The following is a 117,129-nucleotide window of genomic DNA, read 5'->3' as shown; positions in this document are numbered from 1 at the left end:
CTCTCCCCCCCAGCCCGGGCCCCCTTCCCTGTCCGGCAGAGCTGGGCCGGAAAGCAGCTGAACGGGAGCACACGGTTGGCGAAAGCGTTTTATTGGGTTCCCCCAGCCCTGCAGAGCTGGGAAAAGGGCGGGGGCAGACGCCGTTTGGGGACAGGGACATCCCCTTCCCACGACGGCCTTCCTCCTGCCTCCTCTTCAGTCCGCTGCCGCTCCTCCTCTCGCTCGCTCTTGCCCCGCCGGTCCTTCTCCAGCAGCAGCTGCAGCGAAAGCCGGAGGACGCGGTCAGGACTGAGACGGCCCCGCTCCTCCGCCTGGAGGACAGCGGGACGCCGGCCCGGCCCGGCCCGCACCCACCCCTATCTACTGACACGTGACACCTACACCCCCACCCCCCCCCCCCCCCGGAAAAAACCTCGCAGATCGGCTTTTCTCACCGAGTTGGCGCTCCGGTGATCCCCCGGCGCCACCGCTGCCGCCCCGGCGTTCCAGGCGGTGCTGGAGGCGAGCACCCTGGGCAAAGGGAGCCGGGCACGGGAAGCGGCGCCCACAGAGGCCGCACAGCCCTGCTTACAGGGGGCTTACAGGCTCCTTCTCTCCGACTCGGGGGCACCCTGACCCGCACCCCGCTAACGGGGCGGTCGCCCCACGCAGGCTGCGCTTTCTGCCCTGGAGGCAGGGGGATCGGCAGCGGCGGCCGGTGACTTTGGCCAGGGCTTTTCCCAGGAGGATCTGGGGGCTTGGGCAGAACTAACTCCCCAAGGTGGGTTCCTCATCGCTTGGGAGAAGCTGCCGCTTCACTGGGGAGCAGCTGGCTGGAAAGTGCCTGGCGCTTGGGGCCTGCAAGCGCTGCTTGCCACCCTGAATCTCCTGCCCTGCCGTGCCCTCGCCCCCTCCCTGTCTGCTCTCGGCCCCGGGAGCAGAAAGAGAAGCACGCGGGCAGGGGCCCATCCCGGGGATGGGGGAGGCTCCTACGAGCAGGGCCCAGGTAGCAGCCGTGGCACCGGGAAGCCCTTGTCTTGCCCTGAACTGGGCCACCACCCTGGAAGCAGAGCTGGGGCCTCTGCTCTTGAAGGCACCACACAGGGAGAAAAGCGGGTCTGAGATGACTGAGCCCCGAGCAGCAGAGGGCAGAGGGGGGAAAAGCAGCCGGCAGTCAGGAAGCGCTGCGGGGAGGTCCCCCCGGGGGCCGGCGCCCCCCTGTTCTCCGGGCGGGGGAGCCAGCACCTGACTGCTCCCTCCCTCCCGGGAACCAGCTCCCAGAGAAGAAAGAAAGAAGCGGCATCCATCGTGTGCGGAACTGTGAGGCAAGAGCAAGCAAGAGGAGGAGCAGCGGGCCGAAGATGGGAAAAAGAAAGGCACTCCGGGCAAAAGGACTCCCCTGTCACCGGGGCTGCAGTCAAACAAGAGCATCCTCGGTGCTTTTGGGATGGTTTGTAGGGCACCGGGGGAGGTACTTGGCTCAGCGCCGTTCCCTCCCCTTTCAGAAGACATTCCAATTCTGTGTCAAGAAGACACGACTTCCAAATTTTCGCCCCTGAAAGGTTGGGGCCAGGGACATCCACCTGCCTACAGGGGGTCCCTCCCAGCACCTCTTGCCGAGCACTGGGGACATGCACAGCCCTGCTTACAGGACGGTCCCCCTCAGCTCGACACTCCCAACAAGCCCTGTGGAGCCCGCTAACGGGGCGGTCACCCCACGCAGGCTGCCAGCGGAGCACAAAGGCTCTCCGACCCAGACCCTGAGTACAGGCGGGTCGACACCCGGGGGGCCAGAGAGCTCAGCCTTCCCCCGCAGCAACAGGAACGAGACTCAACAGCCAGGCAGAGGAGCTCCACGGCCAAAGGCCGGGGGGCCGGGGCACACGCCCGGCCCCGCACATCCTGGCCCCACGGGGCCAGAGATACCCGCCTGATTACAGGGGGTCCCTCCGAGCACCTCCCGCCGAGCGCTGGGGACGCGCACAACCCTGCTTACAGGGCGGTCCCCCTCGCCTCGGCACTGCCAACAAGCCCCACGGAGCCCGAGGCTCCCGCCTGCGCCCCACTTACGGGCCGGCCGGCCTGGCTGCAGCACACCACCACCTCTCCTCTTCTCTTCAGGAGCCCAGGGAGCGACCTCGACCCCAGCTGCGGGGAGGTCACCCCAGCCAAAAGCCGCGCCAAAGGCGGGACTGCGCCCTCCGGCACAGCACTTCCTCAACCTGCACCCTCAAAAGGGCGAGGGAGGGCTCGTTCCTGTTGGCTGCCTAAAGCAGCCTCCCCAGCCCTGCTTACAGGGACCTGGGGCTGCTCCTGGGGACACAGGGGGACAGAGGGCTCCACGGCTCGTGACACACGCCCCGACTGCAGGGCTGTCACGCTGGCAGGTCGCCAGCAGGACAGGCAGCCACGCAGGCAGACCCCGGCCCTGGCTACAGGCGGGTCCCCTTGCCCGCACTACGACTAAGCGGCTTCGCTCCGTCCTTAGAAAGAAGGGGCAAGCCCGCGCGCTCCCTCCGCTCGTGGGCTGCTCGGAGGGGACCCCCCTGTTACTGCACAGAGCCCCTCTTTCCCTCCTGGGAAGTTTAAGCTAAGCTGCAGCAATTTTAACAGAGGCCTAAAGGACAAGCTCATTCACACCAACAAGGATAACGACAAGGACAAGGACAAGGACACACAAAAACTTCCCAGAAGAGGGAGCAAGCTCTGTGCAGCCAAAATCTGGGGAGCCATCCCTACCCCCGAGCAGGAGAGGAGAGCCTCAGACCTGCCCCCCGGGCTGCGTGGAGGCCACAGGGGCCTCAACACGCCAAGGGGCTTCACGGGTGGCCAAGGGGCAAAAGCAGTGACGCGCCCCGACTCCCGGGGGTCACGCTGGCCAGGCCGCCAGCAGGCGGAAAGCCGCCGCGGCCGGCCAAAGGGCCCTCCCCTGCTTACAGGGGGGGCTCGGGGTCCAGAGAGCTCCATTTCCCCCGTCGGGTGCGGAGACGGTGGCTCTCACCCTCCTTACAGGGTCGCCACTCTCTCCGGGCAGCCAAACTATTGGGCAACACGGCAAAAGGCCAAAGACCCGAGCCCTGGTTACAGGGGGGGTCGCCCAGCACAAAGCCAGCCAGGGCATCAAAGGTGCTGGCCATGGTCTGGTGTGACCGCAGCCCGGGTGACAAGGAGGCCCCTTTGCCCAAAGCGCCTTCCCCCTGCTCAGCCCACCCCTCCTCCTCTCGGTTGCTCTTGCCTCACAGTTCCACATGATGCCCTGTGTTTCTTCTCCGGGACCCGCTAACAAGGAACGAAGGCGCAGTCAAGCACCAGCTCCCCCGCCCGGAGGAGAAAACGACGCCAGCCCCCGGGTGGAGGTCCCCACAGCGCCCCCCGCCCCCCAGCCGCCCTTCCCCCCTCCCACCGTTAACCCCCCCGCCACCGTCTACCCCCCCGGGCTCAGCCCCGTTAGACCCACCCTTCTCCCCGCAATGGTGCCCGGTGGGAGAAAAAAAAAACAAAGGCCCCAGCCCCTCTTCCAGAGCAATGGCCCGGCTCAAGGCCACAAAAAGGATTCCCAGCGCCAGAGCCGCCCGGGCAGGACCCGGGCCCCACTTGCAGGCATGTCCCTGATGCCCAGAACAGTCCCCTTCCCCCCCACCTCCCGCCTTTCCCCACGGCTCTCCTTCTCCCAAGCTGCTCCGGGGGCTGAGAGCAGAGAGAAAGAGACCTAGGGCAGGGCGTGCTCAGCCCCGCGCATCCCGGCCCCACGCCTCTGAAAGGCCGGGGCCAGAGATACCCGCCTGATTACAGGGGGTCCCTCCGAGCACCTCCCGCCGAGCGCTGGGGACGCGCACAACCCTGCTTACAGGGCGGTCCCCCTCGCCTCGGCACTGCCAACAAGCCCCACGGAGCCCGAGGCTCCCGCCTGCGCCCCACTTACGGGCCGGCCGGCCTGGCTGCAGCACAACACCGCGTCTTCAGGAGCTTCCCCCCCCCGCCCCCCCCCCCGCCCCCCCCCCCCCCCCCCGCTCCGGGTGCGGAGACGGTGGCTCTCACCCTCCTTACAGGGTCGCCACTCTCTCCGGGCAGCCAAACTATTGGGCAACACGGCAAAAGGCCAAAGACCCGAGCCCTGGTTACAGGGAGGTCGCCCAGTGCAAAGCCAGCCAGGGCACTAAGGTGTTGGCATTGCTCTGATGTGCCCACAGCCCCGGTGACAGGGAGGCCCCTTTGCCCAGAGCGCCTTTCTCTTTCCTCTGCTTCGGTCGCCCGGGCTTCCTCTGCTCCTCTTCTTGCTCGCTCTTGCCTCGCAGTGCCACACGATGGATGCCTCCTGTCTGCTCCACCAGCTGCTTCCTCGGCAGCAGAATGCGGTCAGGACCGAGAGGGACGCCAGACCCCGGAGGGAGCGTCCCACGGCACCACCCGACCCCCGGAGGGAGCGTCCCACGGCACCACCGACCCCCGGAGGGAGCGTCCCACGGCACCACCGACCCCCGGAGGGAGCGTCCCACGGCACCACCCGACCCCCGGAGGGAGCGTCCCAAGGCACTACCGACTCTCGGAGGGAGCGTCCCACGGCACCACCCGACCCCCGGAGGGAGCGTCCCACGGCACCACCGACCCCCGGAGGGAGCGTCCCACGGCACCACCCGACCCCCGGAGGGAGCGTCCCAAGGCACTACCGACTCTCGGAGGGAGCGTCCCACGGCACCACCCGACCCCCGGAGGGAGCGTCCCACGGCACCACCGACCCCCGGAGGGAGCGTCCCACGGCACCACCCGACCCCCGGAGGGAGCGTCCCACGGCACCACCGACCCCCGGAGGGAGCGTCCCACGGCACCACCGACCCCCGGAGGGAGCGTCCCACGGCACCACCCGACCCCCGGAGGGAGCGTCCCAAGGCACTACCGACTCTCGGAGGGAGCGTCCCACGGCACCACCCGACCCCCGGAGGGAGCGTCCCACGGCACCACCGACCCCCGGAGGGAGCGTCCCACGGCACCACCCGACCCCCGGAGGGAGCGTCCCAAGGCACTACCGACTCTCGGAGGGAGCGTCCCACGGCACCACCCGACCCCCGGAGGGAGCGTCCCACGGCACCACCGACCCCCCCGGCTGTCCTCCCACACTCACCCCCTATGCCCGACCCTCTAACCCCCACCGCCCCGCCGGAAAAAACCTCGGAGATCGGCTTTCCTCACGAAATTGGTGCTCCGGTGCTCCCTGCAGGGACGAGTGCGAAGCGGTCCTCTGCTGCTCCGGGCTCCTGGTCGCCTCCGGCGGGGACTGGACTCTCCTCGGCTCCTTCTGCGGCGACGGCTCAGTGCGCCTCTTCGGGACGGGACGGCGCCCGAGCCCAACCCTCCCCACGGCACTCGCAGACCCCCGAAGGCGATGGTCGACCCCCGCCCGCCCGTCCCAAGGCGATCGAAGACCCTTCCCCGACGGCGCCGGCGCTCGCCCGCCCCGAGGCGACCGCGCACCCTCCCCACGAAGGCGATGGTCGACCCCCGCCCGCCCCGAGGCGATCGCGGACGCTCCCCAGGCGGCGCCGACCCTGCCCGCCCCTTCCCCAGGCGGGTCCCGCTCCCCTTCCCCTCAGGCGCCCAACTCTCCCCTCACACACTCGCGCGCAGCTCTCCCCTCACAGCCGCGCGCGCAGCTCTCCCCTCAGAGACCCTCGCGCAACTCCCGCCTCGCAGACGCTCGCGCTACTCCCGCCTCAAACACACGCGCGCGCAGCTCTGCCCCTCGCAGGCGCGCGCGCAGCTCTGCGCCTCGCAGACGCGCGCGCAACTCCCGCCTCCAACACACGCGCGCGACTCTCCCGCTCACACGCGCGTGCGACAGCGAGCGACCGCCGCGCGCGACGGCTGCGCCCGCGCCCCTGCGCCCGCCAGGCGCCCGCGCGCCGCCCCGGGGAGGGGGCCCACGCCCCGCGCGCGCTGCAGCCGCCGGGCCCGCTCCCCGCCGTGCGGCGGAGCTCTCCGGTAGCGCTGCTCAGTGTGTGCGGCAGCCGCGGACTGCCCAGCGCGGCCTGGGAGTCGCTGCAGTGTCAGCAACGACCTCGGCTCTCGGAGCCGTCAACTTCTGCTCAAAGACCTGTCCCCAGCTGCCGCTCCCCCTCCCCAGTGCAATCCGACACACTACGGCAGCTCAGCCCGTTACCGGCGTTCTCCGTCAGCAGCTACCCCTGCTGGAGCTACCGTACGCGCCACCGGCGCTCCAGCGGTCCCTTAGGATCCGTTAGTGCCCTTTAGAAGCTAGTAATGCGATCACCGTTTGTGATCACCGTCCGTATTAGCCACTTGGAAAACGTCCGCTGGCGCGTGTGGCCGGGGCCCCACCGGGTGCACCCCGGCACCCCCTCCCTTCCGAGACGGGCTGCACGGGGCAACCCGGCACACGCCGACCCCCCGCAGGGACCGAGCACCTGCAGAGAGGGCGTTCCGTGCTCAGGCGGTGCACAGCCTTTGGCAACAGGGAGATCCTCCCTCTTACGGTGTACTCCATGCAGGGGCCACCAGTACGAGGCGCTGGGCAAACACAAGCAAGAAAAGCAAATTGCCATCAGTGAGGAGATCAGGTCCAGCCTCACGGGACCCTAGCGAAGAAAGGCTCTGCCTTTTAAAATGAGGTTTCATTACACACACGCAGAACGGGAAGGTGCTTGGTCTTCATTAAGAGGGATTTCCAGTTTTAGAACGCGCGCAGGTACTTAAGTCCACACCGCCTTCGTGAGAGGCACTGCAGTAACACACAGCGCCAGGTTCAACAGGACGTAGGCCTCGTTTTCCAGATCGGCAACGAGCGCAGGCGCTGCTCGAGCACCTGGAAACAACACACAACGCTCTACCGCAGAGTCACACGCAAGCGTTGGTTTATCTCCTTCCGAAGGAGCAGCTGCATCTCTGCCACCTCCTGGCGGCTCAGCGCCCTGTCACAGGACTGAAAGGTCAGCCTGTAGCAGAGGCTCCTCCGTCCGGTCTCTGACGGCTGGAAACGGTCGATTAACTGGATGGATACGACCGTTTCACCCGACACCTGCCTAGCAATGGTGTGAAAAGCAACTTGGTCAAATTGTTCCCCGTCAGGAACCCAAAAACTGACATCGTGCACGTAGGAAGGTGGATAGAGAGAAAAACTCTTGAAAAGTCTTAACTCTCCTCTAGGAAACTGGCGGAGGAACCGTGTGTCTGATGTCCAGAGCATTCGCCAGTCAGCTATTCCACAGATCAGCATGGCTAGGAGGTCAAGATTCAGCGAAGCAAAGACAACCACCAACTCGCTGCTTACTAGTTCATAATGAGCTGTCCTTATAATTCCCACACACGAGCCCTTCTCACAGGAGCCTGAACTATCTATCTCCATACAGAGGAAGCACTGAATTTTACTAAGCTGAGATTCGAAAGCAGTAAAGTTATTGAGCTCAGTTGTTTCAAAGCTCACTGCTTCCTGCAGATTGATAGCCACTTTAGAGCCCGAAACAGTCTGCTGAAGAGCATGTATGCTGGCTTTAATGTTATCCACCAACATCTGGATACAGCTGTTCTCTGTACCCCTGTTAACTGCACAAACAAAAACCGTTTCATGGAAAACAGGCATGGAGTAAGGACTGATAAGACACTTCCTGAAAACTGGGCCAGAAAGAACATGAAGTGTCCCTGGGAGAAAGGCTCCTCTTTGTACTATTGCCTGAGCATAAGGCAGAAGGGAAGGTCTAAGATAATACTGTTTGGAAAAGCGGCATCCCTCTTGGGCGTTCACCCAGCCCTTTTTATCTGTGTCCCTGCAAAAATCAACTTGGGAAAAGAAAGCTGCATTTGCCAGTCCATTAGACATTTCTTCAGCGCTTGGAGTCTCCTCTGGTCTCGGAACGATCCAAAAGATACTTGAGTGACAAACACCACTGAGGTGACCTTGGTGGATCAGAGGAAGGCAGTAGTCAATGTTCTGTAACAGAAAGGCTCGGCTGAGCTCTGCAGTGAGCGTCTCGTTTACTGTCCGTACTGGATGATTTGAATTCACTTCTAGGAAACCCCTGTGAAAAACAAAAGTGCAAATTACAGACATGGCTAAACTGATTTCCTTGAAATGCCTTCCGGTGATCATAACTTGAGCGCAGTAATTTACCCGAAACAATCTCAGATATTAAGCCGGTTTCTAGCAACTACCTGAACAAGCCAAGTCTTTCATCGAAGGCGTTGCATTGGCTAACATGTTTTCACGATGGTGGTGTTTGTCTCCAGGTGGCAAGCAAAAATTAACTGCACTTTCACTGGTAAAAAAGGAATGGGACTTAACAGTCAGCATCGCCATTTCCACTCAGCACCGGCATTACCAAACTGCAGAAATGAATCAAATTATGCTGGCCCTTGAGAATCTCCGAAGTATGCAGCAGTTCGCCGAAGAGCTTACCATTTTTTATCCTAGCTAGCCTTAGCATTGTGGTATTAGCAGACACCAGGTCAGCTCCTGAATTTCTTCCACAGTACAGTAAAACAGATTAAAGTTTTCATCCTTATTTGTGCGTTCAAGCAGCTTGGTCTCAACCATAAAGTTTCTTTTTGTTCTGTAGACTGATTTTAAGTAGGCCATAACCACAAGCCAACATGAAGCAGACTTGAAGAAGAAATGGAACAGGAAATTCTGTAAAGGGGAAAGGAGGGAAAGGGAAGCAATCCATTTTATCTGACACCTGTGCTGGTCCTTCCCACTGAGATCCCAAGTGTGTGTTACTGCCAAACAGAAACTAATTATAGAACTTACCTATTAATTTTATCCACGAGGACTTGTGGCACTTGAAAAGAAATTTTTCGGCTTCCCAGTTCTATCTCACAGGTCATGGGTTTGAAATACAGAAGTGGCGTGCTTCGTGTGAAAATATGGTTTAAAGCACCCTCTACACAGAACGATTTATCTTGACTCCTGACAATACACAAAAGCAGAGCAAAGTCATTGATCGTTTCCTACATCTCATGTGTCACTCACAAGTAAGCATTACATACACACCTAACTCCGTGTAACACTAACACACCTCTTACTGAATCCCCCGTCTCGTTACAAGGTGACAAAAATGCAACACTACCGTATTTTTACTGAGCAGGTGGTCCAACACTGGAACAAGTTGCGCGGAAAGGTTGTGCTCTCTCCGCCCCTGGAGAGTGAATGTGGCTCTGAGCAACTTGCTGGCTCTGTGTTGAGCTGTGGGGCAGGATTAGATGACTGCCCAAGGCCCCTGCCAACATCAACCATGCTGTGATTCTGTGCTAAGCAGATACACATACCAGAGCCGTCCTGCTGTCTTTAGGTTGAAATTGACATTTGTTCTGAAATGGACCATTTTGACCTTTAAAATCCTAAGACAGTCTTTTCCTTTTTCTTTTTCTTTTGGCAAGAAGCTTGCATTTTTATCTTGGCTATTCTGCTTAGAGATGAAAAAGAACTGTAGCCATTTTAAGGAAAAGTAAAGGGAGTTCTCTCTGACAAACAAGATACTAAAACAACATACTAGTGCTAGGCATTATAAGAGCACAAATATCAACTTTTCAGTTTTGCCACATGATGGTTACCTGTAGCCTGTACACTTATATCCGTGGATCGTCTCTGCTTTAAAAGGATGAACATCACTCAAGATAAATCCAGCTCCTGCTGCCACAGCCACTATTTGCCAGCTGTTGTGCCACTCTCTCCTTGGTTGATCAGCGGGTGTCCCACCCTGTCCATTGCAAAGAGCCACATGGACCTCTCCCTCCTGTGTCAGCACTTCTGCGGAGCTGGAAGGAAAGCCAGGCAACAAGAAAAATCCTGCTAGCACACCCAGAAACTTTACAGTGCCGGAAAACCACCTGTAAATCTGTATCACAGCAGTCAATTAGCATAGAACTACTTCTGGTTTACTCACCTACGGAAGAAGTGGGCAAGAAGCTCTCTGTTCTTCACTACCCCAGCCTTTCTCCCACAGTGAGGGAAGTTGAAATAAATACAATCAAATTCTCTTTTTTCTGGTAAAAAATAGTCCTTCAGCTTGGTGCAGTCCACAGAAAACACAACTTCAGCTCCTTCAAAAGTAAACGAAAACCAAGACTGATGTTTATCATTATGGAAAATTTTAAAGAAAAGTAGCAATTAAAGTCCTTATTTTTAGAGCATATCAGAGCAGTGGCTGCCAGGCATCTTCCCAGTCGCGTCCATCAGGAAAACCAGAAAGCCTAGGCTCCCTTTGCTCTCTTGCAGAGATCTGCTAACCGGCTACTTGTTTCAGTATTATTTCAGTCTGCTCAGATTTTAGGGTATTTGATTTAGCCTCTTGGACGATTCCAGCACCTCGTGGTAAAAGCGGTCTTCCGAGACGCCTGGAGCGGGCCAAAAGCGGCCGGACAGCTCCTACGGAGGCACAGCAGCGCCAGGTCCCCGACTCGGCGAAGGCATGCCGCTCCGCAGCCTCGCCTCGACCCTCAAAAGAGCGGTCAGTGACAACGGCTGCGGACTACCGACACCGTTTCTCGCCCCGTCCCGGGCTCCTCCGTCGCTTTGCCCGACGGCCCCCGCTCCTGCCGACCCACCTCTCTCCCGCAGCCGGCGGATGCTCTCCGCGGCTCGCCCCCGCCCGGACACCTCCTCTTCGCTCTCGTAGCAAGTGGCCACGACGTGGGTCCCCGCCTCCCCGCACAGGGAGGCCGCGAAGGAGAAGTTGCCCTCCCCGAGCAGCAGCACCCGGCGCACCGGCTCCATGTCCGCAACCAGCCCGCAGGCACCCGGCGCTCCCTCATGACGTTTCCGCCGGCCAGCGGGCCGCTGGTGCGCTCACCGCCCGTTGGTGGCGTCAGGCCGCTCCGCCCCCGGCCCCGGTGAGGCCCCGGGCGGCCGGCGATGCGGCGGCCGGCGCCCCTCGCCGCGGCCCCGGGCCTCCGCGCCTGCCCTGGGCCGGCTGCGGAAGCGGCTTCTCCCCGCGGGCGCGGTCTGGGCCGCTGCGGGCCTGCCCGGTGCTTTGCGGGCAGCCGCTCCGCTGGCGGGCACTCCGCTGCCGGCGCCGCTGGCGAGGCCGGGAGCGGGAACGGGCTGGCCGCTGCAGTCCCAGGGCTGCAAGTTATGGCTGGAGAGAGAATAGCGATGCTTTGCTGTCGCCTGTTCTATTTGTGCGCGCTCAGCTGCTGCACAGGGCAAGGACAGTGTTTCAGCAGTGACATGGGTAACGGCAGCGGAAGGCTTAAAATCGGCAGAGGCACGCTCCAACAGAGACCTACTGCCTGCAGTTTATGAGGTCTGCTTCTGATTCAGGCATTAGGTCCCTGTGGCCTTGGGTAAATCGCTTCGTCTGTTTCAAAGGGTGGGTAAGTTACTCTGAGAGGTATTCGGTAACATGAAGCTGAGAAATGCAGTATCACAGTTCAGGAAAATAGATACCATACCACCTTTCTCCTGCCCGCCCCCCCCCCCCCCCCCCCCCCAAAAAAAAAAAAAAAAAAAAAAGCTTTTTCGCATCAAGAAGGAACACAGTTCTTCTCTGGTACCCTCTGTCACATGTGGAAGGATAGGAGGTCCCTCTCCAATCACCAGAAGTGTGGAAGGGACAGCATTCCATACCATGTTACGTGCTGTTGAGATCCAAGCTGATCCTAGGGAGTTGCTGATTTCTATTGCTAGATCATGTCCAAGATCTGTTTGTACACCTCCCTCCATGGCTCCTTAATGCGTGCTACTGGCCATGGGGAACTGTGGATGGATTGGGACAGCACTTTTCCCAGTATGGCTGGAGGTGCACCACCAATGAAAACGATTACTCAGAGAAAACCCTTATGGGGAACTGGAATGAAGGGCGATAGGATATCCAGAGCAAGCAAGCCCAGGCCACTTCCTTTCCCAGGTATGTCCTTGTGCTTTTCCTTGTTGTGGATATAGCATATCTCAGTTGAGATGATCACTGGTCACTTAATTTGTCATGCACACAGGGCATTATCTCTTCCATCCCCAGCTAGAGATGCACCAGAGGTAAGCCTCCCATGAGTAGCTTCCCTTTCTGCAGCCCTGCTCCTAGTCTTTTCTACTGCTTTTTAAAAATGCAGAAAGGCAGCAGTCAGCACCCTTTTCTCTGATGAGTGCCCTACAACAGTTCCACTACAGGAGTAAGGATATGAGGAATGCTGTTTTGCTTAAACTCAGTCTTACTACCCGTAACAGTGGCCCCAGTCCAGCTCTCTTTCCTTTGCTGTTCAGATGGTGAATTAAAAGTCATCACCGAAGCTTTGTGATCTTCGGTTAGACTGATTTGAAAGTCGCAGTGCAATTGCAGGTACTTTGGTCTTCCTGTAAGACAGAAAACGTTAAAAGCTTTTTACTTATATTTAGCCATGCTAAGTGGGAGTTTTTCTTTTCAGTATAGTCACTGCTTTGAAACAACATACTCTTCAGATTACAAGGGAAAGCATCAGAGAATAAAGAGTATGCGCACAGAACTGAAACATAGTCTGTTGGATCTGTAGTGTAGCTGAAGAGGAGGTTCTGAATGGCATTTGTGCTTAGAGATGACAGAATTGTTTTCTGTCATTTTCTCATTGTTGAGTTGTGCTCCTGTGCCTCCACGAAACAGGTCTTTCGAGTCATTCAGGGAGTGGTATTTGCATTTCAAGTGTTGCTGTCTAGCTAACCTCATCACCTTTATCCACAATGAGCTCTCACTCAAAATTCCCATTTCTTGCTCCTGAGTTTGAGCCTAACAAAACCCAGCTCTATAGAAAAAATTCCCTCAGTTGTACTTTCTGGATATTTTCTTACTATTTCGCATTTACTTTCTCAAGGTTTTTTGTGTTTATTCTTTTAGGATTTGAATGAGAACCTCATTGGTTTCCAGGCCACCACCCTGAGTTGGAACCTCCTTCATTCAACCCAACTGCTCAGTCCTGCTACACAATAGACCACAGGTCTCCATATGACAGCATTTTCTTTCCTTGTGTCCAACACTCAGAGAAGGAAAAAGAAGGATGCAGGAAAAGCAACAGAAATTGAGATAATCTGCAGACTGTGCCTTCAGAAAAACAGGAGGCCTGTCTGCTAGCAGTGCTACAAGGATATCCTTCAAGCAAAAAGACCTGCCAGACATTAAAGCCAAACGTAGCATCACGTGAAAAATGTTCTGCCTGCTTTCTCAGCTGTGCTGCTTGTAACCTGCGTGTGTTTCCGTCGTTTGCTGTGTGTGCAGAGGGGACTGACTGCAAGTCACCAGTCACCCTGCACCTTGTCAGTCAAGCCCAACTAACACCTTAACTGGAAGAGCTTATTAGAACCAGCTGATAGGAAACACTAGACCTTGGCAAGTAGCTGGGATTTGGGGTATTTGACAATGCCCCCCACATCACTGAGCGCTCATTTTATTTTCATCACTTAAAGCCATGGAAGAAGGATGTCCTCCAGTTCTTTTGAGATTTAAACTGATAGTTTCTAATATAACTTTAATCTGAGCAGGTATAAGGAACATAGAAAATCGGTCAGGTCATAACTGACTCTGGTGATCTGTGCGACAGATCCATGACATTCTGTCCTTTTTGGACATGAATTTTAGAAATTAAATCCCAGTAATACAGACTCTCCTTTATGCTCATATCCCTTTGAAGAGCGGTGTTAAACAGATGATGACACCTGAGAACGCCTTAGTAGTGTTTTGTACCACTCAACAGTGTTAGCATAAATCAGATTAGTACTGTAGACGTCAGATCCTGTTCATTGTTTGAAAGGCACTGACAGCACAGTTTCAAAGTGATGTGATTTGCAACATGAGAGCAGGACGTTCTTCTGTCTGGAAATGTATGTGTTTACTGCAGCTATGCAGTTTTCATCTGCAACTACTCTGAATTGGTTGCAGCACTTGGATGCTTCTCCGTGAGTCATTCTAGAGATTTAAGATACAGTTGTCTTCCATTCAGTTATTATCTAATAGCCACACTTCGAATTGGTTTCAATTGTCATGAAGTTGTTTTACCAGTCTAATCTCCACTGGAGAAACTTTTGTGTTGCTTGTGAAACACTCTGAAATCCTCTGGCCACATTGAAGGAAAAGGCTTATGCAATTAGATGTTTGCAAAACATTAGAGTACACGAAGTGAAACTAGTAAAGTGTTTCTGAACATCAGGACAAGCTCTCCTGGACACACCTGCCACTCAAGCTGTAAGCAAGAATGATGCCAGGTATGTTTCCCTGCACAGCAACCTTACACAGCTTTCTTGACCCAACACTTCCCTTGTCCTCAGTGCTCAAAACAAAAAAAATACAAACTGCTTATTCATGTTTTATTTGTTAGTAAACTTACTCAGCATAAATAATAAGAGTAGCCATTCAGTATAGTTGGCATCTGATGAAAAGTGCTCTTGAATGGCCCCCCGGGGTGGCTTTAAATAGCAGCCTACTTCCTTTGGGCTCCTGCAATGGCAGGCTTCTCTTCACGGGTGATAGGGATAGTGCGCTCAGGGACGTCACTTTGTTTCCTCGGTGCGCTCACAGTCAGGACTCCATCCAGAGAGAGTGATGAGGTTATGGTCAGAGGGTCCACATCATCTGGAATCCTGTATTTCCTGTTGAACTCCCTGGCAATAAAGCCGTGCTCATCCTTCAAAAGGAGAAGAGAAGGAACAGCCCTGATTAGAAATGTTCACTCAGTTCCACCTGAACCGTGAGCCCTTCGCATAAAGTTTGAGATCAGGAAGCTCCAGCTCTGAAAGGAAAACCTTTCAGAAAGTTGAAAGAGTTTTTATTATGAGATGCCCTTTTTAAAGTGCCAAGACTGGCTGAAGTGAGACGCTGCCCTGCCTAGGCTGCAGGTGCCTTCAGGTACACTGGTTACAGGAGGAGACTTTATGTTCCAGCTCTTGTGCTAGCCAGAGACTGGCTTCATTGCACAGTAGTGTGCTGTCATTCCTAAGATGCAGCAGCTAGACCTGCCTGTAGTGCCAACCACACCTGTTCCTGAGGGTCTCCAGAGCTCTGGTAATACACAGCTGTCTAGTGAGCCGAGCTCTGGTATAGTGCTTGATTATTTTCTTAGCCAAAAAATACTGCAGAAGCTATGTCAGGATTAGAGGCTTCCATCAGCTGTAAGGAGTGCTGTTTTTCCTGACTGACAGATCTGTGCTCCTAGAAGCTCTTAGAGCTGACAATTCCAATGACATAGCTACTTTATTCATTTTCTTCTGGTGAGGAGGCAGGGTTGGGGGGTGTGACGGAGATGGGGTCTGGCAAACCCTGTTACATACAGCTTTGGACATGGGTTTTGATTTCTGTCTGCCCAGTTGCCACACACGTCTCCAGAGCCAGCAAGCAGAGGGATGACTGACAGCAGAATACAACATTTAAGGACTGCAAACTGATAGATGGGCCTTTTTCAGGAAGAGGTAGCCTCACAGTAACAGAACAGGGAAATGCACTCATTCGTTATATGGTTTAATTATTACAGTTCGTTGTTAGCCTATTGAATGCCTCCCTGCATTCCTGGCCTCTTCCCAGAAAGAGGGAGACCCAGAAATGCCCATTTCAAAGATGATTTTCCAGTTCAGTTCAGGGTTCATGTAACGTCAGCAATAAATCTCCACCCTGTTGCTGCCCAGTCTGGGATCAGCGGGGGGGGGGGTTGCCCAGAGTATCTTCCATTAGGACTGGTGGATAAAAAACATTAGAGGTATTTGAGATGAGCACAAGGACAGGATTGTTTTGCAGCCTCCTTGTTTAAACATAGATGAGGAAGTTCACACTGATTCTATCTGTCCACAGTTAAAGTAGAAGTACCTGGCGCTCATCATGTTTCCCGTGAATTTCTATCATGTCCCCAAGCACCTTCACTTTTAGCTCCTCAGGCGAGAAATGCTTCACATCAAGATTTACAGAAAATTTGTCTTTCTCCAGTCGCATCTGCAAAACAAAGAAGCGACTTCAGAAAAGAGCAGGTGAGGGTTTCAACTTAAAAAGGCTCTCAGAATATAGCAGTTCAAGACTAGCTGGTATCTACATGTGCACTGTCATTTGTTCCTGGGATTCTGATCTCTGCGGCTTTGTCCCTTGCTGGCCTTTTACACTAATGCCCATCACTACAGCATCTAAAATGTGAATGCTTTCACTTGATTACATAGGATAAATGTTTTCCTTGGGAGTGAGGAAGAGATTCTCTTAATCTGAGTTTGTTAAAACTGACTCCAGTTGGCATACAGGTTTCGCACCTGATGCTTGTTACAGAACATCTGGAGGTTTCCAGTTTCTGTGGTTAGGTTTTGCAGTCTTGCGAGCAAAAGAAACCCTGACTGTGTAGCTCACTGGAGCTCATCTGCAGGCTAGCAGGCTTACCCATGCATCATCACTCTTTAGTAACCAAACTAATGTGTCACTGGTGAGCAGTACTGCCTCACTGCTCACCTGTTATCTGAACAGCAGTATGTCTGCCGAAACTCTGAGTCACCTGCTCTTAATCTCACCTCCTTCCCTTCTGTTTTGCACTTTGTCGTCTCTTTCAAATACTGCTTTTTGCTGCTTCCTGAGGTTGAATTTGCATTTTCTGCCTGTCTTGGACACATTTGTGGGACTTTGCTATTTCGGCTGACTGTCTCTGCCTTCCTGCTGCATTTGTGTTCAGGGAGCATGCAAGCCTCCTGGAGCTCCGCTCTGGGATGTGGAGGCAGCCTCTGTGCCAGCTTTACACCTACTGGTTCCTGCAGTTTGATCTGACAGCCTAAGTGCTTCCTCCTCCTTCTAGATTATTTGTGAAGATTTATCCACTGAGATAGTCAGATGTTGTTATCAGTGGTGCTTATTATGGCTGCTTCAGTGGACAGCCAGACCCAGGTCACTAAACCAAGGAAAATATTATGCGAAGATTAAAAGAATACTTTCCTCTCACTCCTTTGGCTTAGAATAGCTCTACAAGTTACTTGTAAATAAGACAGTTGACTCACAGAACAGGCGAGGTTGTTTGAACTGTGTGCCTCGGCTCAGCCCCTGAAGCAAGCAGACGGCTGCTTACTTCACAATCTTTTGGGTCCTGTATCTTACTTAAAATGCTGTTCTTCTCAGCAGTGATTCTTTAAAATAGACCCCTTTTTGCCTCAGCCGCCATGAGCTCCCACACTGCCTGACGTCAGGATCCCAATACTCCTGCCCACTACCCTGTGTTGTTTGCTTCTCAGGAGGGAGTGGGATTGAAAGTTTTGCACAGCAGACAGGGAAATGAGGCTTCCTCCTTTCTTCGGTCATCTCTTACAGTCATTTGCCGCACACACTCCACTCACTTTGCCTCTATTCCTAACGCTATGACAATACTTGCTCTCAGTCACAAATGCTTAGCAGAGCATGCAGAGGTTCTTGCCTAATGCAGAGGAGCAGAGGCACAAACGCAGCACCCTTTTCCCCGGCATTTCCTAATGACCGCCTACAAGCAGCTTCCAAGCTCTCAGCTCTCAAGGGTCTCCAGCTCCAGACCCATCAGGATGTGCACACAGCAATAACAAAGAGCATTAAGAAGGGAAGATTACCTCAGAGAGTCCTGCCTCTAGCCAACTGGGCATCCGAAGAATGGGGGATCTCATCAGGAAGGGACTGAGGCTGGGGGAAGCAGGGAGCAGCTCTGACTCCTGCAGGTGCTCTCCGAAAATCTGGTCAAAGATACGACTCGGTGCCAACCAAGATAACAGGGGTCGGCGGATCAGGGGGTTATGAATGGTGATATCCATTGGAGTGCGCTGGAGGAGCCTGGCAAACAACTGTGCTGCAGTGCTGTGCCAGGAGCGCAGGACAGCTTTATACCCGTGCAGCTGGCCTGGCCTTCCCCCCCTACCCCCCTCCCCGAGGTCTCTTGAACAGTGGTGTCAGGGATTTTATTGTCCCACTCCTGGGCTGGTCCCTTCAGCGGTGCCCAGTAGCTGTCTGGGGGATTTGAACACACTGCTGAGGAGGAGGGGGAAGGGGAGAAGAAGAAAAGGAGCCTAATGGGGCAGCAAGAAGCCAAACTGCCCAGCCACCCGCCCTGGTCCCCACGTGCTGTTTATCTGCAGAGTCCCAGACAGGCTTGGCGGATGTTCCCAGCTGCTTTGGATGCCAGCAGGATCAATGCAGCTCCTATCTTTGGCTCACAGGGAAAATGACAAGGGGCCGTTGTTCCCACTGCCAGCGCTGAGACTTCAGCTCCCCACATCACCCACCAGTCTAGGAAGAGCTCTGCCTCTCCTTAAGGCAAAGGAAGCCACAGGCCTGCTTTAGTCAGAGAGCAGGAAAGATCCCAGGAGGTCTTTGCTGAGATACCCCTGGCAGTGCAGCTCTCTGCAGCTCAGTAAGCCTTGCTGCCTTAGTGCATGCCCATTGGGGTGTGTATGAATGAAGGATGGATTTCTCCACAGTGCTTCAGCCCAACACCTCTCATCTTTTGCCCACTACAGAAATCACTTTGCTGGAGAGAGCAGAAGAGCCCAACACTCTGTGACCTCAAAGTACTCCAGAGGGCTGTCAGCAGAGATAAACCGGGCGTGCCAACAGCCTCCACGGTGCAGCACTGTGACATGCCTTCTCGGGGATGCAAGCTACCTCTCTCTGTCTGCGCCCCTGCAGTAAGCTGATTTCCTTATAATTATGTTCCTACAACGTCTTAATTCATATATTTATTTTAATTCCTGCCTCACCTGTAAACCTAAATCATGGGAATGGGTTCAGCCTAGCAACTGTCCTTAGAGGGCTAGTCTCTGCCTCTAAGAGCTCGCAACTTAAATACAGTTACTGGCTTAGAGGCACATCATTCTTACTGCTAGCACCACCAGGCCTTTGCAAAAGGGCCTGACGCTCTTCCTTTCAGCTTGCCTGGAAGAATAGGAAGCAGAATCTGCTCTGTGCAACAGCTCAGGCCATAAATACCTTCTCCAATTGCCTATTACATCAGCAGCAGTGCACCTGCTCTCTCATACTGAGGGACATGGACTCAAGGGAATCTCTGGTTTCAGAGTACAAGGAGCTTAACTGGTCACTGCTCCCCCACTGCCCACCCTATCCTGTGTCCCACCACCACCACCACCACCACCACTCAGTTCAATAAAACTGGATCTATGCCAGCTTCAGATACCTGTTTAACTCATGATATCTGGCAGGAGCATTTCTTCAGGTGTCATTATATTGTGCCAAAGCCCTGGCCAGGGAACAGTCTGGACAGCCCAGCTTGCAGCAGCACAGTTCAGGATGTGGAGGTGTCAGTAGTGGTATCTGGATCCTGCCTAGCCCTGCTTAACTACCTGCAGTGCTTTACCACTCACAGGAATAAAAGGCTTGAGCCGTCCGCTCAGCTTCTGGGAAAATCAAGCTCCTTTGTGTAGGGTACATGAGGGACTGATTTGGGCCCTAAGCTCACAGTGGGGCAACAGGCATGATAGCGACTTCACGTAACTTTGCACAACCTGATCAAGCACCAGCCGGCATTAGCTACTGCCCCGTCCCCATGGAGTGCTTCAGGGACCAATGTCAGGGACTCCTTCAACCTGCTTACAATGAGCCTTCTTGCTGGCCCTTGCCTTTGGGAGCACCGCAGGCAGCTGAGCCTGAAATCTGTCCTGCTTTCTCCTCCTTCAGCCTCCCTCAGCTGGCCTCTGTGCCCTCCTGCTGTACTTGGCTGCCTGTTTGCCTCCTGCACCCCTGCTTGAGGAGGAGATCTTAGAGGCTGGGAGAAGGTGCGGGACTTTTCTGACGCGTCCCTGACTGCAGGCAGTGCCTTCACTCCCTGCTGGAATGCAGTGAGAAGCTTCCCTCGTCACCCTGGCGAGGCATCCTGGGGCCTGTGTTTGTGGCTATTTTGGTCCATCTTTTTATCACACACTCCTCCCTGTGGAATTCGCCCAATTAAAACCTTGCAATCTGCAGCCTTCACTCTCAGAGGCAGTGAGTGCTTAGAAGGTCCCTTTCCCAGACACGCCATGGCTGCACGGACTGTCCCCCATGCCTACCCCATGAGTTCGGAGTACGAGTTTGCCAACCCTAGCAAGATCTATGACCAGAACTTTGGAGAAGGTAAGAAAGGAGATGGGATTGCCCCGGCACATTTTTCTCTTCTGGGGCAGGAGGGCTTTTGGAGTCCCCCTGGGGAGACTGAGTTCCAGAGCAGGCAAGGGAAGCTGGAGCCAAGGAATTCTGAGTATAAGAACCCAGGTCAAATCGGGGCGGGGGGGCGGGGTGGGGAATACCCAGGGAATAGCCAGGGTCTCTCTCTTCAGGTCCACTTCCTCCATCCATGCCTACCTCTGTCTCTCCTGTCCATCCCTCATGCCCCTGATGGTCTGGCATTCATGCATATGCTGTGCAAACATGGAGCAAAATGCTCTGGGTGGGGGGAGTTTTTGCAGCCGGGGGCTGTGGAGAAAAGCTGAGCTGGGGTGTTCAGCACAAAGCCGGGCAGTAGCTGGCGGAGGGGAAGGAATGTGGGCAGCAGCAGAACCATTCAGCACCAGCACAACAGCGTGAAAAGGCAAAAAGCTCCAAGGAAAGCCCCCTGGACAATGGCACACAAAAGGCCTTTAGTTCTTCAGGGCAGTTTCTTCTCTATCAGCATTTTCCATGCCCATCCCTGGCTGTGGGCTTTGCACTGCAGAGCGCCCAGTGCACCTACTAGTCCCTCCCTGTGCACCCATCAGACATGCGAAAGCTGGATGCCAGCCCTTGGCTTGCTGGCAGCTGCTGGCTATGTGGTAGGAGACAGTGGCTGGCAGGCAGCTGGCTCTGTGTGTGTTTTAGAGACTCAAAGGTAGGAACCGCAAAAGACTCCATCCATATTGTGCTGACGTGGTGGCAAAACCGAGGCATTCGCCAGGTCCCAGCCTCCTACTGTCACCCTCCCCTATCTGCTGGCAACCACCCTTTTCCAACTCCTTCCCCTGTAAACCTCACACTCCTCACTGAGTCTCATTTTCAGGTGTGTCCCCGTGTGAGATTTTAGCCCCTGCCCTGTACCATGGCTACTACATCAGGCCTCGGATCAATAAGCAGCTGGATCGTGGCACCTCTGAGATCACCCTCAATGAGCACAAATTCGAGGTGTTCCTGGATGTCTGTCACTTCCTGCCGGATGAGCTCACTGTCCGCACTGTAGACAACCTGCTGGAGGTGATGGGGCAGCACCCACAGAAAGCTGACCGCCATGGCTTCATCTCCCGAGAGTTCACCAGGACCTACATCCTCCCTCTGGATGTCGACCCCTTGCTGGTGAGAGCCACGTTGTCCCACGATGGCATCTTAAGCATTGTGGCTCCCCGGACAGGGAAGGAGGTGAAGGCCAGAGTCAACGAGGTGAAGATAACTCAACAGGAGCAGCCAGCAGGGAAAGAAGAACAGTCTGAGGAAGGAAAAGGGAAGGAAGAGTCCTAGAGGTCCCAGATCTGGGCTTGCATGGGAAAGGCGGGGGGGACAGGGATGGGGAATCCAATGGTGGCAGACCCCTATTTCTCACCATCAGTGTGAAGGGCTGTTAGGCAGCCGTATATATGCCAGACTTCTGCTTTTTAAGGCTGATGGTTGGAAAAAGGGACTTGAAACTGAAAAAAGACGGGGACTAAAGTGTTAGTGTCAGAGACCGTAGTGCAAGTTTTCTCCTAGGTAAGTGCTCTTTGAGCACCGTGCAGGGTGCTCTTCTCTCACCCCAAACGGCAAGGGTCACTCTTACCCTAAACCATGAGGCTGTGTCACAGTGGACTGTTAAACAGATGCTGTGCTCTAGCCCAGAATGGTACTGGGAAGAGGGAAGAGGTGATCCCAGTGCCTCGCTTCTGAGCTAGTGGCTGACCTTTGTGGAGATGGAAGGTGCTTGTTGGTCTGTAAAAGTGCCTGCAGCTCTCAGGAGGAAAGAGGAATAAATCTGCCTCTGATCTTCTCTTGTTTGCCTTGGATTCATGTTGCTTCTGGCCAAGCTACTCTGCAGCAGGAAGGATGGACAGTGCCTTAGCTGCTCCAGATGCAGGGAGCGGAGCAGCAGAGAGTTCACACTGAGATCATCTGTGGAAATAGCATCAGTGGGGACTTGGAGGGACTCTGCCCATGGGGCAGCCAGGGGCACCTCTGTGATTTGCCCTCCTGGCTCAGGTGCAGCTGGAATTGCTTGCTGTTGTAGGGAGCCCTCAGTGGGCAGTAGCCGCAAGGGAAAAAAGTAGAGTGATGAGCTCTTGGAGGCTCACTGTGCATTTCCAGACCTACAGCTGGAGTTAGCCCAAGTAAACAAATGCCAAGCCATGGTCTCTGCTTGCTTCAGCCCTCTAGTTTATGGGACATAAGGCTTGTTCACACACAGACCTTTTCAGCCCTTGTGAGGGGAGTGAACCCCAAAATGCTGAAGGGAAAGGCTCTGCTCAGATCCCAAGTGCTTTGCTAGCATCTTAGCACTCTCTGTAGAGAGAGGTGATGAATTTGGCCCCTTTAGCAGACACAGTGATGCTACTGGCTACATGAGAAATGTCTCCAATAGCCTTATGATGTTGGGCCAGGGATCGCGTGTGCTGCTGTCAGTGGCAGCTGCTGCCTTGGCTGGCCCCGAGGGCTCAGCAGGTGCCAGTTGCAATCCTTGTCTTGTCAGAGCCAATTAAAGCAGCCAAAATGCTGTGTCACTGGCCAAATATGGGGGTCCCTGGCATGCCTCAGTGCAGCCTTCCCACAGAGGAAAGAGGAGGTTCCAAGGTCCCTGTGGACAGAGCTTCTCCCTCTCCCTGCTGGGATGTGACCCGCAGGCTTCTGCACTCTGCCTCCATGAATACATAGAGCCAGAAGAGCCCTGCTCAGGAGTCTATCCCATGCAGCATACCTCCTCAGTTGCTGAAACACTGGTATAAGGCTGCTCTTTCACCCTCTCCAGGCAAAGTGGGATCCAGACCAGAGTGAACCACTGTGCAGCTATTTTCTACTGCTCAGGGCCCCTGCCAACAATGAGGATCAGAGTCAAATTAAGAGCAGCCCTGCCTGCCAGCCTCATGAGAGCAAGCAGGAGGGTGGCTAAGCCTCCATCCCTCCCTGGGGCAGATCAGATACCCACACTCACGGTCTGTACTGCTGAGGGATGTCCTTATTTGTGAAGCAGGACCAGATAAGCCGCTGCCAGTATTTCAGATATTGTCAAAATAAAAATCACCTTTACAACAGGCTTTGTCTAAGTCATTAATAATAATAATTCCAGAGATAATCCTGGGCTAGTGACTTCCAAACACCTGAAGCAGCTTCTTGTAAGGGCAGGAACATCTCAGTCCTTAACTGCTCCGCTGTGTACAAGCCTCTCTCTGCTCCTCAGTGCACACCGCACCAGCCTCGTGCACTGCACCAGATACATACCACATCCCGCTCACAGCAGCACCCACACAAGTCCCAAGTCCCAGGAGGGCTGAATTCCTGAGTCCATATCCATGTGGTGAGGGCAGAGACCTGTGTCCGGGTTCAGGAATGGCTATAATTTCCTTAGTTCCCTGCCATAAAAGGATTCCTCAAACTTACAACCCCTTCAGAGCAGTGTCTCTGTCTCTGATCTGGCATCTTCTGTGCTGGTAAGAAAGATCAATGGTCCCCTCGCTCACTGAAGGCCTCCTGTTACTAGGATAAACGTCTTCACAGGATTTGGGATAGGGAGGATAGCCAACATATAACCTGAAAGCTGGGCAAAGGGTGACTGACAGAAGGATTGCACGTTCACACACATTGCAGACGTGGCACATGCTAGAGCATGAAATGCCATCTGGCCCTGCTCTGACTCGGCAACACAAGGGCTGTGGGTTGCTGAACTACTGGGGGCTGAAAACAGCATGTGGCCAGGGCTGGGGCTGCACAGGGAGTGGATTCTAAGACAAAAGTGCCCAAAACAGTTCAGAGCTCTCTCTTCTGCATTTTTTATAGACAATGCGAGCTTGTTGTGTGCCTGTACCACACCTACCACGACATAGTCCCAGTCCCTCGGTGTCTGAGGTACCCTGATACTCTTGCAATAGAAACACACAGCATTAGTAGTCATTACACAGTTCTGTTCCCCCTCTGGCTTTTATTAGCCCTGTCTTTGCTCTCTGACAAGTTCATTCTCTATTGCTGGGCACTTGCAGGCTCGTCCTACTGTGCCAGTTGTACAGCTGGTTACCCAGACAATGTCCCTGAGTGCGTGAAGACAGCTGACCCGAGCAGTGACGCAGTGAGTGGGGCTGGCACTGCCTGGTATCAGCCACTGGGCTGTTCCTCTGCACCCTGGCAGACTTTGCACAAAATAGCCTGATCGGTTTGCTGAGCAGGAGTGCTGGAAGCCATGCTTTCTTTCATCCCTGTAGACATAGACTGAGGAGGGAATGCAGAGTGGCAGCCAAATGCTCTCCAGCCCTGCCAATGTTTTTGATGCCTTTCTGTTTCTCTGGTGGAGCTCAAACCAGCAGCTCCAATATTTGTGAAAGGGGCTGATGGGAACAGGCTCCCAGGCTTTTTTTTTCTTCTCCACAAAGCGACAAAGCCCAAGTTATCCCAGAAATCAAAACAGACACTAGCTCACTAAATCAACAGTGTCTGTGGCAAACCCAGAGACACACAGTCTGCAACTTCCCAAGCAGGAACAGGCTCCTGAGACTACCTGGTCTTTGCAGGACCCTGAGAACATGGTCCTATTGGGACCGGGACTGAATCCCATCTGCCTGCATAAATCCAATCCTAAATTCTCCCTGAGGTGCTGTGGTGCAGGCTGAGCTGTGCAATTTCTCCAGCCACATGCTGAGCAGCAGTTTCAGAGCAAGACTCAGGCTTTGCAGGTCACGGTGGAGCTCATCCAGGATTCAGCTAAGAGAGCAGCTGTGCCCCATGGTCCTTCTAAAGCAGAACCCGTTCTCCTCCTGCCACTTCTGGACAGGTACAAGCTTTGCTCTGTCCTGGGGCAGATGATAAATGATGCTGTGAGCCTGGCTGAGAGCATGGGTAAAGCTGGAGTAGGGGACTAGGGCCTGTTCCTGAGATAGATACCCCACTAGAAGGGTGAATTAAAACTTACCCACTTGTCAGCACATCCCATGAGGTATTCCGGCCTGCACAAAACTGAGGCTGACTGCCAAATCAAAGCTGTGGAGCACAGTTTCTGCTCGAGGACTACATTAACATGGTGTCTTTCAGTATTGAGTATCAGCTCTGTTAGACCTCCTGGAGATCAGCTACCCGTTGTTCAGTCCAGGAATGACCAGCCACAGTCTGAAGGGCTCTCAACAGGGGTAGAGAGGTAAAACACACATTAACATTCCTGTTTGACATGCTGAGGGGTGAGCCTAAAAGCTGTATTGCAGGTCCTTAATGATGCGAAGTCCCTCATGGGACTCTGCCAATCTCAAAATCACAAATCTATACACCTTCATCTAGGTAGCTTTTAAAAAAATGGATTCCAGGTAATGTTCCTGAGGTTGCATACGCCTTTCTACCTGCAGCAGAAGCAGCAGCACTAGAGCTCAGCTGAGAGTAGACCTCCAAGCCTGCTCTCAGCTTTGCTGGGGCACCACCTCCCTCCCAAGAAGATGCACTCTCTTTCCCAGATGACACCAGCCCGTGCCACACATTTTTCTGACATCACGATTGAGATGCAATGACGAACAGCAGGAACAGCACTGAGAGCTCCCACCCTGATGTTTCTCCTTTTGTTCAGGAACATTTGAAGTCCCTCCTCCATCCCCTTTCACATCACTGCTGGCATCAGCAGGATGGCACTGGCGGGAGAGAGGGGTAGTGGAGGGACGTCCACTATACTAATCATAAAGCAGAATTTTAGCCCCAGGGCTGAGGCCTGGAGGCATGCTGCTACCTTGCCCTCTCCTCCCTGGGTAGCAAGAGGTGAGCGCAGGCCCCGGGGGCAGGGGGAGCCCAGGGCGAGCCCTCCGGTAGATGGCACGCACGGGCCCAGCGGAGCGTCGCTGCAGCGACGGAGAGAAACCCGACACTGCCAGACACTCCCTTGGAATAGCCAGGGGCCGAGCAGGAACCAGGAAATACAAGCTCTCCCTGTCCTGAAAACGCTGCTGCTTCATGGAGGAAGGAGCGACATGGGCAATCTCTGCAGCTGCGGGCGACCGTGGTGAGTACGGCATGTGCCAGGTAGGGGGATGGCGGACAAAGCTGCGGGCGGCCGGGACGGGAGCTTGGGTGGGCTTGGGAAGCGTTGCTTCCCTGTGCTGGGTTTGCCGGGGCTCCCGCCTGGCGCTCAGCCCTGCACCTTGCCGGCTCGCACAGGGACGGAGGGCGAGCGAGCCACCGGGCCGCTGCTGTGCAGGTGCCGGGGCGGGGGCGGGAGGCTGGGGCAGCCCCTGCCTGCCGAAGGCAGGGCCGGGGTGGGGGGGCGAGGCGAAGGGGCTTTTGTTGCTCACGTCTCTCAGCCCAGGCGGGCTGTGGCACCTCCTGGGACTGGCAGCTTGCGTTCCCGCAGCCGTGCCAGCGGCTGAGAATAGCTCAGTTCTAGGAAGGGTCTAGTCGAAACCCCTCTCCTTGCCCCAGTGGTCTCCGGCCAGGGAGACACCGTAAGGTGTCCCCTTGGCATACTGCAGGGAGGGGTCCCTGGGGCAGTGCTGGCACTAAGGGTCAGCTACTCCATCCTCCTCTGAGCTCCTCCAGCCCCTCTCCCTGCCCGCGTCTGTCTGGGCTTTATTTGCGCTTGGGAAATCCTGGCCACGTTTTTCAGATGATGTTGCTCTTTCTCGCTGGGAGGGAGGATCACAGCTTAATCCCTTCTGGCTCATGTTGTGCCCTGGGCCTCCTGCTTACAGAAAAAGGGCACAGTGGAGCATCATTCGGTGCCAAGAGGAAATATTTTCAGCTCTGAGTGTGGTACAAGGGGGAGAGCCATGAATATCAGATGAAGCTCCTAGGACATTCTCTCCAACACTGCATTTGTTAAAAGTATTAGAAATTCGCCAGTGCTTTTTAATAATTACAAGATGCACAGCATCATCTAGTGGCCGAAGCAGAGGAGGAGGTTCAGGACACCGAGGTCCTTCCAACCTGAGCCCTGAGCTTGAGGGCAGAAGAGTTTGGGATTTAGGAATAGGAGCTGTAGGTGGGAGGTGGAAGGCTGGTTCTTGACATGTCCCCCACCAAAAGCCCCATTTTATACTTCCTCTACCCTGTGGCAGAGGGTAAATGAGGCACCCAGGGCGTCAGCTTCATTACTGCAGCGGACAGGGGCCTGATCAGGGAGTGCCTGGGGCACAGGCTGGTTTCCTTGAGCAGAGCTGCAGTTGTCAGGGACTCCACTGATGCAGTATGGTGGCGAGAGCCGTGCCACAGCACAGACTGGCAAAGCTAGAGTACAAACACCACCATTACAGCACATGCTGTGGTGGCACTTTCGTGTCCAGGCAGTGCCAGGCCATGCACAAACACTTCTGCCTTCAAAAGGAAGTATAAACCATAATCTGAAGGTCACTCATCCGTGCGGAGTCAGGCAGAAAAGAAGCTTTCTGCTCCATTTGGGGAGCAGCTTGGTAGCAGGCTGGCTCCTCTGGGGCAATATAAAATTCTGCTGCCCCAAGGCTACTGGACCAGGACTCCTGTGCCCCACTTGATTTTTTCCCAGAGGCTGCATGGAAAGTAACAAGCTGGGATGGTATTTCTGGTAGTGTCGCTATTATCTTCTGGAAGATTTCTGCAGCAGAGGGCAAAGTTCTGGCTAAAGACCCTTTTGACCCCAGAACTCCTGTGGGACTCAAGTGCTAACATCTGCCTTATAGGCTGTGTAGTGAGGAGAAAGCAGAACTCTCTCCTCAGGAGCATCATTCCCTGGGAATGGAAACACATGGGTGAAGAAGAGCCTCAGAGGCTCCCAGGCTGTCCCTGTGCTGTGCAGGCTATTCAAATGTGCTGTTGGTAACGTGGGCTTAGGAGACACCTACAGAGGACAACAATCAAGAGCAGACTGGTGCACTGAAGCCCCGCTTTAGAAGTTTGCATGATTCATAACTTTGTCTTGGTGACAGAGGGGAAAAAAAGGGTATTTAATTTTAGTTCAGGTGTTTCCAAACACCTATACTGCTTTTATTTGTGTATGTTTTCTCAGCACCACAGCTGTGTCAACGAAGATCTGGGCTTCCTAAATAAACCTGAGACTTACAAAAGGGCTCAGGGGAGGTAGACACCCACCGTCTCCTGGACAGAAGATCCTTGTCATGATCACTACTGAAGCATGGGCCCTAAGGGACATAGGGCAAAGAGCAAAGGACTGAGGAGACTCCTGAAGTCTTTAAAGAAAATCTATTACAGCAAATTTATTTACAGAAGAAAGTTACTGATGAAGGGAAGAGTGTCCTCAGGTTTGGGTACCTCTGCAAGTATGGCCCTGTGGAGTGTAGGCCCCAGGTATTCACACCACTTGGTTTGGCACTCAGGGCCTCTGGCATGCATGGACAGCAAAAGATGCCAAAATTTGGGACCCACTGTGAAGCAGGTTTGTGTAGGGCAGAAATCAGGTTGGCATTGCCGTTGGGTAAAGAGAAGCAGCAATATAGCAACAGGGACATGTGTGCTGTCATGTAGAATACAATGTGCTTGTAGCAGGCTGTGAGTTAGTTACAACATGTTTGACCTGGTTTTGAGAAGAGGGGAGAGGTTTGCCCTGCTCTTTTTTTCCCTTGCCACATCCATTCTAATTACCGCAGATCTGAGGCTGGGAGATGCCTGGCTGTGATTAGCCTGCAGACAGCCTCAGAATAGCTCCAGCCTACACACTGGCTGCTAATGCTCTCTGTAGAGCAACCAAAACAAGCAAGAGCAGCTTGGAAAGCTGATACTGCAACCCACCTCCCTGGAAAGACAGGGACCCTGCCGATTTTGCTTCAAATGGTGCTATTTTAATTACATTGCACAACAGTCCTGAATGTTGTAAAGAAGCAAAGTGCTCTAGCACCCAAGCCTTGGCAAAGAGGGCTCTAGAGACCCCACAAGTTCATAGAGACAGTGGAGGAGGAAGCTGCAGGAGCCAAGTGAGAACCACCGCAAGACAAAGCAGTACTGCCTTGAGCTAGGCCCCTAACTCCAGGGGGCAGCCCCCCAGATTTTGTCTGTCAAGGACTGGAGGGCCATTGGTGCCTCTGTGGGGCAGCACACAGCAGAGACACAAGAAGCAGTGTTGGATGCTTTTGCACAGACGCGTGGCCACCCTGCCTTCCCCAAAGCTGCCTTTGACTTCCCAGGTCCAGCAAGTCTGGTTAATCATTACTGACCATTTTGAAGGTCTCCAAATTCTTTGCCCGCATTCATGCTTTTTTTTGTTTTGCCATTAAGAGTGCCAAAGGCATCTGCACATGCTGTCCTGCTCACCCTCCCACTGAAACTGCTTCTAAAAGCTGTCGAAGCCAGAGCTGTGCCCCAGGCACTGCATTGTTCCCGCCTGTGGCAGGACTGTCTGGCAAATGCACATGCTGTGGGACATAGAATGTTTCTTGGGAACCATCTGGTAACTCTGTAGCCCCATTAAAAGCGCTGGCTGCCCGCTTTCAGCTGCTGCTTGTGCTGCAGCAGAGACACAGACCCATGCGAGACCCTCAGCTGTACGCTGTGTTGGTCGGCAGCCAGCACCAGATGGACATGTGTACGCTGGAGGAGCCATGCAAGGGCTGGCACCTGCTTGTCCTCCAGCCCTCCGAGCATAATGCAACGATAACATTTCTTTCATGCATCTGGCCCAGAATGTGACACATCTCTGCTCTGCCAGACAGCCTGCGCTCCCCTGCCAGCACCAGCCTGCAGGAGCTCAGCTCCTGGCTCTGTTGTTACAGCTGGAATGAATTTGCCTCCTTTTCATTCTGCGGCCGGGACATAGCTGTATTTGGCTTGTCTATTTCTGGTCACACAGGTACAGCTGAGATGAGGGTTTGGCTTGCCTTATATTAAGTGCATAGCTTGTTTGGTTTGGTTGTGTTTTAAGTGGAAAACTGAGAACAGGAAAGCTGTCTGAAACATTAAATTAGCACAAGGTTTGCGCACAGCTGCTCCTTGGGCAAGGGGGCCAAAGCGCAGGGTATGGGGCTATCAGAGCATCTGGCCCTAAGAGAAGGGTTTCGTGCCAGTTGAGATCATGCTTTGTACCCTGCATCTTTGATCATACAGCTGTGGAAATGTAGTTGCAAAACTACAGTGAAATCTGTTCTCATTCACTCTGGTGCATATACATATTGGACAGCCAGGCAGGGCTGAAAAGCGAAGAGACTTGACGGTATCTGTGGGGTATGGTAGGTGTGTCACAGAAGAAGGAAACATATCCCCACATCTCCGCTTTGGATTTTCTCCCTGCAAGAGTCACTCAGGTTCTGGTTTGGCTCAATAGTTCTTCTCTGAGAGACTTAGTGGGCCTTTCTCATTACTCACAGATGTAGTACCCTGGGGTGGTGCATTTGGGTTTGCATGTTATGAGAGCAGAGGCTGGGGTCTCTCAGGGCTGACATCTCTCTCTGATTTCAGGAATTGTCCTTCGCCTTTTAAAAGAAAGAAAGAAAAGCAAGGTAAGAATTTGTGAAAATGCTTTAGAGGACGAGAAGAGGTGGAGTGACTGAGCCCCTGGTTAGCTGACATTAGTCAGTGCTGACTGTGAGTTGGGTCCCTGAGGCTGAGGTCCCCTCCCATGCTCTTTTGTACCTAACCTTCCTCAAGAGAAGTTTGTTAGAAGCAAGAGGCAAGATTTCTTTAAAGCTTAAAGCAAGGGGTGTGATGTGCCGTGGGGCTTGGCAAGGGGGAGGGAAGGGACCTCAGCAGTATCTTTAAAATACCAGAGTCTCATGTAAAACACATGCGAGTACTCCCAACTGGCAGTGTAGCAGAAGCTGCATCAAACTTCTGTAAGAGCTGCAAATATCCATGTGACGTCAATCCCTCAAAATAAAGTGCATTCCCTAAGTTGCCTAGTTGTGTCCTGTGAGCTTTGAACCATGCTAGGCAAAATATGTTTGCCAGCCAGCAAAGGAAATAACAAAGTTAAAGCTGGATCTGACTTCTCCAAGGGCCTGACAAGGAAGCTTTCTGTGCTGCGTCCTCCTAGGCTCTGCCAAGGACATTGCGGTCCACAGCACGTTGTCATCCTAGGAAACCTTATTTTTTCCAAAGAAACAAGCCCAGGCTTTCTTCTTGGAGGCGAGCCTCAGAGACAGCATCAGGGTTGAGGGTGTCAGATGAGGTAGAAATTTGATTTGTGGGGAGGGCCAATGACTCTGCATGTCTGCATTCAAAGGTGGAACAATAAACAGTTGTGTTAACCTGATCTGTTGGTGTTTCTTTTTCAGGAACTAATGTGAGACATGAGAGCCAACAGCATCAGCCTGGCAGGAAGGTAAACAGCTTCCCAGAGTTGTTTTCCTAACTGTATATTGAGAAGACAGAGCTGACCACCACTTCCTAGGCTAAATGGGTTGGGAGGATGTGGGGCAGCTTATTAGGCTTTAATGGTTGTGGGAACACTGTGCCTTGCTGCACAGTGATGCGGGCCCAATTTTTTTTCCCCTAAAGTGCAGTGGAAGCAGTAGGATGAAATCTCTCTCTGAGCCTGAGGTGTCGGAGGGCTGGGTGGTGCTGGGGGCAGTGTGCAGGGTGTCTCTGCCTGGTCTGGGGAAGGCATGTGTATCAGCAGCCCAGGGAGCTGACCTTCCAAAGCTCTTTCTCCCCAAAGGCTCCAACGTATGAAGACGTCCCAGAGTTTCCTGTCTACGCCACCGTGAGTAAACCCAAGAGTGTGAAGCAGGATGACAGCATCCATTACGCAGACATCCAAGTGTTCACCAAGGTCCGGGAGCGCTCTGCAGCAGAGGTGAAGAACTTACAAATGCAGAATGCCACAGAGTATGCCACCCTCAACTTCCCCCGGCCCAGACTGAAATATGACAGTAAGAATGGGACTCTGGTATAAAAGGCGTGATGGCCCCCTCCTCCTTTAGCAGCAAAAGGATTTCACAGATTTAGAGATGCTGTAAACGCAAGCTAACCTCATGGACACAGCAAGTCTCCTTGAGAAACTGCAGAGAGGCTGTGTCTTCTACTTGGATTTCTCTTTGGAGGACACAGGCATATTTAATCTCACATGATGAGTTGTTTCCTATCTGATTCTGCTGACAAAAACCACCTCTTCTGCTTGGAAGAGTTGCCTCTGAAGCTGGCAACGCATCTCCTCTCAGCACTGTGAGAAGACAGAGCTGCTCCTTGGCTGATGAAGGCTAAAACCACAGCTCAGAGCTGCAGTGAGAAAGGTCCTGCTGTGGCACAGGACCAGCTGAGTGCTGCTCTGCAGATGGATTTGGGAACATGGCATACAGGATTCAATACTTAGACAAGGGAGATGTTGCCACAGGATTTTGTGTCAGTGTTAAGAAAATTCTGCAATGTGCAGAATGACATGTGGATGTGGATACTATGAAGAAATGGCACGAAACCTTTAACAGTATCTACTGCAATATCTTCCTCCAACACCTGCCAGTGTAACTGCAGTCATGCACTATGTGCATCCCCTTTTCTCAAAAAGCTGTGTTCTATAACATGCACAGCACACTAAAACCAAGGCCAGAAATGCAGAATTAACTGCAGGGTACAGAACAATTTCTTTTACTGAAGGTCTGTACAGATATACATGCTTATGCCAACATGCACAGAAGTGAGTACTGAGCTCTCAGCTCTGACTGGAAATAAAATAAGGAAAATCCTCAATTTAACTGCAAGGCAGCCATTTAAAAGCCACTGCCTATATTTAGGGCAGTTACCCAGTCCTTAGATACGGCAGCTGTCTGCGTACCTGAGGTACTGGGAATGAATGCCGGTCAGCTTAAGAGAGGGCTTTGGACTTTTCTTCATTTTTTTATTTCTGTCAGCCTTAGTTATAAAACCCAGTAACATAGAGCATGCACCATGTGGTGTTTTCTGCTAACCCTCCCAGATACGCCTTTGAGGATTTGTTTAAGGATTTAAAATAGTGTTAATAATACAGTATAGCAATCGTCCAAAAGGCTTCTGCCACTGGACTGAATTTGGGAGTTGCAGCATTGGCAGTTGAACAGGGCTCCCAAGCAGTATCTTCAGGCACTAAATCAATGCTTGGCACATTCTGTTCCTAAATAATGCCCTGCATAGATAAATGCAGATCATGGGACAACCTCTTTATTGCCAGTGTTTAAAAATGGACATCCTGGTACATTTTATAAACCTACATAATTTTGCATGTTATGGCTCAGCTAAATGTAAAAAGCACGAAGGAGTTCCTGCTCATTACAAAAAATAAAGCTGGTATGGGCAGTGTTTGCTAAGATGGAAGTGTTTTGAGGACCAATCCTACAATTTTTCTACCTTTTTGCCCATGCTATCCAGTAGACCTCAGCAGGGCTGTTGTAAGGCTGGAGTAATGTTTGCAGGAGAAGGCCCCTTTTTTATAATGGATACAGTATATTTTTCTACCTGAAAAGGGTTTTTTTGCCTATGCTATCCATCTGACCTCAGTGGGGCTATTGTAAGTTCTGCAGCAGAAGGCTCTTCGTTTATAATGGGTACAGGATTATGTTACTGGAAGGGCTGGTTCTTCTAAGTGCCAAGGATTCCTCTTTCTGCTGCTCCAAGTTCCTTTCTGTACTCCATGCCCACCATGAAAACCTGTCCTTTGGTTTGGGCACAGGATTTACTTACAAGAGTGTGTTAGGGAGTCATGGGACACTCTAGCACTCAGTTCTGCTAGCCCAGCTGTCAGACGGGCTGTCAGATCTGGTTCATGCTGGGCAGCAGTTATGTATCTCCTTGCACTGAATTGCTGGTACAAGAACTAGAAAGGGACACTGCCTTCAGTTCTAGTCAAGCCCTCCGCATCATAGGAAGAAACTGGATTTTTTAGAGACATTATTAAATCTGGGCTATTGTTCAGGAGATGGGAGGTTTTCTAGAAGGTGCAGGCTCCAACAGGTCATTTTAAAAAACAATTTAAGTGAAACAGCCCATTAGTGCAGTGGCATGCACACCATGTGGTACTGAAGTTTTTCCTCACCCAGCAGGAATGCTGGGGCCAGGGACAGCAAGCTACACAGACACTAAGGTCAAGCTCCTGGGCCCAGAGTGGTGTAAATTTGCACATCCATCAAGTTAAACCAGTTTTGCTGTGGACATAAGTAGGACTGGGTTTGGCTCAAAGGAACTTGGTTTCACTTAATCGCTTAGTCCTGTTGATCTGTGGATCAGCCCTTTGTATTCTGAACGAATGGGAGCTGCAGTGGAAGCTGTCTTCCAATGAGTGCCTCAAAGCCTGGAATGGTGGTTTATCTCCTATTCCCTAAGGAGTTCCAGCTTCAATATGTAGCTAGTACTTGGTGTTGTTTCTGGGAGTACAGCGTATCTTACAGGTAATCAAATGCTCTGCATAGGAACAGGAGCAGTACAGTAATTTTGCCTGTTTTTCAGGCCTTGAATAGCTAAAATGTGAAAGCCACATGTTCTGCAATAAGGATTTTCCTAAAGGACTTGGTTTTGCACTTCTAACAGCATATCTCCTGTGTTTCCTGAGGTCGTTATGTTCAGGCGGCAAATGAGTGTTAAGGTATCAAATGTTCCTTGAACATTAAAGATGTAATTTTTAGTTTTAACTAATAAATTTGCACTTTTTGGGGAAGCCGTTGCCCACTCGCTGCACTGGGGCTCCGGGGGCGCACACGGGGCCCCGGGACAGCGCCCGCAGAGCCGGCGCCTGGAGCCCACCCAGCCCGAGGGTTCCTCACGCTCCTCCTGCCCGGTCTCGGGGGACGTGCCGCTGCTGCAGACAGACGCGTTGGGGCACAGCGGCACTGCGGGTCCTGACGGCCGGCTCTCCCCGCACGCTCCCGGGCCCTGAGCCCCGGCCCCCCCGCCCCGGCTGTAGGCGGGCCCGGTCCGGCCGGGCGGGGCCTGCGCCGGGCCGCCCCGTCCCGCCCCCGTCCCCATGGCAAGCGGCGACGCGGCGCGGCCGAGCCCTGGCCGGGCCTGCAGCCTCCCGCCCGCGCCGGGCGCAGGTAGGGCCGCAGGGCGCGGGGGTCCTGGCGGGGCGGGCCCGGCTCCCCACCCCACGGGGGCCACGGTTGTCCCTGTGCCACCCCCTGCCCAGAGGCTCCTCAGCCCCCGCGACCGCCCTGCTCCTGGGGATCGCGGCCCGCCCCCGAAACCCCAGTCCCACACCCCGGGCCCATTCCCCGTACCCTGGTCTCCCCCAGCCAGCCCTGCTCCTGGGGATCCCCATGCTCCAATGTCCCCGGGCCGACCCCGCTGCCAGGGACACCTGGGCCCACACAGCCCCTCCGAGGGCGCAGATCCTTGCCCCACACCTTCTGGCCTCCCCACTCGCTCACTCTCAGACCTGCTTTGCAGAATGGGGCCTGAAATACCTCCACCCCAAGCAGATTCAGCAACCCACCTTGGCTCTGCCTCTGCAACCCGTCCTGTCCTAGCCCTGACCTTTGGTCCCTAGGGATATACTAGGATGACACCACCAAGATAATGGTGACCATCTGCCTGAGGGTTACACTCCTGCCCGCCTTTAAATAATTTTTTAAAAGTATTTCCTACTGTCATTCAGTCTTTCTCAAGGAATCTTACCATTATCCATTCTGTTAACTCTTCCAAATGCCCCCACCTTTCCTTTCACCAGACTTCACTCCGGACTTCTAAAGTAAGACTAAGCAAAGAGAATATAGATTACCAGAAAATTCCTGAATTTAAATGTCAGTGTGTGGAATTGTTTCCCAAAATCACTTACGAATCTTTTCTGTCTGGGCTAAATGCACTGAATCAAGTAATATCCTGAATATTTGACGCTAGGCACCAGTACAGCTTTGGCTGGCATATTTGACTTCTATTGAATTGGGATTCCCTCTCCCCAAATGGGAAGAGACAATTAGATCCTATGTACAGTGTAAGCCAATGTAATCGGGAATCTTTTTTACATGTGTTCCAGGGGAATTCTGTCCGCCAGATGTACTTTACATGTGGAAGAAAATACAAAAATTTATAAATTGCCCTTAGATATGTTTTCTGCAGGCAATGAAAGAAGATGGCACCTTTCCTCCTTTGTTTTAGTTATATTCAGATGTTTCATTGGTAAGTCTGTTCTCCCTCAAAGAAAGTTCTTTCCTTTGTATTTAACACAGTTGCTTCTCCCGCTCAGGCTTCAAGGGGGAAGAAGTGCTGGTACATTCCCTTGGCACTGAGCTGAGCTGTGGCATCCAGCATAGGAACTCTGATGGACCCGGTGCCCCGATATACATCACAGCCTGCTGCATCCTCTGTGAGTTTCCAGTAGTCCTTCTTGTCTCTGACCTCTGTTTTGGATGCTTGATGGGGAGGCTGGGAGGGGACACTCAGTGACACAAAGGCATTGATTGCATTAGGCTGCTCTTTCTGCTATTACAGCAGTCATGGCCTCATGAGCCTCACAGTCGTTGTTTCTGAATCAGCCTCACTTGCTGTTATTTCCCCAACCAGATTTTTATTAGCAAGAGCTGAAATGTGGCCATTGATCTTTCTCTCTTTCTCAAGAGCTGATAAGAGAAACAATCAGAGAATGTTGACAAAGTGCCTTAAAATCCTGTAATGGAAGTTTTGAAGGAAGGCTAATGTGTTGATACTGGTGGTGCTGCTGTGAAACGACGACAGTCTCATCCCAACAACAGGAAATGGTGCAGTCCTTGCCACGCACTTTGCTCGGAATTCAACAGGAGCAAGTACAAGGGTTAGGGTTATGCTCAAACTGGCCAGGAGAGGGCAATGCCACCAACCAAACTGCCACCGTACATGTTTGTTTTGAAGGTCGCTCACGCCAGGAACGGTTGATGGGGACATCCTTTTGGGATCGTTGACCTGTGCTATTCATTTTGGAATCATCTTCAGGAAGAATTATGAAGCATTAGTTTTAGTGAGAGGCTGTTTTGTTTGCTTCTTGCAAAGTTAACGTTCAAAAGCATCTATTACGATGTTATAAAACTGAAAGAAAAATACGATTCCTGCTACAAGAAGCTTGAAATTTAAGAATGAAACACAAAGATGGGAGAACTAGCTTTTAATTTTTAAAAGGTATTTTCAGCACACACATAACACCCAAGATGCCTTTGTGTTACAGCAATAAACAGAAGAATGGCTCAGCGTGCTCTGCCTCTCAGTCTAGCCATAAGAAATGGCCTAGTTTCTATTCTTGTGACATTCATATTGTCAAAGTGAGGCAGTTCTGTTTCAAAGATAAGAAACCCCATGTACAAACAAATCTTTGGTGACAAAATCTCTGATGGAAAACGTGCTGTGAGCAGGCCTGTACCTGAACCTGGAATGTATAATGCATTAAGAACACTTTGCCTTTCGCTGTCCTGGTGTTGTAGTAGGTAGAAGCTCTGTAACAGGGATATGGGACTGAAAGTGACCACCTGAATTTCAGGCTTCAGTCTCAGCTTTTCTTGGTCGATCCAAAAAGGCAGGCAGGGTAGGGCGTCTGGCTCTCCAGTCCAAACCAGCTTCTTCACAGTTCCCCCAATATGTTCACCTGAGATAGTACTTCTGTGTTTCTCTGGGATGGCACTACTGTACTATGGGTGACACATCTGACTTTAGGTCCTCTGATTTGTGCCAGGAAATAGGGGTAAAGGGAGTAGGGGTGAGAGAAATGCTTCTCAGTACTAATAACTGCATGGGTTTTTTTGTCATTTGCTATATTTGGCTGGCCTAGGAGAAACTGCTCTTCTCTAGACCACATTTGACTATTTTATCTGTTATATATAGAGAGATCCATCACAATGTTTCTGAAAGGAAGTCCAGGACTCTTTATGTGGTTTATATGCAAAGCCAGCTGCTCAGTCCATGTGGCTGACAGCCCCCTCACCGTCAGGCTGTGTGAGGTGTCCTGCTATACAGCGGCATGGGGAGCACACTGTGATCGAAGGATGTGTTATGTATCTCATGTGATGGGTAAGCTGTGATTGGGGGTGGTGCCACAGAGAGCTTGTACAGGGATCTTGGAACTGGTTCGAGTTTAGATGATCAAATAGCCATGTCCCACTTCTGAAGAAAGCCAGTCTGCGTCCCTGACAAACTAGAGGTGCTTTCCAAGACTTAACATACAAGCTTTATAGAAAAATGCAGGTTGCACTGCAAGGGGTGCCTTAATGGCAGTCTCTGTATCCTGCTGTTGCCCAAATGTGTTGTAGTCCTTACAGGGTGGAGCACAAGTGTTAAAAGTGCTTCATTGTTGCCTATCACTAATGCAACAGGACACCTACTAAATGCCACCGGGGAAGACCATGATAAACGAGCTGGTGTTCTCAGTGTATCATCTTACCATGATTTAAACCATACACTTTACATGTAAATCCCGTTTGTGCTTTGCATTTCTGTTCTGTTTGAACAGATTATCTCTTTCTTTTTTTTTTTTTTTTTTTTTTTTTTTTTTTTTAAATCCTGTAAATTTGGGTTGTCTCCGGTGTGAAGTCTGTGGCTAGGGACTGCCTGACTTTGGCTTCTCTGATCCTCAAGGGACAAGTGTAAACATCTAGAGCTTCCACGGATTATGAGCATAAAATATTTAATCTGCTATCAAATTCATAAGCAAATTATAAAAACAATCAGAGAATGCCTAACAGCCATCTGCAACCTCTCTGCGCATTCAGAGTGCATTTGATTTTACTTCAGTACATCCAGGGTTAATTTTTTTTGTTCCAGAAATTGAAGTGGTATAGGAAAGGGATTATCTCAGTATCCTTATCTGTTAATATTAGAAGTCTTCGATATAAGTATTAACTGCTCAGAAAAGGCTCGGAGTGTGTTTTGTGGTGGTTGTTTTTGGTTTGGTTTTGTGGGGTTTTTTGTTAGGTCACTTTCTGTCTGATGGGAAAAACACTTATTCAGTTTTTCTATGAAATTTTATTGAAATTGCAAAGGCATAAGCTACTTGATTGCATCCATCACAAGAAAATGGAGATATTTATTATTGTCTATTTAATGGCATTTTGAGTCTCAAAATGGATCAAGGTACTAACCATCAGCATTGCCAGCTTACAAGACTTTATGCAAAGCCTCGCAGTAATCTGTTGTTTCGCTTAACAGATGTGATATTACAATCAATGCAAACATAAGATTCTCATTTCCCACTGAATTATGAAAAGTAGGGAAGGCAAACATTAATAATTTAAAACTTATGTCATGGAGGTGTGGGGGCTGACTCCTTTTTGAATTACTTGAGTCGGTCACAGAGGGAAAGTACCTGTTGCTTGTCTTTCTGTATTTCAGCTGTGTCTCCATATGTGACAGGGTACAACGCTAAAATAATATGATTGCTTTTTCCTCCAGAAGCTTCAATACTTAGGCAGAAAAACATGTTTGTTTTTAAATGAGTCTCTCACTTAGAAATACTCGGCCAGATATTTTGAAATCTGAAGGCACAGTCTGGTATCACTGAGCAGTATTTGCAGTGTTGCTCTGTGGACTGGCAACCAGAGCCCCCGGCAGAAGGGGTCTTCATCCATTCTAAGAGGTTTTTCTTTGTGTGTTTTTTTTTTTTGTTTGTTTGTTTTTTTCCCCTTGGGTATTTCCTGTAAGGTGAGATGCAGTTTGGCTGGAGATATCTGATACTTGTTTCTGAAATGAATGCAGTTATTATTGATTTAGAAAATTTGCTGGGGATTGTATTTAATTCTCGTTTGAAAGTTTTCTGTCTTTTTTCTTCTTTTGACTTCATTGCCAGGGCAGCTAGAGCAGGGCCGAGAGCTGTGCAAATGTCACTAGCTGTGCTGTGTCCTGGGTTGCAGTTTCCTGTCTCTACCGGGTTGCGGACAACGTTGCTGTTTCTTTGGGGCTGCAGAACAATGGCTGAGAGTTAGAGCTCTCTCAATCTTCCCTTTCGCTTTCCGAGCTAAACGACGCATCTGCTGTTTGCCGTTCTTTGGCTCCCTCCCTGCCCCCACGCCACGCAGGGCTTGCTGCCTTTGGTGGGTTTGAAAAATCTCTTCTACGCAGCAGGTTTTGTGTGAGCGCGAGCGCTGGAAATGGGTTTCAGATGTTTCCCCAACTGGGCCCTGGGCCTGCATCTTGTAAGCCGGAGCGTTTCCACGGGAACCGTGTGACATCTACATCTCTCCCGTGGCTCCCCCGGCAGCTCCCTCTCGAGCATGCCCAGTGCAAGCCTTGACTTCGGCTCCCCTCTCCGTGTGCAGTAACGGGCTGCACATATGGGACTATGAACGCGGTTCCTGATGCGCTCCCACTCTTTGTCTTTGGGAGGAGGAGGAGGAAGAAGTCCTGCCCAGAGCTGGAGGATCTGCCCGGTGCGCTCTGAGACCCTCGCCCGTCGCCGGGCTCGTGGAGAATGCTCGCTTGTTTGGCCAGGGGGAATTTACTGGATATTCTTCAGGAGGGCTTCACAGAGGTAAATGCATGTCCCAAGTCTCACACAGACCTTTCCGGGGCAAGGAAGCATGCTTTTGTGCAACATCTCTCAGGGGTTGTTACGTTTCCCAGTGCTCTGAGGAACAGAGAAGGAGAAAAATGAGCACGATTTCAGGGTGGGAGAGCTGCTTACTAACGGGAGGGCATACTGGGCAGCTCAGTCTGGGGTCTGCAAATCAGCAATAGTTTCTTGAAGAGTTTGTGGCTGTTTTACAGCTGGTGTTTTTAGCTCGGAGTTTTTATTCTCTTCACAATGCTTTACTGTTGTACTACTGAATAATATAAACTGCAGCAAGGTTATGGAGCGCAGTTTATTTTGTAGAATTGACTCCTCTCCTGGGTAAAAGAAGTCTCAGTGTCTGAAGGCTGTTGGAAAGCCTGTAAATCTCTTTGTGGACACACATTTCTTGGGAGAGGCTGACAAAGAGCAGGCTGGCAGGTTTTTTTCCCTGTCTTGTTCTGTAGATTGAATCTCTAGGGGATGGAAATTCATCTTGGGCAGGAAAATCTAATTTTAAAAGTGTTCTTTATTTACTTACTCTGCTGTTAGGGAGACTAAGAAATCATAAAAGAAGGAGTGAGAAGTACCAAGAAATTCCAGGGATGGGAGTCCTGTAACTGTATGGGGAGTGCTGATTGCTGTCAGCTTCCCTCTTCAGGGTGCACAAAAAATTAGTTCTGTTGGACTCTCTATGGACTCAGCACAAAATGCCAGATCAGCCACTGCCTGGCTGTGCATCATCCAGACCGTGCTGGAGCATGATTTCCTGTCTGTAAGCTGAAAAGGAAGAAATATATTAGGGGCTTGTGCTGAAAACAAGCAGTGGCTGCTATTTGCTTTCTCACCTGGTGGCAGGGAGGCAGGGATAGTCTCTTGGTGTGTTTTATTCTTTCTTAGAGCATACAGCTTATTTTTGTTTGTGTTTAGTGGATCCTCACCCTTGCAAAGCTTAGCCCCCACCTGACTGTTCTAGCCCCATACTCCATTCTTCACAGAAAATGAACATCCCTCCTGGGCTTAACAGCACCAGTCATTGCAGGGAAAACAAACTGGGTATGAAACTTCAGCCGTACAGCTTCACATCAGCCACAGGTCTCCTTTGATTGCTCTGTGTAACTGTGTAAATACTCCATCCCCTCCTCCCCAGAGTATCTCAGTCTCATATTTAGCTAGCAAAGGTACTGCTGTCACTGAAGCTTACAGTTCCTCTGCTTGAGGGCAGCAGATCGTTTTCTGGCATAAGTTAATAGTGACCTGTATATTAATAATATAATTAATAATGGGAACAAAGAACAGTTTTACATTCAGTTTTAGCCCCACCCTGACTGTCTGGTTTTACCCACAGACTGCTCAGCTGTGGGAAAAAAGTCCCTCTCCCACCATAAAAACTGATGCACTGTCATGTCTCCTACTTGGGATCTCTCTGCCACATCACACACTTCACATTATAACAAAAGTAAAATTAAAACCAATTTTGCAAGTGCAGAACCTATGGTACAGAGAGGTTAAGTGACTTGCCAAGGACACGCATCACATCACAGACACAGTTGGAAATGAGTGAGAAACGGTGTAATTCTGTGCTTTCTGTTTTGATCCACCAACTGTACTTCTGCCCTATCTCTCTGTACCTTAGGTGCTTATTTATAGAAGTCCCTGAATGTGAAAGAGTGTCCCAAGGTGTCTGATCCCAACACAGCACTCTGATGTTAGAATGCTGGAAGTGAGTGGCTATGAAACCTAACGTTTGGGTATAAAACCAGATTCAAGCTAAGAAGACAGGCTTAATTTAATACGAGCAATGAATTGGGATATTGCAGGAATTGCCTTGCTGATTCAGTGTCCGGTCTTTTGATAGAGCATCTTTTCTGGCCAGGTGGCTCTTTTGGTGACTAGATATCTTGAAATACAAGGATGTACTTTCCAAATCTGTGCATTAACATACACAAGTAAGATGCTAGCAAGCTCCTAGGCATATGCACAGAGCTCAGGTGCAATCCTACACATGCCTGGGACCTAGAGGGCAGGTATAGTTCCAGTTTCTCTAGGGGTATTAATTGTGTGTCTCTGTCTTGCCCCTGTGGTCCATAATCCATGCCTGGAAAGTTACCGAACACAAGCAAGGTGCTACAGGCAAGTTTCTTTTGTTCCTTTGCATTCTTTTCCCTCTGTGTCCATCCTGCTGGCTGAGAGCCACCCCATCAGCCTCATTATCTCATGAACTGGGATGGAGAATGCAGCGTAGTCGTCCCTTGTGCAGCTAATGCCTGTTCTGCTTCACAGATCATCTGTTAGACTGATGCTTTCTCCATGATGAACATAATTGCAGATTGCTGAAGGGGCCCTGTAAATTGCAAGTTCAGGCCGCTGTATTTCTCTTACCTTTCAGAGTCCCTGGCCAAAATATGCTGTGGACAGTGTCACCTGCAGACATTTAAAACAGGATGACTTTTGTTTAATGTTGAAGTGCAGTGAACTCCCCTGTGGGCATCATGCAGCTCCTGTCCCTCTGTCATTAATGGACTACCCTGCCTTGAAGGTTTCCCTTCTGTTTATTGAGACATCCTGCTCTGAGACAGCTAAATAATTCAAGCCCACAGCTGGGTGGTGGCATGGGAATGCATGCCTGCTAAAAGCAGCAGTTTATAATGCAAGGGAACCATAGAGGGCAGGGTCTCCTCTGTGGTGACTGTCCACATAGCCTGAGCTCGTTTTCTCTCCCTAATGAAATGCAGTTTATCTGACATACGTGCTTACGTTTCTGTCGGTTCTTTAAAACAGATGGGGTACACAGAAATGTGTCAGAAATGGGCCTGGCAGCTCCAAGACATTAATGTGTCTGTGTTTGAACAATAATATACCTTCTCTTTTTCAAGTTGGAAGATCATTTCCTCTGTCAGTCTTAATTATGTAGTTGCTCGTGTGCCATGAGTCATTTGAAATAGCTATTTTTTCCCTCCAAGATTACGTTGAACGGCAGGCCTGGGATTGGCTCCTCTCCAGAGAGTGAATTTTTAAGAGCCCAAGCAGAGGTGGTTTTGAAATCAGGGTCTCCCAACAGCAGCAAAGTGAATTGCGAGGTTACCAGATAAGGCTATGTCTACATGGGGAAAACACCTACACACTTTGCTACGTGAGAACTGCTGCATCCTAGCAGTGTGCATGCAGGAAGTGGTGCAGTGCAGGTAGGGCTCTGTGTTCTCTCCCAAGTGGGCTGCTTATTGCCTACCCCCTCACCAAGTGCTTCATGTAATATTTTCCCTCAAGCAGTGGGTTCTTAGCTGAGTGGCATCTGCAGTAGGTATTCCCTGGATTTCCCACACATACAGTCTTTCTCCCTCACTCTTCAAGATTTGCTGTGTCTGTTGGTGAACTTGAGGTGCAAGATGGCATCCTGTCTGTGAGATCTGAATCCTTGCGGTGGGAAATGACCTGGGTTTGAGTTTGGTTTGCTTTTCTGGTTAAAGTAATTTTCTGGCAGTATAGACTTGCTACTCTCTTGTTCTGCTAGCCATTCTGTTCCCCTTGGTGTAACATGCATGATCTGTGACTAAAATGTCTCTGCTACTGCGATCTTAGCAGAGTAAACTTGCATTCACCCTCTCCTTGCAATAAGTGCTATTTATAGCTAATAGGATTCACTATCAAGAGAGCTCTTTTGACTCCTGTCTCCCTTGTCCGGTTCAGCCCATTAGGACCAGCCCATAACTAAATGCTCCCTGTAGCACCAAATCCCTCGGAGCTGGGGTTTCGCTAAATACATGATGACTTTTAAAGATGCTGCTGTTTTCCATGTAGTAGGGTCAGGTCTCATTTCACATCAGCTTTGTTTTGGTATGAGTCTGCTAGTGTTTTACATCCGCTCTACACTGTTAAAGCCACAGGATGGACAGGCACACTTGCTTAAGGCTTGACCAGAGTGAGAAAGGCTGGGGTCTGAAGAGCCATCTGAACCTTCCCAGGTTGTCTGTCTGGTCTGCAAGAGACTGGGCAGCTGCTGCATTGTAATTCTGCTAAGCCTCAAGTACAGGTATCAGAAAACACAGCTGGGGCTTCCCACACCTGGATTTACATGGAGATGTACTTTAGCAGACAATTGCTTGCTCTAGCCAGGAATTCTTACCAATTTCTCCCAAAGCCCTTTTGCCTGGCTGGCAATAGGACTATCAGCAAGGGAAGGATGTATTTGCTGTTATATAGGATTAGGGGTTGAGCAGTTAGGATTCAATCCCTGCCTGAGGTTCACTGCATGTCTAAGCCAGGCTATTACTTGGTTGCATAGCAGTGGCTGTCCTTTGGCAGGGTGTATTACGGTGCATTTGCACAGTGACGATCAAAGATTTATTGTTATCAAAGCATTTTACAAGGAACATGAAAACTAGTCCAGCTGCTTTATATCTAGAAACTGAGGCACACAGAGGTAAAGTGGGATGCCAAATTCACAGTAAGTCATTGGCAGAGTGAGGAACAAAGTCTGTGTCCCAAATGTGCCTTTAGTGCCCTTTGTCCTAGACCAGGCAACTTCACTGTTGGATGTCCCTTCCACTTTTCTTCACATGAAAGGTTCTTGCCTGCAAAAAGCACTGTTCAGTCATACTGTATGCTCGGTCTCTTCACAAAGCTTCTTTTCCCTGTCTGTACAGGGCTAGTGGCTGCATTCTGCTAAATAAGGAACAATACTTCTTTTCTTTTCTGAAGCATCAGGGAATGTCTCAGTGCAACTTGTTTTGACAGACCTTAGACTTTGGGTGTAGTGGAACCATTTGATAATTCAGGGTGAGTCATGTGCTCCAAAGTACTGGCAGTTTACAGTAAAAGATCTCTTGTGGCTCAGCTTTTTGCCTGTATGCTTGCGTAGAAACACTGCCTGTGTGAGAAAAGGGCCTCAAAATACCAGACTGGGGAAAATGCAGAGGCATTAAAACATATTGCGGAAGTTCCAGCAGCTATCTCTAAAGCAGCAACCTGGCTTCAAATGGCGGTGACATTTTGGGGTGTGGATGTCCGACTGTTGATTCAAAGGAATGCATCTTAGCAAGATTCATTTTACATGACTTTCTATCTGGTATACTTCTGTAGTAGTTGCTGCCTGCAATGAGAGTACATTTGTTTAAGGAATGGATACCATCTTCAGATTTCTGAACATAAAAAGGGTGCACAGAACTGATGCTGTGGGTGTGGAAGGTATAGTGAGGAATCCCAGGATTTTTACAAACAGGAGATTGGAGTTAAAGGAGGTATAGGTAGAAAACTAATTGCAGGGAGAATGCTTGTGTCTGGTGTTATGAAAGTGACGGGCAAAATTACTGTTTCAAGAAAGCACACTTAGACACTACTCACAAAAATACCCCTCTCTGGCAGATGGGTGGCACAAGTGAGATCACTGTCTGACAGCAAGGATATGTCTTGGCAAAAGATCAGTAAAAGGAAAAAGTTCCTTATATTAGAAGGGAAAATGGAATCATCAGGCTTTTGTTCTGCACAAATTAAGTAACTCTTTGGTTGTACAGAGATAAAAAGCTGTCATGCATTTCTTGCTGTTTGCCCACCTAGGCCCGGTTTCTTGGGAAGGGACTCAAGGTTGGTTGTTATTATTAGGTTGCTACAAAGTACTGAGCATAACTGTCTTTCAGATATGATTGGTGCTGCTGCCTTCATGAGCTATTTGAAGAGATCTTACATTTGCATCTACTAAGCTCTTCCAAGTAGATTCTAAAACGCAACACTAAATGAATAAAATACCAGTATATATAGGCACAGGTAAGAATTACTTCATCCTGTACGGAAAGTTGTATGTCTCTGGAATGGAGCATGACAGCTAATGGCTGTGCAACGAGAAGTAAAGATCAAAATGGTAGAAAGAATGTAGGGAGTTTGAATAGAATTGGGCCTTGCTGTTTAACACTTAAGCCCTTCCTATTAATGGATAAAGGACTGTGAAAGATGTGGAAAACTTTGCAGTCCAAAATTCCATGTCCTGCTGGATAGCTGGGCACTCTGGAAATTCTTGCTCTTATTTGCATTCAGGCAGTATGTGAAATACACTTTCAGCTCTAAACTTCATCCTTCAAGGCCTTCCAGCACTTGAGCTAGCATCTGAAAGTCTGCCAGTGAGCTGCTCTCTTGGTAGACCGGACACTTGTTCCCGTCCCAGTGACAAGTGGTAGTATAGCCAGCATGCCACAGGCAGCTGTCATTTCAACGGTACTGCCAGGATATGAGTAAAAACTGCCAGTCTTCTCCCTCCTTATCTTGACATTCTGAATGAAGGGCAGAAGCAGTCCCTGTGCGAGATCTGTGTTTAGGAAGCTGCATGCAGAGAGGAGGATTTAATCCTTTGTATTTGTTCTGAACACCGAGGATGATGGGAATGTATTTTTAAAGACCTGGCGAAAGCCTTCTAAAGTTGCAGGCACTTACTTTCTGAAATCTTTGCACAAACCTGAGCAGTCAGTGTAGTGGTAGTCAGTGGTTTCAAAAATGTCCGGACTAAGAGATCAGCAAGCGGAAGACTGGTCTTTATAGTATTGAATCTGCCTAGAGAAACAGTGGTTACTGCTTGAGGTGAATTCACTGAACCAAAGAAATGGTTTATATTAAGATGAGGAAAGTCCCAACTGAGTGTGCCTAGATCATAGCGTGGGTTAAAGGCACTGTTGGGCTGCTCCTACCACAGGTTTGTGCTTCTTGAGTCTTTGAAATTGACCTTAGAAGTTATAGAAAACAGAATTTTGAGACTTCGGGATAATCCTTCTTTCTGGGTCTCTGCAAATCAGTGAAAAATCCTTGTCCAGACATGTTAGGGTATTGGAAATGTCCATGTTTTCACTGAGATATGGGTGAAGGGTTAAGGAGCTCCTAGTCTTTTGAAGCTCGCACACCATTTCTGTCTCCTGGTGTGCACTAGATTGTATGGGTGCCTCCTTTTCCAAACTGTGTCGCTGTACTGCGGCATCTTCTGTGCTTGAGACAGGCTGTTTATAGAAGATTTGGAAACGACACGTCAGACCAAAAGTTATTTTGAATGAAATTACATCTCCTGCTTTAAAGTAAGAGTTTTATGAAAGGGGAGTCCTGTGGGTGCATATGCTCGTTCTGGCATCACTCTGTTCATAATTGGGTGGTTTTCACTGTTGGATGCGTTGGAAGCTATCTCAATATGGTAAGCTGCCTGAATTACATTTAGGCAGCAATTTTGAGGGAAAAAAAAAATCTTCTTCTGGCTTTGAGAGCCAAGGGAAACATTTTCTTCACTTGTGAGTTTTTATTTTCTGCTTCTACAAAGGCCTTCTCAAATGAAAAAAGAAAATAAACTGGGGAAACACTGGATGGGAAATTTTGACTCACAGTTCCCATCTAATTAAGGTAATGTCAGAAAGCTTAGAAATCGTACAAAGCTCTAAACATTACATCCTGATGCAATTAGGCTAGCCTTTGAGCTTTGCTGTTGTAGACATTTGGTTCAGTGCTCTGAGCAGGCAGGATGTTAAATGCCTTTCAGAGTGGGACCAGCCTCATAGCATGCGGGCTATTATTGTTGACCTTGTTAGACCTGGTGCTTGGGCTCTGTCCACAGAATAGAAAGGAAGAGCAAAGACTATGAGAAACTTTATTCTTCTGGGCTGATTCCCTGAATTCAACAATAAGGATAGATTCAAATTCATCAAATGAATGCAGAAAAGTAATCTTTTCCTATAAGCAGAGAGTGTCATGGGAGGCTACTGTAACATGGTAGCAAGGAGGTCAGGCCCTCTGAAGGCAACTGCCTGCTAAAGAGTGATTTTGTCCAAAAATGAAGATTTGGCCAACTTCAAAATGTGCGATACCCTCATCTCAGAGGAGGTAAAAATTAACCTTATACAGTGTAATGCAGATGGCACTGATAATGAAGGACAGAGTAACATATCAGAGCATTGTGATCTACCTATATTTACTGTCAGGCAGACCGGACTGATTGATGGTTGAGAGGGGAGAAATCTAAGCCCTAAGCAGCAGGTGGTGAATTGCATGGGATAAATGAGAGTAGTAAGGACACCTGCAACTGGCGGGAGATTTGCAATAGAGCTGCTGCTTTTCTTCCACCTGCGGAAAATACTAGATAATGACACTTGATTTTAATTATCAGTAAGGGATTACAGATGCTGCAAAAAATGTGCTGACCCTGGAAGAGCATTTTCCTTCTGTGTATCATTGGCTGTCAATTGAAGTACAAAGATATATGTTCCTGACTTCCACAGTTGTTTTCCTATAGCTGGTGAGTCTGTGGAACTTTGTCAGGCTATGCGCTGAATAAGTAATCAAAAGTAAAAGCCTGCTCTCAGTTGTGTTGTGCTTATTGAAGTGCTAACCTGTAATTTGCCAGCAGAAGTGCCTGCAAGTTGAGAATTTCTTTAGAATGGCAGGTGGTCCCTAGTGCTTTGCTTTAAAAATCTTCTCCTGCCTTGCAAAGTCTTTCAAGGCTTCCAGAGTGACTTGGCTATAAACACCCTACAAGGATCTGCCTAGGAGCTGAAGCAGTCTGGGCTCCAGCTTTCTTCAGGTAAGGGAATTGCTCTTCCCATTGCAAGGTACAGGTAAACCTGGCCTTTTTTTGGAACACAAAGCTGTGTTAACATAAATAGGATTAAGCTTAATATACCCACCATAATCCTAATAACATGTGCTCTGCATAGTAAATCTTACACTAGGCTGATATGTTTTTCTTCTGAAAATCCTGGTTTTGAAAGAAATACTGGTGCAGGAGTAGAGCAGGGTAAGCCCCATCACATCTAAGATTTGGCTGAACAGAAGCTCAAACCCAAATGCAGGGAGAAGCATGAAACTCCTGAGTGGTCAGTGGTTGAAGGATGAATTATTCAGGTAATTATTCAATTATTATGAAGGAAAAGGATAAGCTAGATAGAACAATAGCTGTTTCCTCTCTAATTGCTCTTGGATATAGCTGTCAGCCATACCAGGTTATAAACCAAAAGGGGGAAGCTCTAGGGGTTTGTTCAATCCTGTGAAGTTTGGAGGCTCTGTAGGAAGCTGTAGTAGCTTAGTTACAGCATCACAGGAATTGGTGTAATAGGTCCCACAGGACCTTTTCCCTTAACTAGAAAGACAAAAGTTAAACAAGATGAGCGCTAAGAATTTGAGTGGTTGTCAGAGCAGGGGACTGAGCAGGTTTTGGGGATTATTTGGTCCAGCCTCCTAGGCACAAAGGCTCACTCTGCATCTTTACTCAGTCTGGGTTGTGTTCTCCTTTTTGCTCTGCCTCTGGGGTTAGTGCCTCTTTTTGCTAATTATTTAGAAGGCACAAAATGTCATGTCCTACTCTGTTGTCAGGAAGCAATGTGAAAGCACAGGGAGGACAGCTTTGGAAAAGGAAAGGAGGAGTACTTTTGAGATGTCATCCACCTCCTTGTTTGTTCCCAACCTCCTTTCTCTCCTTGGAGTCTTACTGACTAAGAGGAGCTGAAACCTATTTGAGAATGGGTGGGGCACATGTATCGTTTGAGCTGGGATGCCTGCAGCCGGGAATGGTGGCAGAACGTGAGTTTTTGGTGTATTTCTGCGGCCAAATGACAAGCACAGGCTAGGGAGTATTTTGTGGGGTGGAATAGGCTGTGTAGAGCTGCTATTCTTGTGGCAGAATACATCCTAGCAAATCTTTGTCTTCTCTGTGCTGGAAGATGATACCTGGAGTAATTTCTAGAATAGATGCCATGAATTATGTCCATCCAAGTAGCAGATTGTGTTGCTGTGGTAGTACTTCGGGCTGTTCTGTTGTGAATTGAGATAGCTGTCTTGAGTTTTGAAACAAATGGAGTTCTGAGGGAGTGAAACAAGTGTTTTACTTTTTTTTATGGGTCTGATTCATTAAACTGAATCCGTGGCTGTGGATCCAGGCCTTGTGCTTGTCTTGGAGGTGTAGGGCTTTAAGGTATGGCCCACAACGTCCTTATTATTGCCCAGTTCATGCCAGCTGATGGAGAAGCCGCAGAGAGTGGTAAAGCAGAGCATTTTTGACTCACTAGCATAAAAATTGCTATTGGGATTTCTGCTGAGCAGTTTGGGGGCTTTGTTCTTTCATGCATTTAACACCACTTTGCCATTTTTAGGTCACTAAACTTTTATATCTATTATTTTCTTGTAAGTTCAGTCACCTGCTCACCTCAGCTGCCAGAAGTGACAGCTTACTCCCTGGGTTGTTAGCTTTGCGGCAATCCAAGTTTTTTGCTGAAGTCATTGCATCTTCTAGTTTTTGGATACAAAATCAGGAAATGCAGATCAGTCCAACTGTCTGAACTTCTGCAGGACATCCTTATGCTTTAATGGGGGGGATGCAAAAAACAATCAAAACTCCCTATAAAGTAAGTCTCCTAATGAAATGTAAGTCTGTCGTATTAAAGCAGCTACTGGTATGAAATTACCTTGTAACGATGACATCCATATTCCATTGCCTCAAAATCCTCCTTTTAATAATCATTGTTTAAAATGTAAACACACTGGGATTGAGGAGAGAATTTTTTTTCAATGTCATCCTTCTTATGCTGTTAAGAGAGAGGGACTAAATGTTTGCCAACAATGCTTTCTTGTGAATGCATGAAGAATGTTCAGAGAAAAGAAACAGAAACCAGACTGCTTAGTGAAAGTGTCTGGTTTGCCTTTGACTGGAAACAGAAGTGTCTGAATGGAAGAACCGTATAGATTTCTATAAAAATTGCAAATTTTCTGTGGGCTGGAAGGGGCTGTGCCCTTGTGGAATTAGTACAATATAACAGTTTAGAACTTTGTAAAATGGTTTGAAAAATGACAACGAGGTAGTAAACACAACTGTAATGCGATTATTTCCCTAAATTACATAGACTTCAGATGCAGTTTTTGTGCTGTGACCCTGTTTGGTGCGTCTTTACTTATGAATCTAGGTGTTTCTATAATGATGCTGTATTACTATGAGCAAACCTACCTCTTTTCTCTGGTGCTTGTTTGAATAAATTAAAGCTTTATTGAATCTGTGTAATAGAAGGCTTGTGGTCTCTCCGACTCTGGCATTAGACTGTTGCGAGACAACCTCAGTGCCCACATGATCAGTTAAAATACAATTGCAAGAAGTGGGAGTGCTTTTTGCAGCTGCAAGAGATAGCACTGCTGTTCTGAAAATCAGCACAGGATCATCAACTTGTGCAAGAGAAAGTCATGGCTTGCTGATCCTCCACAGTGCCCAGTCGTGTTAAGTAGAAAATAAAGACCTCTGAAATTGGGCAGGCAAAACTGACCTGCATCGTTGCCATTACAGCCAAAGAAGAGCATGCAGATCTAATCCACGTGACAAGCCAAGTCGGCTCCAGCAAGCTTGCATCACATCTGCCCCTTCTGCTTCCTTTTTTTTTTTTTTTTTTTTTTTTCAAAAGCCATCGGGCAGTGCTCCAAGCTCATCTCCTCTGTTCTGTTCTCCAGCTCTCTGCTGAGTGAGGAGAACTGATTGAGTACAGGTCCAGTCACCTTTCTGAACCAGCAGACCGAACCATGGTGTGATTAAAGTCAGATTTCCTGTGTCAGGACAATTAAGAGTGAAGCGATGATCAGAATGTGACTTTGATGGCCTGTAAAAGCGTGAACTCTGACTGACATTGCTGAGATAATATGGAATAGAGACTTAAAACCTGCTGCATGGGCAGAATAATGGGAAGCTTAGTGAAAAGGGAGGTAATCCCATAAATGGATCAGTTTGTTTACCCTCCATGTACCACACCAGCCCTGCCCAAAGGGATTTCAGTGTTACCAGCACTTCTACTAGCCATGGAAGTGCTATTGGGAGGGGGATCGAAGGGGAAAGGTCATGTGAATCTGCTCTTTGCCTCTCAGTCACTTAGGCCAGATGGGTCCTCACACTGATCAGAAGCCTGGGTTTCGGTTTCCTTGGTCTTCGCCTTGTGGCAACATGCACAGCTCTATGAAGCAGAATCCTGTATGACGTGCTGGAAAGGCGGTGCTCCTTGTGCTCAGGTCTTGCAGATGTTAAGTGGTGTGGCAAGCCAGCTTCCACACGTACAGAAATAGAAATTGGGCCATTAGAAATGCTGATGCAGCTCCAAGCAAATGAAGGAAGGGGACCGTACAACAGGGTCTCTCTTGCTTTTTGCATGAGTTATTACCTATGAGCCATACTGGGAGTCTTAAGGAGAGAGGCTGTTGTCTCTTCCGGGAAATTTGTTCTGCTTGTTTGTTTTGGTAGATGTCATAGTTTAATGGAAAGTAACACCGAGTTTCTTGCTTCTGTGTTGTGGGTTTTCTACTTTCTTGATATGTCAAAGAAAATAGTGTGGATGGGACACAAAATGCTGGGAGTGAACTGATTCTGGCACCAAAAACGAGGGGATGAAAGCATTGGTTTGGCACCAACCTAGATTAAATGTAGTGTGAATCTCTCTTCTCAGCCGTGCTTAGATCGTGAGTCCTGTCCTGCTGCCTGCTTGCTCTTCCTGTCCTGGCATGGAGTGAGCTGCATCACAGTGTGCAGTGATGTCAGTTAGTGCTCGGCAGGCTTTGGGATGAGACCGTTGGTGTTTGTTTTCAAGGGCAAAAGGCAATGACATCTGTGAAGATGAAAGAGAAAAGTGAGAGCTACGCAACTTCCCACTGAAATGGCAGTGATGTGCAAATGTTTTGTTTTCTGTTTTCAGCAACAACTACAGGCATATGTGGCCTGGGTGAATTCCCAGCTGAAGAAGAAGCCAACAATAAAGCCAGTCCAAGACCTGAGACAAGATCTCCGAGATGGAGTCATTCTTGCTTTGCTCGTTGAGATTGTAGGTCAGTAGTGCCATATGGCACTGTTTTTCATCTTGCAGTTTTAGATCTTGTGTAGAAGAGGCTGGCCTTGGCTTGGACATTGGTCAGGCATACTGGCAGATGTTAATGACAGTGTCAGAGCGTGCAGGGGGGTGGGGGGAAAGAGTGACTTTAAAGGAAAACAATCATAAAGCAAATCATAAATGCAATTCTATTAAATTCCTTATGTTTTAGCAGACAGTTACAACAGATGTGCTAAAACCTGTCAGCAATCATTTTAACTTTCCTGAGGCTGGAATGGAGTTATGAAGGAATTTACCTTGCAGAGGAATTGTAGAATCATAGAATCATTCAGGTTGGAAAAGACCTTAGAGATCATCGAGTCCAACCATCAACCCTACTCTACCAAGTACACCCCAAAACCATATCTCCAAGCACCACATCTAAACGACCTGTAAACACATTAAGGAATGGTGACTCAACCACCTCCCTGGGCAGCCTATTCCAGCGTCTGACAACCCTTTCAGTGAAAAATTTTTTCCTAATGTCTAGCTAATGATGTTAGTGTGTGGCATTTTTGGAAATATGACCTGCTTGCTGAGATACTCTCTTCTTCCCATGCTCAACTTCATTCCTGAATTCTCTGCCTCCTCCCCGTGACTAGCACAGGGGGATGGGGAATGAGGGTTGTGGTCAGTTCATTATGTGTTCTCTGTGGCTCTTTTCTCCTCACAGTTTTTTCCCTGCTCCACAGGAGACAGTTCTCCACAAACTTCTCCAACATGGGTCCTTTCCATGGCCCGCAGTTCTTTGTGAACTGTTCCAGCATGGGCCCTTTCCATGGGGTCCTTCAGGAACAGACTGCTCCAGTGTGGGTCCCCTACAGGGTCACAGGTCCTGCCAGAAGGTGTGCTCCAGTGGGGCTCCTCTCTCTCCACAGGACCACAGGTCCTGCAGGAGCCTGCTCCAGTGTGGGGTCTCCACAGGGTCACAGCCTCATTTGGGGCACATCCACCTGCTCTGGTGTGGGGTGCAGTCAGGCAATACAGTCTCCAACCTCATTATTCCTAGTACTGGATACCTTATAAGCAGGAGAAGCAGCCACACGTGCCTCTTGCAGTACCCAGACAAGAGATAAGATCAGGCCCTACACCTATAGCAATTCCTGTGACAGCACCAAGCAGTTCACTTCTCTAATGAAGTTTTTTCACTCCATTAGCTGGTGAGAAGCTGAATGGCATTCAGGTCAACCCCACCAACCAGCAGGAGATGAGGGAAAATGTGGAGAAAGTATTACAGTTTGTGGCATCAAAAAAGATCCGCATGCATCAGACATCAGCAAAAGGTATGTACCCCTGGCAGTTGCCACAGATGATTCTATTTGTTGAAGATCTGTCTTTGTCTTTGTTTCATATCAAACAGATAATGTGTTGGTTTGTGGGGGAGTTTTGATTTTGGGTTGAATGATTCTGCATTCTTGACTGCTTTTGGTAGCAGCACAGTGCACAGAAACAAAAGTGCCTTTTCCTGCTGCTGAGCCATCAGAAGTTCGAGTAACGGTGTAATGAGCAATACAGACTCAGAATCTTTTTCTGAAAAAACTTATAAACCTGCTACTGTGAAATGACATGGGAAAAATATTTCTGGTCCACTGGAAGACCATGATACTGTTTCGCATGGCCTGTAAATAGGGAAGAGACCAAATATGCAAAATCACATGTCTATGGCATGGTTTAGTCAGATATCACAAGGATTGCTGGTGTGTCTAGATCTGTGAGGTAGAAGATAGGCTCTGAGCATTACTATTTGCTGACTGTACTGGGAGGGGATACAGTTCTGATTGTCTGTGGTCCTTCAGATGAGAAAGAGGGGAAAAATGCTGAGATGGACTACATGGAGTGCATGACCCTTGTTGTTAGCAGAAGAGTACAAGCTGTTGGTTTATAGGCCTTGATGAGCGGCTTAGAATTTAAATATAGTGAGTACTGTTCCCGCAGTACTGCTGCTGGCAGATTGGAGCCTGTACTGCTGCTTTCAGTCATGTTGCAAGTTGTCTTGTGAGCTCATGACTGTTGAAATGATAGCAATATTGGTAAAAGTATTACATGAGCAAAGGTATCAACCTGGTTATGTAATTAAATGGTGTCATGTGGTCATGGGACAGAATACAGGCATGAGATTGAGGGACACACTCCAGAGCTCTGGTCATAGTTCTGACATTGACTAGTTCTAGGATTTCAAATGATTCACACAAACCTTTGGCTTCATGTTCTCCATGAGTGATATGGAGGTAGCAGTCACTGTGACTTATTTTGGCTATTGCTAATTTTTTGGCTATTGCTAATTTTTTGGCTACTAAAGCAAGTAAAAACCAGCCTTCACGCCTCCAGCACTTACGATTTCTTTTTTCTTAGGCTGCCTCTGATATTTGGAAGCCCTATTGCTATTATTTTAATGGGCTTTTGAGTATCTCAGTTGATTAAATTGTTTTGAGAAATCCTGGTCTGAAAGGACAGCTGATCTTTGTAGTGAACTTGAGACCAACGTGTTTGAGCCAGTGTGTAGGCTGAGGGAAATGCCTGGTGTGATATTATTAAAACTGACTAGTTAACATTTGCAAGGTGCTACAAACAGTTTATGGTACAGGACGGTATTGCTAAAGAAATGCTGTTCTCTGGTTTTTAGTATTAAAAAAAAAAAAAAACCAACCCAAACACAAATTCCATGTGCTAGTTGAAGTGATTGCTAGTACAGTGGTAGTCTTCAGTAACTGCTGTACTTTTCCAGTGAGCATTCAGTAATGATCACCTACTGTCGTGTAACCTATTGGATTGTTGGCTGGAAGTAGCCATAGAGGGAAGGCTCAGGTCTGTTCAAAGTTTTTAAACTTGTCATATGTACGTGGCAGACAGTTTGCTGCTCTGTATAAAACAAGCAGAGCCAAGTATCAGTGTTGTAATGCAGTCCTTTTTGCATAGTCCTCGTTTACTGGCATGGTCCCATTTGGTTTAATCATTTTCATGCTTGTTGGTCAGATACAGCTCTGGTGGGATTTCATGTTAATGGCATTGTCCTTAACTTTATTTGCATTTTGCAGATATTGTTGATGGGAACTTGAAATCTATCATGAGGTTGATCCTGGCCTTAGCTGCTCATTTCAAACCAGGCTCTGGGAGAGCAATGAATCATAGCCCTGCTGGCACGGTGGGAAAGAGCTTGTCAGCATCATCTGCCAGTCACAGGCCTCGCTCAGCTGCTGCAGTGGCCCAGGGGGCAGTGGCTGCTCTGGCAGATGTTCGTCAAGATGTCTTGCAATCCGGCCGGGATGTTTTCCGGCACAGACAGAGGTAATGAGTTTTCCCTGGTTATGTGAGGTCAGGACATGTTAGCAGATGGACACAGTTTCTTTTAAAATAGATGTTTCTCTATCCTGACAATTCCTGGTATAAAGTAGCTCTCCTGTTGTGCAGACAGAGACAAATGGCTGCTGTCTCATCGAAACCTAAATAGATAGTGGTCTAACAAAGGGGAGTACTGACCTAACCTGCCTGCTTCATGATGAAGACTGCAGGTATCCCAGGTTCTTTCAGGTTTTACAGCAAAATAACTGCTGTGTCTCTGTTACCTCACTGGAAAAGAAGAGTTCGTTATGGCTGAGCCAGAGGGAACTCTGCTGTGTCATTTTCCCCATTTCATGCTGAGCACATTGCCCTTTCTTGCTGCTGTCTACGTGGAGATGTTCTCATTTCAAGTGAAACAAAAGTAAGGTCTTAACTACAGGAGCAGTTACTGCCAGAACTGAGGCATTGAGTCTGTTGTACAAGTCCATTCTGTCTTCTACATTGCTGTTCACCCCAATGTTACGCTTACCACTATATAGGGAGATGCAGAGTGTTGTGTGCTGTTAATCAGCTGATGAAGCCTGCCATGTAAGCGGAGGAGTTCTGGTGATAATGAAGGGAGATGATCCATGTATAGAAAGAATGTGTAATTCTGAAAAGCACATTTAACACTTGCGAAAGGTACTCTGTGGATTATAATAATAATAATAGTGATGACATTTAAATGTGAGCCAGATGGTGGTCTATTGAGGGTTTAATTTACACAGCTGAAGGTCATTTTCCCACATTATATTGGCTCAAGGGAGTGCCCGTGAAGCAGTTTGGAAATGAGGTTGAAATGGTATATTGTTGAAAAATTAAATGTTAAAGGTTTCTCTTGCAAAGGCCTCAGGCCAGGAGGTCTTCAGAAAAGCCACTCCTTGTGCTGTTTGTAAATTCTGTTCTTTTCCTTGCCTCCCCAGAGCTTTTGTAGTTTTCTAGTCACAGAATTAGGGATGAGTTTAAAAGGGGAGGGCCTGTTTGCCTGTGTTTCCCTCACATCAAGAAGATGGGATGGAGTTCCCTGATAGGAGCATTTTCTTAATTGGCAGTTTTCTAGCTGTCCCCTCCTTCTTACCTTTCTTTCATTGGCTTTCCTACCCACCTTCCTGGAGATAAGAGGAATTTCTGCCATCAGGTGAGTCTTCCCTCATTCTATAATTATTATCTCCAGAAACAGCAGCATGGATGAGGAGATTGAAAACCCCTACTGGAGTGTCCGGGCACTAGTGCAGCAATATGAAGGGCAGCAGAACATGTCATTAGAGTCCCACTCTTCCAGGTAAGGAACTTTATTGTCAAGATGTGTCCCCTCATGGTCCTTTGTCTGACATTGCCTAATGTGCCCTTTCTTATCATTGTGATATGGTTAGCTCTGGTAGAAAAGAGGATTCCAAGCACAGAGCCTCCTGCCTGATCTGGGGAATGAAGCCTCAGGAACCAACATGAAGCAGTGGTTTACTGCCACTTCTCCCACAGATAAAATTGATCTCATTCATGATCACATAGATAAGAGCTAAGAACTTGTGAGTTACAATTGTCTAAATCTGGAGTGTCCCTCAATGAGACCAGGGGAATAGGATTTGGAAAGGCACAGCTAAAGATTGCACTGGGAACCTGAATGTACAGGTGGAGCCTTCTGAGGGAGTGTTGAGATGAGGGATGCTGAAATGGCATTTGGGGCCTGCCTCACAGAAAGGAAGGGGCAGAGTAGCTAGGGTGCAAGGGATGAATATTTCAGAGCTGATGGAAAAGATGTGGAGGAAAGGAACTTAAACCAACAAACCTCATGCCCTGCAGAAAGATGGAGATGAGGGGGCATGTGGATTTGAACAGAAGTTACAGGAACACACTAATCTTTAATCCAGATATATGGTCCCAGGAGGATCTGCAGCTGTGTTTTCATTGCCATCGTGCCCTCATCCATCACCTTTAACTGTCTCTAAATTTACAGTTATCTAATTTATGCTTCCATCCCCCTGACTTTCACCTTCAATCTGAAGTCCAGCATTTAATTATTTTACTGAAAAATCTCCTGCATACTGCTGTGAAGCCTGAAAGTCAGAGTTCAGTGTGGTTTCCAGTGGAGTTGACTTTCCCCTTTGAAGAAGGAATTGGGTCCCAAGAACTATGTGCTCTGTGCTATGAACAGCCTGCAGCCTTGGCTGGGGTTCTTGACTACACAAGTAAGGTCACGTTGGTGCAAGTGGAGACTTTCAAAGCAAATGGAACCTGTAGAAGACAGGATTTGTTAGAATGGCAGCATATAATAAATTTTTAATAGTAAGTGCCACAACTTGCAGCTGTGAACCTGGGCAGCATGTGCTGGTTACCACACATTACACTGGTGACTTACGAGCTCTTCTTACTACCCTTTCCTTTGGGGCAGAAGTAAAAACTCTTGCCCCAATTTACTTGGGCAGTGGAGGGGAGAGGGAAGACACATGGCTGTGTTGTTTGTTTTTGTGGATATAGGAGAGATAGTGTAGCTGAAGGGGCTTTTGAAGAAAAACCGTACTATGGTGGGGGAGCTGATCCAGTGTGGACAGCTTCATAGTAAAGGACAGCCTTTCCCTTTTTCCCCAGAGAACTAGCCTGAAGACTGAGAAACTAGCTTGAAGACAAAGGACTGTGTAACCGAACGTATCAGATCTCCCTCTGGGAATGATGCTTTGCTCCCTTTAATCTCTTCTGGGACAGACGAAGAGGGCAGAGCTGCATAGGCATAGCTGCAGCTTTCTTTGATTCACAGTTTCCTGTCCTCGGTATAAGCCCCAGCTCTGCTTTTTTGTTGTCTTGTCCTGCCTGGGCTGCTGCCTGAGAGTCCCTCAACTAGCTCCCCCCTCCCCTGATTTGTGCAGGAGCAAGGAGGTTTATTTTCCTAGGACAGATTGCCACTGACAGTTTCTCAGCAGGCAGGATGTCTCCACAGGATTTCTCAGGCCACTTTTGATGCTCCATTGTACAGAGAGGCCTCCGTGTACCTGAGAATAAAGGTTGCTTGGCCCAGCAGAGGAGAAGAAATAACAATAGTTTGTACTTATCTCCAGAATTTGCTGTGCTTTATTGTGAGGTCATGTTTAAATACAGACATGCACATTTGTAAGAGTGTGGCAACTCCATGTGAGCCAGTATTGAACTACCGCCTCCACATGATGTCAGTAGAGAGTGTACTTTTGAAGCTGTCATTCCAGGAGAGATGTAAAAATTCTGGTCTTGGCAACAGGATTTCATGGCTGATGTCACAGGACTTCGGTTTTGACTCTTGAACTGTGATCTCAGTAGGACAGCAAGTGAAACATGCTGCTCCCTCCACTCATTCTTCAGTTTAAGGTAGCTGTAGTATGTTATGTGTACTCTTCCACCCTATATTGGATTGTCAGACAACTGCTGTTTGCTCATATGTGGCTGTATTTTGGTGGTGTGTGAAAATTTCTCTGCACATCCTAAATCACTTTGTGTGTGTTTTCTGTTTTCCCCACGTCACGAGTTCTCTTACCATATGGTAATGGTGATATTATTGCTGATAGGATACAATATGGTGAGAATCTTTACGTAAGTGATCAGGGAGCTGCCCGAAGAAATTAGGAGCGGTATGACCTCCAGCTCCTGGGCATGTCTTCTGATACCAGGCTTCATGATGAAAACAAGATCCTTGTTTCTCTTTCCTTCCAGAGACAAATGTACTAGCTTAGTTATGAGAACTGTCTGGGAGAAAGAAGCTGCCTTTTTTTTTTTTATTGCTGAGGGATGTGGTTATTAACTGCAGCCACCCCCTCCATCTAATTGTGCTGCTGTCGTGTCTGTCCCAGGGCAGCATCCCCTGCCTAGCATCAGCTCGTTTCTGCATTAACTCTTCAATAAGAGCGCACACAGCCTGAATAAGAGAATTCCCAGAGACAAAAGCTCTAATAAGCAAAGGCAATTGAAATGATTCATGGAAAATTTGCCAAAATCAGATGGATTCCCAGGCCACTGAGCCCCTCACCCATCCATCTCTCTTTCCCCTCCCCTTCCACCAGCCTTCCCTCCCCCACTCTGAGCCAGGCATCTCAGTGAAAAGGCTCTGCCTTGCACAGCCTGTGTGACAGCAGGAGGGAGAGGGAGCTGGAGATAGCAAGGAAGAGGAAGCCGTGCATAGGGCTGGGAAGTGCTGCATGCTGTCTTCGGAGACGGCATCCAAGCCTGGAAGAGCAGGGAACCTACTGCTTGCAGGACCACCTTCTCTTGGCTGTTCGTCGGCATCTGCAGCAGCTGCTTGGGGTCTAAAGAGGGCAGAATGGGATGAGAAACACCACTGGCAATCCAGATCGCAGTCCTTGTGATGAAAACAACTGGGTGTGCAGCTGACCAAAATGCAGCAGCAAGAGACAAATAACCTGCAAGGAAAACCAGCAAAAGCAAAACCCAGGCTGCAGAATTCCCTGACTCTGGAATCAAATACGTGTGGGGGCTGCTGATCTGCTATCCGACAGTTTCTTGCAAAGACCCTGAGGGGTTTTTTTTTTTTGCTTCTGCTGTGAATCTTTCAGCTGGTGTGAAGCGGTCTGGCTTGCAAATATTTCTGCAGTAGTTTGACAGGAGCTGGCATCTTCTGCACTGAATTCTGAGCATGTGAAGGGACAAGGCATGTCTGTAGCCAGAATACTGAGGCTCCCCGGGAAACGGATTCTGTGAGGCGAAAGGTTAAAGTGGGATCATGGGAGGGAAGCAGGTCAAATGGTGAGCGATTGTTGCCATTGTCATTTGAAACAGCAGGGATGGGGTGTTTATTAAAATTATGGGAATTCAGACTTGTCACTGGGGCTGTTGCCCTTAAAGCTTTGACTGTGCAGGCACTGGCAACTCTGGGACTCAGTGGAGAAAGGATATGGGTTAAGAAACCAACTGGTAAAAGGAATAAAGTGGAACAGTTTGCATCATAAATCTGTCTTAAATAGCTTTCATTTCCCAGCACTTATTTCTGCATGCTTTAATCATGAACTGTTATGTACTTTAAAGAACAAATTACATCAGTAGATATTTCTTTCTAATGGGTTTGGTGACTGATATAAAAAAAAGTATAAATGTTTCCAGCAGTAACTTGATGGCATAATGTATGAGGCAACCTGACCTGTGCTACTGCTTCATCTGAGTGCATCTCAATGGCTCATTCATTGTTTAGCATGGTTGGAGAGGTTGTCACTGATGCCACGTGAATCCACTGGCCTTTTAAAATAGGGAAACTGCCTGGAAAGGGGACTGTGGGCATAGGAATGTCTAAACAATTATCTGTAAAACTGTCTATGTTGCGAAGACCTGTAGCCACCACTGAATCCCACCCCCCTGCCCCAGCTGGGATCCTTTGTATTTGCATTTGTCCGTGGATCCAGTGCTGAGAGGAGCAGACTTTTGAAGAGGGGAATGTTATTTCCAGGCTCTGTATCCCCTTGGTTTTTTGTCCTGCTCATTCTTCTTTCCAGTTCCCTGCTCTTGCCCATCCATCAGTTTCACCACCTTCTCACCCAACAATTGCTAATATTGTTTTTCTAGGACAGCTCTCGTTCTTTCATCTTTTACATGGATGAGAACCAGCGATGCATTTCTCAGTGGCCTTATCAGGATGATGGCACATTCAGAGTAGCATCTGAGAATACACAGGGGGAGTATCGAGATCTGTTCCTAGAAGGAAGTCAAATCCCTCTCAGAGTTACTGGACATGTTAGATCAGCTGGGCTTTCTGTTTGTACCTGTGCTGCTTGAAAGTTTCATTTCCTCTGACCCTTATTATATAACGCAAACCCAATAGTACTTTCTGGGCTCCCAAACAATTATCTTGATTTTACGCTCTGCACCCATTCAGCGACGAACAGGAGCAGGGGGCTAGTTACAAATGTTGTATACAAATGTGCCTAATCGGAGACTGCTGTAGTGGAGTTAGTCTTCCTGAAGGTAAATCCTTGAGCAAAGCCAGGTGGCCCAGACCCCTTTAACAATTAGGCACACCCTGTTTAAGCAGGAAAGAACAGGTACTGTAGCTGTTAGAGATCCCCATTAGAAGATGGTTATTCTTTCACTTGGTGAGTTGTATTCCTCTTTTCCTTTAACATGGTGGCCGTCCGTTTAGTCTGGACCATTAAAACTAGACTGCTTGAAGGTCTGTAATATAAAATGAGAAGTAGGCCAGCACTGGCTGTGGGAGTGGACCAGACAGGAGCTGCTAACAAGTAATTTCCATCTCTATTGCATGGCTCTTCTGTTTCTGTGAGAGAGCTGTGCAATATGTAGCAGCAATGCTGGGAAGATGCGGAAGGCGAGCCTCTTATTTTTCTAAACCTGTTATATTATTTCCACTCTGTTTTCTTTTTGTTCTCTGTCCTTTGTTTCTGTGTTGGGGAGAATGAAAAATCAACTCCTGCTCACACTTGCAAGGATTAGTTCCTGCTACTTTAGAGGTACATTGAATGGGTCAGTGAGCTTCAGCCACCTTTTGATGTTGTCTGGGTGATGCATTTAGGAAGAATTTCTTTAAAAAGATTGCTTGAACCTCACAGTCAGCTGAGATGACTCCAGTGAAAATACGTGGGTACTTTCAAGAAGTTTCAGCTTAAGAACATGAGTGAGTGGTATCTGACCTTCAAAAATACTTTGCCTTTGGAATTTCAGGTTAGTGAAGTGGTGCTTCTGAAAGCTGGCGCAAGAGATGAAGCAAGTCGGGGTGGCTTTTTGTTCAGCTTGCAGTACAAACACAAGGCTCACAGTAAATCGTTTCTAAGCAGACCTTCACTGGAGTGTGGTTGTACCCCATAGTGTGAGGGTATGTGAATTCTGTGGTAGCAGTCTCAAACTTGCATTCTGTTAAGGAAAATGAAGACACACGTCGTGCTGCTTACCAGTTAGCCTGCTACAACACTGATGTAGTGGTGGAAGAAGTTACATGCCCGGTACATACGTGTACCCAGTTAACGGTTTCTCTAGTATGCAGATAATTCTTACTTTCAACGGGCCTGCCTGCATATTCTTTTTTATCTTAGATGATGATAATGTTGATCAGCACCAGAAGTAACTGTTTCTCCTTTCTTCTGCAGTCTTACATCACCCAGTCCTATCCATAGTGCGAAGAGTGAATCCACTGTAGCCCCTTCAGAGGAGAAGGAAAGACTTGTGGTCATACACACTGAAGAAACAGAAACTAGAACAGGTACCTTGCAGATTATGCTTTACAGCTCACACTTTCATTGGGATTTGTTTGTATCCCCAGTGACTGAATGAATGTAGAGAATGTAATGCTGAGTATCTGTTCACATAAAACTAAATCTCAGAGTTCTAACACCATAATAATGCCATAATATCGCATTGTTTGTGAGGCTTGCAAAATAATGCTTGGGACGTAAAAAGCTCTGGAAAAGTATTAAGGGTCATATATAATTTTCACTGTAGGGTGAATGCTTTCATCACAGCCCCATTAGGCCATGTTGAAAAACACATTTAAGATTCCCTTAAAGTGTTGATGGCAGGCAGTTATTGTGTGGTGCAGGTCTTTTCTGGGCTCCTCTCTCTGTCATGACCACATCTAGCTGCTCTCTTTTCCAGAAGAGACAGAATCTAATTTCCAGCCTGAGTGGCAAGCAGGGAACCCTGGGACATATTTGGAGAATTCATGGGAGGAGCAGCTTTTGGAACAACAGGACCATTTGGAAAAGGAAATGGAGGAAGCAAAGAAGATGATTTCAGGTTTGCAGGTAATAGATTTTCTTCTGAGCCAGTGTTCCCTTACACATGCATTTCTTTTCCGGACAGCTGTAGCTGGAAGACAGGTTATCTTGCAGCTGAGACACTGGCCTCGAGCTCAAGAGAGTTGAATAAGAGTCCTGGTCCAGTGAGGTCTCCTGGGGTGATTGTGCAAGAAGTCTGTTGTCTCGTGGGTCAACTCTGTTAAATAGAGACAGTGGCTCTTCCCTGTGTCTCACCCTGTGGGATGAGTCCCTTCAGGGAAGAGTTTGTCAGGAGGCAGGAAATATTTCTGATAGTGTGTATTGGGGTATATTTGCTGCAGCCAGTGGAGACCTCATCCAGCAACAGAATGCTACTAAGCACTCTGACATCTTCCTTTCTTGCACTGTTTAGGCTTTCTTGGCTCCTGCAGTTATGGTTTGGTGCTGGTCACCTGTTCCAGAATAGAGAATGCCAAAACTGTCCTTTCCAATGTTCCAGATGCACTTTAGAAGACAGCTGGATCCAGCCATAGTCTTGCTTGGGGCAGGGTATGCCTGTCCCCCTTCATTGTGTAGCATGCTTAACCAAGAGAGCCCAGGGAAGGAGGAAAGATGGCTGCAACTTCTCCAGCCCCAGTATATTTACCATGGTTTCAGAGAAAGGATTTTAACATCAGCCTGTGCAATTCAGACACAAACTTTTCTCTTTCTTAGCTCAGGCTTCTTCAAAACTCAGAGTTGACATGATTTGAGGCTCTTACTCAGTAGGGAGGGAGAGAGAAGGGTGTGGAGAGAGAGGAAGATTATATTGCTATGAAGACTGAAGATCAATGATACTCACTAATAGTAAGTGGACTGTGAGAGGGCAAAGGGGGCACTGAATGCAAGTAAGAACAGAACCACTGTAGAGAATCTAAAACAAAGCCTGTGTTTAGAAGGTGATTGTGTCTGTGATGTCTTTTTGTTGGACTCCAGATCCTAGCTGCGTTCATTGGCTTGGTCCCCTGTCAAGTGATGCTATGCTAACTCCTGTATGTACTGTCACTGTGCAAAGCACGTATGTTGTGCAAAATGGTAAAGATGCAGCAGTGTTTTCCCACGTGCTGGGGCTGGGACTCCTTTTTTTCACCAGGGCACTGGTGAAAGCCTGCAGGTTTTGTTAGAAGCCTGAGAGAATAGAGCAGTTTTTCTGTGATTTGTGATCAGATGTAATGCAGAGAGACAAGGAACGTCAGGAAATCAATCAAGATTCGCAAAGCTGATCAGGGGTCACACAGGCTTGCATCACTCTTTCATTGAGCTACGCTGAACTATAATATTTGGCACATTCTCTACACAACTATTTATTTGCGGGACCTTTTCCTTGCTGCCCTGTTCCAGTCCCTCCCTGACCAAATGACCCTCAGCCCAATGTGTTTGACTCTGCGTGGGGAGTAGAGCCCCTGATCCATATGGTAAAGACCCTGAACTCTCTCAGGAGTATTCCTTTCTGTTTGTGCTGGGAACCATACTGGCTTTGAATTGTAAATATTTATGTGCTAGTAAACAAAGCAGAGATTGTGTGAGAAGCATGGGCAGCCGGGCGGAGGGTAGGGTGGGGTGTGAGCGGGAGGGCACTTTCCCTGTGGACAATGGGCAGGAAACAAAAGACTCAGGGCGAGGGGGGGAAATGCTTGGTTCACTGGTAAAATCCGGTTGCGTTGTATGCCCACTGGGAGAGGCAGCACTGAAGGGACTGGCACATCCTGTTCCTCCAACTGGCCTCATGTTTGAGGAGTGAGGACAAGCAGCTGGCATTGCAGCCCTCTCATCCCCTGGGAGTAGGAAGAGGCAGCTGATGCTGCTAGCCAAGAAATTGGATTTGATTAATTGATTTTCCCCTTCTTGCTCGATTCTTAAGAGCCTCCAGTTCGTGACAGTTTGAAGTATCAGGGACCTGATGTATGTGTACCCCATAAGGCACTAAAACCATGGCACCTTTTTATGTTCCTGTGTGATTCCTGCTTGAGTGTCCTGCTGGGAAGACTTTGGGATGCATTCAGAAAACAGTTTTCCAAAGAGCTTTTGCGTTAACTGAATACAGATTGCTATTTGTCAGCAGTTGTAGCTTTTTGGTGGAAGATTCTGTCAGCAGGCAGAACCTGACCTGTCAGCCTTAAAGTCTTTTGAGGCTGAACTGGAGTATTACTGCAAGTGGGATATTTTGGGTTTAGCCGTGGAATTCAAATAGAAATAAACTAGAAAGCTAACTGAAAGAAAGAGGCATGACTCTTTCCAATGTGTCCAGTTGTGTGCAATATCCTGGCACATACCAAGTGCCCTGAGTCCTGGAAGTTAGAGACAGAAAGGTCAATGTGGAAACCATCAGCTAGAGAAAACCAATATGGTATTACCCTGCTGGAGATCTGGCCTGGTCCTGCTAGTCACACTTACTACAGTGCACGCTTTTCCCTCTTTCAGGCTGGATTTGGTATATTGTGGGAGTTCTGCATCTTTCTGCAGACATCTGGGCTACCTTGGAGCTGCTGAAGGAGTTAATATTGTGCTTCTAGTAGCCTTCCTCAAGCACAGGGCATAGCTTAAGATTTTCACTGTCTGTGTGGATGGGAGCTCTTCCCTCACTTGGACAGCAGTTCTGAACGTGTCTTGGTTTAGTCTAGTGTAGAACAGAATTAGGCTTCCCTGAACATCCTGTTTCTGAAGTCTTTTGTAGATGTGTGGTTAGGAGAATGGCTTCTTTCAGCAGGGGACACTTTAGTCTCATTCCAGAAGAGAAACCTTGCAACGTAAACCTGCTTCAGTCTCTGCTTTAGGCTTCAAATCTGTTACTATAGTGAAGGCTACCCTACCTTTGGACTGAAGCCTGGGACAGACTTCACTCCCTGAAAATCTGAGTTCTTGTCCTTGTTTGGTGTCTTTCTGTGGAGAAGAGTATTGGCTGACAGCTATTTCTGGGAGAGCTTTTTCAGGGGATAAATTTTCTTATTCATTACTGAAAAATTCTACTTATTTTTGAGGGGAATAAGTCAGCAGAAGTGGAAAATGAAACTATTTAGACACTGTTGATATGAATGACTGTTAGCCAGAGCTGCTGCTAGCCTATTTTCCTTTGAAAACCCTGAAGAGGAGGTTATTTTTTTTCCCTTCATCTTTCCAGGCTTTGTTGCTCAATGGGTCTTTACCTGAGGATGAGCAGGAAGGGTCCTTTGAACTCTGTGAACGTGGAGCCTGTCCTGAAGAGCAGCTGGTGAGCACATTGCTGTACCTACATTTCTCTGATCAAGCTGCTCTTTGCATTGTTCTGTCATAGGCAGGCGTCTTGCGCAATAATAACCATGGTATTTTATATTCAGATAATTATCCGAAGTCGCCTGGACCAGAGTGTTGAAGAAAATCAAGACCTAAAGGTTAGAGGGGGGCAGATGAAGGGGAAAGAGAGGTTTTGAGTCAAGAGATCTTTGCAGACTCTGTCCTACTTGATTTTGGGGGTGGGAGGTTGGACTACACAATGGATGACATGGGGGATATGTTGTGTTAGGGCTCCAACTCTGTTCCCATATTCTGCTGTGTGGGATCTCCATCCCTCCAGGAGTGTAGATATTTGCTTCCTTGAGAGCATAATTCATTGACCTGGAAAGCACTGTAAGTAAGCTGGGAAGTGTTCATTGTATCCGTATTAGCAGCTGTTAAAGGTTTGTAGGATAGCACCAGAAAAATATATGCTGCCTCCCCACTTTATCTCAAGCCCATGCTGGTAAAGTCAGTTGCCGGTAAAACAAATCTCTAAGTGTTCCTGTAAGTTAAATGAGCCCTGAAATAGATTTTTCCTGGATGCTTTTGAAGCTGGAGAGCTCCAGGTTGTACAAGCTTCTCAGAGCTTTATCCAGGACAGCTGTGAAGTTTCTAGCCATGCCTGAACATAAACGAGCTTTCAAGTAGGAAATAAATGCAGCTAAGAAGAACCTGCCCTGTCAAGCCTGCTTTAGTTCAGCTTTCTGCTGATGATGGCTCTGGGACCGGTTCTGATGCTGGGAGAGAAGTATTTGATGTTGCCCTGAAGGACAGATTTGGGGGACTAGGCAATCTGTTTCTCTCACATCTTTAATAGCAGGGGCATAGGTTGCTGCTCAACTGTGTTGTCATGTTGGTAACTCATTAAAATGGCTCAGGGCCTGCCATGCTCTCTGATCTGTGGGAAAAGGTGGGATGTGCTTTCCTCTGAAGCAGGTGTCTGGGGACAGAGAACACTGACTGGTGGATTCTGAAGGCGTGACAAGATGCCATTAATCAAATTGCATTGCATTTACAGAAGGAGCTATTGAAATACAAACAAGAAGCTCGAAACCTACAGGGAATAAAGGTGAGGAAAGGGGCACTTCATCAAATATAAACAGTAAAGCTTTAGAGTCTGCTGCAGCCCATGAGTAGGGCCAGCAGCAACCATAGACCTCTGAGGAATCTCAGATTGTGGAGGGACTTGTATCAGGGTGCTTGGAGGTAGGGGATCCTATGGTCTGTTTCTGGCTCTGGGGAGAGACTGCAGTTAAGGCAGGCACAAGGAGTTAGGTCTCCTGGGTTCTGTTTCTGTCTGTAGGACTGTGGTCAAATATCCCCTCTTTCATCTGTTTCGCCTCAACAAAATGAGGCATAGGATGCCTCCTTGGTTCTCGTGGCTTTTTTTTTTTCCTTCTCCCTGCGTCTTGGGGTACACACAGTAGGTCTGGCCAAGTGAACTCATTCTTGACAGCAGAGGAGAAAGTGCGCGGGGATAACCTTGCCCTGTTCGGCTGCAGCATTTTTCACAACTTTGGCTCCTCTTTGCTGAGTTTGTCCCTCTGGAGTTCTGAACACTAATAATCTACTCCTGAGCAGGGGTATTTTTTGAGCTGCCTGTCAGGCTCCTGTGAAGGAAGCAAACAGCAGTAGCTGTCCGTGGTAGAGCGCTCGGCTTCTGGGTGACACTGAGTGAAAGGTGCAGAATTAGTCCTGACTTTGGCCTCTTCAGAGAGGATTTCATTGCACAACTAGGTCACACAGAGAGCTTAAGTTTCCTTGTGTCCTTGGCTGACGTTGGCCTCTTTCTGCCCTCTGGATACTGCAGATGCATGGCTGGAGTCACTAGCTCTAGGCCACTGAAAAGACCCTCCAAAGACACTGCTCTTTTCTTTAAGAGAAAATTGTCAGGACACATCTGGAGCAGGAAGTTCAGGTAGAAGCACTGAAATCTCTCTGTCCTGGATGGCTAGAATGTTGGCAGGGAAATCACTTTTGGGTAAGAGAAAGGTAGAAGGGTGGAGAGCCCCTTGGGCAGATGTCTATATAGCTCCTGCTCTCTTGGGCCCTTGGCGATACTTCAGCCGTGGGAATGGCCCTGCTGTTATGGCCACTGGTCTAGGTCGTTCACTTCCCAGGGAAAGGTCTCTGCCTCTGTCTTGCACCTTCCTACAGATAACCTCTCTTCCTAGGATGCTTTACAGCAAAGGCTGATTCAACAGGATGCTTCAGTTCTTCAGTTAAAGCAGGAACTGCTAAGAGCAAACATGGACAAAGAGGAATTGCACAACCAGAATGTAAGTCACTGTGCTGCTGAGGGTTAGATTATTTTAGAAAGAGGTCGGTGGCCCTGAGGGCTCCAGCACTCACAGGGTGGAGTTGGTGGTTGCAGCATAGTTCCTTGGGGTCATGGGATAGTGAACGACCAGTCAAAGGTCTCTGCTTAATAAAAACTGCACACAGTCCACTAGCCAGCTGTAAGACTCACTGAAGTTTCCTGTTCTTCGCTCCCACTTCCTGTCCTCCAAGACCTTCAGCTGAAACAGGGAGTTGCTTCCCATGATGTTTTCAGTACAGTTGCATTCTTCCTTCCTTGATGTGCTCCCTGGGTTAGCAAGTGGCACTTTGACAGGTGAAACTGCCAGGTACAGTGTCTCTCTGGAGACAGGAGGGCAAGGAAGAAACTGTCCTGTCCAAAAGATTGCCATCCTTAGACACCAGTGCCCTTGAACTCTGCAGATATTTGGTCTTGGGTCACCCTTTAGCACAAGGGGCAAACAGGTTGTCACTAACTCTCTAGGAATACCTGCCTCACACATTTGTGTTATTTCTGCAGGTTGACCTTCACAGGAAGGTTGAAGAAAGAAACCGGCTACTGGCAGAATACAAAGTAATGGAACCTCTCTTCCCCGGAGGCTTTGCTAGGGGCAGCATCTGGTGGTTCTTCAGTTTTGTGAATGTGACTGCTGTCTCCCTGGCATGCAGTCACCTCTGGGAATGGCACTGTGGATAGTGAATAAGTTGCAATAGGCATGGATGTTTGTAATGAGAGGGAGGGATCAGATGTTCTTTGTGTTCTGCCCAGTTTTTTGTAGTAGATCTTCTATTGTCATGGTTTTTCTGTGGTGGCCTGCTGAGTATCTAACACTTGTGCAGAAGCCTATCAGGTTAGGTTGGGTCACCTGATTTTCCACTGATCCCTCAGGAATCTGTTTTCTCTGGGACAGTTGTCTGGCCTCAGTAGTGGATCTTTGGACAAGGGGACTCCAGGCAACAACCACCTGACCGATCTTTTCAAAAAAAGCTTTGATACTCAGTTCTAACATCTAGCTAGAAGTACACGCATTGTGTAAGTCAGCCTGTAGAGGAACCTGATGCTGGCAGATAACATAACCTTCCCTGCCATGGGAAGATGATTGTAAGCCTTACTCACTGTCCTGTTGATTCTCTTGATTACTGTGTTGCAGAAAGAATTGTGCCAGAAGGATAGGCATTTACAGCAGCATCAGACCAAACTGGATGAAATGCTTAGGCAGCTTTCTGAGGCCAGCTACCAACAGGTATGGAGCAGGTGGGCTGCACTGGTGCCCGGAGAGCTGGCACTTACCTTGGTGGCTCAGTTTGTGCTGACTCTTTTCTACTCCTCTCACAGGTGGACTTGGAGCGGGAGCTGGAGCACAAAGAAGCCCTGCTAGCTCACTGCATGAAGAGAGAAGCTGAAGAGGTATGGGAAGCTTTGGTCTACACATCAGACTGCTGGAGTGATGTTTCTGTCCGGCACCCTCTAGCTACCTATCTCCAGAAATCATCCACTTTATCCCAGAGAGGCCTGGCTCCGTAATCTTGTTGTCAGTGCCCTAAATAAGGCAGCCAGACTCCGCAAAGCATCTACCTTACCAAAGTTCTTGGCAGCGAGTGCTCTGGCTTAGCCTCTTGTGTCAAAAATCCTAAGGGATGAAACAGTGAGGGGAGCACAGGAGTGAGTGGAAGCCAGAGACTGTAACTTCTAGCTTCAGCTCTGACACTGTCTAATGGTTAGACCAGGGTTTAGCTTCTTATCTTCTCCTTTCCCTGTTGACCCTGGTATTGAGCACTTGGAACTGTCTTGGTGGAAACAGTGCCAGCCCCAACATCTGTCCCTGCACAGTGTCACTTGAACACTGATTGTGCTCACTAGAGCTTGCAGAGCCTTCCGTGCTGTAGCAGCAAGCCCCTTCCTGTCTCTGCCTCTTTTTCACCCTCTGTGTGCGAGGAATTATGTATGTGCTCTGACCTATAGGACTGCCTGCACGCTCCTTAATGAGTGTATTTACCTGGTAGAAGATGGGAGTTATATCAATGATGTGGAAAGTTTTCGTGCCTTCTCATCATTTTGAAGTTCACAAATTGGGATCTTTGGGGAGGTCCTACAGTTACATTCCTAGTGGCAGACGCATCTCACCCTGAACAGGTGATGACTTACAGCGGTCACAGTGCTCAGAGCAATGGCTTCCTCCAGACAGCAGGAAAAGGAGCTGGTCCCACAGCCCACCAAGGGGTAAGTGCACCTAAGGGGTATTTTCCCAGCTAGATGCAGATGAGGCCTCCAGATATCCTGGAAGCTATTACCTTGTTAAGAGAGATTTCCCCTTTCTAAGACCTATGGCTTTAGATAGGAAGAAAGCAGCCTGGAGTTAGTCTGAGTGACTTGTGGTCTCTTGGGCAGACAAATGACTTGCAGCTGGTTCGTGATGCCCTTCGCAGCCTCAGAAACAGTTTCAGTGGCCACGATCCACAGCACCACACCATTGACAGTCTGGAGCAGGGCATCTCCAGCCTGATGGAACGGCTGTACCACATGGAAACACAGAAGAGGCAAGAGAGAAGGGTAAAGGCTTCCTAGGGCACTTAGCTCTTAACTTCTGCCCCTTACACAACTCAGAGCTAAGCAGCAATGAGAACTCCAACTGGGAAGTGACATTTTATTCTCTCTTTTGGCTTTGCACCCTAGATCCGGGGGAAATCACCAGCAAGCAGAGCAACAAATGAGTGTAGAGACTCCTGGCCTCCCAAATCCAGTAAGTGCCTTTCAGGTCCTGCCTTCACACTGCCAGATTCATTGCTCAGGTTTTCCTGGCCAGAGTCCAGGGCATAGCATCCTCTTGGGAATCTGCCACCTCCACCTTCTTATTCCCTTTACCAGAGCTCACTTTCCTCCATTTAGTCATTTGCGGTACAGATTAGACTTCACTGCAAAGGAAAGGGGGCAGAGACAGTCTATGGCTGCTGTTTGTAAAGCACCATCACAGTGGGAGTCTGTCTGGGCCAATTTGGTAGTACTGCGGTATAAATAACTATGACAATTCCCCCTGGGATGAGTGGGAAATGCGATGTTATTTCAGCGTTCCTGCTGGTTTGCACCATCTAGTGGACATAGATAACTGTACAGTTGCCTCTTCCTCTGTTCCCCCCGCAGTGTCTAGCTCCTTTCATATAGGCATAACAGCACAGCCCTTTCTGACACCACGTTTCCTGGCTCCAGCTCCAGCAGTGCCCCGTTTGTCAAGCAAAACATCCTGAAGGCTGTTTTTTCCAATGTTGGTTGTAAACATCACCTAGAAAGTCTATGGGGTTGCAGGGGACTGTAGATACTGGGGAAAGACAGAGGCCCCCACCTTTCAGCTGCATTGTAGTGTCCAGCAACAGGGTAGCCTGGAGGTACAAGATTCGGAGGAAGGTAGGAGAGGAACGCAGAAGCCTGAAGTGGGTTGTGAAGAGGACTTGCTGGGTTCTCCCTCCTCTCCCATAAACTGCAGTTTTTAGAGCAGCCAGAGTCATGTGTTCTCTGTACAAACTGTACTGCTCCCTTTTTGCAGACTCCATCCCCCTCCACTGCAGCAGGAAAATTGAGTCTTGCAGTCACAAACATAGAATGCCTTGGGTATGAAGAGCTGTAAGATGTGGCCCCAAAGACTTGTTAAATCAGAAAGCCGTTGAATGGGGGTGCATAGTGTTTTCTACATCTTAAAACTGTAGAGTCACTCAATGTGAACCTTCCTCTGCTTCAGCTTTTGGCCCAACATATTGCAGGGAAGCAGGAAATGAGGCAGTAGCCAGAAAGAGAAACATAAATGAGCAAAGAAAAACCCATGCACAAACACCCATCCTGGCCAACTAGAATGGGAAAATGGGGAGGAGACAGATCACCTTTTGCCTTGATGTCACTGCATCCTCCTCTACCCATCTGCAAATGAAGACAAGTGATAACGTAGCTGTGCTGGATGGGGTACTGTTCAGTCATTTTCTCTTCCAGAAAGGTTCTCCCGTCACTGCTGAAGTAGTGTCTGTGGAGTAGATGGTGGAAGCGAGCCCCTCTGTGGATGGGACAGTAATCCTGGAGGACAGTGCTAGGCAAATCTTCCATGCTAACGACACAGTTGGATGGTGACCCTACCTTAAAATGCAAAGTTTTCCAGTAAGCAGGGGAATACCTGGCCCTTCCCAACAGGGATGATTAGCCGCCCTCCTAAGAATCTCTTCCTATCACCATGTTCTCTGCTGTGATGGCAAATTTGCTGACATCACCCCTTTTTTTTCTCCTGTCGTGACAGGAGACAGGCTCTTCCCCAATGATTGTGCTCTTATCTTTGCAGAGCTGCCTCATTCTCACAGTACACCTGTGATGAGCACCAGTGCCTGCACCAAAGTGTTGTACTTCACTGACCGCTCCCTCACACCTTTCATGGTCAACATACCAAAGAGGTGAGGCCTGGCTTTGCCCTGCTGACTCTGATGTGGGAGGTGCTTGTTTCCCTTAAAACATTAGTCTAATCTCTTCTCAGTATGGTCACAACTAGCACAAGTTCGCTGTGCATCAACTTGGGCATTGGATTTCATACCATTGCCTAGAGCAGTCCCCTAGCTGACGCGTTTGTCTTAGACCCCTAAGAGATTCATCTCTTTTTGTTTTGATGAACTTCCAAGAGCAAGAGAAAGCAACCAAGCAGGTCTATTGTGGCATGTAGTGCAGGACGCTCTTGTCAAAACAACTATGGTTGTCAATGCAAAAGGGAGAGTGGAAGAGGCTGGTTCAAAGTGGTTCTTAGTAAATTGGGAGGCAATTCTTCCTCTGAAGAGGACCTTGGGGTTGAAAGGTGTGTTCCTGGAGGGGCACACTCTTCATATCCCTGTGGCCAGGGTGCCACATGCCTAGCTAGACTTGTGCTGTGGCTTTGCATGCTGTGTAGTAATGCTTGAGCTACATCCAGTAACGATGTACTATGGGACAGTGCCAAACTCTTTCTTTGCAGGTTAGGGGAAGTGACTCTGAAGGATTTTAAGATAGCTGTTGATCGCGAAGGAACCCACCGGTACCACTTCAAAGCCCTGGATCCAGAGTTTGGCACAGTCAAGGAAGAGGTAAGTGTGGAATTTAGCTATCGGCCGCCTTGGGTCCAGTGTTACCACTCAGCCCTGGAGACCGTGGTCACCTTGCTTCTCAACTAATGAAAACTTTGAACTTGCCCCCCGAACAGACTGTGTATTTTCACAATAGTAGATTAAGCTCCTCTTGTAAGGTGCTAAAATGGGATGTTTTCATCCCCAGCCAGAGTAATTACATGAACATGATTGCAGACGCCTGGGCGTTGCAGAGCCCTTTGGGCAAAGAGCTGGCTATTGGCAGACAGTCTATGACACAGCATTGCTCAGGGGACACTGGGTAAAAACACAGACTACACTTCTAGCCCTTCAACTGGCTTTATAAAACCTTTTGCAATGAGAGAAACAACTTTAGGCAAATGTAGTTTATTCAAAAAAACATTCTCCCACTTTCTTTTAAAGGCTTTTCAGAGATAACTGTGTTTGTGGCATCTTTTCCTTTGTCTACTGCATTACAGCCCTGTTTATGCTCAGGCTGGTGTTGGTGTGGATTGGATTCATTAAAGATTATTGGGATAGTTCCTGTTTCACAAATTAAGACAAATGCAAAGTGAAGTCAGCTGACTAGGTAGCCATTCTGCAAAAGCAGCTGGAGATTGTAATCTGGATCAGAAAAGGCATGTTTCCTGTCTTTATTTTACCTTTCCTACCTTTCCTGTCAAAAACATGCCAATAATAATCTTGACAGTTACTGGTTAAAGAAGGGGCCTAATCAGTTCTTTACTGAAAACCTGAAAAGATTGCTCAGACATGTGAATGATGGATGAGGTACATGTTCGCTGGGCTGTGTAGTGAAATCTGAGCTAGGGTCTCTGACTTGATGCCTGCCTTTTATGCTGCTCACACTGTAGAAGAGTGGTGTCCAGACTCCAGACATGACAGGACTCCCTTTTTTTGTAGGTGTTCCATGATGATGACATCATTCCTGGTTGGGAAGGGAAAATTGTGGCCTGGGTGGAGGAAGACCATGGGGAGAATTAATCAAGCTTTTAAGTCTTGTCACTATGGAAACCTGTAACTGGCTGCTGAGCTCAAAGAATGACCAAAAAGCACGTGTGCTGGAAGGAGTCCAATTCAAGCTGCCAAAAAAGAGGGCTTCTCTGCAAACAACGGGTAATGCATGTTGTGTGCACGGATGCCTGGCATCTGACTTTCTATGCCCAAATGCAGACAGTGTTCTGAGACTGAAATGACAGGTCTGTGGGAAAGAAACACCTTGCTTTGTCCTGACAACTAAACACTGGAGGCCTTAATGATGCATTGCTCCCTTGCCCTGCCTCTCCATTCCTGCAATATGCGGTGCAGACTGTGACTGGGCATTTCAAGTCTGGTTTCTTGTACGTGGTATTACATGTACAAATCTGCACTGATGGCAAAAATGTGAAGCTTTGCCTTCATGAGTCAGAAGAAGCCGCTAGATTATGCAAGCTGAAGGTTTGACCAGCTTTGGTCCTGGACTTGCACGTGCTGCAGGAGCAGAGTGAACTTTCTGGACATTCCAGACTGACAGTATAGAAGTCTGACCTGGGAGTCTTCTGGAGGTTTTATGCATGGACTAAAGCAAAGATCACCAGCTTTGGCAAAGCTCCTTTTCTTCCAAACTCAGGCTTCCATTTCCTAGCCCTGCTTTTCCCACTTGCTCTCCAAAGCTGTACTCACTTCTGAGGCCCTCTGGGTTTGCCGTGGGGGACCGTGGGATCTTGGTGCTTGCTTATTTGCTGAAGGATTTTATTTGCGGGGGAGCTGGAATCAGCTGCTGCCCTGAGGTACTTCTAACGCCTCTCCTTGTTGAGCCTCTTTCCCTGCACTCCTACCCTCTCCCTTTTTAGCAAGGCAGACAGTTTGCCACCTCCTGTGCACAGGCATCATCCTGTGCTGCTGTTCACTCATTACCAGGGCCACTAAACACTTACCCATACCAGTAGTATAAACCCCATCAGTTATACTACCACTTCCCTGGTATGCCTGCTCCTGGGTGCCTGAAGGATCAGGAAATAAATGACTGCTTGGGAAAGAACAAGCCCTAAAATCCCTGAGTTTTTGGGTTTGGTTTTGTGGGGTTTTTTGTTTGCTTGCTTGTTTCTGCATTGCCCATCTCTGCCCTTCTGCTGCCAGTCAGCTGTACTTCGAGAGCACTGCCTGCGATGTGCAGCAGACACTGTTGACTTAGAAGGTCAAACGGCAAGTCAAGTCTCTGCTCATTCTCGGTACATGTGGCCCCTCTGTGGACTACTTATGTGTCTGTGCTGTGCATAAGGCTGGGAGAGGGTGAACCTGGTTTTACTGTTTTATATTAACATGTCCTTTTGTAAACATGTTCCTGTTCTTGGAATTATTTTGTACCAGTTTACATTTGTCTGAGGACTGTGGATATTTTTATACTAGTGCAAGTGCTTTCTGTATATTTCTGCACGCATTATACTGTGTTTTACTCATTTTTCTAGTGGATGCTGAGATGTTTTTGTATCGTCTCCTGTTAACACAACACTGGGCTCATAACTTTATTTTACTATGGAAAGCCAACTAGTTCCTACTGGGTTTTATATTTTTGCCAGTTTTAATCGGCAGCAACAATACTATTTATTTTTCTCACTGCTTCACTGTCCAGGAAGTAGCTCAAGGCTCTTATGTGGCTCTGTGCCACATTGGCACAACACAACGTGCCTCCTGATCTGGACCATTTGTTATGGTGACTTTCTCCTTGCAGACAGCAGTAGGAGAGTTCATCAATGAACAAGTTCATCAATGGGCTGCAGGGGGGAAATACATCTCTCTTGGAAAAGAAACAAAGATTTTCTTCCTCCCTGGAAATAGTTTCTCTGTTGCATGATCTCTGGTGGGTTGGTAAAGAGAGCATGGGGTTGTTATACTGAAATCAAATGTATTTGAATTGCAAATTTTTCTCAAGTGTTTCTCTCTTCAGGTTTTACTCATCAATTTTATTTCAGCAAGAGCCATGCACCCAGGCTAGAATTTTATGGAGAGAATTAAGACAATTTTCAAGGTCTGCCTCCCTCTCTGCTACTCGGAGATGAGCAGTTTGGTTTTGGAGCACTGAAGACACAGGAGGCTGTTAATACGATCAGAGCTTCTAATGGATAAGTCTTCAATCCAGCCTTGCCCATAGCTGTCCCATTTTCCCATCAAGAAAATAGCTAATACAGGAGACAGCACGTTCTTGTTCTTAGATCAGTTCAGATAACTAACCATGTCACATTTAATATGCTTACTGCCACCAGAGAGCCAAGGACTGAACCCTATATGGAAACACCCTCCAGAGCAACAATGGGCTATATTTGAGACAAAAGGCTTGATTTGGGGGGCTGACAGTCACGTACGTTTATCCATGCTAACATCCCGTGTAAGCTGGGACAAAAGACATCCCCTGAGACAGAACTGATAGCACTGCTCTGTTCTTGGGTTCCTATATGCAGCTCCCCTCTGTGGTAGCGAAGGTAGAATTGCTGGAATGGTGGTCACTGAAGCTAAAGGATTGCTGCTCTGATAAGCTGTATCCCATGCATAGTTTGGGTTCAGCCTTCTTCAGGCTTTTTACCTTTGCGTGATTGACAGAAAGGCATCTGGAGGAGGTAAGGAATATTAGGCATGGGAATAAGAGGTATGAGAAGGAAAAGCTGTTGGCCAGATGATTCTTTCTGATAAAAGTAAAAGATGTTGCTTTTAAATCAGTTTGGCACTGCTATAGCACTGGGGGATGCGCTTTTAATATCGTACCCAGGACTTGTATTTTTCGCCATTTTGAATCTGTTTACTTCTGTCCAGCTTTCTTCAAAGTTACTTTCCTGTTCCTATGCTTGTAACTTGCCTATGTAACAGACATGCTATGTGTGAAATTATATTTTCATAGAAACTCTGATGTTTGCATTCATCATTTAGGGAGGGCAGTTATTCTACAGCTTGTCCTCTAGGAAAGCGAAGCTTTATCTGTACATCTAAACTCATACCTGACTGGTTAAGCCTTGGACCAACCAGTTATCTTAATAAAATGATGTTTGCAAACTGAGTCTGTTCACTGCTGGTAAAGGGGAAGGTGGCTTTGAAATGAGAAGGCACACATAGGGATGCAGTCTCAAAGTCACTTGGAGTGCATAAGATAAGCTTCCTCTTGGTTGTGGAGAAAGCCTTTCCTATCGCTTTTCCACAATGTTTTAGGAAAGCCTGCATTTTCTGAGACTTGTGAGACAGCAGATGTAGAAGCACATACCCTGAAGAGCAGGCTCAGAGTGTTAGTAAAATTTACACTCACTTTAAAAATTGGCATGAATAATACAAAACTGGAACATAAACTCTGCTGAGCTGCCTTGGTGATAGGAAAATAGGCAATTTCACTGCTGCCCCCCCCCCCCCCCCCGGTTGTATAAACTGCTGCAGCCGGCTGAGCTCCGTCAAGGTAAGTCTCCTACGTGCTTGGGAGCAGCCACTCCTAAATCATTTAGTATGGCTAGAACAGCAGCCCTGCGTGCGATGGTATTTTCTTGGGTATGGTGCTAGCCAGCTTAGTGCTTTGCCCTCGTGCTTCCCAACCCTTTGCAAAATACTGTTGCTTTCAAAGTGTAAGGGAAGTCTTAAGTTGGGGGAACCTGTGCTCCTGCATCACGGGCAGAAGCTGTCATCACAAGCACTGCCCGGAATAGCTCCTAGATTCACATGTCCCCATACAGAACTGCGATCTTGCTAAAAATCCAGCAACCCAAGAGGGCCTGTTGCAATTTCAGATGGGTATTGCATGAAGGTGCGATGCAAGCGTTTGCTACAGCCCAATTTCCTCACTGCTGGACAAGCTCCTGGCCCTGACGTGAACCCCGAGGCTGCACCCTCTGCCAACCCCGCTTCTCTACCCCCTCCTGGTAGCGCTGGGCCGTGCCGGAGTGCAGCGTTACGAGTGGGCAGGGACACGCGTGTCTCCCGAGTGCCCCAGGGAGCCTCCGCCAGCTCTGCCCTCCGCGGGAGCGCGCCGGGCCCGCTACACGCTGCGGCCTCGGGGCGGACAGACGGCGGGGTCCGCCGGGGACAACCCCGGGCAGCCTCCCCTCCCCGGGCCGGGCTCCCACGGCCGCTGCAGCCCCCGCAGAACCGCCCTCGCCTCCCCCCGCCCTCCCTCAAGCCGTCCCGCCGCTGCGCAGCGCCGCCTCGCAGCCCCCGCGACGCCGTGACGCGACGAGCCCGCCCCGTCGCGCTTTACGGCAGCGCGGTAGTGTCGTGAGGCGCCGTGCCCGGACGGAGGAGGTCACCGAGCGGCGGCGGGGCCGCGGGTCCGGCTCCAGCATGTGGCGGGTCTTGGCGCGACGCGTAGCCCGGGGCGCGGAGGCAGCTCCTGGTCGGGTGCGGAGCTGCCGAGCGTTCGGTGCCGCTGGGGCCGGCCGCGGCGCGGCGGTGGGGTTCGGGGCTGTGCCGCTGAGCCGCGGCCCAGCGTGGGGCGGCCCCACGCACCGGCCTGGCGGGCTTCTGCTGCCTCCTGCCTGGCCCCGGCTCGTCCCGTGCCGCTGCTGCAGTCTCCCGGCCCACCAGAAGGTGAGAGTCTCCCCCTTCCCCCCACCCCAGGCAGGCTGGGTGACCCCCCATACCCTCCGGTGTTCATGCGTCTCGAGCCACTGGGGTGCCCCAGAGGACAGACTCGTGTGTGCGTGTGTGTCCCCTGCCTTGGGGATAGCCCCTTCGCTTTCCCTCTTCGAGTCTTGCTTCCCCTCCCTGGGCAGCTTGGTTTGTCCTGGGGGACTGCAGTTCTCTCCCCACTCCCGCGGTTCTCACACCCCTGCCCCAAGACCCTGTACCATCATTGGGTACCAGCCCCTTCACCGCTAGTACTTTTCTCTTGTACCTCTCTTGGTGCCCTGGTGTAGCTTCTCCCTGGCTTGGTCAGCCCCATCTCAGCACCCCAGTATTGCTTTGCCCTGGGGTCTTACTGGCAGGTTGGAAGCGATCATGACCTGCTGGGGATTTGCAGACAGGCTATTCTTTGTGCCCCCCTGCCCCAGCCTGTGCCAAGGATCCGTCTTTGCCCCGTGTGTGGGGTTCCTACTGTCAGGGCTGTGTGGGTTGTAACACTACCCTATTCCTCACAGGTGGCCTTGCCAGCTCTGTCCCCAACAATGCAGATGGGCACCATTGCGCGCTGGGAAAAGAAGGAAGGCGACAAGATCGGTGAAGGGGAGCTCATAGCTGAGGTATCCTGGGGGCACAGGCTGTGCTGCATTTCTGATGAGCTGCCTGTGCATCCTGGGTTTTGTCACTGGTTACCCTCGCTTGAACACAGATCTTCGGTTTAAGATCACGGATCCCCACGGATGCTGTTGGGAACGACTGGCTAGCAGCCTTTCAAAGCTGGTTGCTGCTCTTCCCCTTTCTGAGCAGGATAAGCACTTAAGCTGTTTGAGAGCATACTTCCTAGAGCTGGTGCTACAGGGCAATTTTTCCAGAACTGTGTGCGTGGTGACCCTGCGCTGTCAGACTGCGAGGCTCTGAGCTCAGTGGTCTTTTCTTTCGCCGTGATGGTGTCCTGTTCTCTCTCAAAGGTGGAGACAGATAAAGCAACAGTTGGCTTTGAGAGTGTGGAGGAGTGCTACTTGGCCAAGATCCTCGTGCCAGAAGGAACAAGAGATGTTCCTATTGGGGCCATAATATGTATTACAGTAGAAAAGTACGTATTTTGCTAACCCTTGGGTTGAATTTTCTCTCTTGGGTCTTCTTGGGTAGCTTGTGTGAAAGGCTTAGGGACAGTCATCTGTTTTTGCGGTTCTGTGTTTTCTTTTAGGCCTGAATATGTTGATGCCTTTAAAAATTATACTCTGGATTCTGCAGCGTCTGCCCCCTCTGCAGCCTCAGTGCCTCCCCCTCAAGCTGCAGCTCCCTCACCACCAACTCAGCCTTCTGCTCAGGCTCCTGGCAGCTCTTATCCTCCTCATATGCAGGTAAGAGAGCATTGCTGATAATTTAAAGCTTGTTGTACTCTTTTTCTGTCTTTGGCATTGACAATTTCTGTCTTTGGCGTTTTGTCATAAATACTATCTGGAGTGGGAAGTTATTAGTTATGATTGTAGGAGTGTGTGCCACTTGAATTGTTGCATGCTTAGAGCAGGTGATTGGGGAGGTCCCGGAAAGCTTTTTTACAGAAAATCATTTTGGCATCCCAGCTGCTAGTAGAGGAGAGACGTTGTCTCTCCAGGATTGTTATGCAGTCTAGAAAAACCTGCTATATTTGCATTATTCGCGCAGTTCTGTTATAGAAAGACCTTGTGCTGTGAATAACCTCAGAAGGCCTGCTTACATCTCAGAGCAGAACTCAAGTCTGTGATACTCTAGATGTGTTTGTGGCTGACTAATAATGAGTTGTATTTGTGGCTAATCTTTCTGCCTTGATTAGATATTGAAGTGTACATCCACTGTTGCTATATTTGAGCACTTTATAATGGGGTATTTCCGTGACATTCCTTTGAAAAAGAAAATTTGAAATACTAAACCTCATTCCACAGATGATAACATGCGGTAATTGATTTGCCTGAGATGTTATGTAAAGTCAGTAATTGAACAAAGAATTAGTTAAAGGCTCCTTAATCTGACTTCTGTTTTGGCTAATAAACTTGCTTACTTCTCACTGCTTGCCTTATCTGTCCAGTTCTGCTCTGAAGCTGTACTCACACGTGCTGTATTTGCTGCACAGCAATACGCAAATCTAACCCTACAGACAAGCCTGTATAGCTCTTAAAGGGGACAAACCTGTTTGTCACAGACAAAGTGACTTGCTTCAGTCTTCTTTTTAACCTTGCAGATAGCAGCTGCGAGACACTGCTAATGTGATGGTGGTAATAATTATTTGGATATACAGATTTCTTGCTCTTTGCTTTTACTTGCTTTCTGGCTTAGGCCTTGATAAAAGTGGTCAAACGAGCAATATGGGACAGCACTGTGCTTTGCTGTAATGGAGTCAGATCTAGGAGTGCCTTAAGGGCTGTCTGTTTCTTCAGGTTGGCATCATTTAGTCAGGAGTTAAAACTGTGTTCCTGTTCCTTTTGGATTACCAGAATCTGATTCTCATTTATCTGGCTTCACAGGTCACTCTCCCTGCCCTGTCACCTACCATGACGATGGGCACAGTGCAGAGATGGGAGAAGAAGGTCGGGGAGAAACTGAATGAGGGAGACTTACTGGCAGAAATTGAGACAGATAAAGCCACAATAGGTGAGTCAACTCCAGAGCCTTGGCTTTTGATTTTGATGAGGTGCCCTTAAAAGGGGAGGACCCAGAGTAGCCTCTGTGCCAACTGTTCTCCTGGCTGCTCAGGATCTGAAGCTGTGGGGCAACTAAAACAAGTTTTGTTAACTTCTCATTCCATTGGAGAGCTAAACATTGGAGCTCCTAAAACTGCTTCTGTTTCTTCATCAATCCTTTTTGGTAATGGAGATGTTTCCCTACTAGTTGCACTGAAAAGGATTCTCTTGCCTACTAAATATAGGACAGGGTTTTAGCTGCTGAAGTCTTTAGAAGCAGCATGTAGAGGAACTCTTCAGCTGCATCAGGCACCAAACTAGTTTTGTTTCTTTCCTTTACAGGATTTGAAGTGCAGGAGGAAGGCTACTTGGCAAAAATCTTGGTGCCTGAAGGAACAAGAGATGTGCCATTAGGAACGGCTCTCTGTATCATTGTGGAGAAAGAATCTGATATTCCAGCCTTTGCTGACTACCAAGACACTTCAGTAACTGACATGAAGGCACAAGCTGCTCCTCCTGCTCCTCCTCCACTAGTAAGGATCATTGTTAACGCGTGAGAAATTATGGGGACCATTAAGAGGTCTGATCTGAACTGTTCTGCTGGTTTGGCCACTCCAAATAATAATGTTTACGATTCTGTGAATGCAGGGCTACCGCATGTGTTGGTGGCAGGTGACCACAGAAGTGATCGCTAGTTTGCCCTCCGAAAGGTGGAGCAGATAGTCATTCATTATGATCTCTTCTCCAGCCTGTTGCTTGTGCCAGTTCTAATGCCTCGTCCTGGATAACTGGGAGCGTAACTTACTTATTTCGCCTTTTTTTTGGTGTATAGTTCAGCAGCTTAGCTGACCTCCTTCCCAGGAAGTTTCTGATTTAATTTCTGGCACTGGGAAGGTTCTCTGAATCTGAAAATTCTTTCAGATGAGTGACTGGTTTTGCTGCTCTCTTGACGGGTAATTAGATGGTCCTGTTCTCTTATTGTACCTGCAAAGCTTTTCCTGAATGATCCATAAGCTAATCGCTTTGATTCTTCTGTTAAGGTGGTGGCAACTCCTGCTGCTGCTCCTCCTCCGCAGCCTGCTGTTCCTTCCACTCCAGCAGTCCCCGCAGCTGGGCCACCTCCCCGGAAAGGAAGGGTCCTGGTTAGTCCCCTGGCAAAGAAAATGGCAGCAGAAAAAGGAATTGACCTTGCCCAAGTGAAAGGTAGGTTTCCCTTCTGCTTCCTTGCTCTCACTATCAAGATTCTGTCCCTCTAGGTATATACTTGCTTATTCTTTTCTTTCCTCCCTGTCAGGAACATCCTGATTATGCAGCTGTCCTCACCAGAGGTTGTGTTAAGTGACTTCTCTCTGTTGAATAAAACTGGTACTTTTAGAAGCAATGCTCTGTCGCAAATAATTGAAATCCTCTTACATTTTTGTTTGGCCCTTTTAGGTACTGGACCAGATGGTAGAATCACAAAGAAAGATGTGGAGTCATTTGTGCCACCAAAGGTTGCTCCGGTGAGTAGGCTTGAGATCTGTAAGAATGGATATTTTGTTATAGTGGTGGAAGTGGTCTGTAGAAATGCAGCTACTATATGGAACTGTTATTGCTGGGTTGGTTGGGTTATAACACTGTGTGGGCTATAGTGACTGTTAGGCTGCAAAGCCTTAACATGTCAGAAACACGGACGAAGTTTTCTTCCTTTATTTGTCCCGTTGATGTTTCACTGAGATAAAAAATTGCATGCTCCCTACCCTTCATTTGGTTGCTACGTTGTTATGGATTGAGGTAAGCCCAGTCCCAACTGATCTACGGTTGCTGAAAAGAGGCCATTAGAATGAAAGCCAGACTTGTGAACCAACAGCCTGCTGTCATTGTTGCCACTAGTACCGTTGCTTGTCTTTTGTATGAGGTGATGGAAGTGTTGCTTTGCGTACTGCTGGAAGGGATGTGGCCAGGTGCAGTTAGAGAGTGCCCTCTAGCATACCTCTCTGCTATATGTAAAACAACCATCTAGCAGGACTTAGTGTTGTGGGAGCTTCACAGCAGTGTATATCAGTGTTGCATTTCTAAATCGCTCAAGTACTACGTTTACTGATCGAATATAGGACTTATAAAGAACCCAGTGGGTACTGGAGAGGAGAGGATAGGATAGAGAATAGAAATACCTGCTGCTCTTAAGCAAGAGGCAACGTAGGCTTAGCACTTGTTGCCCATACTGAATTACTCTGTACAGCTGTTATTTGGATAGTGCTGTGAATTATGCCGTCTTTGATTGCAGGCTCCAGCAGTAGAGGCAGTTCCCGCAGCTGCTGCAGTTGCAGCAGCACCACTGGGGACCTTTACTGATATCCCTATCAGCAACATTCGGAGGGTAAGAAGATTTTATTCCTTTCCGAGATCCGTTATTTGCAGCCATGAATTTTCCAAATTGATTTATTTTCCTCGCTTCCGTTGTATACCCGCAGGTCATTGCGCAGCGGTTGATGCAGTCTAAACAAACAATACCTCACTACTACCTTTCTGTTGATGTAAACATGGGAGAAGTACTGGTGCTAAGGAAAGAACTCAATCAGGTAAAGCATTTAGGCATGGTGAGAGTGTGTGCATGGGCGGAAGCTGCATTCTCTCACAGGTTTGCCCACCCTGCTTTTGGTGACATGCCATTTTGGCTTGGAAAAAGTAGTCTTTTCAGTGTCTTTTCTACCTGTTGTGGACCAGTTCTGGATTGTCTGTGACAGAATGAGACTTTTTACCCAGGTACTGTGCACTGGTTTCTGGCTTCCCTAAGAGGGCCACTTTGTATTCTGCTTGGTGGTGTTCAATTCTTCCAGCTGGAAAGTAGGGCAAAAGGGTAAAAAAGGTTTTTAAGAGTAAAAAGTGTAGAAAAATTAAGCAAAGTAATAATTCTAATCCAAGTTTTGGGAAGAATAAACATTAAGAAAGATTGTACCTTCTTAAATTATGAAGGGGATGTATTCACCTCCTAAATTCACCTTGGCACATATTAGTGCTTACAAGTAGCGTGATTGTTTTCTAACATTTTCTCTAAACGAGGCTGCATGGCAGTGACTATCCAAGCTAAATGAGGTAATGTGTAAGAGACAAACTGACTCCTCAAATCTCTTTTGTTTTCAGGAGGTCTCGGATAACATTAAGCTTTCTGTCAATGACTTCATAATTAAAGCTTCTGCTCTGGCATGCTTGAAGGTGCCTGAGGCAAATTCTTCATGGATGGACACAGTTATTAGGCAGTAAGTTTATGGTACGGTCGAAGCCAGAAACTTACTTTGTTCAGTAGGGAGTTTGTGGCAAAATAGTAGACCTTCTGCTGAGATTTTGAGGGAGGGAGGGAAACAGGTATAATGCAAAGGTTGAGGGGCTTTCGTTAAAGTACTGAGAACCTTGCGTCAATGGCTAGTGTGCGAGGTGAAATAATTGTTGCAAAATTAATATTAATTTAGTGTTGTCTGAACAGTTCTGACATTTTTTTCTTTGTTGTCTTGCTAGAGTAACTGGCATCTCCTTTGTGTCTTGCAGAAATCACGTAGTGGATGTTAGCGTTGCAGTTAGTACCCCTGCAGGGCTTATAACCCCTATTGTGTTTAACGCACATATAAAGGGCCTGGCTTCCATTAGTAAGGATGTGGTTTCTTTGGCAACCAGAGCCCGGGAAGGTAAACTTCAGCCTCATGAGTTCCAGGTGAGAAACTCTGATTGCTGTTAAACATTGCTCCACTTGACTTCTGTTCAGAACGAGCAAAGTCTGTTTTGTGATGTTTCGGCCTTGTTCATTAATGTTCCACATTAAACAGCTTTTGTGGATTTGACTGTGTTTTTCTTGTAGGGTGGTACTTTCACGATTTCCAATTTAGGAATGTATGGGATTAAGAATTTCTCTGCCATAATCAATCCACCTCAAGCCTGCATCCTTGCAGTCGGTTCCTCAGAGAAAAGGCTAGTGCCAGCTGATAATGAGAAAGGGTAAGTGTTAATCTGATTCTGCAAATGCTGAGCTTCTGGATTCAAACTTTGAAATAATGGCTAGTTTCCGAACATTTCTATTAGATTATAATTAAAAAAACCAAAAAAAGAAAAAAATGTAATTGTTGACATACTGCTTTCAGTATCTTCTGAAGAGGTACCTGGTCTAGTGGAAGGTGTCCCTGCCCATGGCAGGGGGGGGTTGGAACTCGGGGATCTTTAAGGTCCCTTCCAACCCAAACCATTCTATGACTCTATGAAGTACAGTGAGACCTTGTATAAAAGAGTCACACAGGCATTAGAGAAATGCAGTGACTGACAAATGATCTGCTATACGTTTATTCTTGCAGTTTATTTGCAAGTTAAGGAAAGGCTGTTTCTTTCTTTGAGGGGTAAGGTTAAGCTGTGGAAAAGAGTCTGGGATCCACAACAGTTTTGAAACCTGTTTTTCTTTAACAACCTGCTTAAACTTGCATTTGAGGAATACCTAAGGGATGGATTGTGATTCAGGTGTCCTGTGTATAATACTTCTTGCTTGGAGCTTGAACTAGCATAGACCCAGGAGAACATTTAGGATTATTTAAACTGTACATCTGTAACCAAGCACTAACTGCTATTGCTGGTTCTCTGACAAAAGCTTTTTTGCTTTGTTAGAGGCACTGACTTGCAGAGGATTGTGTTAACCTTTTTTTTTTTTTTTTTTTTTTTTTCTTTTCTCCCAGATTTGATGTGGCCAGTGTGATGTCCGTTACACTTAGCTGTGACCATCGTGTTGTAGATGGAGCAGTTGGAGCACAGTGGCTTGCTGAATTCAAGAATTTCCTTGAAAAGCCAGTAACCATGCTGCTATAATTTTAACTGTGCAAGCAAAATTTTCCTGGGTCACACTGTTTTGTTTTAAACAAGCTATTTAGACATTAGTGTTCAGTCTTATTAAAAGAGTTCCTTTTTTATTTTAAATATGTATTATATTATCTGGTAATGTTATTACCAGTCTGTACAGAAAAAAGTTTGCAAAAGTGCTTTTCAGAGCAATATTACAGCTATACTGTATTTTTATACAGTTAGTTGACTTGCAAACTCTTCCAAAATGGAGTTAAGCATCCCAGACTTAAAAATGATCCAGGCAGTATGCATACTGCCATCTGCTCCTAAACTAGACTGAACGGGGGGTGCACACCAAGCAATTTCATGACCTCTGTATTCTCAGAAATTTGAACTACAAACATCTCTTCACAGGAGTTCAGATGAGATGGTAACTGAAACGTACAAGTTAGTAGAAGGTGAATTCCCTTATTATCCTGTTCTCCTGCTGGGGTGGGCGAGTGTGACAGATGCACTAAGGGACTGAAGCGCCTGGGAATAGTTTCTCAAAGGCCAAGTGCTAGCATTCCAAATCTCTCTTGGAATTTGGCACTGGTCTGGACCTTCTCGGCTATGTGATCCCTTCTGAGCACTTTAAAGTAAGGTGAAAGAGCACTGATATCTGTGGGGTCACAGCTCTCGGATACCCCAGGGAATGTGCTGTCTTCTCATGGACTTTCACTTACATGTGCTTTTTGTATGAAAACTCTTTAATTGCTATTCCTCTTGCTAAGTTAATATCAAACTATGATGCCATGGAAGTAACCATTTTGCAGAATGTTCAAGAGAATCTGTGTGTTGGAACTCGATATAGGCAAATCACACACACTAATAATCCCATCAGTGGATATTAATCATGTGATGACTCGAATGCTTGGAATTTTTTTTTCAGGCATTCTGACATAGGAAGCTCTGAGTTAGTCACTAGTACTGCAGTTCTTCCTTGACTTGTCTATGTTGTCCCAGCCTCAGTAAGCTGCAGAATGTGCTATCCATGTATATATTGTAAGTAAAATGCTTCAACAGTTTGTTGGACTTGTATCCAGTTACCCCAGTCATTGTATCCTGAAAGGGGTGCAGTGCTGAACACTCTTCAATTCCACTTTCCACATGGAAATGTTAATGTAAAAAGGACAACTGTGTAGTAATTACAAAGTGGCCAGGAGAATGAAATAGTGGGGGAGAAGTTTAAAAACAAGCAAGAAAAAGTTTAAGCTGATCTATTACTCTCTATATCGCATCAAGTACTGTCTCCTGTAAAGTTCTACACACTTCACTGAAGCTATTGAAAGAAAATACTGTGGAAATTAAATATTTTTGTGGGAACTATTTAATGTCTGGTTGCTGTGATACCTGGTTTTCATGCCTGGCTTAAGCGAAAAAGTGCATTAAGGTTTTGGGTTTTTCTTTAATGATCTAAAATATCTTGGTTCCAGACTTGCTCTAGTGAACCTACGTTCTATTAAATGTTTGGAATTGACAACTACTAAAACATGTTCCAGTGCTTTTCTCTTCAGTCGTGTTAGCCTTTCAGTCTGATAGTGAAACTCACCCTATTAACCTTAAATTGTAATCACAAATGTTCCAAAATAATACGTGCTTTATTACTATCGTGCAGCAGTGAACTTAAATCTTCCTGGCTTCCTTGCTGCAGTGTTCACCAGAACCTCGACTTCTGTCTACAGAAACCTTTCACTTTCTTCCTGCAGTGAGAACGCTAACTCAATTGACCTATGGAATGACTGTCAGACTCTGGGACACTTGCAACTCAAAAATCCTATCCACTGCATGTGCTTGGAGTGCTGACAGTGACTTCTGGTACTGCTTGCATCCTGCAACAGGCCAGCTCGGCTCGTGCAGTAATAGAGCTTCAGCTTGAACTTGCAAGTATAACCGCTGAACAGTATTTCAATGCAGACTTCTAAGTTTCTTTGAAACCAAGGAGGGGGAAAGCTAGGAGTTACTGCTCTTTCATAAGCCTGGATTTTAAAGTTGCAGCTCAAAACCAATTTGTCTGTTTCCATTTCTGATCTGATGAGTATCGGCACAGAAACATAGTTGTAGTGCTAATGTGTCATAGAAGCTGTAAGAAAGATAATACTGCTAAATCAATCGTGAAACTAAGATTGCTTAAACTTGGTTTGATTCTAGTAACGCTTAGTGACCCTTGAGGTTGTTTTGTATTACTTTGTATTTTGTGTATTAGTCTAAACTAATGCAGATAGTTTTCCTAGGTGAAGTGCTCCAAGATTGGTTTCGGTCGCTAGCTTCACACTATGCGTTCCTGAGCCTTGAATCCCCAGATGCTGTTTTGAATAGTACAGAATAGGTCTGTTGTTTTATGGTCTCATTCAGAGATCAACAAACCAGTAAAAAGTGAGGTCAAGCATATGCAGTGACTGAAAAGACTACAAAGCCTCTTCCAGTCAAGATCAGCAGGGATTGTCCTGTAGAGAACAGCAACAGCGGGCAGGGCAACTTGTAGAACCGCGTATGACACTCTCCGCTGGTTGTTCCAGCATTAAATACATTGCTCTAACCGTGCGAATCCAGTAATCAATTTATTTAGCAAAAAGACTTCACAACTGTTACTGCTGTACCTTCAGGCAAAACGAATCACGTAGTAAAGCATGTACACATCTGTGGTTCTTTACCTCTTTATTACAGCTGTTAACATACTCACCTACTCCTTGAATAGTTACAATCTTTACTTATTTTTTTTCCCAAGTTGGTGGTGCTAGTATTCCTCCAGACTTCCTTTTCTACATCCATCTTCTAAAGGCATTTGAGGTGTTGACCCCTGAAAATTAGAAGGTCAATTAAAAAACCCAACTCACTATCTAAAAGTTAGGATTCTGTCCTGGGCTTTTGTTTCGTTCTGAAGTCTGTGAACGTGACAGGATGCAGTCTTTAAGGATCTGGCTTGGCAACTGGTACTGTGATAAACAATACCCGTTTTCCTTTGTTAAATACTGCTGTAGTTGCGTCTTCATCCACCAATTCTGGCAGATCTAGTTGTAATTTGTATTTTTCAGGGACTTCGATGATTATGTCATCCTAAACCAAGAAATATAAAATACTTAATTATTTGACGGCGAATTAGCCATGAGCATTTCTAGGAATTGGATACTAGACAGAAAACACAAGGTGGTTCCTTTTGCTATCTTACCTTTGAAATTCTCAGATCGCACTCAGAAACTGAGCTAACCTTAGGCAATTCGATTTTGAGTTCAATTTTGAGTGGTTTCTTGTTTGCATCCTTCACAGTGATCATTTCATAGACAGGGGTACTTAGCTTCTCTGGCATTTCAGTGCTGGTAATTTCCTCTATAAGATGCACTTTAGACTGTGTCACACTTCCTTCCTTCAGCAACACAGGAGCACTGCTGCAGTCCTCGGCTTCCATGGTGTGTAGCAGCCGATCAAGTGTCAGTTCTTTCAAGAAAAGTTTTTCACACATACCACTTGGTTACTGAGAACTGTAATGTTATGCCACTTGACAAATATATCAAAGCTTTAATGTTAATTCCTTGTAATTAGCAATTTTGTCAGCTGAACCCTGTTACTGGCAGTTTCTCCTTCGCCCATGATTTGGTTTTATTGCCTGTGGGCTAAAAGGTGTTGTTTTCAGACTACTAGTTAGAGCAGCAACCCTTTTTACTCAGGTTGCAGCAAAAGAAACTCAGCACCTCAAAGGATCAAACCCTAGCAGAGTTCCCATGGCTAGTGGACATAGGAAAAAGGGCACTTGCTGTTCCCGTGTCATTGCAGTTTCTCAATTGTAAAACAGCAGAGATGCGTGCAGGTAGGCCAGCTGCATTAAACTAATGTCTGGCAGGAATACTACTACTGCCTTACTCTGAATTCTTGCAAGTGTTTGGTTTATGCTTAGGGCAAGGATTGGGGTGGTTAGAGAGATGAGGCTTGACTAATTTCTTGGAGAATCTGGTAGGTCCCCAAAGAAAAGTGACAGGAGATCTCTACATACCCTTCTTTGTGTTCTGACTGAGATGGGGAGTTGGCATCTGCCTTCCTTTCAGACGGTGCTGCATCATTTCCAGGCTTCCTTTCAATTTGAACGATTCAATCGTGTACAAACAAGAAAGAGTAAGGTTGCATCTTTCCTCAACAAATTTAAGTGTCAAACGGATCAAATGCTCCATTTTTTCCGGGTTTTCTTCTCCCCTTTGAAGAACATCTGGGTTATATGCAATATCTATAATGCTGTAAAGGTCTATAAAAATAAGGTGTGTGTCAGAATTATTGCTATGGTACCACATGCCGGTATTCTTTATAATCACTTGATTTAAAAGCAAAGGAAATTAATTTGGGGCTTCTGGGCAGAGGGCTAATTCTATCAGCCTCGTCTAAAGAGGACACCTCTGTGCTGATCCTACGCTCTGTGTTCGAGGAGCATGGGAACGCGATCCAAGTCAACATGAGTGCGTGTGGTCAGAGATGCCTAGTGCATCAGTACTTTCGAGGATTTAGATGCATGCCATTTTTCTGTTTCTTCGGGGTTTTGTTTGTTTGTTGGGGTTTTTTTTCCCCAAAAGGAAGGACTCATTCAGAGCCCCTGTTGAGCTGTGCCTGTCGCACCCTTGCCTTCCCGCCCCCACCCCGAGCTGAGGGCTGGCCATGGCACAGCACCACCCGCCGTTACGGCGAGAATCCGCGTGGAGTTGCCACGCACTGCACCGCTGCCAGAAGAAGCGCGTCCGGGGCGAGGCGCCGCTCTTTGGGGACGTACCTCCTTCGTCAGACACTTCTTCTAGCGGCCCCGCGCTGACAGGCGTGGGGTCAGCGGGGGCCCTGGGCGCCGGGACCCTCTTCCAGCTGCAGACGTTGATGAACAGCGGACCCCCGACAACGCCCTGCAAAAAGACCGAGCCGCGGCTCAGCGCCCCGCCCGCGCCCTCCCCATCCCGCCCCGGAGCGGCTCTCGTACCCGCTCCCAGCACCCGGGCGGGAGCCCGAGCCCCACACCCCGCGCACCCACCGCGGGACGGGCCCGCAGGCACAGGTGAGGCTCCGGCGGGGCGCAGAGCCGCTCGGCCTCGGCGCGCTGCTGCCGCAGGAGCCGGCGGTAGGCCTGGGGCTCGTTCTCCGCTATCTCGTCCAGCAGCGACCAGAGCTGCGCCGCCCGCGCCAGCGCCGCGCCCGCCATGGCTACCGCCGTCGCCTAGCGACGGCAGCCGGAAGGGCCTCGCTCTGCCGGTCCGCCCGCCTTCCCCGTCCTCCTCCTGCTTCCTTCCGCGCGTTCCGGCCCCGCCGTCACCCCTGCCCCGCTCCCGCCGGCCCTGTGGCGGAGCCGGCCGCTGGCCGCCCGCTCCCGGAACCGCCGCCGGGCCGTTCCGCCCCGGGGTCGCCGCGGCTCTGGGGGGTCCGCGGCGGTTCAGCGCCCCCGGCGTGTGCTGCCCGGCGGAGGCTGTTCGCGGGGACCGCTTCCGGCCGGCAGCCGAGGGCAGGCCCGGCCTCTCCCAGCCCTTCCTGCCTGCGGCAGCGGGGACGCCCCGGTGAGCGGCCTCCGCCCGGCGGGCTCGGGGGGTGCCGGCGTCCGCGGGGCCGTGTAGGGCGAGAGGATGTCCCGGGTGCCGGTGGGGAAGGTGCTGCTGCGGAACGTCATCCGGCACACGGGCGCGCACAACAAGGTACGGCCGGGGCCGGCGGGGGCTGCCGGCCTCGGCGGCCCCTTGTCCTGCCTCTCTGTGGCGGCTCTTCCGCCTGGCTCTGCCCCGTCCCCGCTGCTGCAGGCGCCTTTTGTCCGCGTCGAGACGCTCTGGGCATCGTCTGGGCGTTGGCGTGCGGCGTCTGCGAGGCCCGGGGCTGCCGGTACCCGCCGGTGGCGGGGAGTGGGGCGGGCGGAACGCCCGGGTTATGATGTGGCGGTGGGGAGAGCAGGTGCATTTTTCGGAGAGGAAGGGAGCTTGTTGAAATCAGCTGCGGAAACATCCTTATCTCGCCTTCGGTTTACCCCCGTTTTGCTTGAGCTCTCATCCTGGCGGGGGAAGGTATATCTGTATTTACCTGTAACATTTGCCCTATGAAAAAACACGTTCTCTCAGGACGTTCATGAAAACTACGGTTTGCCTTTTTAAAAGTAGTAAACCTTTAATTGTTTGCTTCGGGTGTTGTTGTTGTTGTTGTGATTTTAATTGTATCAAAGAGTGTGAATTTTGTGTTAATGTGGACAGGCAGTATTTTAGTGCAAGATTAAGAAACTCCGTTAGCTTTAGCAAACTTTAATTAATTCCTGACAGTTCAGTAGGTCTAACTCATTTATTTCATATGTTTATAAAATCACTTACTTACAGTCAGTGTCCATAAACATGTGCCAGACCACTCAGTATTTGCATGCTGTGTTTTTTCAGCCTGTAGTGTAACTTCTCATTTTGGTGTGGTCCTTCCGGATGGTATTTGTATACTGAATTCTCTAACAGTACGTATATTTGGGATGGTAGTGAATGACAAGGCAGGGCAGCCAGAACAGCTAAGACAGCGCAATCAGGCAAACCCAGCATTTCAGATGCCCTTATCCTTATGTGCTTTCTTAGGGTATTACCAGCAAGAGGTTCTCTTTTTGGTTATTTTGGTCATAGCTAGAAATAATAATAATGTATTTCAGTATCGTAGGAAAGTTTGCTGTGAATTTTATTAGCAGGAGCGTTGAGCCGGGAGCTGATGATACGTGCAACATGTCTGTAAAGTTTCCCTAATGTTACACTTGTTTTCCTTCCGTGACTTTCAGATTCAGGAAGAAACAGAAATGTGGAAAATAAGGGAGTGGGAGAAGCAGACAGAAGAGACTTACTGGAAAAGGCAAAGCAGAATGCTGTCAGACACCTCCAGGTGGGTTTTAGTGTGTGGAGGAGATAATTGCCTTGACTTAGTTCCCTAACGCTTTTGTGTTACAGTACCTTAAGAGCATTCTGTGATGACGATGTGTTTACAATATACGAAGACTGCATAGACTACAGATATATTTATTTTCTCTGTAATGAGTCCCTGGAAAGAGTTCAGACCTGTGCTTTGGACCTTCTATCTCTTCATCTAGATGTATAGCCTTCAAAATACAACATTAAGTAGGCCGGGATCTCTGAAGCAATGGGGGTAGGAAGTGCTTAAGTGATGTGTCAGAATGTTGTGAGGAAAGACTAGTGTATTGCCATTTTGGTTAGCAGTAAAGAAAACTGCTGTGGTGTGCGGTCCTGCACCGTTATAACACCCCAGTGTTGACCACTGCTTGTCTGATTATCTGTTAAATCATCCTGACGTGCCTGAGGATCTCAAGCTACATGGAAACAAGCTGGTTTGGGGGGGAGAGTTGGGGTTTGGGTTGGGGGGGGGTGGTAACTTACTAGCATGAAGACTTCTCAGAAGCATGAATGTTGCAGGAAGTGGTTTTAGTATCTCGGGGGAGAACACCTTTCAGACTTTTGCTAAGTCCGCGGCTGCTGCTTGGCTCAGGAAATGCGGCATTTCAAGTGAGAAACAAAACCAGAGCCACAGGCATGCGAGATCACTGAAAACTATTGGTGCTTTCTGTGGATTTGGGGTCTTAGTCCTGGTACTGATCAAATTGCAATTCTAGTAAGTCAGTTCTACTTCTTTAGTTTCCCTTTTGCTGCTGTAAAAGCCTGTGTCTCACTGCATGTTGTTAGTCTGCTCCTGCAGAGTATTCTAGAGGAAGAGAACGGCATTTGTTGTGATAGGCAAGATAACCCCCTCCTCTGATTCTGCATTGTGAGCATCTCTGTCAAGAATTTTGCTGTGCACAGAGGGCCGTTGTAAGTTTTGGGAACCAGTGTTAGCTACTGAACTGGTTTTATGAGAGCTGTTAATGGTGTCTGTCTGTTAAAATGATAGCTGGTCTTCTTGCATAGATGGACTTCCGAGACTTGCTGGATTTTTGCTCCTCTCGCTGGACTAACCCCTTGCTCAGAAAGTTTCTCCATCAGAGCTGACCGCTGAAGGACAACTGTTCTCTCTCTGCAGCAGTCGGATGCGCAGCGATGGCTTTGATGAGGAGGGCCACAGGGCTGACTGGAAAACAAAGAACTCGCAATTTCTTGACCTAGTGGAAGATGATCTCCTTAGGGCCCGATCTTGGAACAAAAAGCTGTATGAATGTGAAGCCAACATGCCAGACAGGTCTGTGGGGAAATTAATGTTCTGTGATTATAACTGTAATTAAAATACCGTTTTAGAGTCCTGTACCAAAAAGCTAGTACATTTCTCTTTTCAGCGTGCACTGCTATAAAATAACACTTGATCTGACTTTGAGAATGAATAAGTAACATGCATGAACTTTTGCAGTGTCACCAAATACCTAATTTGAGTTCATCTATAGAGTTCTTAAGTCGCAGGAAGCAGCAAAAGCTCAGCCCTCAGCTTAGCAACTAAGCTTGATATTTATTACCTTGCCCAAGGGACTGAAAAAATCGTGAGAAATGCAAGTTAGTGCTCTCCAGAGTTATTTTAAAGAAGTTGGAGTTGTATTTTTCCCTAATTACAAATGGAAAAGAAACTGACAACATGAGGTGTATTTAAGTAGTACCAAGGAAATCCGTCATATGTTCTTCCTTCCTTGTCGGGAAGGTTCTGATAGCCCTTCTTCTTTGCTATCTAAACTCATGTTTGTTCTGTGGCTCTGTCTCTTCAGAACTTTTTTTTTCCTTAAACATCTTGTCTGTTTCTAATAGATGGTTCTGGTTTCTTACAGATGGGGTCACAGTGGCTATAAAGAGTTGTACCCTGAAGAATTTGATACGGATAGGTAAGGCAAGTCTTACTAATGTATCCAGAATCTTACTTCTGTCGGGTTATGCAGGGAATTTTAAAACTGACTTTCAAGTTTTGGGTATAGATCAGTCTTGATCGTAAAGCAGCACTCTTTAGTGACACACACTCACTGAAAAACATCTGGTCCCTTAATGTGGCTCCCCCTTGTCAGAGTCTTTGGAGGAGATTGCTTTTATAATTTTTATACTTTTATAGTAATTGGACATCCAGCTTTAGCTAAATGCTATGAATCTGGAAGGTCTGTCTGGGCCAACAGAGAGCCATAGTAGGCTGAATCCAAATCGGCTTAGTACACACCCTCTCAAATATCGGCTCCAGTTCTTCCATTATAGTGTACCTGTGTTTTCTGTGTTTCTTCTTCCTGGAGAGTCGAGACCTAACTGTAGAAAAAGATTTTAGACAGAATTAATTATTTTTGAACTACACCTCACAGAATCATCATTTGTCAGGCTTACACATTTGAAGTAACCTGCTATAAATGAGGTTTCGTCATTCAGTGGCTTTAAGTACACATTCTCCTTGGTTCTGCTGCAAATACCTTAAACAGGGATATTGGTAAGGTGTGGACCCAAGCTGTTAATGTGTACCTGAAACAAAAATGCATCTACCGTGCCTTTCAAAGCATCTGCTTCCCTGCTCTAGCCAAATGAATTGTTGGGCTTGCTTAAAATTTTGAGACAGAGAAGACTCAACTGCTATATGCCTGCATGCGTGCTTCCTTTTGGTCATCCTCTCTTCTTTTTACAGTGACCAGCAAGAAGGAGATGAACAAAATGCTGTCAATGGGAAGAAGAAATCTCATCTGGGAAAGCAAACTGCCCGTGAGTCACATAAACGGAAAAAACCAAAGAAATCGCACAAGAAGAAGCAAAAAAAGCGATCACACAAAAAGCGAAAGAAAAAGAAAAAGGAGCAGGGGAGAACATCTTCGGATTCTTCCCGGGAGAGCGAGTGCTCAGAAGAGGAGACTTCAAGCACCCGGAAAGGGAAACACAAGCGCAAGAAAAAGACCAGGAAAGTGCCTGCCAGGGAACCTACCTCCTCTTCTGGGCAGGAAAGTGACTTTTCTCACGCAAGCAGCTCAACCACCAGCAGCTCTGAGGACAGTGAATCTGAGGAGAAAAAAGAGAAACAGCCCCGAAAAAAGAGAAAGAAACGTCACAATTCTGTGTCAGAGAGGCACAGTGAAGTACCCGAGAAGAGGAGCAAGAGGAAGAACTGGAAAGTGGCTGCTGATGAAAAATCGGAGGATAGCTCAGATGAGGACTGATGAGTCTAGGCTGCAGCTCGAACAGTAAGGTAGAGGACAGAGGCAGGTATTTATCTTTCAGCACTGCCCCATCGTGCAACTTGTTTCAACACTGTGGTTTATATACATCCTGCCAGCCCACAGGGGAGAAACTGAGTCTTGGCAGCCTGCAGTAGGTGGCCCCTTGCTTTTCATTGACTTGACGTTCAGAAAACCAGGGGAGCAGTTGCCTGTCTCACAGGTTGGCTAGTCCTGCCAACTTCAGATTCTTTTTCTGTGACCAGGTTGCCCTCCGATGCACGAAAATGTTATAGGCTATCTGCAGGGGGAAAGCAGGTGTGTTTGAACCGGTTTCTGTTTGTTTGTTTTAAATTAAGTTTTAACAGATTGCTTTTTTGGGTTACCAAATCAATGACCAAGACTTGCAATAGGAGATGGGAGAGACAAAAAGTCTGATAACGGAGGAAATGTCACTGGATTTAACCCTGTGGTAGCTTTGTCTTCCCATCCTTCAACAAAAGCAGACCTGTGTGGCGGCACGCACAGCGTCAGCTGCACACAGGAGGCAGTGTGAGGGAATACTCTCATTCCAGCTGATGGTGCAGTGACTCCTTCTGTAATGATGAAGAAAAGACATCAGTGCATTTGCTTGTTTCAGACTGGTCTCCAAATCCTGGCATGGGCTGGCCTTTCGTTCATTCTCTCTAGGGGGATGCCGAAACTATTTCTGCTGACAGAGAAGCCTTGGTGGGTGTTCTGTCTCTGGTCTGCCCAATGTATTACTGGAGAAATTGGTACTGGGCCGTTCTCCCTCCAGTTGAACAGCCAAGCCTTTTAACAAAATAAATAAATCCGGACATGTTTGATGCTTTTGTGATTGTTTTGGAGTGAAGCCCGGGGACAGAGCACAGGCCTGAGGAGTTTAGGTGGTCCTTGTGTTCTCCCTGTGCCATGTGTTTCTGCTTGATCGGACCAGGTGGCTGTGGAGGGCTTGGAGGAGATGAAGTAAGGGAGGCTGGAGTGGAATGTAGCCATCGGGGAAATGTACTGCACTGATGTGATTGCCGTGTCGGCGACTGAGCACAGCTCCAGCTTTAGTCTTCACCTGCACAAGTGCAAAACAGCGTCGGCGCCCCTGGGTCCTCATCCCAAGTCGTGCTTACTGTCCCTCTTTCACTGACTTCCAGGGAAAGGTGTTCTCTGCGTGCCCTTGTCTGCTGGCTAATGCCGAAGACTTGGAGAAAGCAGTACTGTAGGCTCAGCTTGCTTTCAGCAATAACAACGCAACTGCTTTAGGTACATGGCAGGAGATGTTGGAGAAGGTGTTTATTTTGTATAGCTTCCCTCGTACCCAGATTTTTCGTGACCGAACGCGCAGCCGAGGCGCGCCTGGATCCCCCGTGGATTTTAAGATACGACCAAGCATCTCCGAGGCAGCGCTCCCGCTGCCCGGAGCAGCGTTTTGCGGGGCCGCTGCCGGCCTGGGGACGGCCCGGAGGTGGCAGGCGCCCCTCGGCCGCGGGAAGGGCCGCGGTTCCCCCGCCCGCAGCAGAACCGGCCGGGCCGGGCCGGGCCGCGCCGCCGCCCCGCAGCCCGGAAGCGGAAAGGCGGCGGCAGCGACTTCCAGCTCCGGTGCGCCGTGCCCTTGGGCTGCCTGGGGACGATGGCGGCGCTGCGGCTGCTGCGAGCGGGGCTGGCGCGGCCCCGCGGCGCCCAGATGGGTGAGTGTCCGCCGGCCCCGCTGCCCCGGCGCCGCGCCCTGCCCTGCCCTGCCCTGCCCTGACACCCCGTGCCCCTTCTCTCCGCAGCTCTCCTCGGGGGGACCCTTCTCCGCCGCCCCGCCGTCCTGGCGGTCGTCGCCGATCGCAGCGCTCCGGCCCGGCAAAGCCACAGCTCCCCCCAGCAGGGACACGGTACGTGCCGCGACCCGGGGCAGCCCCCGCCGTGTGTGCGTGTGCGTGTGTGTGTGTGTGTGCGCGCTGCTGGGCCGTTGTTCCCCCAAACGGTTTTGGCCTCCAGTCCGGCCAGACGGCGTGTTCTTCATGTGCCCGTTACACCCACGTCTGGTCAGGGCTGACGATTTTTTGAGAGGTGGGAGATTTTAAATGGCAGCTGTGAGTAACCAAGGGCAAAAAAAAGTGATGTGCGGCACAGTAGTTTTTCTTGGGCTTTTCTCGGGTTACTGGTATCACCAGAACGTGTTACCTTCCCCTTAGACAGTACTATTTCCAGTTGATGGTACAGCTGTTGATTTGCCCTCTGCCCCTGTCTGATTTAAAACAAGCCATAGGTGACTTTACACTGCTTGAGTTTGAAACTGACATTTCAAATGACACTTGCAATGTCAGTTTCAAGTGTGTGCGAATGCTGCAAGTCTTTATGTAGGAGACACTAACTGAATGTTAAAAAAGTAGATTTCTGCTTATTAACAAGGTGGTAGTTTTTTTCCAGTGTGGAAAAGAAGGTTGAAACATTGTAAAAGACATCATAAAGAAGGGTTAGCATTTCTTATGTTTCAGTAGCAGTAATAATATGAAAATGCTGCAACTGTGACTTCTTCCTTGAACAGTAGAGCTTCTGGTTCACTGAGGTTAATCTGAGAAGCCTGACCTGCTGGCAGAGAGTATTTCTTAGATTGGTTTTTCCTCTCTCCATGTGGTAAGACTACACAGAGGTGATGAAAGATAACCGTGCCAAGACCAAGTTCTGGTCTGTCAGTTGTGCAATTATACGAGAGAAGTGTTGTGACCGGAGATTAAGGATGTTTTGTAGCGCCTTCCTTCCTTTCTGTTTGGACGTCATGTTAACAACAGACTTCATGCATGTGCTGTGAAGCGTTCTGGGCCGTGCAGTTCTGCAAGGACAGCTTATTAGTTGACAGCCTTAGGTCCATTTCACATTTTACTTCAGGTCCTTTGCTTTCCTTACCTTTTCTAAATTTCTTTCTCCTTGCAAAAACAAAGAAAAACATGTGCATTTTGGTTTAGATACATGGATAATATCTTTGTGTTAGGTGAGCACTTTGGGCATATTGTATTATAAAGGTAGTTTCGCAGAATCAAGTCTTGATGTTTTTAGGCTGGGCTGATGCTGACATTCTGGTTCAAAGTATTGCTTATGATGTTAGGATTTTGGTTTGCTCCAAAACCTTCTAAATGTTCTTTGTTTTTCTTTCCTCCCTAGTAATGTTTGCATGCTTCTAAAAAGTAAGAGTTGGTTACAGAGCTCCCTAACTGGTATTTCTGTTTCTAGAGTCATCTGTAATGTGGTTCAAATTGTACCCAGCTGAGTATCAATGGAGGACTGAAATCCTTTGGCCTTCAGGCTACTTCTAGGCCGTCACTGTGATGGTCCCAGAAGTTTAATCTATTTACAGTTAAAAATAGCGATACTGGTTCCTGGGCAGAGCTGTGCACAGTTATCATGATGTGCCGTTCACTGCAACTTGTAGTTGTGTCCATCTGGATCCCAAAGCCATTTCTCAAAAAGGTGGGAGTAGTAAATGGTGTGTAACAGTCAGGAAATTCACTAGACAAAAAGGCTTTGCCTTCGGAGGTGCTTCTTTCCTGTGATGGTTGACTTGGACCTTAGTCCTGAGCCACAGGTTGTGAAAGTAGGATTGGTGTTTTGTTTTGACTTTACCTGTTGAGCTTCTGTTCTTTTGTAGTAAAAGAAGCTTCTGTTTCTTAGCAGCAGCAGCAGAGAGAGTAGTATTTAAAGTTAACCTTTTAGACATTGTAAAATAGATACAATATTCTATAGCAGTAATTCAGAGGCATCTAGGTTTTGCTTAGATCAAAGCTTAGTAATCAGGTCGGAGAAAACACGTAACACACATGTGTCGTGCTGATCAAGATGAGGTATTACAGCACTTCGAACAGGAATTGTGCACTGAAAAATACTTCTCCTTACAGGCAGTTCCAAGGCTGCGTCTTTGCACTGGACAAGTGAGCGAGCTGTCAGTGTCCTCTTGCTGGGTCTCCTTCCTGCAGCCTACCTATATCCTGGACCAGCCGTGGACTATTCACTGGCAGCAGCCCTCACTCTCCATGGCCACTGGTAAGCACAATGGGTCCCTCAGAATTAAGCGTAAAGTTTGATAGTCAGGATGGCTCCAATCTTATCTTAGGTCTTAAATCTGTATATGGCAGTAAGTCTACTGACTTCTTTTCTGATCTAGTATAAAACACCTGGAGAGAGATGCAAAGTCCTTGCTCTTCAAGTTCTGTGACAGTCGTGATCTTTGACAAGACTAGTTGTACCTTGGTCCTTTGTCACACCGTTCTCTTGGTCAGAAGGCAGGATACATATTACTATTAAAGAATCCATAAACATTCTGTAGTGTTTCTCTACACGGTATCTTGCCTTAGGAGGACTTCCTCGCCACTGGCTCTGTAGAATCTTGTATGTTTTTATCTTGTAGAAGAATCAATGTGTATGAACAGAGGGATCAGAAACAGGACGGATCTATATAAAACAAGTTCTTCTAAGGTTCTGTGCTGTGGGCTGGCTTTGTACATCTCAATGGTGATGAGATTCTGCATAATAAAAGAGTTCGTAGCAAATATGCCACTAAAGAAGCTGAGACCTTGATTATTATTTTCTTCGTTCCTGGGAAATGGATGCTCGCTCGTGTTCTTCCTAAGTGTAGTTCTGCTGCGATCTTTAACGTGAGTAGGCTAGAAGAGTCTAGTTAGGAGTGTATCTAGCTGTGTGGTTGGCCTAACTGGCAGCGTTTACGTTCTTGAGGTGATACTGGTCTGTAGTTTCTTGTCACAGGGATAAAGCGGATAAGCAGCTTCATGATACTTTGGAATGCCAGGTTTTCTTAAATCTCAGTTTTGCCCTCACGAAGTTGTACCAGGGATTCTTGCAGTTTCCTCACTGTGACTCGGAGCTTCTTCCCAAAGCCCTTAAACCTGACACAGAATTAATCTGAACTGTGGCTATCCTTGATATCCTATATTTGGCAGAGCTCTTTCAAATATAAAATACATAAAGCTAAGCTTGCCTGCCTTTGGAGCATTTCTTCACTTGTTTGGTATGTGCGTGTGGATGCCATACTGCCTGTGGCCATGTGGGGAAATTCCAGGCAGTGGAACAGGTTGTTGCAGGTTGATGTGTTGAAATGGGTTCTCTGGATGACTTTTTGTGTCAATGCGCGCACAATTGATTATTTAGTGAATGTCTGTTGCTGACAAAATTACCAGGATTGTTCATCCTAGAAATCCCTTTTCCATAAACAGTGTGGGGACTTGCCCTGTGAGAAAAATGTCTTGCTACTTCTGTGCAGCTCTGCTGGTAACGTTCATGAGTGAATTCCTCCCCAGTTGTGTGGGTTTTAAGTTCTCTTTTTAAGTTGGAAAGTTTCTCCAGTATTAAATTCTTATCTTGCAAAACACTGCCTTAAAAACCTAAAAGTGTTCCTACATAGCAAAATCCTCCTCTTGTACTTTCCTAGGTACTCAGTGCTAGAATAAAAGAAAAAAGATCATTTGCTTGCAATGAAAGTTAATTTGGTTGCCATAACAGATCAGATAATCCCTCCAGTGGCTGATCAGAAATTGCGGAGGAGTATTGCATATATTTTTGAGGGATTTTCTTTCACCTTTTGCTATGTTTTTCCTTGGGAAATCATGCCCTAAAATACGTTGGAAATAGTGCTTCAGATATTTAGATGGTTATCAGTCCAAACACTTAACCTATCAAGAGACTTACTCAAGATACCTGAAGCCATGTTTATCTTGTACCATTTTTGCTGGCATGTAATAAAAGATTTCTCTGCCCAGTGATGCTGCTGTGTTGTGAGCTAGATTGTGTGTCTATCACACATCAGCTCTTTCTCACTAATTCCCTTCCTTGTTCTCAGGGCCACCGGTCTTTTCCCGTGAGGGCTTTGTGTGAATTAATCAGTGTGCTGTAAAATCACACGCCAGTTTTGCTGAGGTGTCTCAGCATGGCTCAGTCTTATTGTGCCGTGCAAAGACAAGATCTTATGAAAATCCCTTATCCGCACTACAGTTGAGGGACAGCCTGTGAATCCTGAGTTGAGTATGCCTTATCTGCATTTTGGAAGGCTCAAGGTGTGGGTAAGTGCTGCTTGCACTCCTGACCTTATTCCACTGTCCAGTTATAAAAACTAGCTGTGACAGTGTGAGAGTGCCTTTCAGATGGCTTCCACTTTCTGCTTCTCTTCCTTGTATCCAGGGATTCCTTGCATCCCTTTTCTCGCTTGTAACATCTTTATGGTATTAGAACTCCCATCTAAGTGAAACTGAGCTCAGTGATCACTTGCCGTGGCATTTGCTGCAGAACTTTGAACCTTGCCAGGTCACTAGCGTGTCCTAATTTGTGGGACACAGGTCCTTCAGCTTCAGGCTAGACCAAAGTGAAATCTTAGGAAGAAAATTGTTGCATTAAATATGTTTCTTTTTTTTTATCAAGTTGACATCCATCATTGCAGAGAGCAAATATAATCGTACTTTTGGGAGGAGAACTACCACATTAGTTTAATGACATCCTCTGTGTTCCTGTTGCTGGACAGTTTAAATCTGGACAAGAGTCCACTTCCAGTCTGACAGATGTAGAAAAAACCCCAAAGTACGCTAATTTTTTGGTCGCCACAATTTTCTAATCTGAATACACATCCTGGAGTCTTCTGTGCATTTGTGGCAACGGCTGGTCCCAGGGCCACACCTTGCTGTACAAGCAAGAATGGTATTTCCTTTGGTTTCTTTCTTCAGTCCTTGGAAGTCAGATAAACTGCCCAGTGTTTCTTGGAGGCAGGTTCCACAGGTTCTGTTGTCTGAAAGGGCTGTGCTCAACACCGAGTTTCCTCAGTACGGTTAAGAAAACTCTGAGCCAATATGTATATTTTTTTAATAGAATATGTGGAATGTTGTGCTGTTTGGGTTTCTTTCCTAAATAGATGCATCTTATTTTTGAGTGGGAACTGGGCGTTCTTTAGGAAAGGCTGATGATGGCGGGTGAAAAAGATGATGTGTTTGAGCATAAACTGGGTGGATTTCAGTGAGGAATGCTCTTCCCTGATTGCAGCTTTTTTCTCCCCCTTATTCTGTAGGGGTCTTGGACAGGTTATAACTGACTACGTCCACGGAGATACACCCATTAAACTGGCCAATACAGGTCTGTACGTACTGTCAGCCGTTACCTTCGCTGGCCTCTGCTACTTTAACTATCACGATGTTGGTATCTGCAAGGCTGTTGCCATGCTGTGGAGCCTCTAAGACGCGACCGAGTTCCTGACAAACACGATTGTTCACTGCTGCCTCTGCTTCATCGTGTTTATACCAACGTATTTCATGCGAAACAAATGAATAACCGAGGGTCCATAGTATGTACATACTGCAGCGAGTTCAGAGCTAGTCTTTTAGAAATAAATATCCAACAGCAGTAAAAATGTTAGAAAAGAGCACGTAGATTTGAAGTGGATAATGTCCAGTTGAGAGTGAGTTGATTTAAGCTGCACTGTAAATTGGGAGGAATTAATTACATCAGCGACAGACTTACATAGCTGAAGGTAACTTTCCACATAATGGCAGCTTTAATGAGTGGTTTTCTAAAAGAACTGTTGCTTGGTTTCCTGTTTTGTAAAACAAACTTGACTTGTGGAAAATCAAACTGTTATTTCTGACATCACAACAACTGAGCTGTATGTAAGGCACACCCTGTAACTCTTTGGACCCTCAAAGTTGATGCAGAAAAGGGAATACTTTTTTTCTTAATCCATACAATAAAGAATTTACAGAAACTCTGTGTGTGTGCGCGCTTCTGAACGATTTTTACTACTTTTGGGTTACTTAAAATGTTTTCTCTGCTGATTTTTTTTTTTCTTTTTCTCCTAAAATTAAGTTCAAATACTAATTCATACTGTTATGTTATTGTTCATACTGTTACTCTGCATTATAACATCAAAATGAAGTAAAACAAAAAATATTTTTATCAATATGTATTGTCCTTAATACTTAAAGAGGTGACTTATGCTTGACTTAATATAAGAGTAATGCCTGTTGGAAAATACAGCAATAATTGACTTAGAAGATAAATACTTTTGCAGATTAATTTTAGGAGCCATAAATAGCATATGGCTTTCTTAGTTTCCCTGAAATGTTTATGTTCATCTGCAACATATCTTTGGGTTTATTTGCTAAATAAACACTGGTACACATTTTCCCATGTGACTGAAAAGACAACAAACATACCCTTCCTGCAATAGCTTGACATGAGTCTGAGGCAGCATTCTTTCCTCTCTTTAGGTTTTAGAGCATTTTAGAGGGGAAATGAGATCCTTAACTTTCTTCTCTGCTTTATCTTTTCTGACTTTCGTAGTGGTAAGGAGTGGTTCACTGTTGCCACATTATAATGGTACTTCCGTGGACTGCTAATAGTAAGAGGAAGAGAATTGTGTGTTACCATCAGTCCGATTATGCAATAAAGAGAATGAATAAGTTGCTGTTTGAATTCTACAAGAGTTTCTAATTTAATTTAAAAAAAAAAAAAATCTGGATTAGAATTTTTATTTATTTATTTACTTAGTCATGTAACCATGGGAAATACCACGTAGCTGGCCACTTTTGCTTTGCTGATATTGTGGTCAGAATTGAAATGGTTGCTTCTGTCTGATGCGGTCTGATTTAGGTATCAATGTAACATTCGTTACTCTCTCATAGGGAGGAAGATGCATATGTATGAGTCATGGGCAAGTACTTCTTTACAATCTGACATTACCACAGAAAGTATTGGACGTTTCCTTTTTTGAGGCCAAACACAAGATGCATCTGTGTGTGGTATTTGTTTTAAGATACCTTGTGTGAGAAATGAGTTATAGCAGAGCTCCGGGAAGGTGGTCCAGACCTACGATGTTAGGGGCTAGCAGCTCTGAGACCAGTTCATTGTGGTTTTGAGGCAAGAATTAAAAGGTAATGACCACAGCTTTCTCTACGAATTGCATGTGTTCCTCAGTCCTGCTGAAATTGAATCAGTTCCTTGTAATTACCATTAACTTATGCTCTTAATTATTGTGATAGCTGTAACCCCTTGGTCGAGTCCCGTTTTTGAACATTCATCAGGCATATAAAACAGGCTCTCAGTCCTACTGGGTATCTGCATGTGTTAAATACGTTCTTGAGGTTAAGGCCTTCTAGTGAATCCTTCCTAAGCAAGAGTGCACTCACTGGTGGCTGTGCCTGATTCTAAGTAATTGGCTTCTTAGTACTTCTAGGGGCTCCTGTAGCAGCTGGACAGCTGAGCTGGCGAGGCAGCATAACATGAAAAGCTGAGACAGTCAAGGTTATCACAGCAGTTTCATGTCTCTGTGCTTTTTTAAAGCCCCTGAAATTACAGTTTTGATTTGGTTTTTACCAAAACAAATCTTCAGACTTGTCTTATCTCTTCTGCAAGTTTGAGGGTTTTCCTCCATTTCATGACAGATAGAGGCCTTCCTGTTTTCTCTGATTACATCTGCCTGTATGGGCTATGACAATTGTACCAGCTCTTCTGCAGGGCAAGTTTAAGTCCCAGGTCCCCAGCTGCAACCAGTGTTCAGGTTGTCACTATCTGGCATTGGAACAGAAGAGGAAGACCAACACTTAGATTATATGTAGAAGAAAAGAATAGTACCTGCCCTATCAAATTTCCTCAGTATTAAATATGCAGAATGCATTACATTAATTTTGGTTTGCTAAAATCCACTGCTTGCTCAGCTCCGCACATGAAATTGGGGTCATAGCTTGACCCCAATACATGCTGCATTGTCACATACAGAGAGTATGGTCCTTACGGGAGCCAGCCCTATCTACATTTGTTCCAGAAGGGCAAATGTCTGTTTCATTTCATCACTAACCTACAATTTACTGTTAACTTGTAAAAACCTTTACATAAAAGCGTAATTCTTTTTTTTTCTTGGGCCCTCTGAGGACAAACAGCTTTATTAGAATTTTAATTGTTCAGGTAAGTGAGCAGTATTTTTTCTAAGCAAAGATTTCCAGTAAGTTAAAAACTGTCTGTTGGTTCTACTTCAGTTGAAGGTGAGACTGATGAAGACGCTCAGAAAATAATCTTGATGCAAAAAAGTACTCTTGAAGTGTTTATTAGCAGGTGCATGGTCTGCTTATGAAATCTGTTATTTTAAGCTGTTTTCTCTCCCTCCCCAAAATAGGTCTACTTCATCTATGAGGCACCTAATTCAGAAGCTGTTTGATCAACAGGCAATACAGATTTTAGGGACCAAACTATACAGGACTAGATAGGGTATGCACAGTCTTGTTTCTTCATTATGTAATTCTCTTTCCTTCTATCTGACTGGAAAACAGTCTTCTGCTTCTTTTTGCCAAGAATTTGAATTTATTTTCCTTTGTAAGATGCTAATTTTTGTACTGAGTTATGGTAGTGAAAAACATATAACTGCCTTGCCTTGAAGAAAGAATAATATTTATTTTATAAAAAGCCAAAATATATTTTAAGACTGCTAAAGTACGTCATAGGTTGTGACTTTCATTCTGACTGAAGTTAGAAACATATCTTCGTAGTTTCATCCACTTCATCTTCTCTTGACAGTTTCTTCAGAATTAATTTTCTTAAGGAGCCTTCTTTCTCAAAGGCCAAGAACATTCCTTGTTCTAGTGAGTATTCAAACTTAAATGCTCTGGGGCTACAAGATGTAAATGTCTTTTTGTAAAAGATTATGTTACTTTCATCGGGAATGTCTTTGGGAACTTCTCCTTGCTGCGGAAGAAAAATGGAATGGGTTAGTCCCAGCACAAGACCTCAGCGGTTTTGTTTCAGCTCATGCACGTTTGAATTCTTAATTTTGCCTACTACTTACATATACACGTAAGGTATGGAAAGCAGATGCTTACCTTAAATCGAACCATCATTTTTCCACATTCTTTCTCACAACACATGTAATAACTTTTATCTTCTACCTGGACGCTGAATGCAACAGGCATCCCTGCTGAAGGTGTGGTAGTTTTGTAATAGTGAATGTTGAAGTGCATTCCATTGCCTAAATATAAATTGTTTATTATTAATAGTATGCTCAGGAGAGAGCTGCAACAACTTAACCATATTATGTCTTATCATTCCACTGGCAACTGCTGTCTTCCTAGAAAACTTTTCCTGACAGGAGAGCCAGGACTTGAATTTTTATGACTGCTGGAAGTACATATTTGACCTTCTGCAATCATTCAGTAACCAAGATTTTGAATTTGCAAGAGAGCATGTGAAGTTACCACTAAGTATGGGTAGGATGTTCAAGTCCTTTTACGTGCCTGCCTAAGGTGAGAATTGGATTTGTAAAGAGCCACCTGTAAATCAGATTATATCTGTATATATGTGATCTGTAAATAAATATCTTCAACAAATACAGTTCTGAATGAATTGCTGAGGCCACACAAAAAAAAAATCCAAGCCGCAACCGTAAGTACATTGTTAACTACTGCTGTTAGAAGAAAGGAAGAGCTTTTAGTGCTAAATACATTGTCTGTTTAAACCTAAAAATTGGTTTTTGTAATCCAACACCAACAAAAGGGAAAAAAAAAAAAAGGGAATAAGAACTTAGTTTTTGACCAGAGCTAGCCAAAAACCTTAGCAGCCCTTTTCTGCATGGGACATCCTGCAGACCTCACTCTAATCCAGGAATCTAATCCATTACCAATGCACAAGACACAACACTTCAGCGCTCTCAGCTTTACTCTTACAAAGGAAGTTCAAGTCTTCACTCTCAGTCTCATTGTTTAGAGTCAGCGATTACAAAGTATGAAAGCACATGTAGAATAAAGAAACTGTCCAATGGTTATAGTATATAGGTGAAAAATGGTGTACCAGATTTCATCTCCTGATCTGTCACATCTTCAAAAGCTGCCATGTTTAAATCTGGTCGAACCACAAGCAACTGGCTATTTACGTTTCGAAGGACTTTGTGGAGAATTTTTTCCTTACAAAAGGCATCGCTTTCCAGCCCTGTAGAAATGTTAAGCAAAGAGAGTCAAAATATTTTTTGTTGTATATGTTTTGTATGTAATCTCCTCAGATTTTAACAGTTCGCTACAGGCTTAATCTCATCATTAAGGATATGAGGTGAAATAAGTTCTTAGACTAGCAGTCTCGAACAAAATGGGGGCCATGCCATTCTTTCCATCTTTCCAGGCAAGACAGAAGGATTTCCCAGAATACAGCAGTCTTTATATATATAAGAAAGAGAAGCTACTGTATCTGTTAGAAGAGTTTGGAAGCAACAGTTCTCTCTGTTGCCCAACAACTGGAATTACATTAAAAGGTCCTTCTGTTAGGGAAGGCATTACTCTGTACCTCAGGAGGAAATAAAGGAATATCAGCTTCAGAAGCAGAAGGTGAGCTCTTCTTTACAGTAGCCACTATCAGTTTGAAAACTTGTTTTCTAAAGCACACAAAGCATTTGTGAGTTAGTAAGTGTGAGCAGGTTAGTTCAGGTGAAATTGATAATCAAGTTAATAAATTACAAGCTTTCATCTTACCTTCATCATCTTGGTTCCAAGTGAGCAATGAAAAAAAGGAAAGAAAAAACATTAAGCTCTGCCCCCACGAAAGAAACCACTATCTACCCAGTTTTGCTCTGCAAGGTTGGAAGCTAGCCAGCCACCTACGCATTTCCAGTTGTACTCCCCAGTATCACTAACTTGCCAAGCTGAGCTGTTCTAATTAATGTGTTTTACTTGCGAGTGTAACAATTCAACAGAATTGTTGATGAATGGTGAAACCACAAGTCATCTGAGAACTGAAGTTACCACCAAACCAAGAGGCATGCAAAATGTTTTAGGGTTACTTAAGGGTGAGCAGCTTGGGTCAGTTTAAGCCTATAACCAAGGAATAAACGGCATGCAAATTTTTGTTTTCATCAGCACCTTTCTTCTAAGTGAGCAAAAGGACAAGAAACAATTTGCTTCTGAAGAAGAGACTGTTTTCTAACTTTATCCTGCAAGACTGGAGTTTATTCACATATTCTAAGTCCACCCCACAGTATGCCAACCCTTCTGAGCATCCCTTATGGGAATGTAGTGTATGAAGCAAGAAATATTCCACTGACTCAGACAGCAATACGTCAGACTGAAGCTTATGGGAAAATTAGGTGAAATCAGACTCTTAAAGGAATTGGTTTTTAATTTGTATCCAAACAGAAAAAGTTATTAAATGCTTAAGGCATTCAGCAATAATACAGTACTGCCCTGTTAGCACACTGGGAGAGCTGTCTCAGCTGGTTAACATCCTGGCTCCCTCCGTAATCTAACAACTATCATCTTCTAAGTGGGTGGGGATTGTAACTGCTTAGAGGACTGCTCGGGTAACGTGGGGGGGAAAACAGGATTTCACGAAAACAGCCAGCCCAAGGAAAGGATTGAATTGTGTATCACCTTTTCATCTTTCATGCAGAAAGAAGACACAGCATGTCCCTTCCAGCACTGGGTCGTAATTACCTTCAAAATAGAGGCAGAAATTTTCTCCAAACTTTACTGCACACACAAGAATCTCTTCACCACTCATCTTCACTCTGCCAAAAACACATGGAGAGGATTCAGAGTTAAGAATAATGCCTCTTACTCTGTAAGGCAAGGGAGTTCTTGGGCTAGTTCTCTTCTAGTGCACAGTACTGTAATAGGGCTGGCATGTTTCACTACCTGTTGAAAAGCTGCTTTTTAAATAATTGGTGTCCTCCTCTGTTGCCTTTTATCATTATTTATAATAACGTAAAGCATCCTTTAAGTTCTGTTACTTTAAAAAACTTTTCGTGGACTTACACGGTGGTACACAGGACTAAGTAACAACTCATTACCATTTCTGTAAAGTCTAGTATTTCAGTAGTTTTATCTCTGTTGGGTTGCCATTGGAAGGAATAATTCTAAGAAATCAGCACTAAAATATTTTTATTTTAAAATTGATGATGATATCCTCTTCCAAATTAAAACAGCATGTCCTACCTTTAAAGAAAATTGAGAAAAAGAATAAGGAGAATTATAATACAACAGAGGATGATGTGGCAAAGAATTTCATTCTTTCTCTTTTCTGGCGGTAAACAGTTTTAAAATGTCCTTTTCTATGCCACCAATTTTGTGAAATGCAGGTTGTCACCTTCCTTCCTGTTTCGTTTGGTCTATAGCTTTGTAATTTTTTTTGTTCGTTTTCCTAAAATGCTTTCTGTGCTATGAATGTTCCCTCTTTAATCTACATTTTTAGAAATAAAAGCATTTTACTTTCCAAAAATAACAACTAGCTACTTCACTATCTGCAAGATCTGATTTACTTGGCTTTGTGATTGGTGTAATATTTTTGGCCAGATGCACAAAGCAACAGGCACACTGACATTCACCATCATGGCATCTAACCTATAGGAGCCCAGCATCTGTGTGAAGTCTTCAGCTTATGTGCCTTGCCTCTGTATACAATACAAGGGGGGAGACAGTCACAGCAGAATGCATGAAAACTTGTTGATCAGACAGCATCAAATAGACACAGCCAACGACACTGATTGTGAAAACACCAAAGTCACTTTTTTTAAGTAGCCTAGAATATGCAATGCTTCATCCAAAGCTACCAACTTCTGACAAGGCATTCTTTCCCCTTGCATTAGCCACAGAAATAATAAACATAATAAATGTGGTAAAGCTAGGTAAATGATGGGAAGAACTAGCTCTTGCACTGGGATTTTATTGTACAGTCAAAACATTTGGCTTACTTCCCAGGCTCTTTTTCACCACTTGGAAAATACTTATTATACAAAACAGTGGAGCAATGCCAACTTAAATAGGCACACACATCGACCTTAGGGATTGGGGGGGGGGGGGGGATCACAGTGACTTCCTTGTCCCTATAATAAAGCACTTTGAGAAATTTTCTCACCCTATTTTTCATATGGTCTATAGTTCTAGCTGGCCTGTGCATAGCAGAGGACTGCATTTTTGTTTCCAAACACGCCCAAATCTTTGAAATGAAATACACACCACCAAACGGTGCGTGCATTGTATGTAGTGAAGCAAACCAAGAAGTCAAGGACTACTCTGTTATTCTAAAGCAGTGGGGAAGGCATAGGCAGGACTTATGGATAAAGAATTAAAGGAAAAGTGGCCCTTGGTTTAATACTTAAAACATAAAATGACTGCACTTCTTCCCCTGACTCATAGTAAAAGATGGTTAGAGCTCGTCCTGGTTTGGCTGGGATAGAATCATAGCCCAGCCCTAGGCAGGCTGTTAGCAGTTTCAAGTCAGCCAGGGCGGCTGCCCTGAGTTAGCTACAGGTGTAGCCCATACCATAATGTCATGTCATGTATATAAATATATTTGTTGAGGCAGGAGAGCTTTGGGGTGTTCTCCTTCTCTGGCTTCTCCCTAGGGCTGCGCTCCTGTTGATTGAGACTTCTGCGCATTCTTTTGGCTGAGTATAACTTTGTATGCTTTTGTTAGTATTAGCGCTGTTTCATCAAATCTGTTTTTGCTTCAACCCGCGGGTCTCCTCTCCTTTTCCTGGCTGCTGAGAGGTCGTCGGGTGACAGTTTGGCCCCGGATACGGGCTAAACGTAGACAGATCTCTTGCTAAAGATGGAAGGCTCACTAGAAGCAAGAGGAGTTGTAGCTGCCCGTCGGAGGCAGTGTGCGGTGACTCGCCCACGGAGGAAGCGTGATGAAGGGAAGCAGAAGAGCGGGGCCGCGCCCGGGCGTGTCGTGCCTCGCTCGGCGCCTGCGCTGGAGCGGAGCGCGGGTACCACAACGGCGCGGCGCGGCCGCTGCCCGCGGAGCAGCAGCTCGGGGATGCCCCTCATCGCCAGCCCTGGCGCCGGGCAAGGCTCTGCCGCTCGCCGCACCCGCAAGAAAGGGACCGCTGGCGGTCCCGCAGCGGGAGGTCCCGCCCGCGCCGCGAAGGCGCTGGGGGAGAGCGTCTCCCCTTTGCCGGCCGGGCCGCTCTGCTCGGCGCCGGGAGGCGGCGGCTCTCGGCGCGGCTGGGGCAGGCGAGCGGGCAGCCGTCCCGCGGGCAGGGCGGCCCTGCCGCCGCAAGCGAGGGCGGAGAGGCGGCGGTGACCCTACCTCGTTCCTCGGCGGGCTGCGGCGGAACGATGCGAGACAGAGGGGCGGGGGCCGCCGGTTCCCGGAGCCGCAGCCGGAGCCCAGCCGTCCGGTGAACCCGGGGCGGCGGAGCGAGCGGGCGGGCGGCTGCCGGTCCCGCCTGGCAGGGGCGCTGCGCCTTCCCCGGGCCGGCCGTCAGCGCCGTGCCGCCTTCATGCGAGCCTGCGGAGCGGCAGGAGAGCGATGGCTGCTGCAGCGGCGGCGGCGGCTAGAGCGCCCGAGGGAGGGGGGTTTGTAGCGGCTCCACCGCTGTACGGCGAAATGAGCCGACAGGACACGCGGCGGAGGAAATTAGGGCTCTTTCCCAAGATATCTGTTTACGTCTGCATTTATTCGGGGCCACTTCCCCTCCTCGGCGGAGAAAGCAAATCATGCAAATCTGAGGTTACAAGGGAAGCTTTTTTGACTCCCTTCATCTCGCACGGGTGTCGTAAGAGAGCACATCTTGTTTCTACACCGGCGTGTTGCAGTCTGTCTGCTTGGTCCATAAAGTCTCAAGTAGCCGTTTTGAAACGGGTAGGAGCCATCAGCACGTAGGCTTCCCCTTCTCCACACGCTTGCGAGCTGCCCTCGGGGAAGCCAGTCGAGGACTGAAAGCACATTGTGTGTCTCTAGTTCTTTATAACACCACCACCAGGCAATATTCTGCTGGTACTTGGTAGGAAATCTTCAAATTACTTTGTACGTAAGTAGCTTCAGAGGAGGAATTTAGGCTTCTCCCAGGGAAACAAACAGCTGGAAAATATGGCTCGTAGTTAGGCCAGATCAATAGATGGCTCCTAATTTAACAGCTGTAAGTTGCTTCCCAGGTATGTATTAATTGCAAATAAATACAACGGTGATAGCCATTACTCATACCTAACTGCTGCAGCCCCAAAGTGTTATGCTTTTGGATTGTAAGTGCTGTCTTTGGTGGTTGTGGAGTGTGTAATGCAACCGATGTTGCTGTAACTACAATGGCAAACACTCTCGTGATGGGACAACTAAAGCCACATAAAACAGGAAAGCGAACTTGAGAATGAATAATGAACCAGTATTTTGTATAGTTTGTGGAACTCGGCAGTGTTAGCTGGAATCTCCATGCCTCAATTTTCTGTTCGTAATGCTGACTAGCAAAGCATTAGGGCATTTAGCTGTGTAGCTCAGTGGGTAAATTGAAGAGGCTCAAGTTTTCGCACTGGACAGTGGGGAGGAAAAAGAAAGCCCCACACCAAAATCCCCAAAAAACTCCAGCTAAAATGAAACCTAAGACCCTAAGATGTTCTCTTGCCTGTCTGCATGCCTGTTACTGAATGTTCCTGTCTTGGAGGAAAACAAACAAAAAGCACAATACATGTCTGTAGGGAAAGCTTTAAGGTCTATAGGATAAAACCAGTGAGATAACTTTCAGGTCAAAGGTGCATTTTTCAATCTTATCTGAAATAATGATCCTAAACATAAAAATACGATCTGTTTTACTAACATCTATTTATTTTGACTGCTCTACCCACAGGGAGCAGTGTATTTCTCTGACATGTCTACCTGTGCTACAGAAACTTATCTTTGTTCTTTAAAGTTGGTGAAAGAAATTCATGAAATGGGTTCAGAAGAATTTAAAAAAGCAGAGCAATTCAGCAATGGAGTAAAACCTCCTGTTTCTGACAGACAAACAAAGAAAAATACATTTTTGGCAGCTACTGCTTTCAGATGAGGAACAGATGCTAGCTCACGCTGACTGAATTCCAACCAGAAAGCAATACTGTACTATCCCCTTTCAACTTCCTGTTTTGTTACATGGCATGCAGTACATGTGTGGAGCTGTGTTTACCTAGACCTGTATACCAGAGATATGCCCAAATTTGATTTGAACACCTCGATATAGCTGATTTCTATATACAATAACTGTAATTCTACTGTTCCTCTTGGTACTTTATTTGAATGATCCATTCATACAGCAAAAAAAAATTAAATACATAGCTTTCTACATTTAACTGGCTTCTGGTTCTGGTCACCCATTTCTGTATGTTTTCCTGATAGCCATTTCGTAACAAATAGTTCCTTCCTGTGAAGAACAATCAAATTGCCTCTTGGTCCCTTTCAACTAAAAAAACCAGCTTCAGCCCTATAAGTTTCTACCTCTGAATCATTTTCTTCAGCTTCAAAATAACATTCATGTCTTGTCTTCACTCCAATTGACTTTTAACTTTTTTTAAAAAAATATTTGGGCAGCTTTATTCAGAGTTACCCATTTGGGCGATACTGCTTGCATTTCTTGTTCCCAGATATTTAACTTCTTATTCCACTGCAGAAAAAAGAGTCTTTTTTTAAAAAAAAAAATCAATGCTATAGTAATTATTTATTATTTAGACTTTTTTTCTCATTAAGTTTAAATTTCCATTTAGATCACTAGTGAAACTTTAAATAATATTGTACTTGGCACTAAAATTAGTGCAAAAGCACCAAAACCACTGCCAGTCAGCTAATATTGTTTATTTCAACTGCTGGCACTAGTATTTTTGGTCTACTGGATTGTATACAGAACTATCAAGAAGAAGGACCTGGACTTTCTTGTCGACCTTTGAGATTCTAAAAATTAAATTAAGTCATTTAGCACATTAAATAAAAGGAGTTTTCTTTTCTTAGTCTGCACGTATTTGCATTTTTAAGGACCAGGGTCTAACTCATAAGAATGTCTTCTATTGTAAGTTTTAAGCTTTCATTTCTCCTGGCATTTTAATATCTCTGATTGTAAAGGAAGTAGAACTACTTTTAGACAGTTAGATATTTTTTTTTTTTGTTCTGAGCTTTCTCCATAGACTATCACATCCATAAGGTACTCAAAGTGGTAAAACAATTCATGTGTTTCATTTATTTTAATTCAGGTGGTCTGATAATAAAAATATCTTAACGTACTAATGGTAACGCCATTAGGTAAATAGTTTAAGAACATTTTCCTAGCATGTTCTTTCATATCTGTTTCTTAATGTTTAGATAATATCGCTAATAACAAAAAAATCTGTAATATTTTTTGAGAATTGAATGAAGTGGGCCATGGCAGC

The 117,129-nt window shown here is 47.5% G+C and overlaps 10 protein-coding genes across 12 annotated transcripts; 6 read left to right on the top strand and 4 right to left on the bottom strand.

The window, feature by feature from the left end:
- Positions 1–6,817: 6,817 nt before the first annotated feature.
- FDXACB1 (ferredoxin-fold anticodon binding domain containing 1) lies at positions 6,818–10,699 on the bottom strand. Its single transcript, XM_009956121.2, has 5 exons — positions 10,531–10,699; positions 9,870–10,026; positions 9,538–9,741; positions 8,735–8,893; positions 6,818–8,006 (listed from the first exon to the last, which is right to left on the bottom strand). Exons 1-5 carry the CDS (start codon positions 10,697–10,699, stop codon positions 6,818–6,820), a joined length of 1,878 nt encoding a protein of 625 aa, XP_009954423.2.
- Positions 10,700–14,361: 3,662 nt separating this feature from the next.
- Positions 14,362–17,668, bottom strand: CRYAB (crystallin alpha B). The gene is made up of 3 exons (XM_009947987.2): positions 17,471–17,668; positions 15,738–15,860; positions 14,362–14,565 (listed from the first exon to the last, which is right to left on the bottom strand). The coding sequence occupies exons 1-3, from the start codon at positions 17,666–17,668 to the stop codon at positions 14,362–14,364; spliced, it is 525 nt and encodes a 174-aa protein (XP_009946289.1).
- Positions 17,669–19,885: 2,217 nt separating this feature from the next.
- HSPB2 (heat shock protein family B (small) member 2) lies at positions 19,886–21,329 on the top strand. Its single transcript, XM_009947988.2, has 2 exons — positions 19,886–19,979; positions 20,878–21,329. The coding sequence occupies exons 1-2, from the start codon at positions 19,886–19,888 to the stop codon at positions 21,327–21,329; spliced, it is 546 nt and encodes a 181-aa protein (XP_009946290.1).
- A 4,655-nt stretch (positions 21,330–25,984) lies between these two features.
- C22H11orf52 (chromosome 22 C11orf52 homolog) lies at positions 25,985–31,824 on the top strand. The gene is made up of 4 exons (XM_086476959.1): positions 25,985–26,016; positions 30,390–30,430; positions 31,205–31,251; positions 31,588–31,824. Exons 1-4 carry the CDS (start codon positions 25,985–25,987, stop codon positions 31,822–31,824), a joined length of 357 nt encoding a protein of 118 aa, XP_086333085.1.
- Positions 31,825–40,254: 8,430 nt separating this feature from the next.
- On the top strand, positions 40,255–75,856 carry DIXDC1 (DIX domain containing 1). 2 transcript variants are annotated; one of them, XM_009957667.1, is made up of 20 exons: positions 40,255–40,314; positions 53,001–53,130; positions 54,329–54,454; positions 56,207–56,456; positions 57,664–57,771; positions 63,557–63,669; positions 64,062–64,210; positions 67,341–67,430; positions 67,537–67,590; positions 68,493–68,543; positions 69,649–69,753; positions 70,293–70,346; positions 70,924–71,016; positions 71,109–71,180; positions 71,907–71,993; positions 72,162–72,323; positions 72,447–72,513; positions 74,089–74,197; positions 74,746–74,854; positions 75,776–75,856. In XM_009957667.1, exons 1-20 carry the CDS (start codon positions 40,255–40,257, stop codon positions 75,854–75,856), a joined length of 2,070 nt encoding a protein of 689 aa, XP_009955969.1. The 2 variants fall into 2 exon arrangements, with proteins under 2 accessions (XP_009955969.1, XP_009955970.1); XM_009957668.1 differs by lacking the exons at positions 40,255–40,314; positions 53,001–53,130; positions 54,329–54,454; positions 56,207–56,456; positions 57,664–57,771 and adding an exon at positions 61,189–61,211.
- A 4,305-nt stretch (positions 75,857–80,161) lies between these two features.
- Positions 80,162–89,262, top strand: DLAT (dihydrolipoamide S-acetyltransferase). Its single transcript, XM_086476958.1, has 14 exons — positions 80,162–80,407; positions 80,959–81,060; positions 81,409–81,533; positions 81,648–81,804; positions 82,945–83,071; positions 83,443–83,633; positions 84,141–84,303; positions 84,535–84,602; positions 85,367–85,459; positions 85,554–85,661; positions 86,224–86,339; positions 86,626–86,788; positions 86,933–87,069; positions 87,792–89,262. The coding sequence occupies exons 1-14, from the start codon at positions 80,162–80,164 to the stop codon at positions 87,919–87,921; spliced, it is 1,926 nt and encodes a 641-aa protein (XP_086333084.1). The 3' UTR covers positions 87,922–89,262.
- A 1,333-nt stretch (positions 89,263–90,595) lies between these two features.
- Positions 90,596–93,100, bottom strand: PIH1D2 (PIH1 domain containing 2). Its single transcript, XM_086476932.1, has 5 exons — positions 92,933–93,100; positions 92,684–92,807; positions 91,922–92,167; positions 91,103–91,368; positions 90,596–90,990 (listed from the first exon to the last, which is right to left on the bottom strand). The coding sequence occupies exons 1-5, from the start codon at positions 93,098–93,100 to the stop codon at positions 90,844–90,846; spliced, it is 951 nt and encodes a 316-aa protein (XP_086333058.1). The 3' UTR covers positions 90,596–90,843.
- Positions 93,101–93,515: 415 nt separating this feature from the next.
- Positions 93,516–98,850, top strand: NKAPD1 (NKAP domain containing 1). Of its 2 annotated transcripts, none has more exons than XM_086476875.1 (5): positions 93,516–93,584; positions 94,682–94,782; positions 95,932–96,084; positions 96,656–96,709; positions 97,483–98,850. In XM_086476875.1, the coding sequence occupies exons 1-5, from the start codon at positions 93,516–93,518 to the stop codon at positions 98,003–98,005; spliced, it is 900 nt and encodes a 299-aa protein (XP_086333001.1). In that variant the 3' UTR covers positions 98,006–98,850. The 2 variants fall into 2 exon arrangements, with proteins under 2 accessions (XP_086333001.1, XP_086333000.1); XM_086476874.1 differs by having other exon boundaries at positions 95,929–96,084.
- A 797-nt stretch (positions 98,851–99,647) lies between these two features.
- On the top strand, positions 99,648–105,755 carry SDHD (succinate dehydrogenase complex subunit D). Its single transcript, XM_086476921.1, has 4 exons — positions 99,648–99,705; positions 99,793–99,897; positions 101,899–102,043; positions 105,066–105,755. The coding sequence occupies exons 1-4, from the start codon at positions 99,648–99,650 to the stop codon at positions 105,229–105,231; spliced, it is 474 nt and encodes a 157-aa protein (XP_086333047.1). The 3' UTR covers positions 105,232–105,755.
- Positions 105,756–108,486: 2,731 nt separating this feature from the next.
- IL18 (interleukin 18) lies at positions 108,487–111,521 on the bottom strand. Its single transcript, XM_086476825.1, has 4 exons — positions 111,454–111,521; positions 109,826–109,963; positions 108,862–109,007; positions 108,487–108,727 (listed from the first exon to the last, which is right to left on the bottom strand). The coding sequence occupies exons 1-4, from the start codon at positions 111,518–111,520 to the stop codon at positions 108,512–108,514; spliced, it is 567 nt and encodes a 188-aa protein (XP_086332951.1). The 5' UTR covers position 111,521; the 3' UTR covers positions 108,487–108,511.
- Between the last annotated feature and the right edge of the window lie 5,608 nt (positions 111,522–117,129).

This window comes from Leptosomus discolor, chromosome 22, assembly GCF_034619465.1.
Source record: "Leptosomus discolor isolate bLepDis1 chromosome 22, bLepDis1.hap2, whole genome shotgun sequence".
In the NCBI taxonomy this organism is placed as follows: domain Eukaryota; kingdom Metazoa; phylum Chordata; class Aves; order Leptosomiformes; family Leptosomidae; genus Leptosomus; species Leptosomus discolor.
Note: the sequence above shows the minus strand (reverse complement) of the source record. Positions and strands in the feature narration are given on the sequence as shown.

Bases quoted from the DNA above. Each gene is read 5' to 3' on its own strand.
- FDXACB1 (XM_009956121.2), bottom strand. From the start codon at position 10,699: ATGGAGCCGGTGCGCCGGGTGCTGCTGCTCGGGGAGGGCAACTTCTCC. The intron at 10,027-10,530 runs GTGGGTCGGCAG...TTACTTTTGAAG, and splicing joins CCGCCGGCTGCGGGAGAGAG to GAGCTGAAGTTGTGTTTTCT. The intron at 9,742-9,869 runs GTGAGTAAACCA...CTTTCCTTCCAG, and splicing joins CTTGCCCACTTCTTCCGTAG to CTCCGCAGAAGTGCTGACAC.
- NKAPD1 (XM_086476874.1), top strand. From the start codon at position 93,516: ATGTCCCGGGTGCCGGTGGGGAAGGTGCTGCTGCGGAACGTCATCCGG. The intron at 93,585-94,681 runs GTACGGCCGGGG...CGTGACTTTCAG, and splicing joins ACACGGGCGCGCACAACAAG to ATTCAGGAAGAAACAGAAAT. The intron at 96,085-96,655 runs GTCTGTGGGGAA...GGTTTCTTACAG, and splicing joins GAAGCCAACATGCCAGACAG to ATGGGGTCACAGTGGCTATA.
- CRYAB (XM_009947987.2), bottom strand. From the start codon at position 17,668: ATGGATATCACCATTCATAACCCCCTGATCCGCCGACCCCTGTTATCT. The intron at 15,861-17,470 runs GTAATCTTCCCT...TTTGTTTTGCAG, and splicing joins TAGAGGCAGGACTCTCTGAG to ATGCGACTGGAGAAAGACAA. The intron at 14,566-15,737 runs GTACTTCTACTT...CTCCTTTTGAAG, and splicing joins GGAAACATGATGAGCGCCAG to GATGAGCACGGCTTTATTGC.
- DIXDC1 (XM_009957667.1), top strand. From the start codon at position 40,255: ATGCTCGCTTGTTTGGCCAGGGGGAATTTACTGGATATTCTTCAGGAG. The intron at 71,181-71,906 runs GTATGGGAAGCT...CACCCTGAACAG, and splicing joins TGAAGAGAGAAGCTGAAGAG to GTGATGACTTACAGCGGTCA. The intron at 72,514-74,088 runs GTAAGTGCCTTT...TTATCTTTGCAG, and splicing joins CTCCTGGCCTCCCAAATCCA to AGCTGCCTCATTCTCACAGT.
- PIH1D2 (XM_086476932.1), bottom strand. From the start codon at position 93,100: ATGGCGGGCGCGGCGCTGGCGCGGGCGGCGCAGCTCTGGTCGCTGCTG. The intron at 92,808-92,932 runs GTGGGTGCGCGG...GTCTTTTTGCAG, and splicing joins GCCTGCGGGCCCGTCCCGCG to GGCGTTGTCGGGGGTCCGCT. The intron at 92,168-92,683 runs GTACGTCCCCAA...TTATTTTTATAG, and splicing joins AGAAGTGTCTGACGAAGGAG to ACCTTTACAGCATTATAGAT.
- IL18 (XM_086476825.1), bottom strand. From the start codon at position 111,520: ATGAGTGGTGAAGAGATTCTTGTGTGTGCAGTAAAGTTTGGAGAAAAT. The intron at 109,964-111,453 runs GTAATTACGACC...ACATTTCTACAG, and splicing joins TTTCTGCCTCTATTTTGAAG to GGCTGGAAAGCGATGCCTTT. The intron at 109,008-109,825 runs GTACACCATTTT...ATTTATATTTAG, and splicing joins AGATCAGGAGATGAAATCTG to GCAATGGAATGCACTTCAAC.
- HSPB2 (XM_009947988.2), top strand. From the start codon at position 19,886: ATGGCTGCACGGACTGTCCCCCATGCCTACCCCATGAGTTCGGAGTAC. The intron at 19,980-20,877 runs GTAAGAAAGGAG...TCTCATTTTCAG, and splicing joins TGACCAGAACTTTGGAGAAG to GTGTGTCCCCGTGTGAGATT.
- DLAT (XM_086476958.1), top strand. From the start codon at position 80,162: ATGTGGCGGGTCTTGGCGCGACGCGTAGCCCGGGGCGCGGAGGCAGCT. The intron at 81,061-81,408 runs GTATCCTGGGGG...TCTCTCTCAAAG, and splicing joins AAGGGGAGCTCATAGCTGAG to GTGGAGACAGATAAAGCAAC. The intron at 84,603-85,366 runs GTGAGTAGGCTT...CTTTGATTGCAG, and splicing joins TGCCACCAAAGGTTGCTCCG to GCTCCAGCAGTAGAGGCAGT.
- SDHD (XM_086476921.1), top strand. From the start codon at position 99,648: ATGGCGGCGCTGCGGCTGCTGCGAGCGGGGCTGGCGCGGCCCCGCGGC. The intron at 99,706-99,792 runs GTGAGTGTCCGC...TTCTCTCCGCAG, and splicing joins GCCCCGCGGCGCCCAGATGG to CTCTCCTCGGGGGGACCCTT. The intron at 99,898-101,898 runs GTACGTGCCGCG...TTCTCCTTACAG, and splicing joins CTCCCCCCAGCAGGGACACG to GCAGTTCCAAGGCTGCGTCT.
- C22H11orf52 (XM_086476959.1), top strand. From the start codon at position 25,985: ATGGGCAATCTCTGCAGCTGCGGGCGACCGTG. The intron at 26,017-30,389 runs GTGAGTACGGCA...CTCTGATTTCAG, and splicing joins TGCAGCTGCGGGCGACCGTG to GAATTGTCCTTCGCCTTTTA. The intron at 30,431-31,204 runs GTAAGAATTTGT...TTTCTTTTTCAG, and splicing joins AAGAAAGAAAGAAAAGCAAG to GAACTAATGTGAGACATGAG.